At 34.5% G+C, this 118,583-nt stretch overlaps 1 protein-coding gene and 2 long non-coding RNA genes across 4 annotated transcripts; 2 read left to right on the plus strand and 1 right to left on the minus strand.

Annotated features, from left to right (window-relative positions):
- The first annotated feature begins 16,762 nt into the window (after positions 1-16,762).
- On the plus strand, positions 16,763-107,209 carry LOC111510172 (deleted in lung and esophageal cancer protein 1). Of its 2 annotated transcripts, none has more exons than XM_074185128.1 (24): positions 16,763-17,052; positions 24,208-24,445; positions 26,751-26,832; positions 26,890-27,019; positions 27,133-27,331; positions 30,447-30,718; positions 40,314-40,538; positions 40,590-40,699; positions 40,750-40,935; positions 42,661-42,757; positions 42,811-42,890; positions 64,755-65,040; positions 70,709-70,931; positions 70,983-71,317; positions 79,696-79,921; positions 83,662-83,790; positions 92,827-93,088; positions 95,039-95,270; positions 95,752-95,897; positions 98,176-98,488; positions 104,921-105,136; positions 106,512-106,635; positions 106,689-106,824; positions 107,035-107,209. In XM_074185128.1, exons 1-24 carry the CDS (start codon positions 16,870-16,872, stop codon positions 107,156-107,158), a joined length of 4,554 nt encoding a protein of 1,517 aa, XP_074041229.1. In that variant the 5' UTR covers positions 16,763-16,869; the 3' UTR covers positions 107,159-107,209. The 2 variants fall into 2 exon arrangements, with proteins under 2 accessions (XP_074041229.1, XP_074041230.1); XM_074185129.1 differs by having other exon boundaries at positions 64,755-64,914.
- On the plus strand, positions 78,361-79,089 carry LOC141486687 (uncharacterized). The gene is made up of 3 exons (XR_012467985.1): positions 78,361-78,591; positions 78,711-78,916; positions 78,975-79,089. It is a non-coding gene; the product is annotated as an uncharacterized lncRNA (long non-coding RNA).
- On the minus strand, positions 80,151-83,401 carry LOC141486688 (uncharacterized). The gene is made up of 2 exons (XR_012467986.1): positions 83,215-83,401; positions 80,151-81,515 (listed from the first exon to the last, which is right to left on the minus strand). It is a non-coding gene; the product is annotated as an uncharacterized lncRNA (long non-coding RNA).
- Positions 107,210-118,583: the final 11,374 nt, after the last annotated feature.

The following is a 118,583-nucleotide window of genomic DNA, read 5'->3' on the forward strand; positions in this document are numbered from 1 at the left end:
AATGAACAGAACCCATGATTGCTTTCATGTTTTTCACGATTTCGTAATCTGTTCCTCTTGTCCAGATGTTGTCAAAGGGCTAATTGAGGTATCTTATGTCGTATATATGACTGTGCTTTGGGAAGACCAGCACAAGAACCAGCAGTAACTCTTTGCTATTCGCTTTTTTTATGCGGGAGATTGACAATATGTCGAATCCTCTCGCAATGAACTCGTCTTTTATGTCATTGATGTCCAGGAATTCTGGGACACCACGAAATATAACCCTGAGAGGTTCTTCATCAGCCATACTATAAGTATGGTGAGGAATTTTCAACTTCTCCAGTAGGCCAATCACGTATGCTTGCTGGCTTGCTGGCCTTTGTGAAACCGATCTTCTCCCTGAATCGAGTCCAGCTATCTTTCTGCCTGATGGTAACAGGCGGGGGATTTAGTGTTTGTTGAGGTACCTGTGTGGATGCAGGTATCTTATTGGACTCGATTTGAGGCTTGTCAGCCTTTCTTGGGAGGGCAATAGGTACATTTTATACCTGAATCTCGTGAGGTACCTGAGTTGCGGTACCTGGCGTAGCCTCCTTTGCGGGTACTCTTTCGGCCACGTGCTCAGAAGTCACGCTTTCCACCACGTGCTCAGAGGTTTGTGGCGAATCGACCACCATTTCGTCGCTCTCAGGCTGACTTCCGGTATCGGAAGCGTTTTCCGACTCCAGAGCTACGTGGCTGCTCTGGGGAATCTTCCTTTGGCTACCGTTTTGACTTCTTTAGTTTTTCCTCTCGCTGTTGGAGTTCATCGTACAGTCGAGGGCGTGACTCTAATCTTATTTGAACTAAGTCAAACAACTTTTTGATGTCTGCCCTGCCATAGGCCAGAATCAAGGTAGCCAGTTCCTCCATACCGGCAAATAACATATCTACAGTATTGAAAACTACTTATACGCAATGAACAGCTCACACAATGATATGAATAAGCGAATCAAAACTTGCCTGCCTCAAAGGAGGCAGCACATGTGCACTCCGCAGAGAATCTGGTTGATTCAACACGTGTTGAATATCCTCTCTTGGCATTCACCTCGATTTGTCTTCACTTGAAATATCACTTTTATTCACTTTCAGTAGGTGTTACCTCTACAAGATCTCAACTCGAATGAATGAAACTGAAAATGGTTCTGGTACGTTTGTACTTATAATATAATGGGATTTGGTGTCGGATGGCAACCTGATGGCCTGACCCTTCTTAAATTAATGAGAGAATGTTTGTGTTATGAAGTGCTGGTATCCATGTCTTGTTGATGTTTGAGCTCTCTTCCTCATGGTTGAAATTATTCTTATGTTTGAGTATTTCTTTGGCATATCGGATAGTACCGTCTGGTTTTATCAAAAACTTGCATGCAGGCAATGTCATTGCTGCTCTCTGAGAAAGCGTGTTCTGCAAATGCCTATCTGGTCATATCGGCAACTTTTTTATGCCGAGTCAAGCACATTTTACTACTTCTTTCCGTGGTTCCGATGTATAACGAATCATAACTACACGGTATTCGGTATACTACTGGGGTACTTAATGTATCCCTGGAGTCTTTTGCTGACTTGAGACTATTCTCTATCATTCTTGTAGGCTTGAAAATGGGCCTAACTCTGTTTTTCGATGATCCTTCCAATTTGAGTGGCAAGGCTCTATTAATTTTGGCTTTGTTATATCCGTTGCCCAGAAACACATTCTTCAGATGACACATTTCCTCTTGTAGTCCTCTCGATTCGCACTTATACAGGGTGTTCCAGATTCGGCAAAGTCGGCACCATTGCCAACGGAGCAAACTCGTATTATTTTTAATGGTTTCTCGATGCAGAAAACAAAAAAAAATACAGTCGCGTTTTCAAAATATTTTATAAAATAATATTGTTTTAAATTGAAGGGGTTATATTTTTAGGAGTGATTTATTTTTTGTAGAGAAAAGTATCTTCTGTATAATTCAGTGTTCATATAGAAGTATTTGTTTCGAAAGAATTATTTTCTTTCGTGTAATTCAATGTTTATATGAAAGTAGCTGTTTCAGGAGGACTTTTTTTCAGTTTGTGTCTGAAAGTTACTTCTTTGCATGATCTACACATTCATGTATAGAGTTTCAAATTGATTACTTCCTTCCTTTCTTTGGAAGATTCTCTCATTCCCTTTTTTTGTATCAGATGGAGTAGTAGAAAGCCAAAAACTTTCTTTCCCAAAAAATAAATCACTCCTAAAAATATAACCTCTTCAATTCAAATAAGATTCCTCTTGGCTGGGATTAAATCAAATAGGTGAATGAATGTCATTACGATGTCATCGATGACATAAGCAGATCAAGCTTACTCCGTGACATTCAAAATCGTAATTCATGAATGAAGTGTGTGTATTTTCTATAATGTTATCCAATTTGGTACTGAAGAGCCATAGGGCAAGTGTCTTAAGGCGAAACATCGGTGTATACCAGTGAGGGTGACAGTGTTCTATGTGAGTACAATTTATTACCATTCATTCAAAGTAGAACTCATGTGAATGATATCTGATTCTTATTCCACAACAAATGTTTGAAATACAAACTGAGTAGAGAAAAGTATCTTCTGTATAATTCAGTGTTCATATAGAAGTATTTGTTTCGAAAGAATTATTTTCTTTCGTGTAATTCAATGTTTATATGAAAGTAGCTGTTTCAGGAGGACTTTCTTTCAGTTTGTGTCTGAAAGTTACTTCTTCGCATGATCTACACATTCATGTATAGAGTTTCAAATTGATTACTTCCTTCCTTTCTTTGGAAGATTCTCTCATCCCCCTTTTTTGTATCAGATGGAGTAGTAGAAAGCCAAAAACTTTCTTTCCCAAAAATATTGTTTTAAATGCAACACCCTATATTTTATCATGCATTTCGACTCGTAATAATATTCTCAACAACAAAGCTCATATCACCTGTCTTCCTGAAGTTGAAAATGAGCGACTTATGTGGAAATATTTATTTCTTTCACTAGTACAAAAAAATATTTTAGCGAATAATGAGCTATAAAATATCTAGTGAATATTCATGAATATTCAATGTTTCTTGTTGAATGTTGAACACATATTTGGGCCATTCTCTTTACACTACGTGTTGCTTTCATCATAATTCGTCCATCAATTCTATTAATTATAGTTTCAATATAATTTTCCAGTTCATCTACATCATTATGTTTTATTTTGTACACCTCATTTTTCAGAAATCCCCAAAAATTAAAATCTAGAGGTGTCATGTTTGGTTAACGAGGAGGCCACTTAACAGGACCATTTGTAGTAATCCATCTCTATTCGAAACAGTCCCGAAACATTATTTTTTACGCCACTAAAATAATGTGCTGGTGCTCCATTCTGCTGAAAATAGATCATCTGAGGAGCCTCCAGATCAAGATCATCGAAAAATTCTTTCAATACTCTTGTTAATAACTAAATGTAACGGGGTCCGTTCAAAGAACCATAGTAGAAAAATGTACCGATAATTCTGCCTCTTAATAGACCACACCAAACATTAATACTATATCGTCTTTGCGGATTGTGGGGATAGACTAGAAATGGATTATGTCTACTCCAACAATGAAAATCGTTTCTATTATACATCCCACAATTTGAAAAATCAGCCGCATCGCTCCATATAATATTTCTATAGAAGTTTGGATCTTGTCTGCATTTATTCATAAATCACCGGCAAATCCCCAATCGTCTCTCAGGTTCACCAGGTTCTAGTGTTTGCACAAGTGTTAACTTATAAGGAGAAATCTTATGTTTCTTCAGAATTCGTTGAATAACAAATGATGGAACAGCAATTTCTCTAGGTGAATATCTGATGGAAATATTGGGATTTGCCTCAAAGTTGGCTAAAATAACATTTCAGTATCTTCAGATATCAGATAACGTTTTTTAGTTCTTCCATTCTTGAAAACATTTTCATTGTTTCTGAATCGACGATGAAGCATAGCAAAAAAACGCCGATTAGGTATTTCACGATCGGGGAACGAATGCTGTTGTGTTGGAGTGCTCTTACGCTATTTTTGGCAAACCATGTAGAATTCTAACATATCACATTTTTTTGATGAGAAAACGCTATTTCGAAAATATTCGAACAGTAGTTGACAGTTACAATAAATTATAACATTGACTTGAGAATATCAAATTGTTTGTTGAAATCCTGGTTGTCAAAACCAGGATTTCAACAAACATCTTGATTGCTCATAATAATTCTGTTTTATCAAATAAAACTCATTTTTTCCCACCGCATTAATATAGTGGTCCGGTATTTTCTGTTCTGTACAAAAACGGCTTCAATGTTATCATTATAGCAGATACATTTTGATTCACAAAATAAATACGGCTAGTGGAATGACTTCAAGATGGAAATTATCGTTTTGTGAATTAACAACAAATAGCTCAGTGGTGTCAAGTGGTGATCACGGGTTTTACGAGTTCAAATATCAACGCAATTTTTCCTTTTTGTTGTTGGTAACAAAATATTGTCATTCGTATAAGTACCAGTCATGGACAATAATGAGGTTTCATTTGCCAAAACAAAGAAATTTTTATACTAGTGAAGTACATATTTACACATAAGTCGTTCATTTTCAACTTTAGGAATAAAGGTGATATGAGCTCTGTTGTTGAGAATATTTTTACGAATCGAAATGCATGATAAAACATAGGGTGTTCCATTTGAAAAAATTTCATTTTATGAAATATTTTGAAAACGCGATTGTCCTTTTTTTCATTTACCGCATCGAGGAGGCCATTAAAAATGCTACTAGTTTTCCCGTATAACTGAATTCGTAGCATCAATAATAACGGAGTTGGTAATGGTACCGAATTAATTTGGATCACCCTGTATATATTTTCTCATAATCTATACTTCTCTCAGATAAAGAGTGCTTAGGGTACCTTAATTTCCAAATATTATCAAGTGACTATTCGATTAGATTGATCATTTTTCAATTTTTTCCTGCACTATTATAGTTATGGATATCGGTCTATCTATACAAATTCAATGTTTACAGACTTCACAGATAACACATGAAAGAAACTTGAAAAAACAAGTATTGATTTTTTTCAAATATTACACTATGTTTACCGACGTATTTATCACAAAGTACGCCGGTTCATGCTTAGCACAAGTTGGACCAGTTTTATTGGATTTATGATGAGTTCATTGCCAGGCACCCTTTTGAATATTGCCCAATAAAATATAATCTCAATCCTTCTAGAGAATTTTCAGGAAGAGGTAAGGAATGGCATTGTATATTATGGCATTGCAATATACCCAATATTACATAAAAAGGGTTTTACAAATTGTGGAGGTCGGGGTGACTGCTCTATTTATTGGAAGGTGGTAAATAAGGTACCAATATAATTCATAAATTTTTCTCAAGGATTTCTTTGGAACTGGAAGAAATTATTCTTATGTTCATATTTCATTATAAAGATGATGGACTAAACTCAGAATTGTCAAGGTAACTTTTTGTCATCAATTTTTGGAATATTTATGATCAATATTATTACTGATAATTATAAATTATTTTGAGGAGCTCCCTACAGTTTAACAATTTCCTGGGGTATTCAATCTATTTCGTAAATTATTGAATTAATTAAAATTTTCCAAAAGAATTCTTCTTGACATATTTCATCGGTAGGTATAATACCAGCTTCAATTTGAATGTTGGAGGTGCGGACTTTTTTCTTTGGAAAATTAATATTGTTGAAATTTAACAATTTACTGAAATATCAGATTGAAAAATTTAAAAAATCTGAAATAAATAATAAATGAATATTCTGAAACTGACAACAACGATTTCACGAATTTTTCTCGACTTGAAGATTTTGTGTTGACAGACTACATTTTTTTTAAGGACAAAACATAGGCACTACAGAAAAATCTTCAAGGGGTTCTCAGAGCAGTGCCTGTGCGAAAGTAGTGATTCACATTGGATATGAATTGCTGGAAATTAAATCCATTTGGAAAAACGTTCTCAGGAAGTTTATTCAACATAAACGCAATTCACCAAATGAAAGAGTTCTTGAACAGTGGAGTTCGGGGTGTACCGAGTTGAATGATAAGCAACCACAGTCCGTCGAGTATTTCTAATATGTACCTCTCTTGCTGAAATCAAATGTGCCAAGTCACTTGAAAACTTCCCGTGAAAGTATCTATAGAAGAGAGACAAATCTCCAACTTTTCTTCACGTTGCACGTTATGTTCGCGTCTTCAATGAGTCGGATGGCTCTTTTCTGGATGGAATCCAGCAACTTCAGGATATGTTTGAGGGCAGAGCTCCATACATGAGAATAGTACTCCAAAGAAGGTCTGATCTGAGCTTTATAAAGTATTAAAAGTTGCTGAGGTGTGTAGTTTTCTGGTTCGGATCAATGTTCCAAGCTTTTAAGAAGCAGTCTTTGCAATTCCAGCGACATGAATGTGCCAAAACATATTGCTGTCCATTTTAACCCCCAACAAACTTATCGAAACAGAAAGCGGAATTGTCTGACCTGACATTATTATATCCGGTTCGAAGATATTTATCTTCTTGGAGAAAATCTATGCCTGGGTTTTTGTGGCATTGAATTGAACCTGGTTACTTTCACCCCAATTCGAATTAACTTCTAGATCTTCCTTGAGATATGCAACCTTCTGCTGCCGGTGAATATGTGCCTCCATATTTCTCCATGCTTCTCGATTGCATTATTCAAAATATGGGTGACATACGATAGAAGGTCGCCTGTTGATCTTTGTTTCCGAAATCCATATTAATGATCGCTCAAGATGTTGAAGCCTTCAAAATATTTGAGGATATGGTGGTTTACGATTTTCTCCATAATTTTTGATATCACTGATAGCAAAGCGACTGGTCTATAGTTATTTGGAAGATGTTGTGCCCTTTTTGGGAATAGGCTGAGCGCGAGCAATCTTCCAACAAGAAGAAAAAACCCCTTTCTTGTAAGACAGGTTGGAAAGCAAAATACTGATGCGAGTTCATTTACGCACTTTTTAAGTTCGATGACGGGCCCATGAAAATTAACATTCAATTAAAGAATGACTATTGTGTTTATTGTGAATGTTTTTTAGATATCTAGCAAAAATTGAACTTCTTGTACAAGTTGGCTTCATTATTTATATTGTTATGATAAGAAATCATTGACCAAATTCAATCTTTCAAAAGATTGCATAAGGTATCATAGAAGTGATGCTGGGTTACATTGAACGTTCACTTCGTGACAAAATTTATCCACAAAAATGCCTCACAGTTCAATTGAAAACTCTTCTCAATACTATGCATATTATTAGTAATTCAATTATTGTAAATAACACTTGTTTTTATTAACTCATATTATTAGTTTTTTATCGACCTCTTTTGGGTATTTTTACCTTCCACAATCTGAAAAATATGAAAATTATAATGGAGAAAGGGTAAACTCTTTAGATTACCTCGATGAGTTACTGCGTAAAATCTCAAAGTATTTTTCACAATGGATATATTCTATTCATCAGTAACTTGTATTTAACAATTTTGCCTATAAAAAATTGCTAAGAAATATAGAATATTTACGTTAAGAAGAGAATGACGTCACAAGATGACAAGTTACGGCGTTGCCAACGTGTGCACTATTTCCAACTTTCAAATTTTTTTGTACTGTTGATTTGTTTTATTGCTATTAACCTCACTTACTATTAATTTACTTAGTTGAAATACAACTTTGTTGAGACTGTTTCGACAATGCTTTAAGCATATTGAATATACGCAGGTCTTATCAAAAGAAATTATTAGTTCTGAAAAGAAAAGAAAGACTGACAGTTTTCGAGTTTTTTTCGATTCGGTAACGTCGGAAATTTTACTATCAGTTGAGCAACTTACAAAATGAAATTTTACTAGTTTCATTGCTATTGAACGTACTTCATTGGGAATTTCAAAGTTGTTATGTTGGATATACAAAATTACTGAAAATGACGTCATTCTCTTCTTAACGTGAATATAATACAATACCGTTTTTCTAGTTGCAAGTTTGTAGTTTTCATCAACAGACACATTTTTTTCCTAAAGATGGTTTTGGTGATTTCACAGCTTCATTTTTTCTACGTTTGTTTGAAAGTGGTTGAGGATGTTCCGTGATGAATTTCATCAGTTCGGACTTCCAATGTCTAATATGATATAAATTGATTCGAAATCCCTGAAAGAATCTGTAAAAAATTAAAAAGATTAACAATTATATCAAGCAGAAAGAACTGAAATTTCAATGAAATGAAATACAAGCAACAACCAAAGATTCCAAGCCAAGTTATTTCACATTTTTTCTTTCATTCTTTATATATCGATAATTTTGAAACTCCTGTCATTTGCGAACACATTTCCACTTGATACGAGTATCAACGGTACACAAACAATTTTGGTGTATGAGAGCGTCAAACGTATTGTTAAAAAATGTTTATTTGCTCATTAATTTTACTGGAGAAAAAACTGAAGAAACAATTTCAATTTACACACTAAGTATAATTTACTAATAACACTGATTACCATGCAACATGGCTTTATCATTAATCCAAATTATTCATGTGATAAAGTTCCTAATTGAAGCACTATTAGATCGGATCTACTAACGACGTCATTCCGTTTTGGATTTATTCTACGCCAAGGGTTCTAGTTTCACCTTATATTTTGTCTAATTTAATCAGGTGAGCTATGCAGGTATGTAATACATTAAAAAGTGCTTTTCATAGACAGTATCAGTGATTTCAATCGAAATTTAAAAGTAAAAACAATTTCAGATGTTCAATTAAAAATAATCTATTAATCAATGATGTGAGTGTTCCATATTTTTGTTACTCACCGTATACATAGAACTATAAAAAGTGTTTTGAGATTTTTTATACCAGTAATACAACAACACTGAATTTTTTAAATTAATACTACTTACATTCTCACTTTTTAACCGACCCATTCATGTTCGCCTATGTAACAAATAATATATGTCTCCTCTGCTCAAGGGAACAGACTATAGATAGAATTTTTTCAATAGTACAAGTCTGTCTGACTTAGAATGTGAAAACAAATGTGAATGTGAAACTGAAACGATTCTGCTGAGCCGTAGAAATTCCACATACAAATTATCCCGACTTTTTTCTCGAGATCTCGAATTTTTCTTGATATCTCGAATTTTTCTCGATATCTCGACTTTTTTCTCGATCTCTTTTTTCACAAGATCTCGCCTTTTCTCTCAAGAAAAACCAGAGATGTCGGGAAAAAGTCGAGAGTTCAAGAAAAAAGACGTTTCCGTATCAAATAAAGAAATCATCATTATTTCAATCTCCAGAATAAATTTTGGTAGACAGCATTGTCACAAAAGGCATATTTTTTACCTAGTAGTGAGGTCAGACCAATAAGTGATGGTAATGAACCCATTATCTCTCGAATGATGACCATAATCGGTTAAAAATTCTAACATGATTCGAAAAGCGCCTAAAAAAGCAATTTCGTGATCCCGACAAAGAATAGGGGTAGGTAGCCTTTACCTTCTTAAGGCCCTAAGGAGTTATAAACTAATAAAAAAATAAGGAAACGGTTTTTTTTGTATTCGCAAATTTCGGAAAGGACAATGGCTGTTTACATTTTATTGGCAAAATATTCAACCCAAAGTAATTTGTTTTCACGGGCAACCGATGGCTGGAAAAATATTATTTTATTGACGACACTTTTGATTTTTTACAGTCAAATTTATCAGCTGGCTGAAAAAATTTATATGTTCATGATGGTATATAAGGTCATTATCTCAGCAAAAGCGATCGTTTGAGAACTAAATTTTGACATATATCAGAGAAAGTTGCTACTGCTGGAATTATTCATTTTGTAGAATTTTTTTCTGTAAAATTGAAAATCATCACAATATTGACGAAAAATAATCGTTGGGATTTTAAACTGAAAAGTTGAGAACGTAGAATGTAGAAACCACCACAAATTATTTTTTATTATTCAGTATACCTTAACATGAAAATATTTGGGAAATTAGAGCTCTTTTCAGTCGGACTCAGTTTTTTTTAATGAAAAATAAAACAAGGAGGACCATCTTAGGTTTTCAATATGAATAAATTCAATGAATAAAATTTTAAGAAAATATGTTTTGTTCGTCTAATTCCGAATGAAATCGTTAACTATAACTATAGAATTGAATGATGAATTTCGAGTGATTAAATACGTAATATTATGAACTTCAACACATTTTCCTTCAATATATTTTCCCTTCTAGAAATAAAATAGTGTAATGTAAGTATAACCTGAGCTGCACTTAAAATGCGCAAAACTTATACTTTTTTTGGACTAGAATATAAAAAAGAATTTTTTGAAAATCAATTTTCAAGTACTCCTGAAGTTTTTTGGCATTACCAATGAAAACCATTTTCAAATCGTCAAACCAATTTGATAATATCGAGATTCAATCTGATTACTCTAAATATTTGGTTAAATATAGATATGTCTTCATCCTAAATATAACTTTAGTGACACAACTATCTACAATGTGTATCATATCGACCTTACATGAGGAGTTTGAGATGAAGTTGTACAGTTATCAAAAATGTTTCGTTCAGAAGTTTTAGTTATTCAATGTATTGAGATATTCCAAAACTGATATCAGGATATTAATTTATTACTCCATCTCCATTTCAAATAAAAACCGATTTGAAAAGTCTGTTTTCTTATGGAGAAGTTTTATCAATATTCATTTATAAAATAATCAGTCATCGTATTGATTCCTCTGAAATCCTAGGCTTGATTACGTTTCATGTTCCTTTGCGCCTTACTCGACATACAACTATCTTCACTATTTCTATGTCAATATCTATAACTAGAGCACCTCTCGCAGCCATGTTGATGTAAGCTGATGGATTTAATGAAATAACAGATCCTGATTGGTCTTTACCACATTTCAAATTTTATAACACAATACTGAATAGTATACTGAATATATATTCGTGACAATGAATCTTCCTGAATCTGTAATCCAACAGTTCTGATAGTATTTATGTAAATAAAAATATATTTTCCAAGTTACAGTATCTATAATTTTAATAATGGGAATCCATGTACTAAAACTAATAACTTTGTATGGAGCAAATAAATAAATGAAATGAATGAATATTTTATTACACAATTGATTTCTTGGTTATAGGCACTAAAATGTTTGAATATATACCTAGCAGTTCGAATTTACCATGAAACCCAGATAAAACAATCACAATTTTATTGACTTTTTTCCATCGTTGAAAACTAATTCGACTACGATACTGTGAAATATTTGAAAATCATTCTTCTTTTTTTTTTTCAAAAACCTTTTTCGTCATATTCTCGCAAGGGTTGATCAAGATATGTTAATTTGTGCCGACTTCATTTTGTTTTAGATTTTACTTAAGAAGTTCAATTTTGGTAATAATATATATTTTTTGAAACTGCACTACATACAGTGTCACCATTAAAGTGCGCACCATATGGGAAACTTTTTTTTCGAAAAGTTTCAATGAAGTTTAACTTCGGCACTTGTTTGTGTTTTAAATTTAGCTCAAAATGATGCGGCCAACTGCGACCCACTGACGTTCAGTGTTTGTCAAATTCAACTTATTATTTTTTTGAAAAAAATTGAAAAAGTGCATTTCTAGATCGAATTTAACAAAAATTTACTTGGAAAAGTTGTGTCTACGGCAATTTTATATTCATATGCCAAATTTTATGCAACTAGGATAAAGTTAACGTTTTGCTTATTTTTGACAGATATCACCTTTATTTTAAAAAACAAGTTCGGTTAATTGTCATTAATTCATGTATACATAACAAACTCATCATGGAGTTTTAACTTTTCTGATACATTTTTACTTATACGGACATTTTTAGAGAGAAATTAAAAATGTGCTATGAAAATTTTAACATGACTGGTGCAAAGTTTCAATCACTTGGCTATTTTCTTAAACAAACCTTTGATTTCGAAAAAGCAGAGGCAATTTAAAAAATAACAAATAATTTCGATAGAACTATTATTATTATTATTATAAATTTTAAACAACAATAATATTATAGAAAATACAAATGGGTACAAAAAATTACTTATTGATCTAAATGAGGTTGTCAAACACTTATAGCCTACATTTCAGTATGTCGTCCTCCACGTTCAATACAAATTATGGTCCTTCTACTGATTGATATCTGTAACTGCATTTTTTATAAATCGGGGATTTATATTTGCACAGCACTCGCGAATGGTATTTTCCAGATGTTGTATGTTAGTAAATGGTCTATTTCGGTACACTTTTTGTTTCAGGTAACCCCACAAGAAAAAGTCTAAAGGCGTCAAGTCGGGTGATCTAGGTGGCCAATTATGTTCCCAGTTACGTCCAATAACTTTGCCCCTGAACATTTGTTGAAGGGACTGTTTTACAGCAACCGTGTGATGTATTGGTGCGCCATCAAGCTGATACCATCGATCGTATTTAATATTTAAAGGCATATTATCTAAAACTTGGCTTGTAAGGCCAAAATTTATTCTTCAATAAAATGTTTCTAACACTTTCTCTCTTGTAATCGGTATTTTTTATAATATCTGTAACTGCTCGTAACTGCTAATATCTGTATGCTCGTTTGCCCGTGTTCAATAACTTTTAAACAGATGTTAAGTTGGGCCTCCTCATCATATTTACTTGGAGTATGCTTTTTCTTAAATTGATTTGCTACGGATCTTGTTTCTCTGAATTTCGACATTATCCTTGACACAGTAGTATGTTGAACATTTTTTCCTAGATGCCGTTCATTAAAAATGTTAGCTACTTGCCGGTATAGTGTATTCTCACCATATATCAAAACTATTTCTATTATTTCCTGAAGAGACAACATTATTGCAACAATAACTGTTGAAAATTTGACAAGTAAATCAACAACTTGACACTAACATAGCATGCATTTTGTTTGTCAAGACCTACTTAAAACTTTTATTCAACGTGATTAAGCATCCTCACCGCCGTAGTTAGTATTTATGAATGATCTGTAAATACTGAATATTGAATTTTTAATGTAATTTAAACTCTAGTAATTTTATTAATACTTATTGCAGTTTTTGAGTTGTGTTTGCTTTTTCAAAATTGAAGGTACTGACGTTTGTTTAAGAAAATAGCCAAGTGATTGAAACTTTGCACCAGTCATGTTGAAATTTTTATAGCACAGTTTTAATTTCTCTCTAAAAATGTCCGTATAAGTAAACATTTTTTAAAAAAGTTAAACTCCATGATGAGTTTGTTATGTATTCATAAATTCATGACAATTAACCGAACTTGTTTTTTAAAATAAAGGGGATATCTGTCAAAAATAAGCAAAACGTTAACTTTATCCTAATTGCATAAAATTTGGCATATGGATATGAAATTGACGTAGGCACAACTTTTTCAAGTAACATTTTGTTAAATTCGATCTAGAAATGCACTTTTTCAATTTTTTTCAAAAAAAAAAGTTGAATTTGACAAACACTGAACGTCAGTGGGTCGCAGTTGCCGCATCTTTCCAAGTAAAATTTAAAGCACAAACAAGTGCCGAAGTTAAACTTCATTGAAATTTTTCGAAAAAAAAGTTTCCCATATGGTGCGCACTTTAATGGTAACACTGTATATCATACAATCCTAAATTTTCTTAAAGGGGCATTCTAACGAGAAATCACATTTCGAATGAAAAAAAATACGTGTCCTATTTGAAAAAGAAATAAAAAGTGTTTAAAGAGTTTAGATTCACCCACTACTAGGAAAAAAGAGTGTAGTCAAATTATCATTCGGTAATAAAAAAGCTACTTTTCAAAAGCATATTCATAACAAGACAGACTCTTGAAATGAGCTTTTACTAAAAATAGGGACGGTTGAATAGATGGATATCTAAGGGAGCTACTTTGTTTAAGTACTTCAATTAACTCAACAAATGAAAATATTCATATAAATCAATACCGTTCTTGTTGAAAATGATCGCGTCTCATAGATTCCGGTTCGAAATAATACAGCAATATATTCAATATGGTTTATTGTATTGTTTTTTGTTAATACAAGTAAAAAATTACCAATTATATCATTAGGTTCATCCTTTCATAGATAATGTAAATGAAACAGTAAAATATCTTCATTCTGAATATACTTTCACTGGCAGGATTATATGGTTCTACGAACCGTCCCTTTACTACTTTGGCCATAATTACTGAGCATTTGAATAACCATTATATATTTTTGCAAACTTATAAACTTTCAGAAAATAGTAACCTAAGGGAGCTAATTTATTCGAAGTAGGGAGTGAAATTTATTAAAAATGTTTATAATAATTAATAATGTGCTATTTGAAAATTATTTTCAATGTATTCTGGCTCAAAATCATACAATAATATATTCCAAGATATGTGATGAAAATCCGTAATATATACGATAGCTTCTTCAGACGTGTCTATACTATAGTATATACTACAGTGTAGACTATATATATATATATATATATATATATATATATATATATATATATATATATATATATATATATATATATTATATCTGTATATAATACAATTCAATTCTTATGTTTTCATACAATTTTTTTTTTATTTATGGAGAGAACAATTTGGCGTGGCGTTTACCTTCATCGCCTCAAGAAGAATCCTGTTTGTTGACAAAATAGTTGAAAATCTATTTCTTCCCCTAGTTACAACCTATCAAATTCCTTTATGAATCACATACTCACTGGGAAGTTAGTGTCAAAAAATATTTCCAGATTTTTTGATCTAGAGATCATGTTACCGGTGAATTCTTCATTAGGATGCGAAAACTACAGATATATAATATATTGGCATTGTCCTTGATAAAAAACCCACTTGGAACGCTCACTTGGAAAAAGTTTTGCACAAAGCCAGACTGCCCCTATGGCCTTGTCGGAGGATTTGTGATTAAACTTGGGGTTTAAATCTCGAATATATCCATTGGATTTCTGTGATGATTGTCAGATCAATAATCACTTATGTTGCAATTACCTGGTGGCCGAAGGCTTTATAGAAAACGGCCCAGGCGAACCTCTCTGGCTTACAGAGACAGGCTTGTCTGGCCATAAGTGGTACCACACCGTTAGCGGCCATGGAGATCCTTCTGGATCTACCTCCTCTCCACATTTTTCTGAAGGGAGAGGCTAGATGGACTGCATATAAACTTGTGCACATTGCCAATTGCACAAATCAATTTAATGCAGAGTGCAACGGACTGTTGGTTAACACTGGAAGTCACAGCATTCTGAAAATGACCTCTGCCTTTATGCCTCCAACTGTCACCACGAATTGCTTTATAAAGTACTGTTTCCGGGTAGAGAGAACTGGATCCTTCGGGAGAAGGAAATATTGAGAGCAGTTAATTTACAAATGGATCAAAAACACCTTCCAGTGCAGGTGTTTTCTGTCGCCGACACAGGACAAAGATATCAATCTGCCTAGGAACCTATGCGACTGTATTTCAAGCGGAAATTAACGCTATTGAATTGTATGCGGAGATATTGGAAGAACCTAACCTCATTAAGAAGTCAATAAGAATATTCCTGAACAGTCAAGCGGCATTAGAAGCTCTTGGCTCCTACCGAGCAATGTCTAAATTGGTAGCAAATTGCTAAAAACGACTATCCTCGATAGGAAGACTCAACAGATCGTCTCTAGCCTGGATTCCTGGCCATACTGGCCTGGCTGCTAAATCCTTTGCAAGAAGGGTGCTGCAAGCAGCTTCATCGTACCAGAACCTGTTATTGGCATCGCTTTAGGCTTTACCAAACAAAGATTCAACACCTGGATGGCAAGGAGATTTATGAACTGGCAGAATATTACAGGATTGGCTCATTCCAAGGCGTTTATTCACCATTCGAAGCTTGATACCAAACAGTTGTTGGACTATAGTAGGGATGAACTACCTTTTCACAGGTCACTGTAATTTGAATCATCATTTGCAGAGACTCGGACTCTCGGAAAACAGTGTGTGTCTGTCGCCTGTGTTTGGAAAACGATAAAACATCAGAGCAATTATTCTGTGCCTGCCCCGCTGTGGACCGAAAACTACAGATATATTGTCTGTTTTTCTGGTTCTATAAAAAGGACCGAACTCACATTGAGGTTGATTCTCATTCCATTCTGAATTGAAGTAATCATTTTAAGTTGATTGCATCAGCACGATAAGCACCTGACTCAGCGTTTTTTAAACATGTGTAAGTTTTCTCGCTTTTAATTTGGAATTAGCTGGAAATTAGACTATTCAGTTCATGATTTCTGAAGTAGCTAATCAATTCCGTATCTGCAATAGAGTTACCTGCAACATTCAGAAAACAATCATTGATTTTTATGTCTGATAATTTGTCAAAACTCTCGACCTACGACATTTTCGATAATGAAGTAACAAAGAGATCCAATAAATTTCAGCATTTCATTCACAGAGGTGCTGAGTACAACTCAAGTGGCGCAGCTTGACAATGTCAAGTTGACACTTTGATTTTCAATGTTATTTACGTTTTGAAATAAATTGATATGAGATGAAATTATTTTTAACATTATGGCCAATAAATTGAAAATCTCTTCAGAATACACGCGACAGATTTCGATTCTTCCACCATCCATCATCATGTTGGGTGAATCTCATTTCTCGCGTCGAGACAAAAACAAAACAAAAGCGAATAGAATTAAAAAACAGGGTGCCGCCAATGCATCTTCTGCTGAACTGAATGAACAAACTATTGTCAATTTATGTCAACATTTGGCATTTATTCAAAATAGCCTAACTTCATTGACAGTGAAATAATTTGTAAGTTAATATCGTAATAATGGATCCCCTACCTCTAATCCCGAAAGACGATTCAAACCATGGAGTTACCTCTACATTAAGAAGAGTCTTTCAAAATACTCTGGATGGACGATTCTATCCACAAGACATTGCAAGAAATATTTTGCGAAGTGATGTGGATGAAGAGTTAAAATTGAAAAAGAATGCCAAACGAGTGTTACAAGTAAGTTCACTATCAACTTTTTGAATTCATTGGAACGCCTATCATTTTATTTCAATGTCGAATTTCAAAGGTTGTCAATTAATTTGAATTATTGTCGTTTCAATATCAATCGCAAAACTAAACATATCTGATCTCATATTCACTCATCTTCATTCATTTCTGTATGAAATTTGTTTTCCTGGGAAAATCATTAGATTTGCGGATTTATATCTTTTAAATTTATAGCAGTTTTTCATGTTTATCCAAGAAATAAGTCACTGCAGGCCCTGCTATTAAATTAAAGCATAAAACCACATCTTTGAACAATATAACATTATCATTCTCGTGATCGTATTCAGAATAACTCATTATTGTTGGTTTTATGATTGCTCTGATCGATTACTAACACCTGGGCTGAACAGTCCCAGGCCTAAGCCAAAAACGCGTATTTTTTTTCAAAGTTAGCTTTATTTATGAAGAGCCACAAATTTCTTTCAGCGCCGCTCTAACATTTCAATACTATTTTTGTGGAACGATTTATCTTTCGCCTCGAAATAGGCCTCAGTTTCAGCAATTACTTCTTCCTTTCTTACCGGTGAGCATTTTTTTGAGGTCTGCGAACAGACAGTAGTTGCTGGGAGCCAAATCTGACGAATATGGTATATGCGGAAGCAATTCAAAGCCCATTTCATGCAATTTTGCCGTCGTTTTCAGTGATTTGTGACACTGCTACCTACGTCTTGATGAAACAGCTCTCTCTTTTTTTCAAATGTGGCCGTTTTATCGCAATTTCGGCCTTCAATCGCTCTAATAACGCTACATAATATTCACTGTTAATGGTATTTCTCTTCTCAAGATGGTCCATCAATATTACACAACGCACATCCCAAAATATCGAGGCCGTAACCTTTCTAGCCAATTGTTGTGCTTTCGAGCGCTCTGGACGATGTTCACCAGTTGCTCTCCACTTGAATAACGATAGTTTTGATTCCGGAGTGAAGTGATATATCCATTTTTCATCCATTGTCACATATCGACGCAAAAATTCCAGTTTGTTATGTCTAAACATGTCCGAACATTGCTCAGAATCATCAAGACGTTCTTGTTTTGGTCAACAGTGAGCTCGTGCGGCACCCACTTTGAACAGAGCTTTCTCATAGTCAAATGCCCATGCAATATAAAGCCAACACGTGATATATTTACAATGTCAGCTAACTCATGAAACTTCACTTCTCGATCAGTCACAATGATTTTGTGGATTTTATTATGTTTTCTGGTGTTACTGCCTCATTTGGACGTCCACTGCGTTCTGTATCATCGGTGTCTCTATGACCACGTTTGAAGTAAGCCAACCAACATGTAATTGTTAATTCTGATGGAGCGGAGTCTTTATAACACTTATCAAGTCATTGCTTTCCATCAGGTAGCAGTGTAAAATTAAAACACGAAATTCTTAGCACAATAACTCACAAACCTATTAGCAGAATATCATGAAATTTCAACAGCTTTCTTCTTTTGAATGTTAGCACTAATCGAAAAAACGGCGAATGCAGTAAGACCAGTGCCATGTATGTGTTAGACCCAAGGGTTTTCAACCCATACAGTATATTGGGGTACTGTTTTTAATTTTTCAGAACTTATCCTCAACAATTGATTTCCTGTGTTCCTTCTTTTTTATACGTCTCTCATCTGAATGCAAACTTACTAATGGATAAAGTCACATTTCTCAACAAAATCTTTTTGAATATTAACTTAGCTACTTCGATTCATTGGAAAGAAGTTCATTTATACGGAAGTTATTATAAAAGCATTTGCCTTTGATTCATCATAACTATCTACCCTTGGTTGCATCCTCTTATGCACAGTAACTGTTTTCATTTGATCTTGAAAACAAAATGATATAAAACCTCAATATATATGATATTAATACTCAGTACAGGGCATAAAACATCACAATTATTATTTTAAAAGTTTCATAAATGATTTTTATTGAACCGGATTGTTATCAAAATATCACTTACCCTTCGGGGGATAGGGCCTGTCCAGCGCACACTACGGTGACAAAAAAATAATGATAATAACGTCGTCCAATCGCTTTACGAATCGAAAGGACGAAATTCCGGCCTTGCGGTTCGGAAGATTGCACGGCGTGTACACAAGATGGAGGCTAAGATCACGTCGGCGAGACAACACGCGTCTCGTATCCAATGTGTAATGGATTACAGGGCGGCCAATAGGCCTTTTACGTCCGCAGTGCGGCGAATAGCCGCCAATCTACGACGTATCCATCACACTTTAAGTCAAGGCGTACTGCTGACCAACAAACAGCACTGCCTTGATAGGATACGAATGCTAGTGGCTGCTAAGAAGTCACTAGTGAGGCGAGCGAAAAGTATCGCGGAAAACCTTTAAGCGAGAAACCTTCTCGCTTATTCGAAAAGCCTCCACGTGTTGTGGATAATCTGCCGACCGCTGATCAGGTGCAATCCTTCTGGAAGGATATCTATGAATACCCGCAGCCACTCAACTTAGGCACTCAAGCCCTAGCGCAGTTCGAAGCTTTCAACAGAGAGCTTCAACAGCTTGAGCTCAATGAACTGCGCAACCCGATAACCCCAGATGACGTTCGAAGAGCCCTTGTGAGTTCCAAGAACTTTGCTGCTCCAGGCCCAGATGGGCTGAACACTTATTGGTGGAAAAAACTACCAAGCACCCACCGCCATCTGGCCAGAGTTTTCAACTCATGGCTGGACGGAGAGCAGCCAATTCCGGATTGGTTTATCGAGGGACGGACCGTTCTTATCCCCAAAAGCGGAGATTTGTCGATTCCTAAGAATTACAGACAGATAACATGCTTGAATTCGTGTTATAAGTTGTTTACAAGCATCTTATACACACGAATACTCACCGCAGTTGACCGAGTGTTCGAACGGATATATGAGCAGAGAGGGTCGAAGAGAGGAGTCGCTGAATATAAAGAGAACATGCTCATCGATAGATGTATAACGCAGGACTCGATACAATATAAGCGTAACCTCTCTATGGCCTGGATTGATTACCGTAAGGAATTTGATATAATTTCGCATGAACTAATCTTGCATTTGCTCAGATGCCTTGCGGTGCACGACAGAATAGTGAGATGCATTGAACAACTGATACCACTTTGGCGAACTCGCTTCACCATAATATCTGGTCAAGCAAGAGTCCAAACAGAGTGGGCAACTTTCAGAAGGGGTGTATTTCAGGGTGACTTCCTGAATCCCCTTCTCTTCTGCATCTCACTATTGCCATTATCCGTTGCGCTCAGAAATACTCGAGGGTATAACTGTGGCACCCCAGGAAACCGGAGGCACAAGGTGTTTTATATGGATGATCTTAAACTTTATGCATGCTATCGGTATGAAATTGGGGATAGGCAAATGTGCAATGGTCCATATCAGAAGAGGACGATGCAGGGACTACGGAGAGGATGTGCAGCTCGTAGATGGAAGCATACTACATCATCTGGATGGCGGAGAGACGAATACTTTCCTCAGGGTGGAACAACGCCACTCACAAGAGTTAACAGCAGTGAAAAACTGCCGTTTCAATCTTACTCTACTCGTTTGGAGTAGTGATGTGGACTCGGGAGGAGCTGTATCAACTCGACGTAAAGACCCGAAAAATGATGCATCTCTCTAGGAGTTTGCATCCCAAATCGTCCGTCCCACGGTTGTACTTCCCCCGACAACAGGGAGGTCGTGGACTTTTGAGTTTGGAGTGTCTACATGATAGAATGGTACTGGATATAGCCTGTAAAGTCGTCAGAAGTTTGGATCCCCTTCTCTGCATGGTCCATGACCATGAGAGCAGGAATTGGAGCATTTTTCTTCAGGCTAGCTGTCCGAGCAACTGATGAACTCGGTTAAGTTTACGACACTGAACAAGGTGACCACAACTCTGTCACCGAGTTGGAACCCGTTCAGCAAATATATCATATAAAAGCCGCAGAGATCACCTCACTTTTGCGGAAACACAAGGATAAGTCAATACATGGGTCTCACATTCAAAGCAAAACTGAAAGATTTTGCCATTGAACTTTGATTCAGTAGTGCACAAAAGACTTTGTGGTTAATAATAATGCAATAAAATCAATCAAATTTACAAGTCGGAAAATAAGATACAATACATAAATCGATAGAAGTGTTAGAAAAAAAGGCGAAAAAGCACTGTCAACTGCTTATTTATCTTGTTAAGTGGAATTAGTCCGGGTGGAATGGACTCTATGTCTAAGTTTTCTCTTGGGGGATTTCTCTTCGAAGGAAAAACAATATTTTCTTATCTTTATCCTCTGAGTGCTTATTGTTACGCAAAACCCCAGGTTTCGTTTCCAAGTCTGTTAAAGAATAGGTGTTTTCATTGATGACCAGTAAATTATTCCGTATAGTCGCTTTTATTCCATTTTCTTTGGCGGTATTGAGATGTTTCCTCAGAGACCTATGGACGAGCTGGTCTTCAGGGCTTAAGTCGTTAGCTACAAAAATGTTTTTGTTCTTCAGTTTATGGGTATTTCGAAGTATCTCCACTTTCTTCCAACAGGACAGCAATTCAATTTTCAATATCTTCCTATTACCTTTGTTTGTTAAAGTCATGCAGCTTATACTTCTAGCAGGCTACTAAGTAGGGCTAATGCATCCTCAAGTTGGATGCCAAACACCACTAAGTTATTTCGACGAATTCTGCGATCCAGTGATTGCATCTCTTTTTTCTGATAATCGTTTTCCTTCTCTAGAAACGATATTTTCTGGTTAACGCATGCTACCTCCTTTTTCAATTCAGCTAGTGTATCCTGAAGATTTTTGGCCGCGTTCTTATCGCCAGGCTACCTTCCTGTTCAGGACCATAGGAATTCGATTTAATTTTTTGTCTACTTTAGAATGATATTCAATGATATTAAGTTATTTCGGAAATTACTAATTTGCTCAATAGCTAAGTGAGCTATTGGTGGTGAGTTCTCACCTTTGGTGCATTGGGAGATTTGCAAATGAGCAATGAGACACTTGAACAACGAAAATTTTGTATGGATATAAACGAAAGAAAAAGGTTTATAAGTTGGAGCACGAACAGACTGCCAAATCACTTTGTTCACTGTATTCTCTCTTCCATGTTCACTTACTTCTTCTTAGTAACAAAATTTAAAAAATCACGAAAATTGATCAATAAATTGACTCTTCATGCTACGAATATATCGTAACACAGATTTCACTTTTTGATTCATATGCCCGTTTTTTTTTCTCTATCCTCGTCCTACGGTTAGTGAATGATTTTTCAGTCAGCATGTCAAGTTTGTTCCTCATTAGATGTGATGTGTCTTCAGTTTATTACATCTTTTTTCGATATTGAACAAAACATATGTCTTTGTGTGGGTACACTGAGTTTTGTATGGTCCTTTTTGGGAATTTGCACCTTTCACAATCTGAAAAATAAAAAGTTGTAACGTAAGTTGTAATGCGCCAATCAATGTATTTTTCAAAAGGCTACATGTAATGTTTATCAGTAATTTGTATTCAATAATTCTGCCTATCAATAAAAGGGTCAAAAATTGTACACATATTCATCTTAACAATTCAGAGTCTAAAATCTACTTCTGTCTTCAGAATCTGAAATATCTAATATCTCTGAATTGTCTTCACTTCGTTATATTTTCAAACTTCTTCGGCGGAGCTGTTTGAAATCAATACATTTTTCTCCAGATGTAAGCAAATACAGCAAGCGCCAAACGTGATGGCGAGCCCGCCCCCATGCACACAAACTCATTTTCAATGAAACTTTTCAATGTAACTTCAGCTCTTTCAAGACATACAGATGTTCTGTACAGAGGCGTATCATTACTTGTCCTCCGTTGCTGTTGGCGTTTGGTATTGTCTGAATAATTCGTGTTGTTAATGAGAAAATGTCATCGCCTAACTATAAACCAGCAATCAAAGTCAGGCACGTGAAATAACTTTCAAAGTATTCAGTTATTTTCAAAGTATTAAATGCGATACGTGTCCAAAAGACAAAGTCGAGAATTCGGAAAAGTCTGGAATTTACGAAATTGAATGTAAGGACTGCGATGCAAAATATTATGGACAGACAAAAAGATCTATTGAAGTAAGATATAAGGAACACAGCACACTTAAAATATGGAAGACTTGAAAAATCAGCAGTCGCCCATCATATTTTGCAACAAAACCATTCCATAGACTTCAGTTCATTAAGATTAGTTAGACAAGTTAACAATAACAGGCATATTTTGCAACAAAACCATTCCATAGACTTCAGTTCATTAAGATTAGTTAGACAAGTTAACAACAACAGGCAACTAGATGCCTATGAAAGTGTAGAAATGAGTAAACACAATAATATTATGAATAACGATGACAGACCTATACCAAAGAGCATACTATATAGCTTGTTAAAATAAAATAAAATAATGTTGTTGGGTTTACTGATTACTATATAAGGACACATTGCAAAAATAAATTTGAATAGGCAATATTGTGAAATTAATTTTTATATAGCTGAAAATTGTTTTATATAAACATATATTGTAAAATAATAGATAAGGCAAAATTGTAAAATTAATTTAGGTTGGTATACCTATATGGTTGGTACGCCTGGATGGTTTACCTGTATGGGTTACCTTTATAGCATAAATAGGGTTAGCTCGCATCAGTTTCTAGTTTCAATCTTCCACTTTGAAGATGATCACTTGGTGATCAAAACACGTGTCGAGGTGTCAAAAATAACGATTTGGTATTGGGAAAAAACTACAGTAATATTTATGAGTTTAATCTTCCTCTTGAAGATTAGAAAAGACGTGTCGAGGTGTTATAAGTAACGGTTTGGTGTTGGGAAAAAACTCCAGTAATATTCATTGTATTGTTTTTGCTCCGTTATAGATACAAATTGTTGAATCTTTTCAACACCCGATTGATGCTTTTATATGTAGTGGAGGTATCTACTAGTATGTGACATTTTTGGTAAACATTCGTATTATAGTGATCTGATAACTTTTTTAACATTATAACAAGGAAAAGAAGTAAAAGGTGTCAATCCTCAAAAAAAAACCCTTTTCGAGATCTTTTTCAAAGCTCCATATTTTTCATTTTCCAAATTCATGAAAAATAGAATTGATTTCTTATTGATTTTTAGGTTTATGCAAATGCCCAAGGAACATTGCAGATGATTCAGAACGCAGAATACGATATAATGGCACAAAAGGGTTTGTACATGATGAAGAAAGATGAAATATTGAGAAATTTTCAACTCAAAGAAAGTTTGAAATTGAAAAGGTGCGATTTATTCAAGGCTTTAGAGAAAGCTTTCGTTGATGAATTTGGCCTAATACAATCTAGTGATTTGTTGCCTGAAATTGTCAGACAATATTTAGGTGAGGCTTCATGAAAAATCATTATTTCAGAAAAGTGACTCGTACAATACGCCTTTTCAATACACAACAATTAACTAAAATATGTTTTTTTCGTTAACCAGCTGTCGCACCCCTACGACAACCCTAAGAAGTCGAAACTTGTGCAAGCTAAGGACTACCGAGGTCTTACGTTTTAACGTGCGATTCCTCACACGAGTTGGACGATACCAGGTGAAAATCGATTGTTCTACCTACGGCTTGAACCACCGACTCACAAAGCGGTCGATTGAATGAGTGAACAAAGCCCCCTCGTCGAACCGATCGACTAGTTTTAGTTAATTCAAATAAGCGAACTAATATAATAATAGAAGACAAACTCCAAAATCCGATAAAATCTAACTCTTAATGTGTAGTGACATCTGTTAGCAAAATAATTAAACATTTCACTATTCATGACTGACTGAAACGTATACACCGTTTTATTAATGTGAGAACACTCAACTGGATGTCGTTATAGTACATTATTTGAATCGATTTTTACCAGATAAATTGCAAATAAGGTAGATTTGTAATACACATTAATACACATTTATACATTTGTATAAACAAAACACGTTAAAGTATCTACATTATATTATTATTCAGAGGTTATCTTACAAAATCTTTAAAATTAAATATACGAATTTTCCATAGAAATTGCTCCATATATTTGTGAACAAAATGAAAAATTGTTCTACTTCGTTCTCACTTATCAATGCAATCAATATCGTAATTTTCAGCTGATAACGAAATAATGTGGGGAGATTATTCATATATAACAATTTAACTTTCAAATAAGCTGTTGTATTTGAAAAAAGTCACATGATGTAAAAAAATGAAGTATTACTATTTGAAATTTTGAAAGGGGGTAGCTGAAGGTGAAAACAATAATAGATTTTGAACTTTTGTGTAACTTAATTATCAATTGTTTTTGTAAATTCGGTTCCATCTGTAGAACACTAAAACTGTTTCGATTTTACACTGAAACATTACAACCAAGGCCGTAGCGAAAAGGAAAACCGGGAGGGGGGGGGGGAAACTCCAAATTTTTCCCAACCCCACCAGCAAAATTTCCCAACTTTTTAAAAATTGAAAGCCAAGGGATTAGTTACTACTATAACATATTAATTTTCTTACTTAGGTATCCAAAGATTGGCTAAATGCTTATGCCCGTTAGAGTATGCACAAACAACAATAAATTTTGGTAATTATAAAAATAATAATTGGAATTATTCTACTTTGGACCAAGGTCCTTGGTTTTCCACCATATCCACCATGTATAGGAATATTCAATACAAATGAAAGGAAACAACACTTAAATAATATTGTGCTTATTGTTTTCTACTATTATTTTTTCTATCTTCACGGCCCGAAATTTCCCAACTTTTCCAAGTCGAAAAAACAGCGAAAAGTTGGGAATTTTGTTTTCCACCCGCTTCCCCTCTTTTTGAAAATTTTCAATTTTCTTAGCGGGAAGTTGAAAATTCAACTTCCATAAAAAAAATTTTAAAGGCCCTCCACTCCTTCGTTGCCCCAGAGCCTCCAGACTTCCAAATCCGGTCCTGCAACCAAAAAACAATTAGGGAGTATGCCTGAAGCTTACGGCTCAATGAATTACTAATCATGTTGCAATCATGGAACACTGTGACAAGCAACTTGAAAAAATGATTGATTTGTGGAATATTTCTTCGCAATGGTAATAGATTCCTTATCTTGTCAGCTGACCTGAAAGATCACTCACCAAATAAAGTATTAGGTGAGCCACAATAAACCTTTGCGGATTGCAGTGGAAGGCCAAATAGATTTACTTACTTTCGACCTTCCTACCAAGTATTCAGTATTTGTTTAAAAAAATCTTGCATGGTCGTTAGCAGCTTTATTGTCTTTCAGGCCAATCTGGCTGGGAATCCAGACAAGAGACAATTTGTTCAGTTTTTGCTATTGAGGAAGTTTTTTTTGGTAATCAATTTCCAACTTAGATATTGCTCGCTGAGGGACCAGTGCTTTCAGAGCATTTGAGGTTGATTTCCGTCAATCTTTCTACACTTAAATTGATGACATAGATTCTCGTCTGAAATACTTTCACTTAGGACTTTAGGTAGTTTGATATATTTATCCTGGGTCTTCAAAAATTTTCAACTATATTTACCTGTACCATCTAACTGTAAACCAGCAACTATCTACTATCTGTGTTTCCTCTTTTCGAAGGATCCAGGACTATTGAATCTCAACACACTTACCATATTTCCACATATTTCAAGTTTTTATTTCACGCTGTTGTCTTCAGATTTCAGATATTACACGTCCAGTGACCATGTATGTAGTAAATGTTCAAAGAAGGAAAAAGGGGAAGTGGTCATTCATTTGGAGTGAGTTAATACTTTAAACTAACGTTGAATTGTTTAACCAACGGATGCACTTTTCAGAAAGAATAAAAGTAAAGTCAGGTCTAGAAATATTGAAGTGGACGCAGATAAGGAAACGATTTCAAATATTCTCAAAATATTTCCTCATGCTGTTACATTTCACAATTTCGAACTTGGTCAGACATATTCAGTATGTATGGAGTAAATGACTTTATGTATGGAAAGGTTCTCAAAAATGAGATTCCCACAAATATTCGAATATTTTATTTATATTTCATCCCAAATATTTTTTTTTCATTACAGAAAAAAGTGAAAATTATCAATACCAGCCCGATAATACAGGCGGTGTCTTTGAAAGCGATCCCTAGTTTACCCTGCTTCTCTGCATACTTGGAACAAAATTCTAAGTTAGCTCCTGGAATGAGTGTTTCCGCTGTGGTGACCTTCAAACCAGAATTATATAGAAATTATCAGGATGAAGTTGTTCTCAAAAACGGAAAAGGTGATATTTGCTACATTGTTCAATATAAAAAATAGATTCAACTAGTAAGGTAGTAAATAGTCTGTGGGGGTTTGGTACTTTCAATTGTGAAGTTGAGACATAACCGATAAAAAAACTTGAAAGACTGGAAAAATAAATTTTACTCTGATATATGAGAGTTTGCCAAAAAAAACATTACTATCAATGCAATGTTTGGTTGATGTTATTCCAATTTCGAATCGGTTATTCCACAAGACACCATTCGGAAAATAACCAGACTAAACTCCTAATGAAATTATGCAATTTTACTACTAGTCATAACTTAACCATCGAGATTCTGAAACAAGGATAAGAACATAGGTTTTCACGGCCGGAGACATAATTAAGAACAAAATCTAGGGTAGCAGGCCGTGGAATGGAATGGGACCTGAAGTAACAAACGTTTCTTCTACTACTGCGGTAGACATCATTAGTGGTATTGTGCGTTTACTGCGGGGACGGAAGTAATCTTTCGAAGTCTCAGTAACGGATGTAACTGAGTAAACACACATATCACTGATGATGACCGCCGGAGTAACAGACGAAACGTTTGGTACTTCTGGTTCAATTCAACTAGGCCGGATTTTGTTTTCTTTAATTCCATCGTATTGAGTCCTCCGGCCTCTTACATCGAAATATTTCTAATACACAACGCAACAATTGAACTGGATGATTTAAAAACTTCTAAAATTACCGTAAAAAATATTTTGTGAACAATCCTGTTCAATAAACTGTTCAAAGCCAATATTTTTATGCATGATGTTTTTCCTCAGTACTTTTATCCCTGCAAAAAAAGGATGTACGAATAAGGTCCCAAAAACTGTGCATAATAATATCCACTTCAATTATTGACCAATGTAAAATTGTAAAATTTTTTCCCCATGGTGAAGGTTTTTCATTAATCACAGTAATAATTGAGATACTTCATACACATTGAGAGTCCTATAACTATGCTTCATAACTTTTAATGTCCATAATGTCAGTGGTATGGCCTCTATTTCTTCAATTATATATATATATATATATATATATATATATATATATATATATATATATATATATATATATATATATATATATATATATATATATATATATATATATATTACAATGTAGGTTTTCACGGATGGTAGAATATGATGTGTTGTTTTTCCAGGTGTTCATCCGTTGTGTACTATTCGATAGTCGACGTTTCGCCATCATCTCAGATGGCATTATCAAGACGAGTTACTGCTTCGCTTCGAGAGGCGAAGCAGTCTGAGATGATGGCGAAACGTCGACTATCGAATAGTACACAACGGATGAACACCCGGAAAAACAACACATCATATATATATATATATATATATATATATATATATATATATATATATATATATATATATATATATATATATATATATCTTCAGTATACAGAGAGGAGCATTGAGTGTTGTTTCTGGTTTGAAATACGAAGACGACTGTAGGGACAAATTCAAACAACAAAGTATTAACGTTACCCTATATATACATATATAGTACACTGTATATTAGATATGAGAGAAAACTTACATGAATATATAAACTACTCCCAAATTCATGACTATCCTACACGAAATCGTTAAAATATCCAAGCCAATTACCTGAGACTGTCAAGAACACGTGATGTTATCTCCTATTGGGCACCCAAGCTATACAACGCCCTCCTTGCGGAAGCCAAGGAACTAGAACTCAATAATTTCAAATCAAAACTCAAACATTTTCTCTTACAATATGCCTTTTACGATGTCAATGAGTTTTTCAAAGGTAGTCTTACGTTTAAGCACAACCCAATTATAAAATTATAGCTAATTTTATACCTAATTTTAATGACTGTCAGACTTTTAATGTGTGACTTTATCTCCTTTTACAAGCTCTTTCGTACCTATCATTTCTGTAATTATGTTTTATGAAATGACTTGTATGAACACTCTTGTGTCCTAGCAGCAATAAAGAATACCAAAATCAAAATCTAGGAGCACGGTAGTGTCCCCGCCAAGACAAGCAGGGCTCTATCTTTTCTTACAGCGGCAGCGTTCGATCCTATTTTTCAACTTTTATAGTTTCAGTCTGGATAATGCTAGAAAGTCGAAATTATCAGCTCCTAGGCTTTTATTCATATTAATATCTGAAAATAGTTGATACATTTCCGATCCTAAGCCAATTGGGAATGGTCAGGACACGTATTTGAACTGTTAGGTAGGGTTTTAAAGTTGAGGCTCACTATGAGATCTGATAACATCTTTATGATGCAAGCAAGTGACAGTTATTGAAAAAAAATCATAAATTCGTGAACAGACAGTGTGGAAAATAAAAATCTGTCGTATAAAAAAACAGAGGCCACACCACTGACACAGGAAACATATCCCAATGCTCATAATCAATCAATGGAAAAAATCAATGCAATCTGAATTACCCAAAAGTTATAAAGTGTTGAAATGTGACAATATTTTGGTTGGGCCATTTCTTTTTTTAACGACCCTCTTTGGGTATTTTTATCTGTGTGGTACATATCAGAAATACGCGACGGACTGTGGCTGCTCATTGTTTTGAGGTTCAACTCAGTACACTTCGAACTTCAGTGTTTAACGTGAATTGCTACTTTCGCATAGCACCGCTCTTAGAGCTTGTGTTTTGTTCCTGAAAAAAAATTGTAAAATTGAAATGGAAAATTTTGTACACGTGTAGAAAGGCAAATTTTTTCAATTCGCTCCCATAAGTTCACAAATTTTTTCAATTCGCTCCCATAAGTTCACAATTTTCTTTTTTTTTCAGATTGTGTAAAGTGAATATATCCAAAAATGACTTTCGTTCAATATTTCTTTTTTGTTTCGCTATTCTATACTGAAACCAAAATAAATTTTAGCGATTTTGAGATATTAATGTTCCTTTTTTATTTCATAGGCCATCAAATACAACAAAAAACAATGAAATATTTCTCAAATACTCTAACATAGATTTTCCTTCAGATATCGACCAATTACATCATATGTTATATTTCAACGAAGTAATTCCCCTTACATCAGTTTCTGCCATCTTTTCAAACCATGAGCAATTTTTTTTTCTCCATCATTTCAAGGTGATACATTCTCTCTGCCAATTAACTGTTCCCGTGATCTTCCGAGGCTGATTACCTGTGTTCTGAAATCCAATGCAAACCTTCTGGAACCAAAGAAACCTGATAATCCGAATTTTTCGAAGGAAAGACAAAGAGCTCTCAACTCCTCGTTAGACTGTGGCAGTTGTCTCGTAAGCCAGTACAATTTGGTATCAGTCATTGTGGAAAACAAAGGAATGTCGGGTAAATTTTTCATAATTACTGAAGAAGAATGGTTTCTGCAAGATATTCAGGTGAGATTTTCTTCGAGAAACAGGAGCGACTGGTGTGTATTACCGTTACAATATCAATGACTAATGAATTTGATGGTTTGGCAGCTGAACTGAAGCCATATACAGCTGCACGATTGCAGTTTCCCTAGAAGTTTCATTCAATAATCTCTCATCAACTGTATTTAATATTTCTTTTGAATGATTCCAAAAAATGACAGGCGGTGTTTTCTTGCTCCGTCTTTGTCAATGAATACAAATGGAAATCTTCAACAGACCTAAAACACTCCACACGTGTTTCACCAACCATGTCAGTATCCTGATAGGACACCAAAATGTCCTGATACGGTTTCCAATTTGTGCTTCCTGTTCGGCGTAATAGACCAGTCTTGGTAGGACTTTCAAACCAGTTAAGTGAAATCAATTTCTAATGATGCAAATCATTTTTTTTTATTCCTTGTACAATTGAAATCTGGATACCCGTTCCGAACGTTAGATAGGACAGCTCAAAAAACATGTGAATACATGCAATGTGAATCGCTACTTCCGCACAGGCACCGCTCTGAGAGTGCCTTAAGAATTTTCCTTTAGTGCTTGTGTTTTGTCCTTGAAAAAATAATTGAAATCGGCCTTTAACTATTCAAGCAACTTTTCTTGCTATTTTCAAATATCGTTGAAACTTTTGGTATTTTAAATGTTTCACAAGGTTTTTGAAATAAATTAACCAAAAAAAACGATAATTGAGAATCGACTAGCTTTACAATTTTGACATTTTTAATATAACGATCTTTTTCTCCATACTCTTGCTTCGTCTTGTGATGTTATTAAAAACGGTGCTGTGTCTCTTCCCGAAACTTTGAAGTACACCGTAGTGTTCCATGTTGTTGGCATTTCATATCAATACTTTTCATATGTAACATTATGTAGCATTACTAAGAATGATATCTGTTTCAATTTGATAGCGAATTTTGTAGTACGAACTGGATGGGAAAAAGTAATTTTCATGTATTTCGAAATTCATATGAAAGTAGTTGTTTCGAAACGACTTTCCTTTCGTGTATTTCTATGTTCATGTGAAAATAGTTGATTGGAAAATGTTTTGTCCATCAGTTTTCATCTGAAAAAACTTCTGTGTAGGCTTCTTATCTTCATGAAGAGTATTTATTGAAGTTATTCTATTTGAATTGAGAGGGAAATATTTTTAGGAGAGAGTCATTTTTGAAGAGATACAGAAGATGATCAACCCAAGTGAATTGAAAATTGAAATAATATCTTTGAAATCGTATAACGATAGTATTGTTGAAATTACATGCAACTCCAACATGGACAAGGTGAAATTGAAACATCAAATGAATTGAATACTCAATGAACATTACTGGAGTTTTCTCTCAACAACAAACTTGGACACGTGATCATCTTCAAGAGGAAGATCAGTTTGATATTACTTCACCAAAGGTTCCAAACAGGGCATCACAAGTGAATACTCAATAATCACTATCAACTTAGAGCAAAACCTGTAAGGAAATGGAAGTTACAGATACATTAGGAAAAAAATATGAAGGAGAAGAAATTCAAAATGGAAGTTTTTCACATTTTTTGTTCAATGATGGAGAGGTAGAAATCCAGAAAGTTTTATTCCCCAAAAGAAATCTCTCCAGAAAATATTCCTTGTATATTATAAATTATATATTTTAATATCAATAAAAGACTCAAAAAGGATTTGAAGCTTCTGTATCTGTATCTGTAGAGTAGGGAGGGTGAGTGTAAGCCCACGCACTTAGGCCACATGTGACCCATTGTACATCCTCCCAAGGAGTTGTCCTCCTAGGTCGTCGTCCATCCTGTCCTTTCCAGGAAGGTGGACAGGTCGCTGGGAGACATCTCCTTTATATCGGCAGGTGTAGGCCAAGACTCGCCGAACACACACTCTCTTATTGACGATAACTCCGGGCACTCGCACAGGACATGCCTGACAGTCTCATCTTCCTGTTCACACATCCTGCATAGAGGTGTGTCCACTAGCCCCATATTATGTAGGTGTTTCCTTAGCTGACAGTGGCCAGTCAGAAATCCTACTGTAAGGCGTAAATTTTTCCTGGTCATCGCCAGATATTTCTTCGGCGCCAGCTTCCCAGGGTCGCCCAAGGTGATCCTGGCAAGATTACATCCTTTGATTTCATCCCATCTCTTTAAAGATTGAGCATGGGTGTAACATTTGACTAGTTCCGCAATTGTCGAAGTCATCAGGCCGTGGGTGCCACTTGGTCCTAAAATTCTTAGTCCAGCCGCTTCCTTGGCTAAAGAGTCGGCAATGCGATTACCTTTACTCCTTTCGTGCCCTTTAATCCACCTAAGGATAATGTTATTATCTACCGAGGCTTTGGCTAAATCTTGGTGGCACTCTAGTGCTAGCTCTGTAGTAACACGGTGTCTGTTCAAGGCTAATAGTGCTTGTCTGCTATCAGTGCAGATTGTTATGTTTTTGCCCGAAATTCTTTTCTTGGTTATTTCTTTTGTGGCGATTGAGATACCAGCCAGTTCTATTTGGACCACGCTGGTATTTCTTCCCATTCCCCATTTGATCCTTAGGCTTAGTGATCTGGAGTACACTCCACATCCCGAACCTTCTTTGGTTTTTGAGCCATCTGTATAAATCCGTATTGCATTTGTAGCATCTGACTCTGTGTTCTGCTTAATTTGTATTTTGTAGGGTTTATTAAACACAAACCTGGGTTCAATTGCATCACTTGTTGCCTGCAGCAGAGGTTGCGCAGTAAGCGCTTCCCGCCATAGGCCCAGTCTCAATCGACCCATTCCTACTTCTAGGTTTACACCAGCCGTGTGCAATCGTACCATGGCCATTAACGCAACCTCCTTAACGAACAGATCTAGAGGGGTCAGACCCGTGATTACTTCCATTGCCGCGGTTGGTGTAGTTCTCATGGCTCCTGTGATGTTTAAACAAGCCAGTCGCTGTATTTGATATAATTTTTGGATGGCCGTTGCTTGTAGAACTTTCGGTCCCCATGCAATGGCTCGATACGTTAACATAGGTCTTATTATTGCAGTGTAGATCCAGGCGACTACACGGGGTGAAAGACCCCATGCGCGTCCCACTGTCCTCCGACATTGCTCATAAGCCACGTATGCTCTTTTTGCTCTACTCTGTAGATGAGAGTTCCATGTTAGCTTCTTGTCGAGGATAATACCAAGGTATTTCACCTCTTCAGAGAAGTTTAGTTGGCTTTTGAAGATTTCGGGAGGTTTTAAGCCCGTTAAACTTCTTTTCCTGGTGAAAAGGACCATCTCAGTCTTCTTGGGATTGATCGACAGTGAGTGTTCCTTACACCATGTTTCTATCAATTTGAGCCCATCCTGCGCTCTATTGCACAGTGTGTTTACAAATTTGCCGGTCTGCAAGATAACTATGTCATCTGCGTATGCAATTGTGTAGAATCCATTTTTGTTAAGGTGATTAATTAGGGTATCCAGAACTATGTTCCAGAGAAGGGGTGATAAGACCCCTCCCTGTGGACATCCCCTCATGACCAATCCTTTAACTGTGATGTCTTCTACATTAATACTTATTGCTCTGCTAGAGAGCATCTGGAGTATCCATTCTCCTACTACCAGGGGTACATTATCAAACGCTCCCTCAATATCTATGAATATACCTAGGGTGGATTCTTTGTTGTCCAATGATCTCTCGATTCTGCCAACCACATGGTGAAGGGCCGAATCAGTAGACCTTCCCGGGGTATATGCATGCTGATTCGGATGAAGTGGGTTGTTAACAAGTACTTCATCTCTTATGTACCGCTCACATAGCCTCTCTATGGTTTTTAAGAAAAACGATGTGAGACTAATTGGTCGGAATGCTTTTGGTAGGGTGTAGTCCATCCTACCTGGTTTGGGTATAAATACTACTCTTACTTCTCTCCACTTACTGGGAATATAACTCAGAGCTAGAGAGGCTCTGAATATTCCAACCAGGTGTGGCATAAGCGTGTCCAGTCCCCACTGAAGTAGGGCTGGTCTTATACCGTCAGGCCCTGGTGACTTGAAGGGGGAAAAGCTCGATATAGCCCATCTTATTTTGTCCTCATCAATTACTGTACTAGCATATTGCCAGTCATATTGTGAGGGTGTTATTGATACATCCGTCCAGTTTGCCGTTCCAGGAAAGACAGAACCTGGGAAGTGAGTTTCCATATGAATCTCAGCACTCTCCTGGAGGTTGGCGGCTTTGTCGCCATTTTCCCTCGTCAGGATGCCAATAGTCTTATGGTGGTCATTTGAGAGTGCCTTCTGTAGCCTAGAAGCTAGTGGAAAATCTTCGACTGCCTCACAATAGGCTCTCCAGGCTTCTCTTTGTTTTCGCCTGCAGACTTTTTTAAACTCTCTGAGGTTGGCTTGATATATAACCCAGTCCTCTTCGAGTCTTGTACGTTTTGCCTTGTTAAAGGTCGTTCTCGATGTCCTCCTGAGGTGTTCCAATTCAGGGCACCACCATGTGTTGGTTGTGCCATGCGTTTGAACCATCCTCATTGGACAGGATTCCTTATAGGCAGTGTCTATTTTGTTGTGGATAGATACTGTGTACCTTTCCAGTTCTTCATTGTTGCCAGGAGTCAGGACCTCTGTTTCCCGCAGAGCTCCTCTTAAGAGTCGATTGTAGAGAGCTACATCCGTCCTCTTCGGGTCACGGGATTTTACAGTAGTCCTGAAATCCTGGTTTATCGTATAGGTCAGCCAGCGGTGGTCTGACATAGAGATATGGTCCGAGACTTGCAAGTCTTGGATTTTGTTTGATATTTCGGCTGTCGTGAGCGTGATATCTATTAACGTTTGGCTACGGGCATTAATAAATGTTGGCTCCGTGCCTCTGTTCAAAATTGTTAGATCTTTCTGTATTATATATTCGTATAGTGACTTACCTCGGGCGTTGATATCCTTGCTGCCCCAGCTCACGTGGTGAGAGTTTGAGTCGCAACCCAATATGAGCTCCACTCTCTGGTTGAGGCAGTGGTCCACTAGTACTTCCATTTCTCTGGTCGGTGGTAGGGTGGCTGCATCTGAAGGGAGGTACACCAATGCGATTATCAACGCCATATATTTGCCTTTCCCAACTGGACATTCAACTTTGACCGCAGTGAGATCTGAGGTGCTGAATTGTGCCATCGGAAACGCTCTGTATTTCCTAGGAACGTAGACAGCCGTCCTAGGTTGCTGGTTGCTTGGTAAGCTGAAAATTTGACCAGTTAAACTACTGAAACCAGTAATTTTGTCTTTATTATCCAGGGCTCCTGGATCAAAGCTATTGCCTCCTCCAATACATCAAGGTGGCGACATAGTGTTGCCGTTGCCGCCTTTTTATGTTGGAGGTTGCATTGTATTATTTTTACTTTTTTTCCAACGTCCTTGCCCATGAGACAGTTGTTGGATACAAAGTTACCTTTAGAGGTCCATCTGCTCCCCTGCTGAGGGGGAGGTGGCCTCGCTGTTTTTGGGTGCCTCCTCCGTCAGGTCATCGAATGTCATCTGTTCAGATGCTTCGATTTCCTTTTCGGGACCCATGGTGGCCTTGGGGTCAATATCCACTTTAGGTGGTTCAACTCCCAAGGACCTAGGGTCTTCCGAGGTACCCTCTGTTTCTTTTACTGTTGCCCTAATAGTCAGTGAGGTAAACGCGTAGCTTAACCTCATCGACTTCTTCTTCAGGACAGCCATATCATCTTCTCCGATCCCGAAGACGAAGAGGTGTCCTTGTGGGTTCATCTTAACCTCATGATGGAAGGTGCACCATCTTGCTACCTTCAGGTCAGGATTCTGCGCCTTTAGCCGACCCAGTACCCTCTCCTTTTCACCGGATGTCGTCTTGTGGACGTCCTCCGGGATCCAGAGTGAGGCTTTGGTAAGCTTCGGGAGCTTATCCACTCTGACGACCGCAAGTGATGCCTCCTCCCATGGCTTGATATTCATTGTGGCTTTCTTCAGCCACTCTAACGTCACGTCGTCATCGCAGACCACTCTGATGATTTCACCGGAGTATGTCCACGACTTGAACGTGGGCGGTTTGCTGTTGTTGCTGGAGGCGGAGAAGATGATCTTGTCCAGCTCCTCCAACAGTTGTTTTTTGATGAGACTCTCTCGTTCTGCGGTAACCTTACCGTACGGGTTAGTCTCATCTATGATGGCTACCTTGAGGTGTCTCAAGGCGGCCTCCACGAAGGTTTTGGAAGGTGCAGCGACATTTCTGTCGCTGCGCAACTTCTTCAACCTTCTTGGGGTTCCCTCCATGGAGGTACTCGCGTGAGGGCGCTTTCCTGCGGTGGCAGCCGGTTCCTTGCCTTTTTTCAAGGCGGAGCTCTTGGCGCCCTCCGCAAGAGGTGCCCTTGTTGTTGAGGATGGAGTGGAGGAGGTGGAGGGTGCACTCATAGTTGCTGCCACTTCTGCCTCTTTCGCTCTCTTCCTCCTCTTGGCCTCGGCGCCGCTGATTCGCTTACGCCTTGGCCTTTGCATTACATCGCGAGGTGTTCTGCTATGTCCAGCCTCTTTCTGAGCGGTAGCTTGGGGTGAGCATTTCTGTTCATCCCCAGCCCCCGCCCTAAATTGAGGTGAGCATTGCTGTCCAGCCTCGGGATTGGTTGGTTTTTTGTTCTTAGTGTCCATGTATGTTCCCACGAGTAGCAAGGGAAGGGTTGGTCACCTCTAGCAGAGCCCCGCATTACCAGAGGAAGGCTAGTTACAATGAGGTTTCGCCCGGTTCCTCAAGGGGATCGTTCGTAACCGCATATAACCCTGCGGCCATTCAGCTGTCGACACGATTCCTTACATCTTAGCTTGGGTAGGCTGGTCCGCGGTGGCATGTTTTGCAGGGCTTCTGGGGGTTTCAGTTCCCCTCACCCTACTTATTTCTGCCACTGACCAGGAGTCCGTCAACCCCGTCCGTTAGGCCACATTGGCTTCCCGGATAGGACCTCCAGTCCCCTGGCCGTTGCCCTATCCGCCACCTGGGGACGCGCCCGATAGGTAGCCCAACCCACGGGGATTTGAAGCTTTATAACTCCTGTTTGAGTAGAGCCTAGATGATGACAGCATGACCAGCTGTCGAAAGCAGCGCTCGCATATATATATATATATATATATATATATATATATATATATATATATATGTGAGAAAAATGAGAAAAAACCAAGGAAGTACTTGATAAATCAAGTACTTCCTTGAAAAAAAAATGAAGCGACTTTTATTTACGGTGCGACGCCAAACTTTCACGAGACCGAAAAGATTTTCAATGAACGTTTTCCGAATCGTCCTATCTGTAGAATATATTTAAGGGAACTTGTATCCAAATTTACAACTACCGGTAGTGTACATAACAAAAAGCCCACAGGTCATCCGTCCATTCCGGAAGAACAGCAAGTGCAAATAATTGGTGAAATGGTAGTAAATCCTAAACAGTCTACTTATCCGTCGCGAATGTTGTGAGGTGTCTCCATCTGTGAAGAGGTTTTGTGACACATCTTTTTGAAGCTCCTGACAAATGCTTTACAATCCTAGAATATAATGTCAATATTTTCAACTACTACAAAATGGCGGAACTTTTAATAATTGCCTGAATACATTGACATTTAACTACATAATATGAGATAATAAGCTTGAGATCAGTTCAGAAGATGCTCGAAATGGTTGCCTTGAACTTCTTGACATATGAACAGTCTATCTGATATTTCACGCCAAACATTTTCGAACACAGTAACGTCAATATCTCTACAAATATTTATTATTCTCTGCCGTATATCAAATATTGAAGCAGGTTCAGTTTCGTACACCTTTTACTTCAAATAGCCCCATAAAAAAAGTCCAAAGGTGTCAAATCTAGCGAGCGAGCTGGCCATTCTGTAGGACCTCGACGGCCACTCCAACGACCGGGAAAAGTAGTATCCAAATAGTTTCTTACTTGTCCGGAGTAATGTGGTGGTGCACCATCTTGTTGGAATACAATATCCATATCAAATTCATTAGGACTCGCTTCGACGATTTCGGTGATGAGAGTCAATAGTAGTTTACAGCATATTGAAGTACAGTTCCACTGTTGAATTTTGATCAATAAATAAAGGGCCAACAATATAGTTTCCCAATATTCCTGCCCAATCGTTAATTTTTTCTGGATATTGGGTATGTGTTTTCCGGAAAACGTGAGGGTTGATGCCATTGCCGTTTAAAACATTGCCGTTTAAAAAAATGTACATTCGTCACTAAAACAAATATTGATAGATAAGATGCCTTGCAATGGTTTCCGTCATGATTTCGCAGCATTCTGTTACTCGAACAGGGTCATCTTCAGTTAATTGGTGTACCATTTTAATTTTGTGTGGATGATACCTATTCCCCTTCAAAAGTCTCCACAGATGGAGACACCTCACAAACATTCGCGACGGATAAGTAGACTGTTAAGGATTTACTATCATTTCACCAATTATTTGCACTTGCTGTTCTTCCATAATGGACGGATGACCTGTGGGCTTTTTTTTATGTACACTACCGGTAGTTGTGAATTTGGATACAAGTTGCCTTAAATATATTCTACAGATAGGACGATTCGGAAAACGTTCATTGAAAATCTTTTGGGTCTCGTGAAAGTTACACGTCGCACCGTAAATAAAAATCACTTCAATTTTTTTCTTCCAATGGACGAGATTTGACCATTTTAGAGATTGTTGACGTGGTACCCTACTACTAGTGAAACCGAAAACTAAATATCTAACTAAAATCGTTGTTCTAACTGAAAAACGATGTTCATTGTCGTACTAACATTTTTCGTCGTTTTTATAAACGAAAAATAACTTAACAAAACTTATCGGGTTGTTGGAATTGCTATATGGCAGATAAAATGGAATATTTATATCGAATAGAAATATAGATATTAATGTGTTTGTCTTCAGGAAATTATTAAATGTTCCGCCATTTTGTAGTAGGTGAAGATATTGACATTATATTTAAGGATTGTAAAGCATTTGTCAGGAGCTTCAAAAAGATGTGTCACAAAACCTCTCCTTTCCATTTAATTATTTCCCCAGATGGCAACCAGTCGCCATCTTGAAAGTTTCATATGTCAATTTATGTAATATATATATATGTAATATATATAACATATATATATATATGTAATATAATATAAATTTTCAACTCAACTTATTTTCACACCAATTGGTGCTGGTGGTGTTTTAATGAAATGGTAGTAAATAGTTACAAAATTATATAGATCCACGATTCCACAGATTGATTAAGCGCCGTCTTCCATAGGATCATGAGAATCTATACTTTTATGGCTTGAATAATTTGTTCACAGTAGGAGCTGCAGAGAGAAGCAATGATCGAGTTCTTGAGAAGGTCTTTACAATGGATCACCTTCACGATTCTCTTTTCATTGTTTGTGTTTTCTATCGATCTCATAATTGAGATTTTTTGTAAGGCGATCGACATGACCTTTGTTGTCTTATTCATTAACATGCCATTGTTGAGGTGTGCTTCAACATGTACAACATTATATGCTCTGATAAGAATATGTTATGAGGATGACACTGATAACAATCAATTTTCTCAATTTTACAGACTATATCCAACTGTATGGAGCTTCTCGTCGGAGATTTTTGGATTTACCCAAATTTTTTCGAAATTGATACCGATGAGATCATAGAGGTAAACATTATATTCCAACCAACTAGGCCAGGACTGAACATCGAAACCCTGTACGTCATATGTGATAATAATTCTTTTCAACAATTGGAAATAATGGGGGATGCTGTGGAGTTTTCAAGAAATTTCATCAAGATTGATGTTGGATTGATTCAGAAACTTGATTTTTCTATTAATTTTCTCAATTTTTAGTTTCTCCCAGATAACATCGACATATCCGATGTTGACAACTTTTGCATTTACTTTGGGAACATAGAGAATAAGTGTTCAAGAAATTTTACACTGACAGTTCATAATAAAAGGTTGAAATATCAAATTATATATGAAATATCATAACGATTCATTATTTCAGTCCTTTATATGTGGACTGTCTGTGGAAATTTCGAAATAAGGATCTTTATGGAATACATGATTTACAAGAAAATTGGATAACGCAGAAAAACGAAAATCGAAGCCTGCTTCCTTATAGCACGACAGATTATGAATTCGAAATTTTACCAGATGCTTCCGCAAGTGGATACCACAGTTTATTCATCAGGTAAAAATTTCTTGGAAACACTTCACAACTTTTGAAACATCATACATTATAAGTGTTGAATTAAATTTTTGAAAATATAAAAATACAAATGATGCAATATTCAAACTTCTGGAAGATGAATTTTCAAATTTAAATATCAAATATATTGGTGGAGCAGTATTTTGTAATTTTACAAAGGTCTTAATCACAGAATACTTCTACATAAACTTTTGCGTTATACAGGGTCTTTTATTGAGCGACCCCTGTCTTAAAATTCAAATGAAACCATTTGTGTGGAATTTAACATCGTTCAAATATTCACCACGACTTCTCTCGGTGGAGCGCATCCGAAACGTCCATTTTTTCATGACTTTGGCGCATGAATCAGGCCGAATTTGACCGATGTCATAGGTTATGTTGGCTTTGAGGACCTCTGTGGTTTGTAGCTTATACACCTGCGACTTGGGAAAACCTCGCTATAAAAAGTCTAATGGGGTCAAATCGCACGATCTCGTTGGCCAGTTCACATCACCTCCACATGAAATGACCATGCCCTCAAATCGCTCGTGCAGAATATCCAATGAGGCATGAGCTGTGTAGCACAAAGCGCCGTCCTGTTGACAAGTAGTTGGTGGCTATATCATTCAATTCAAGCTGAAAGAAGCTGGTATTCATCGACCTATAGTGCTCGTTGTTGACAGTGATGTCCTGGCCAACGTCGTTCTCAAAGAAATATGGACCAATGATGCCGCCAGCCCAAAATCCACACCTAACAGTGACTTTTTCGGGATGCCTTGACCGCTCTTGGATCTCATGTGGATTGGTATCATCCCAAATTCGACAATTTTGTTTGTTCACGTACCAATTCATCTTGAAGAAACGGGCCACATCGCTAAAGATGATTTTTCGATGAAAATTAGGGTCAGTTGCCAACTGCTCCAGAGTCAATTTAGCGAACAAACGTCGTTTTCTATGGTCGTTCACCTTCAGTTCCTGGGTCAGTTGAATTTTTTTCGGGTGCAGACCCGAGTCAGGACGCAAAATTTGCCATGTTGTGGTCTCCGGTAGACCGAGTTCTTGTGAGCGACGCGAAATTGACTGACTCGGAATATCCTGCACACTCTCACAGACAGCGGCGATGTTTTCGGTAGATCTAGCCTTTCGATGACGTATGGGTGTTAGTCGGTCTTTTACTGAAACAGTGGACTCAAATTTATCAACCACATTGTGAATAGTCCTTTCGAAAGGACGATTATGGCGACCGAAAAATGGGCGAAGCGCGCGGTACGTCGCTAGGTGTTGTCACTGGTCTCCGCAAGAGTTTCAATCTTAAGTTTGCTGTCAGTAAATTAGATCAAGCCCCATCTCTCTTCCAACATCATCGCGAAAAAGGCCACACTTTCCAGGCCAGAATAATCTTGTGTGAAAAATACACCAGACTATGTGGTATAATTTCACAAACTCAACAATTTGGAAGAGAATTCTCCTCCACCATATCTAATTAAATTGTTTCGAATTCCTTCAATACTAATCAGAATCAATTTCAATTAGTAGATTAGTATCACCAAATCACTAATATTCTACGTGATGAATATTTTTATGCCAGAAATCGCTACGGAATACTGTTATCAATGCAATTCTCAGAAAATTTTTGAATAAAAAAAATACTTATGGTACATGTTTGTTGAACACTTTCTTCAAATATCATGAGTTTGAAATGAACTTTCATAATCGGTTTGTCCTCAGCTTGTTCCTGCTGAATATTCCTTTGGCGAGTATTTCGGAATTTGAGACATTCACGGTAATCGAAAAAAGAGATATATCCGGAAATACATTGAGTGAAGTGAGTATATTTACAACAATAGTTTTCATCTGATCCAGTTGAATTATTTTTAGGCAGTTGATGTTCAAATCACAGAACTTGAAATAGCCTGCTCCATAGACTTTCCTGTGGAAGTTAATGATCAACCTGAAAGGTAAGTCATCCACAGTGACACCTTTATTTACAAAATTAAATATAACACTAATTCGAAAATGAACATTACCAGGTGGAATGATTACATGTATCTAAAGTGCAATGCTCAGACGATTAAGAAAAAAACGTTCGCTACGGTATTTTTTTCTGAAATTAGTGATTTTTGGCACGTATTTAGTCAATAGAAATTGAAATTGTATATATCAGTGCGACGTATTTTTCCATTCAACGTCAAAATTATAAAACTCTTTTGAACTCTTCAGAACTGTTAGTAATGTAATGGAAAGGGTAAGTACTTTTCTCCATTATTATAAAATTTATTATAACATACGAACAAATTCATGTCTATTTTCAGAAGTCACAGTTTCTCAATGATATGACTGTCGTGTTTTTTGAAAAAATGAAGTCATATTTCGAAAAGAAAGCCAACCAAAAAAACTAAGAATTACTTCTAGAGCACTTGAGGTGATTTCTTTCAATTTTTATAAATTGACGAGTTTTGAATAAATGACAACTTTATGAAAAATACTACAAGAAGTGGCTATTTGTATAGTTGCTGTAACAAATACCGATATAATTAAATTTTCCATAATAGTTGCATCTGAGAGCCGTATTTTTGAGAAAACGAAAAAATAATACCAAAAAATTTCAAATAAAACTTCACAAAGATGTGTAAATCATGCAACGAAGTAACTTTCGAAAACAACACTGTTTTAAAAAATCCCTCTCGAAACAACTACTTTCATATTATCATTGAATTACAGAAAAAACTCTTCTTTCTATTTATGATCAAATTGAAGTAGATATCATTAACTGGATTGCCACACAAAATAGTATATGTCATCCTCATTTGCGTTCATCCCATAATTTTTTTTTCGTGTAATTCAATGTTTATGTGGAAACAGTTGTTTCAAGAGGCTTTTTCCTTCAGTTTTGTATCTGAATGTTACTTTTTGCATGATCTGCACATCTTTGTGAACAGTTCATTTTGAAATTTTTTGCTTTTCTTCTTTTGGAATGTCAACATTTTTTTTGTGTAAAGATGAAGAAGTAGAGAACCGAAATCTTTCTATACCAAAAATCAATCTCTTCTAAAAATTTCAGTTCATGTATATATTTATAATTTATTGTTGATTTTATTCAATCAATATTTTTTTAGCTGTTTCAATTTCGAATATCGTATGGGTGGTCTTTCGGAATGATGTTCACCCTATATTCAAATATTTGTAAAAACTATCCATTTTTTACGATTTGTGTATTTACTTCTCTATTATATACCTATAATTTTTTTAAATTCTGGACTATTTCTCACACCACCCCAACCTAAAATGTCAAAACTTAATTGGGATTGAAATTGAATAATATACCATTTCAAGATGAGTAACGCTGAAAAAATTGTTCCTTATCTTGTGATAATGTGAGAACACATTTGATGTTCCCATCTGAAATGACGATCAATCATAATCCTTGGTAATTAATGATATTTCTTTCTTATATTACTCTTCATAAGTTATTTCCACAGGACCAGAATTTGGTAGATTAGATATATAATAAATAAATAGAAAATATTTCATTTCACTGTAATTTATATGTAGTAAGTATAGTAAGTTTTTCACTAGTTCGGACTTCCATTGTCTGATCTAATATAAACAATGATTTGAAATCCCTGTAAGATCTCAGCTTGGGACCACTCGATGTTGTGTTGATGGTTCCAAACATGGTCTGCTTACACAGAGAGGAACATTGGTTTAGAAGAAAATTAAAGGAAGCCGCATACATGTTGTCCAACAACGTATTCAGCCAAGCCAGCATAGAAATACGCAATATATGGAATCCATCATCGAGCGAAAAATGGTCAACTCCCTCCAAACGGTCATCTCCCACTGAACCAGTGAAGCGGATTAAATGGAAAGCGGGGATAAGTGAATGTACTCGAACGACCCATCAGTCATCACCCGAAGACGATTGTGGATACTAACAGTCGAAACGTCGTGAAGTAACTTGGATTCAAATCTGTTAACTTTTTTATATTTATTTTCATTTTGTATTTATTTATTTTTGAGTTTTGTTCAATTGTTTTATTTTTACTTGTATTTTATTTCACTATTATTTCATTTCAGGTTTTTTTTTGCTTAATATAATTGTTATTTACAGCTATTTTTCTTAATTCTTCTTTTTCAGTTATTTCAAGAATTTCAAATCATTTTATATATTAGACAATGAAAGTCCGAACTAGTGAAATTCATCATGAAACATTGTCTATCACCTTCAAACATATACTAAGTTCGCTTCAAAATATTTTACATTCATAAATCATAAATATTTGACGTTTGCAGAACAAATCAGCTCTGAATTGCGGAAACTGAAGAAATAGCAGTAAGAATTCAATAAGGAAGTATTTTTTTCGGAATTGTGATATTCTCATTCTTTGAAATAAATTGTTTTTGTAGAGGACTTGATACTTTCTACTGAAAAATACTGAACAATCTGAAAAATAAAAACTAATTCAATAAAGAATCTGCTGGAATGTAATAATTGTAATTGTTTTCCGAAATGTAGATCATTAAAGAAAGTTAAGTATTAGTATTACATTTTTTTATAATTTATAGGAACAAAATTATGAATACAAGTTACTGACTGATTGGACTTTTCAGTGGTTTATATTACGCAGTAACTTTTCGGGGTGAACTTTTCAGTTTATTTTTTAATACACTTCTCTATTGATTTAGTTTTTAATTTTCTGATTGTGAAAGGTTATATACCCAAAAAACAGTAGAAATGTACTATTTTTGCGGGTTATATGAATGCACGATGATAAGAAATTTGTATAAATTCATTTTTCATTTTATATAAATAAAAAGCATGGAAAAGAAAGGTTTCGGCTTTCTACTTCTCCATCTTGGTACAAAAAAATGTGAAAGTCTTCCAAGGAGAGGAAGGATGCAATTTCAAAAATTAACTCAATAAAAGGATGTGTATATCATGCAAAGAAGTAACTTTCAAACACAAATTGGAAGACAAAGCCCTCTCGAAACAGCTATTTTCATATAAACATTGAACTACACCAAAGAAAAATACTTTCGAAACAAATACATTTATATGATCGCTGAATTAAACGAGAAACATTTTTATTCCGTTTGTACATGATATAATCAAGGAAGTAAAATTTCGCTTACATGGAACACTGTCATCCTCACTGGTGGACACCCGGATGTTTCGCCGTAAGACACTTGCCTTATAGGCTCTTCAGTACCATTTTTTGTCACAAGATGAAGAAGTAGAAAGCTAAAACCTTTCTTTATCAAAAATTGATCTCCTAAAAATATACCCTTTCAATTAATAAAAAGCATATATAGGGTTTTCGGTATCTAATTGATAACTTGGTTACTGAACACCAGGGTGTTCCCATGCTCTACTCACCAAAAATATGAGCTCAGTGAAAGTCTTATAGCGTTCATATTATCAAAAAATATTGAAATGTGGTATAATAAAACGAATATCACCTTATTTGATACGAATTCATGAACTTCTAGTAAATTTTCCAAAAGCCTCAGCTGTGTACATTTCCAATTAACTTTAAATCATCAGGCTAGCCTCTATTCTGTTGATATTTCTTTAGGGACGTAGGCCGCCAAAATTTCTGTTTCAAAACCAGTACAAATTCACCAAATTTAAATATTACCATTATCAGAACCTTCTTAGAATTCTTTGTAACCTAATATTCAAAATCTTTTCAGAATATGTTTATATATTCAACTATCTGTGCCTACTTTCTAGTATCCTTTTGTAAACAAATTTTTGTTAGGATTATTTGATAAATAAACATGAATTAGGTTTTTTCATTTAAAATTCAATTGAAGCATCTCGAGCACACTTCCTATAATCTCCAGTTCATGAATATACACTTTATAAATGATTAGACACTTTTAAAACAACTGCTAGAATTTTCTCCTAAATATATTTTGGCTTCTTGGACAGACTACTTATGATTTATTTTTCAGCAGTTCACTCACTTTCTTAACGATACTCTCGAAATAAATCCTCTATAATAGTCTATAATCTCCCTAGTCGTCTGCTCATTGACACTTATTCATTTTCACCCTCGGAACTACTATCTGGCTCTATTTCAACTCCGCTGTCACCTTCTTCGGTATCTCCATCTCCTCTGAACCGATTTACCATTCTTTCAATTTCTTGTTCGTTTTCATAATCTTCAAACATATTATTTCGCCAGTACGATACATCTTGACAACAGAAACAGGCTTGAACATTTTCTTGAGTATTTATTCGTCTTTTATGTCTTTCCAGTAGTATATGGTAGTCGGTGAAACCTTCTGCTATTACTATAATCACAATGAAAATGATCAGTATAAAGAAAAACCAGAAAATTTCCTGGTCTTCGGCCGACATGACTCTATTATTCATGTTTCAATCAACACGTTTACTCTCTTTGTATTCTATCGAGTAAGTTTTCGATGCTGTCTGGGATTTTAAAAGAGTGTACTGATAAAGGTGAACACTTAGGTAAGCAAAACCCGAGAATACCTACCACACTGGTAGGTATTCTCGGGCAAAACTATGAACACGAATAATGCATTAATGTACTGGGTGTCCGCACTTCATTCTGTCCCAGTTGAGTATTTTATAGGTGCACAATTTGATAATGCATTCGAAATTCAATTAAAAACTTTGAATGATTGTTTTTGAAAATATTTGAAAACACTGCATAATAGATCAACGAAGTGTATTCTCATGTTACATTTCGTTGAACTAACGGTTTGTTGGTATAATTCGAAAAATATTTCGAAACTATGTCCTATTCATATCAAGGTTTTGTGTAGTAGTCGCATATAATGAATACCAACAACCAATTTCATACATTCACTTATTATTATTCGAATTAATAGTATTCATAACTATAATATAAAACAATTAAATGATTACATTTTATTCAAATTTGGTTTAATTGGGTTGTAGCTAGCTCTAACTGCAATAGTTCTTAGGAAAACATTATAATATTGCACGTATTTCTTGAGAAGATTTTGAATGATTTCCAGATTACAAAAATATTATCAAACTTTTTTTTGACTTGATCAGTTAGGCTGTTAGTTGTTAAGTTTGGAAAAAATCAGTTTACTTAGATAGATTGATAGTTCGTATTGGAACCTCTGACGTGAAATGAACTTACTGAAAACACTTTCCCAGCACCAGAAGAACCGCGCGTTTTGCTAACCAAGTTAGCGTCGTCAGGAGTTCATTATGGATAAATTTCACTACTATGTTAGTGTATGCTAGTGGCCTAACTACTACCTGTTAATAGTACTTTTCTACCATCGTTTAGTATTACCTAACTCTACCTGTTGAGTAGGGGATAGTCACTAACATAGAGGAAATACATAACCAAATTAGAAGTATTAAAAAACAGGTAGTTTAGCATAGGAACAATTATATTTTTATGTTTTTTATTTAGAATTATTACATGTAAGACCATACATGGCTGTTCGAAATAAGACCTTTGTCGCTATTCATTGAACTCATTCCACACTTTTCGATTTCCAAGCTTTCGAAAGCATCCAGAAACTTGTTTTCATGTACCGGTCTCCATAATTTTAAACATTCCCCACTTATTCTGTGGTCGTTCTCTATGGCATGCTGAGTGACACTAGATTTCTCCGGTCTATGAAACCGAATATGCGGAACATGTTCCTTGTAACGAGTTAATATAGTCCGTTTGGTTTGACCAACATATTTCTCATCACCATTCTCGCAGCTTATTTCGTTAATCCCAGACAGGGCAGTCCGAAAAATAAGAAGTTGGAAAAAAATGCTAAGAAATATGTTGGTCAAACGAAACGGACTATATAAGCTCGCTTTGAAAAATATGTGTATATGTCTTATACGTGATAATTCTGAATGAAGAATAGAAAAATATCAGAGAAAAATAAAGGGGATAGATACTAACATAGAGAAAATACATAACAAATTAGAGGTACTAAAAGAACAGGTTACTTGTTCATTTTGTAGAAATTCAAATATAGAATAAATAAAATAACTGATGTCTAATTTCTACCAAGTTTATTATTTGTTACGACCGGTTTCGGTTCATGGGACGAAAGTTATTTTCCTCATTCTATATTCAAAAAACAGGTAGTTCAGCATAGGAACAATAACAGGTAGTAATATAATACTAACCGGTAATAGTTACGTACTACTAACAGTTAGGCCACTAGCATTTAAAAACACTAATATAGTAGTAAAATTTTACACACTAACGAATGAAATGAGTTCAATGTTCACTATAGAAAATTATTTCTAGTGAAATGAATTATACCTACCTACTTCATCATCACTACTTATGTATTGAAAATTAATAAACGTATGTATGTTTGAAGGCAATAAACTAATGAACGGATTTTCATAATTTTTTTACGAATGATTGGAGTCATACAAGAAGAAAGAAGGTTTATGTATGATTTATCAATATTTGGTATGAATTGGTTGAAATATGATGATGTTATTCCTAGGTACGGAATCCCTTTGATATATAACAAAATGATTCACTACATATTGTTCTTCTTCTATGAGTTCACAAAAAAATCCGGTTGGCATATGTCTTTCTTTTAAGAATAGCCTAATATTCCTAGTTTAATGTTTGAAATAATGGTCAAATATAGTGTGGTAACTGATAAGATAATAACCCTTATCAAATAAATACGTTATATAGTTGTCTAAAGCATTTCATTTTATGATTTTCAACTTGAACTTGATATCTTAGGAGTTATCGCAAAATTGAAAATATGTCACAAGAAAATCATTCATTATATTGTTATGTTCTGGAATGTTCCGAAATATTCATTATCATAACACAAATCAAACATAATTATTATCAGTTAATAAATTCAATCATAATTTTGGATAGAAATCGATTTGAATATTACTGGAGTTTTTTTCAAGACCAAACCGTTATTTTAACATCTCGATACGTTTTTCGATCAACAAGTGATCATCTTCAAGAGGAAGATCAAACTTGATAGGTTTGGTGTTGGCAAACAACTCCAGTAACATTCATTACTACAACAAAGGGTTCCAAACAGTGCATCACAAGAACTCGATTCATCATGATGGAATTATAATATATAAAACAATTCCTAAAAAAATAAAAAAACCTAAAACTGCTCTCAAATAAAAAAAAAACAATTGAAAAAGTATTTCATGAATTGAATTGAACAAACAGGTTCAAATAATTTTTATATAGCCAGAATCAACTGAATGATTTTATATTAAATTTGGATAATTTGGCTCAAATTGATTATTTCAGTTATGTTTTCTTTTTCAATTATTCATACTTCAAATCATCTAAAAAAACAATTTGTTCTGGCCAGTCTCAACTCCCTACACTATAGGTTAATGGTCTGACACCTACTCCCCTGGCTAATCCAACGAAGGGTGTTGAATTATAACCGACAGGTGTCAGTGCAGGATTCTTCACTGAAGTTACTCCTGCATATGCTGTTGGCGACACAACTACCGCAATAGATTTTCAATTATTGAAACACACTTGCAGACCGCTTTCGGGCTGTTTGGCCACTCGTCAGTGCAAGGTAGTGTCTATCATCAACATAAAGTCGATGATTTCCGATAATTGAAAATCGAATTCCTTCAGAGTATCGTTCTTCGAACTAGGCTGAAGCGGCTTAAGTGAACGAAGTAACCAATAGCATATCCAAAATTTTACCAATCACTCGTATAAAGGAAGAAAACTTTTCACATATAGTCAGAGGGCATACTTCATATTGCGGCAGTTGTATCGCCAACAGCATATATGCAGGAATAACTTCAGTGAAGAATTCTGCACTGCACTGACATCTGTCGGTTATAATCCAACGCCCTTCGTGGTATTAGCCAGGGGAGTAGTCATTTTCTGATGGGTGTCAGACCATTAACTTACAGTGTAGCGAGTTGAGACTGGCCTGAACGAATTGTTCCTTTAGATGATTTGATTCATAGCCAGTCTTCAAGTATACCCTATATGTGAAAAATTATTTAAATTTTTTTTAGTTTATATTCAAGTTTTCAATACCTATTCCATCCATACCAATATTCATTAAATCTTTGTGTAAAAAATTACTATTAATGTAGAATAGAATAGAACTGAAGTTATTACAAAAAGGAGTACTGAACTTATTGGACTCATCACAAAATATGATATAAATTTAGTATTTAGTCTACATATAAAAATCAGTACGTGAAGAAGTATAAAAACAAAATACAGACATATATAAAAATATACCTAATTACAACATATCAGTTCATGTCTCCAGAAATTCCTCTAATGAGTAGAATGCCCTGGATTCTAAATACTTGTACAGGGAGTTTTTGAAAATTCTCAGATCGGCAGGATCAATTTTGCTATTAAACAAATCTATAAATTTGTTATAGCAGACAATACCTTTATATATGTACGAGTTTTGCCCAATGGTTAATCTTGAGTATGGTTAATGTAGGTTACCACTTTTTCTTGTATCTTACTTGTGTAAACTGCTATTTTTAAGAATGGAATTCTCTTGTGTTTTAATATTCAGAGTAATTTGAAATATATATATATATATATATATATATATATATATATATATATATATATATATATATATATATATATACATATATATATATATATATATATATATATATATATATATATAGTGAATACACTGTGAGAATACCTATCTTTGAAAAAATTGATTTACAAGATGTATTAGGCTTGACTCCAATCATACTTCTGATGATTTTTTTTGATCATAAATATCTGATTTAGGTAGCTTGAGCTACCCCAAAATATTAGGCCATAACTGAGTGTTGATTGAACCAATCCATAGAATGCCAATTTCAGAGTTTCAATTGATACAGTATTTTTCAGTTGTATTATTACAAAACAGATTTTACTCAGCTTGGTGGTTGTTTCGTTTATATGATTTTTCCATGTCATTTCATTATCTAATATAACTCCCAGAAAGCTAGCAACATCAATCTACTCAATGCTACTATAATTTACTCTTATTGATAAACTAGAATTCCTATTCAGATTTTTCGTTAGAAACTGCATGAAACATGTTTTTTACAAACTCACCACTAGACCATTGTAAGTACACCAGTTCTAGAATTAATTCGCTACAGTATCGGCTCTAAGTACCATATCACATATTGATTTTTCTGATATAAAAAAATTGGTATTGTCGCCATACATATTTATATTTTGTGCACTTGGACATGAGTTAATCATATCATTCATGAAAATGATGAAGAGTACTGAAGCCATTATAGAACCCTGTGGAATACCCATATTGATTGTTTTTTCTTCTGATTTATTATTATTCAATACTGCAATCTGTTTTCTATCTTTCAAATATGCTGTAATCCAGTCATTCGCAACTCCTCGAACTCCTATTCGATATAACGTTTCTATCAAAGTATCATGACTCACAATATCAAATGCTCTAGTATAGAGCTATTGTATTTTGCTTGTTGTTTAAATAGTTATAAATGTTTTTACAGAGTTCTGCTACTGCTGTTGATGTTGTTTTATTTTGCCTAATTCCGTGTTGATAGTTCAACACAAAATTATGGTGTTCTAAAAATTTCTTGAGGCGGCAATTTAAAGCAAAGTCGAGAATTTTTGATAACTGACTTTTTTAGCAGATGTTTCTATAATTATTAACGTCATATTTGGATCTTTTATTTTTATATATAGGTACTGATTTGGAAGTTTTCAAATTTGTTGGGTATTGACCTGTATCGAACGTTTCATTGATTAAGTGTGCTAGTGACTCTTTTATATGTTCTCTGACATATCTCAATGGTTTTCCAGAAATGTCATCAATACCTTCAGCTGTTTTCTTGGTGGTTTTCATAATATAATCCTCAATTTCATATGCATTATTAGGAGAGAGAAATAATGTATGATGGAAATGAGATATTAGTTTGACTTTATCATTATTAACTGGGGGACATTGCAAATTATTGAAGTGATTACAAATTTCCCTCAAATCTGTCACACATTCTCCATTATAATTGAGCTTTGATACTGATTGATTTTGACTATGATTTTTGGATTAGTTAATAATCTTCCAACTTTCTTTTATCTTGTTTGAGGCATTTTTATTATTTCATCATTGTAATTATACTTTTCTTGCATTAGTTTTTCTTTATATAGTTTTTTCAATGCATCAAATTTATTTTTAAAGGTCATATTTGATGAACTTTCAATAATGTTTGTCATATCACAGAGCATATTATGAAGTTCTTTCAGTTTTTTGGTATACCAGACTTTACAGCGTTTCTTTATTTGCGTTCTTTTAAATGGAAATGAGATATCGTAGTAGAATTTGGAAGTGTTGAAAAAGTTACTGAATTTATCATCCACTGTGGAAGAAGAATAAACATCTGCCCATTGTTCTTTTTCGACCAGATTTTAAAAGTTCATAATATTATTTTCAGAGTAATCTCGTTTATTTTGTATTTCTGTTCTTTCATTTTTCTCCACATCCAGACTAAATTGGCATATTTGGAATGCATGATCCGATATGTGGTTATCTTTTACCAATTTTGAACACAATGAAATATTTGAAAACATAAGATCAATACAGGTAGAGCTTTTGTCGGTGATTCGTGTGGCTTGTTCTATATGGTTTTTCATGCCATATTCATTGAACAGATAGATAGATATTATTGTCAGTAAATATATTTATATTGAAATCACCACATACTGAGTACTGATTTGAGCATGAGTATATATAACACATCAGGTCATACATTTTTTCAATAAAAATCCCACCGTCACTATTTGGTGTCCTATAAACTGTGATGACATATAATTTGTTACTGCTGACTGGGAGATTTATAGAAATCACTGTAGCTTCATCACCGTAGATCACTGTAGCTTATCCATTTTAGTACATTTTAGTTCATTATGTACATTTTAGTACATTTCAATAAAATCTTGTTTACAAAAATATTTTTCACTTTTAATTCGTTAATTGAATAGAACTGGCCGATACTTGATAAAAATCCATATTGAAACTAATTAATACAATTTATTGTATGATTTTCACTATAAAGGGTTTTACAAAAACCGCGTCACGTGTCTCGCCTTACAAACAAAATAAGCTTTCTCAAGCGTGAACTGCTTATGCGAAACACTGTTTATGAGAAAACTATTGTATAGCGAAACACTAGTCGCACTTTTTGTAAAACCCTTTATAGTGAATATCATACAATTTATTGTATTAAGCAGTATTAATACATTAAGTATTGTACAGAAAATTTTCAACTGAACCAATACAAATTCAATTATCAAAACGTGATTCTGATATGTATAGTTAAGATATTTATCATTTTTCTGTTGGTCCGTTCATTTCTCTGTATGAGTCCTTTAAAGCAGTATCCTAAATGACACATCGTGTGAATCATTTTTTCTATCGCCTTGTACGTGTTAAATTCTTCCACATCGATTATTGCAGAACGTTAAAGATATTTTTAAATGAATCTAGAGATAATCGACTAGCTTTGAATAAACAAACTCGTATCTACCGGTGATGAAATAATACGTGTTGTGATGATTTAAATAAACACGTTCAGTTTGAAGAGATGGAATTACAATTTTAATAGTAAGTGAATTGAATAGCAGTCGTTTCTTAATCAATAATCATTTATTTTCCAAGAAACATACAATCTTGATATCTTGGAAATGAATCTTCAGAAGGGAATATAGAAAACATGAATGAATAAACATCAAAATCAATCTAATTTCAATTTTAATTACAACAAATGAAAAAAAATTGGCTTTGTACTTCTTCATCAGCAAAAAAACCGTGAAAAACTTTCAAAAGAAGGATGATAGGTTGGGTTAGGTTAGTTCCAAAGTAAATGGGTCTATTCGACCCTCCAACGCAACCTGCAAGGGTATATTGTGGCTCACACCTATTCACACTAGACCAAATAAATTCAGCTTCTTAACGAAGCCGATTAGTTTATATGGTGAGTAGTTTTTCATGTCAGATGGTAAGAGTACCGCTCTGTCGAACTCTAAAAACGTGATTCGGTCCCCAGCGGGGCAGGCACAAAGTATGTGCTCTCCTGTTTAATCACTTTCCAATCAGAGGCGACACACACTGTCTTCCGACAGTCCGAGTCTCTGCATATGATGTTTCATATGACAGTGACCTGTAAGAAGGCCTGTTAGACATTGTTGTTCATCCCTACTGCAGTCCAACAAGTGTTTGGTCTTCAACTTCGAACGGTGAATAAACGGCTTGGAGTGAGCCAATCCTGAAAGTTTGTGCCAGAAGTCCATAAATCTTCTTGCCATCCGGGTATTCAATCTTTGTTTGGCAAAGCCTAAAGCGATGCCAATGACAGGTTCTGATCCGATGAAAATACATGCAGCACCCTCCTTTGCAAGGAAGTAAACAGCCTCATTGCAAGGAAAGAAGAACTCGAGTAACCAAAATGAAAACTATAAAGAAGTTTCAGAAACAAACTAAGTGAGTGTAGACCCACAGCACTCAGGCCACACGTGACCCATTGTGAATCCTCTCGAACAGTTGTCCTTCTAGGCCATCGTCCATCCTGCCCTTTCCAGAAAGGTGGATACGTCACGAAACATCTCCTTCATATTGGCAGGTGTAGGCCAAGACTCGCTGAACACACACTATCTTTGGCAACCTTGAGGTATCTTACAGGGACCTCAGCGACATTACTGTCGTTGCGAGGCTTTTTCAACCTTCCCGGGGTTCCCTCCGTAGAGGTGCACAAGTGAGGGAGCTTTCCTGCAGGGGCAGCCGGTTCCCTGCCTTTTTTTAAGGCGGAGCTCTTGGCGCTCGCCGCAGGAAGTGCCCTTGCTGTTGGAGGTGGCGGGTGCGCTTATAGTTGCTGCCACTCCTGCCTCTTTCGATCTCTTTCTCCTTTTGGCCTTGGCGCCGCAAATGCGCTTACGCCTTGGCCTTTGTATTACATCACGAGGTGATCTGTTATGTCCAACCTCATTCCAAGCGGTACATTGGGGTGGACATTTCTAATCATTCCCAGCCATCGTATTAGATTGAGGTAAGCACTTCTGTCTAGCTTCGGGATTAGTTTTTGTTTTTGCTATTTCTGTTTTTGTGTTTGTTTCATTCATGTGTGTAGCAAGGAAGAGTTGGTCACCTCTGGCAGATTCCCGCATTACCAGAGATAGGCTGATTACAATGAAATTTCACCCAATTCCCCAAGGGGATTGTTTGTAACCGCGTATCACCATGCGGCCATTCAGCTATCGGCACGATTCCTTACACCTTAGCTTGGGTAGGCTGGTCCACGGTAACATTTTTTGCGAAGACTTTTGGGGAGTTTCAGTGCCCCTCACCCTACTTATTTCTGCCACTGACCAGGAGTCCGGCGACCCCGTCCGTAAGGCCACATTGGCTTTCCGGACAGGGCCTCCAGTCCCCTGGCCGTTTCCCTATCCGCCACTTGGGGACACGCTCGATAGATAGCCCAGCCCACGGGCAACCTGAGCGTTACCGCATGATCAACCAGGCATTTGGCAAATGATTAAACGACCGACAGAAATTGTCACATTTCGGAGTCTGTTCTCCTTTGCCTTTGTAAAAGCAAAACGATCCTTTTCTGGATCGAATCGTCACGACAACCAAAGATGTTCAAAACAGTGGTTAGACACCGATGAGCTACCCAGTCACTTTCAAAAGGCAAAAACCTACCAAAAAAGACCATGGTTACTGTACGGTGATCAGCGGCAGGTGTGATTCACTATAACTTTCTGTAACCGGGCCAAACCATCAGAGCAGAGTTTTATTGCAAGGAAGTCGACGAAATGTATCAAAAAATGTGTCAGCAGCAGCCGGCACTGGTCAAAAGAAGAGGCCCGATCTTGCTCCACGATCTTGTCCCTACGTTTCACAAATCATCGTCAGGAAATTGAACGAATTCGCATCGAAGTTCTGCCTCACCCACTGTACTATTAGTATGAAGTTACTCACAACATCATCCTGTATTTCGATGTTATCATTTTGAAAACACGATATATTATTGAAACATGTCGAATTAATGAGTCAGCATTCTACATAAACTCATTATATCAGCTAACTGTCCCTATACAAGCATCAATACCGAAAAAAAATGTAAAATAAGAGTCTAATATTATTCAAGAAAAATTCATTTGTACCGAAACAGGTAGCGTATGGGAACTGGAAAATTGGTTTCTCGGTAAAAATTTTATGACTTGTAAAAAGTATGTCATTTGAAATATCCTGCGTTGAACAATACCGAATGCCTAGGAAAGACTCATTCACAAAATATAAAATTTCTCACTTATCAAGAATAGTTTGTTAATGAAAATTTCAGAATATACTCTTCGAAAGTATATCTATCAACGTGTTCAAACAGATTTGCATACCATACGTTCTTTCGGTGCGAAAAAAAAGGTTCCGTATATTCGAAACTGAATTACTCAAAAAAGTCAAATTTCTCACTTATCAAAAATAGTTTGTTGATGGGAATTTCAGAATATATTCTTCGAAAGTATATCTATCGACATATTTCAACATATTTGCGTACCATACGTTCTTTCGGTGCGAAAAAAAAAGTTCCGTATATTGGGAACTGAATTACTCAAAAAAGTCAAATTTGTCACTTATAAAAAATTGTTTGTTGATGAAAATTTCAGAATATATTCTTCAAAAGTATATCTATCGATGTGCTTAAACAAATTTGCGTACCATACGTTCCTTCGGTGCGAAAAAAAATAGTTCCGTTTATTCGGAACTGAATTACTCAAAAAAGTCAAATTTTTGACTTATCAAAAATAGTTTGTGAATGAAAATCTCAGAATATATTATTCAAAAGTATATCTATTGATGTGCTCAAACAAATTTGCGTACCATACATTCCTTCGGTGCGAAAAAAAATTGTTCCATATATTCAGAACTGAATTACTCAGAAAAGTAAAATTTCTCACTTATCAAAAATAGTTTGTCGATGAAAATTTCAGAATATATTCTTCGGAAGTTTATCTACCGACGTGCTCAAACAGATTTGCGTACCATGAGTTCCTTCGGTGTGAAAAAAAAAAGTTCCGTATATTCGGAACTGAATTACTCAAAAAAGTCAAATTTCTCACTTATCAAAAATATTTTGTCGATGAAAATTTCAGAATATATTCTTCGAAAATATATCTATTGACGTGGTCAAACAGATTTGCGTACTATAAGTTCCTTCGGTGTGAAAAAAAAAGTTCCGTATATTCGAAACTAAATTACTCAAAAAAGTCAAATTTCTCACTTATCACAAAAAGTTTGTTGATGGAAATTTCAGAATATATTCTTCAAAGGTATATCTATCGACGTGCCCGAACATATTTGCGTACTATACATTCGTTCGGTGCGAAAAAAATAGTTGCGTATATTCGGAACTGAATTACTCAGAAAAGACAAATATGTCACTTATCAAAAATTGTTTGTCAATGAAAATTTCAGAATATATTTTTCAAAAGGATATCTATCGACGTGTCGAATAGATTTGCATACCATACGTTCCTTCGATGCGAAAAAAAAAAGTTCCGTACATTCAGAACTGAATTACTCAAAAAAGTCAAATTTCTCACTTAACAAAAATGGTTTGTCGATGAAAATTTTAGAATATATTCTTCGAAAGTATATCTATCGACGTGCTCGAACAGATTTGCGCACCATATGTTCCTTCGGTGCGAAAAAAAGGTTCCGTATATTCGGAATTGAATTACTCAAAAAAGTCAAATTTCTCACTTATCAAAAATAGTTTGTCGATGAAAATTTCAGAATATATTGTCCGAAAGTATATCTGTCGACGTGCCTAAACAAATTTGCGTACCATATGTTCCTTCGGTGCGAAAAAAAAGTTCCATATATTCGGAACTGAATTACTCAAAAAGAAGAATGTATTCTTCAAAAGTATATCTATCGACGTGTTCGAACAGATTTGCGAACCATACGTTCTTTCGGTGCGAAAAAAAAATAATAAGTTATGTATATTGAGAACTGAATTACTCAAAAAAGTCAAATTTCTGACTTATCAAAAATAGTTTGTCAATGAAAATTCCAGAATATATTCTTCAAAAGTATATCTATCGACGTGCTCAAACAGATTTACGAACCATATGTTCCTTCGGTGCAAAAAAAAATAGTTCCGTATATTCGAAACTGACTTACTCAATAAAGTCAAATTTCTCACTTATCAAAAATAGTTTGGTAATGAAAATTTCAGAATATATTCTTCAAAAAGTATATCTATCGATATGCTTAAACAAATTTGCGTACCATACGTTCCTTCGGTGCGAAAAAAAATTGTTCCATATATTAGGAACTGAATTACTCAAAAAATTCAAATTTCTGACTTATCAAAAATAAAAGAACCTGAAAATTTTGTTGAAGCTCTCGATTACTTGGAAAATATTTTTTTTTCTAACCCCCACTTCCGAAACTGAGATAACTGATATCATCAAAAATCTGAAACGGAAGAAATCGCCTGGCTGTTATGATATTAGATCTGAAACCGTCAAACACCTGAACTCTGAAATATCTAAACCCCTAGTTTTTATCATCAACAAATGTTTTACAAGAGGAAAATTTCCTGATTGTTTGAAACTTGGCATCATCAAACCACTATTCAAAAGTGGAAATAAACAAAGTGTTGAAAACTATAGACCAATTTCATTTTTATCCGTTTCCTCAAAGATTTTTGAAAAAGTCTTGGAAAATAGAATCTCAAAGTTCTTTGAAAAACTCAACATTCTCTCCGAGAATCAATTTGGCTTCAGAGAAGGTCGCTCTATAGAGGATCCAATTTATCGATTGACTCGTGAAATCTATAGTTCTCTGGACAGGAAAATTTCCCTATTATGTATTTTCGTCGATTTATCGAAAGCTTTTGACACCGTATTTCACAAAAGATTACTACATAAGATCGAGGCGTATGGAATAAACGGTCCAGCATTCGATTTGTTGAAGGATTGTCTGTCTGATCGGAAACAAATGGTGAGTTTTGATGGGGTTTTTAACCGCCCGAGAGTCGTGACGTATGGATTGCCGCAGGGTACCGTCCTAGGACCACTTCTATTTACCGTTTATATGAATACGTTGAGGAAAATCAGATCGACGGGAGGTTTCTTCAGCTTTGCGGATGATACAGCCATTATGTACAAGGAAGAATCCTGGTCCGACATGAAAATCAAGGTCCAAATTAACTTTCAAACAATATGTGATTGGTTTAAATACAATAAACTAACATTAAATAGCGAAAAAACTCATTACTTACCGTTCACAATTTACTCCAACCAGTTACCTAATCTAGGACCTTTGGAATTAGACAAAGATACGGTGATAGTGGAAAAAAATTAAACGAAATATCTCGGAAACATTATAGATAGGCACATGAGATTGTATTTGCATATTACCAGCGTAAAGAATAAATTGAGAAGATTGCTAACCAAATTCAGATGTCTGGTCGACCATTTGAACATGGAAAACCTCAAAATGTTGTATTTTGCACTGGTCCAGTCTCAGCTATCCTACGGCATTCTTGAATAGGGTGGAGTGGCAGAAAATAACTTAAGTAGTTTGAGTGTTTGTAGGTATTTCTCGGATCTGCTTTATTCCAAAAACCATATGTTTGATATCAGACAAATATTCTGCCAAAGAATATTAACTTCTATGAATAAAAACAAAATGTCTCTCCAATCCATTGAGCATACATATAATACAAGAACTAAAATGAATTATAAAATGTTCCGTGCCGTGAAAAGAGTATTGGACAACGTTCCGTAAAATTCTTGTCTCCGAAAATATTTAATTTGCTACCAGATGAAATAAAAGTTATTAAACATTTTTTTTCTTTCAAGCGTCATGTAAAAACATGGATAAACAGAACTGGTAGAACAATATTCAATACTGTTATCAACCTGAAGTTTTTGAAATAGCTTATGATTGCTTCTGCTGAATCGTCCCGATATTGACACACTTACCCAATATAGACTTAGAAACACAGAATTGATACATTTACCCTAATTCGATGCATTTATTTTATTGTGACCGTTTACTCGATATGGACTTTCCACCAAGATTATGTTACAAATTTACTTCTCTGTATATATATATATATATATATATATATATATATATATATATATATATATATATATATATATATATTTCCAATATTTCGGCAATGGTTATTGTCATCATCAGAGAGCTAAGATGATAGATTTTGAATTAATAGAGAACTTAAGTTAACAGACAGATACTTACAATGTTAGTGAGATTGGTCGCAATTGAGTTGAGTTAAAATTGAAACATGAATGTTGTGATCATGATAAAAACACGTAACAACTGTAAAATTACAAGACATATGAAGTAAGTCTTGTAATTATATTTACATATAAGAATTATATTTTGGCCAACATGCCAAATAATGGTAAATACAACGTTCTGTTAAGGTAATTTTTCAAGTATTCAATGTTACTCTTTTATGAATGACAATCGTTCACTTTTAGTATTATCCATATGAAACGATCAGTCGGAATATTTTGCTGCATTATTCAATAACCAAAGTCAGTACTACTTGAAGTTGGATGTATGTATGAAGTCGAATGTCCAAAACTACAGTAATTTGTCATAGATCATAACCCAAGTGAAACTTTGAAAAGATTCCACACATTCAGAAATTTTCTACAAAACACCAGTGTGCTGTGAAACTAATCGCAGTATCGAAAATTTTGGTAGAAATCAACTGCAGAACTGAAAATGTTTGCATGTACATACCTAAAACTGGAAAACAGATGTGTAACGGATTTGAAAATGTGAGATATACCTATGACAAGAAAATTTTTTGGCACTGATTATCTTACGCTGATTGATAATCGATGGGTTGCTGTGGTATTATTTTCTTAGTAATTAGTATGATGCAATGTTGATAAAAGTATGTGAAGATCCTGATGCTATTTATATGTCTATAAGCGATTTGTTGTTTGTTTAAATTCGTTTGAAAATACTTATTATTTAAATTTAATGGTATTGCTAAGTATTTTGCTGTTTTGTTTAGAACGATTATGTTCAGTTTTTGTGAAAAATAGAATGTATTATTCACTTCAATATGCTGATCATTCATTTAGATGAAGTTAAAATTTCAGTTTTTCCATCAATTATTATTGTCTACACTTCAAATTTATTGTAAACTGTCCAATATTATATTATATTATGATATAGTATTGATAATGATATTAATGCATTATGGTATTATATCATTTTATTCATTCAAATGTTCAACTGAATAGTCATACCAAAGACTTTTCTGAGTAATTCAGTTCCGAATATACGGAACTATTTTTTTTTCGCACCGAAGGAACGTATGGTACGCAAATTAGTTTGAGCACATCAATAGATATACTTTCGAAGAATATATTCTGGAATTTTCATTAACAAACTATTTTTGATAAGTGAGAAATTTGACTTTTTTAAGTAATTCAGTTCCGAATATAGGGAACTTTTTTTTCGCACCGAAGGAACGTATGGTATGCAAATCTGTTTAGACAAGTCGATAGATATACTCTTGAAGAATATATTCTAAAATTTTCATCAACAAACTTTTTTGATAATTGAGAAATTTGACTTTTCTGAGTAATTCTGTTCCGAATATTCGGAACTATTTTTTTTCCCACCGAAGGCACGTATGGTACGCAAATCTGTTCGAGCACGTCGATAAATATACTTCTGAAGAATACATTCTGGATTTTCATTAACAAACTATTTTTGATAAGTGAGAAATTTGACTTTTTTGAGTAATTCAGTTCCGAATATACGGAACTTTTTTTTTCGCACTGAAGGAACGTATGGTATGCAAATCTGTTTGAACACGTCGATAGATATACCTTCGAAGAATATATTCTGAAATTTTCATTAACAAACTATTTTTGATAAGTGAGAAATTTTATATTTTGTGGATGAGTCTTTCCTGGGCATTCGGTATTGTTCAACGCAGGATATTTCAAATGACATACTTTTTACAAGTCATAAACTTTTTACCGAGAAACCAATTTTCCAGTTCCCATTTGCTACCTGTTTCGGTACAAATGAATTTTTCCTGAATAATATTAGACTCTTATTTTACATTTTTTTCGGTATTAATGCTTGTATAGGGACAGTTGGCTGATATAATGAGTTTATGTAGAATGCTGACTCATTAATTCGACATGTTTCAATAATATATCGTGTTTTCAAAATGATAACATCGAAATACAGGTAAAATTCCTAATATTTGCAATCTGGCAACACTTTTCGCAAATCTCATTCTGAACCCTGTTCGATTGTCCCTCTTCATAAATTGTGGATGAAAATCCACTATATTCACCATCAGACCTCTCGCCAACCGACTACCATTTTCGATAACTTTCCCACCGGTAGTACCTTCGCCAATCAGGACCAGGCAAAAACAGCCTTCGTCGATATTATCGAATTCCGAGCAGACAATTTTTATGCTGATGGAAATAATCGGCTTTTGTGACGTTGACAAAAGTGTACTTATTCAAATGGCGCTTTTTTTGATTAAATTTAATAAGTATTCACATCCACTGAGGTGTTCAGTTTGAAGTAGACAAAATAAACGGACAAAACTTTTGAGACAACCTAATCAATATTCATTTGAAGGCAGCTGTTTCGAAAGGACTGAGAGTGGAACATACCAATTTCGATATTAGTGATCCACTTCTCATACTTTAGGAATGAACATTTCGTTTTGTGTTGGTTTTGTATTAGAAATTTGTCTGTTGCAATGTTCTTTCAATATGTATGTAATATGTCTGATAATTTTCATAATAGTAATATTATCAACAGGAAGAAACTGCTTTTAGATCCCCGAAGAAGAATTTAATTAAATTCGAAACTTCGGCAAGAAAACAATTTTTTTTTTAGAAAAAATTGATACTATTCCTCAACCAATATTTCTTCAATAAAATTTCCCCCGAAGTTTTATAAAGTCAAAAATGTTTTCATTAAATCACCTTTTAGAATAAATAATTTTTTCCGAAATTTCATCGTAAATATCGTTTGAGACGAGAAAGTTCACCTATACTTTCTCATAACTTATGATTTTGTTTTTCATTTTATCAAGAAACTACACATGAAGCCTTCAGTTATGATAACATTTATTGAACCCTTTATATTCTTTCGAAATTAGTCGAAACATGATCTGAGATTATTAAATTACCTACTCGTCAAATTGCTTGTTGGAATTTCATCATCAAAAATACTGAACGATTAAAATGACATGAGGCACACAAATAGTTATTTTGATCAATTTCACATTCTTTTTTTAAACTTTTCCGTCAAATTACTCAAAAAATCATACTATCTTTCGAAAGTGATAAATTCCATAATTCATAGTTTGATTGTCATAATTTAAGTGTTGTATTCGAATTCTCAGGAACTTTCTATAATCTAGAAATTCATGTTCTTGCCCACAAATATTTAAATTTTTCCTCTTTTTCTCATTCCCTAATGTTTCCCACTTTCATTCACCCATTCACCTAAAATAATTAATTTTACTGAAAAATTCAATCACACATACAATACCAATACAGTTGCGAGTATTTTATCATTTCCGTGATAATAGATTTCCATATTTTTTCCCGCATTGTTGATTTGTTTATCTTTCATTTCTCTGGATAGAGAAAGCACCGAAAAAGAAAAACTTTCGCGTTTTGGAAATTGTATTATTTAAAAAAAATAGAAAAATACCACCCTGATACCTTTTCGGGTTGTGTCAAATTCCTTTTTGTAATTTTCAGTATGGAATGCAAAGATCGCACCTGCGAGTCACTCGAACCAAAACTGTCATTTTCCAACATTTTTCTGCATTTTGGTGTAATTCCAACAGGACTAAAGCTACAAAAGGAACTGTGCATCCAGAACAACGCTGACGAGCAATCGCACTGGATCATTTTAGAAGTTAAGTATAATGTGGACAGTTCACCACATTATGAAGTATTGCAGAAAGAAAATTTGAGTTGTAGCTCTGGAAAATTTACTGCAAAGGGGCAGATATCATGTCTTAACTACAGTGTACATAGTAAGGTAAAAATTCTCCAATGCATCAACTCTTCATTTTTTTCAACACAGCTAATGTGTTTTTTGGTAAAAATTTCATAAAAATGTTGTACGTAGGTTCTTAACCATTTTTCATGTATTTTTTTAATAACATCTGAAAACTACTCACTTCAGTTAACTTCAATTAATCATTTCATTTATATCACTGTCAACCAGCACTTCTAACCTCTTCGCTTCTCCGGAATCGTTCTTTGAAGTAATCTTCGAACCAGCATTCAAACTGATTTAATGCGACCTGTAACTCGATGCGCTCATTAGTTATTGTAGTGTATATACGTCAGTATATACACGATCGCCACTTGCCTGTAGAAAACTTGCGATATACATATAATGACGACATGACGTCACGATACGTTAGATAGCTACATCACGCTATTCTACTTGTAGTTTATTTGCTTCGTTTACTCCGACCCTGAACATAATATTTTTCAAGTTGAAAAAAAGGAAATATCATCGGGATATAACGTATTCTAAAAACATTTTATTGTGTGATATTCACTAAAAAGTTTTACAAAAACGCAACACGTGTTTCTCCATACAATGGCTTCTTCGAGCGTGTCTTAACGATTTTAATAAATTTCTGACAGAAAATAACTATTTCACTGACGAATAATGAGAAACATCTGACAACTGAGAGACAATTGTGCAATTTTGCCATGTTCACGATATCTTGATTTGATCTTCAATTACTTCAATTATTTATCACAAAACGCAAAACCTTCCCGCTTTGTCCCGAATTATAGACTGCCTGAGCTTTCTTGTTTACATAATCACCGTTATGTTAGCCAAAACTGGGTGAAAAAATTCTAGTTGTGACAATTTATCATTCCTTACTCAAATTAGTTGGTTGTGTGTTTAAGTGAGTAGTCTGACATCTGTGACATGATATTAAAAGAATTGAGTTATTATCCTTATCATCCAAAATATGGTTCAAGAATTTTTCCAATCCATACATGTACGTTTCCATGCTCACAACCAACAACATACTTACACCTATTAATTCGTAGTTTCATCAGTATAGTCATAAGTCAAAATGAACTCATTAATCATAAACGAAAAATGTTTGGTCATAGTTTTTCACTTTTCGGAGCAGAAACTCCGTATTTCATTGATAACACATATATCAAAGCCTAACAAAAAATGTTTGTATTTTAAAAATTTTTACCAAAATCTTATGCATGTTTGTATGCTGAAACCGTATTTCATAGCAGTTTTTTCATCTCTCACCATTCTTTCGAAATATTATATCGATTTATTACTTGAAAAAAATAGGGAAAATTTGATATATACAAATTAAGCAAATCATAGTTTTATAAATCAGTTAGATTTTCGCTTAAAATCACATTCAGCTACTTATATTATAATATGAAATGCTTAAATTATGACATTTTTATATATTTCTTCTCCCTATTCGCCGTGAAATTTATTGTGTAGCTTTTTCGTCTATGAAATGCGTTTTGTTCTTCTCTGTAAAGTGACCAACAGTAATCACTCATCATTTTGATATTTCACTGTCCCTGGTATCGATTCTCCATCTCTTTTATGTCCTGATGAAACCGTTCCTCTTGCTCTTTTTCACATCACCAAGTTTTTAGGAAAAAAGTCAAGATGATTGTGTAAAAGCTTGACTCTGAGGCTAATCAGGCAACCAAAAGTTCGGGTCTTTGGCATTACCCGAAAACTTAATCACAACTTCTGTAAACGATATCCAAGCCTCCTGTTCCTTCTCATTCATTGTTGCTTCGACGTTTGAATCAAACATCAATTTGCGGATATCAGGCACGACGAAAATTCCTTCTTTCAACTTAGCTTCTGATAAACGAATTCCGCACATAAATATTCAAAACAATCACCATCTTTAACAAATTGTTTCATTGAATCCAACTTTATGTGCAGTGGAGGTAAAAGAGTCTTCTTGGGTTCGATTAAAGTTTCGTGTCAAATGTTTTTTTATGCCAGGTCTGAAAGTTTTCCTCGAGGACCATTGTTTTTGAGACCAATATTGATCCCTTGCTCTGTCGCCCCATTCACATGTGAACTTTGTAAATCCCTTTTGTCAACCAAAGATCATGGAGACAACTTTTAAATCCCCACACAGCATCCAATCATGAGCAGTATAGTTAATTTTCTCTAAAGTAATATCAGCATTTTTGTAAGTTTCCTTCATATGATTTGAATGTGTCACATGCACTGAAGGATATAAGTATTTCCATCTTGCCGAAAAAGATGAGCGAATTGCTCATCTCTTGTTCTATAACAGCAAATAGATATTTCAGGTTCCAATAAATGTTTCTCTTTCAGTCTGAAACCCAGTAATTCTGCTTTTTCCTTAGTCAAATTCAAATCTCTCACTGAAAAATTCAACTCGTCATCAGTCGAATGACTAACTACACACATCGAAAAAGTCTAGGGATATTTTTTAAAATGCCAATAATTTTTTTTTTAGATCGCTTTAGGGAAAAAAAAGTTGACGGGTGATTATTAAACGAATGTAACTTAAAACAAAATTTATTAAATGGTCAAAAATACTGAGCGCGCATATAAGCAAAACTAAAAAAAAATATGGCTCTTCTTTGGCACCCCGAAAAAAAATCATAATACAAAAAAAATTGGAATCAGTACAAAGTATGGCCTCCACACTGGTTTATTACGGCCCTACATCTATCGTGCATCGACAAAATGAGATTGTCAATGTCTTGTTGAGGTACATTTGCCCATTCAGCGATTAAAAGCTCTCTCAATTGAAACGTTGTGTGAATGTTCCCCATATGCGGAGTAATTTATCGTTGAAGCATGTCCCACACATGCTCGATGGGATTCAGATCCGGTGATTGTGTTGGCCATGACAATACATCAACTCCTTCGTTGGTGAGCCAGTCAGTCACTAGACGCGCGACATGTGGACGAGCATTATCGTGCATTAGGTGGAAGTTTTCACCAATAGCACCAGCAAACGGACGGACGATAGGTAGAAGAATGGTGTCGAGGTACTGTCGAGCTGTGAGGGAGCGATTTGGAAAAACGAGATCGGTTCTGCCGCCGATCATGATTCCGCCCCATAGCATTACTGTACCACCTCTGTATGTGTGGACGTGCCTCAGTCGTTCATTATTTCCAGGTCGTCTCCACAGTCTTACTCGACGAGAATCTGGATGAAATCCAAATCTGGATTCGTCTGTAAACAAAACTGTGGCCCAAACATTTGCATCCCAGTTTTGATGTTCTTGACACCATTCTAATCTTCTACCGCGATTGCCTCTCGACAAAGGTGGACATCTGAGTGGCCTTCTGTTGTGGAGATCTGCTTCATGCAGTCGATTTCTGACAGTATCACGACCTGTGGTTACCTGGTGCGTCTGCTGCAACACGTTAACCAACTCAGGTGCTGTGATTGTCGGTTGTCTTCTTGCGGTTAAGACCTAAAATCGGTCTTGAACTGCAGTTGTAGCGCGTCCTCGCCCTGGATGTAGTTCGGCTGGACTGCCAGTTTCACGGAAACGCCGCCACAATCGACTGATAACACTTTGGGAGACCCCGAAACGAAGAGCTACATCATTTTGTCGCATGCCACCTCAAAGAAGCCCTACAGCCCTATTCATCTCAGCCAATGGTAAGTGATGGCGTTCCATGTTAAAGCACAATATTTCCAGTTTAATTGTTGAGCAAGAACTGCATAGAATGTACAAACTCGACACTTTCAGATTATCCAATTCAGCCGAAAACCTACAGTTTGTAAAAAACTTGATAAAAGATTAGTTACCTTTTTTGCAGGCTTTGTTCAACCCATAGGAATCTACAGGGTGGTCGAGTGTCCAATTTAATCGAAACTAAACGACCTCATGCATTTATTTTTATGATATTTAGTATGTTATAAAAATATTCCTAGACTTTTCCGATGTGTGTATATTCGGTACTGTACTGTAAAATATCACCAATAATCTCAGGTGGCACATGAACAGCTCGGTCCATGTTCTATCGGCCGATCAAGAGATGTAACGTTAAAATATACTGCAAAAATAACAATCACCTAAATTTCATAAACTACACCTTACGATTTGATCTCCTCAAACTTTACGCTAACACAGTAGCTTTTAGCACTAGCAACAGTTATTCGAATTCTACAAGTTCCTTCTGACGTTAATATTTATATACCACAGGTAACTACAATTGAGACTACCTCCATCAAATTACCTAAACTTCTACAACTTTTATATACCTGAGATACCTCTTCAAATATGATCATCTGAAGCATATTACCTCACTTCTACATCAATGATAATACTTCCTCGTTTTTTTAAGAAAACGAGTTCAATAATGGTGATCTATTCAAATCTAGTTGGTCACTCATTAGAATGTTTGAATTTTTAACTTTATTCATTTCCATTGTTTTCAAATGATTCAGTTTCAAACTTTCATTTTCTATGTATGAAATTTCAGTTTCTTCGTTAATGATATGATTTTCTTCTAAAAGACGATTTGAATATGTTGAACTTGTTTTCTTATTTACATAACTCATATGATGTTCCTGGATTCGATTCCTAAATGTTCTGCCAGTTTGACCAATATATACCTTAGGACATGTTTCACAATTCAATTTATATACTCCTGATTCGTGCTATAGCATGATTCATAGATTAGTCAATGTTTCTCTTCCAATATATAATCTCAATAAAAAACTTTATATCATTAAACAAATTGCAGTAAAAAAAATGGGATTAGAGCTGAATTATTAAACAAAATACTTTCCAAAAAAGTCTGCGCAAGAGCGATTCGAGATGTTTTTCTTATTGATAAGTTAGATAATCAAAATCAAAATTATAGACCTTCAACGTGTTTTGAACAAACAACAGAAAAAGTGGCTTCATTTTTGAGTAAAAGAGATATTAAAATTGCATACAAAACAACTAATACGTTGGGAAAGTCAGTTAAAAATAATAAAGACAAAACATCCCAATTCTAGAAATCAGGAGTATATAAATTAAAGTGTGGAACGTGCCCTAAGGTATATATTGGTCAAACTGGCAGAACATTTAGGAATCGAATCCAGAAACATCATATGAGTTATGTAGATAAGAAAACAAGTTCAACATATTCAAATCGTCTTTTAGAAGAAAATCATATCATTAACGAAGAAACCGAAATTTCATACATAGAAAATGAAAGTTTGAAAGTGAATCATTTGAAAACAATGGAAATAAATAAACTTTCCAATGAATGACAAACTGGATTGAATAGATTAATATGTTGAATTGAACTTGTTTTTTCAAAAAAAAAAAAAACAAGGAAGTATTATTTAGATTGTTGTAAAAACTAAACGTCTACAAAATTTGTTATAATTATAAACCTTAGAGAACATTTTATTTCATTGCCGACCCCATTACATTAAAATAATATTGCCAACTTCAAAATATTTAAGTAGTTAAAAATGTTACTTATATATTTTTGTGCATAAACTTCATTTTTACTTAATAGTGAAATATGAAAATTGGTGGATGATACAACCTTTTTTAATTTTTCGCAATCAGGACACCAAATTGCACAGGAATTAGTTTAAATTATCGGTTATTGGCCTATGAATCATTCGATGCGACAGGTGTGATCGATGTTTTAACCAACCACCACCATGTATTTATAGGTCCCGAAGAGCTGGGTTTCCATACTGGTTCTTATATCAGTTAAAGAAAACGAAGAGTCCAAGATAGAGTCGATTTGTGTGGTCACTTATGAAATTATTGATTACGACATCGCTATAAACACAGGCCAAACAACCGCACCTATTTTATGTCCATTGAAATTGATTCACGTTGGAGTTCCTATAGAAATGTTCTTCACCATCGAAAATCGCAGCCCTATAACAGGTTTATCAAATATCGTTTCCGTAACAAAACATATTATATTTACATTTTCAGGTTGTTTTTACTTCCTAAAACCTACCGGGAGAGATTGCGATAAAGTATCCATCAAATTAACACCAAATTCCTCTGTACTGAAATCGTTCGAGAAAATGGACATATCTGCCACGTTGACTTGCTCAGAAATAGGCATTTTTGAAAATGTATTCGTTCCCTGTTTCGTGGGAAAAGGCCAGAAACCCATCATGCTCAGAGTCCTGTGTGCAGTGGATGGCATACACGTTTCTTTCTATTTGCCCAACTATGAAAATGGTTACAGAAAACTGATCTGGCCTCCAAAAGTTGTTTATGAGTACGATAACGAGGACTGGGGTATTTGCCCATGTGAACAGGTGAGGAAATTTCATTTAATTTTAGTTTTTTCATTATAATTGTTGATTAAGCATCAGTATATTCAACAGGAACAATATTTACGTAAATATGAGCCATAAACGTTTGTTTGAGGATGATTCACAATGTTTCGTAGTGCATTTTATTGGTTCAGACTTTCGAAAAATAGCAATTATATTGAGCAAAAAAACTGTAATTGCAATGAAATAAAATACAAGCAACAATCAAAAATTCAAAAAATTCAACTAATAACACGAGATAAACATAAAAAATTATTACCAAGAAATTAAAATTAAAAGATTCCATAATCATTGATTGATATAATCATTATTTTTCAGCTAATCTTTTTAATTATTCAAAAATTCTTTCAGGAATTTCAAATCAATTTATATCATATTAGACAAAGGAGGTCCGAACCAATGAAATGCATGAGCCATAAAGTTGAGGCTTAAGTTCATTGAAATACCTCAGACAAGGGGTCTCCAAACTACGGTCCGCGGGCCAAATCCGGCCCGCGACAGCCAATGATTTACTGTCATCAATCTGGCCCGCGACAGCCAATGATTACCTAATTGTTGTTACTATTGCTGTGATAAGTTGAAGAAGAAAACACAAAATGATAATTACTCGGTTTTATTTACTTGCAAGGTGAAACTTAACGACAGAAATGATGACAAAGAAAACTTAACTTAAGTATCTAAGTTTACGCATATTAATAACTAACAAATAATTGAAATTGATCACAGTAAAACAAAAACACTAATGAGATATATGTTATTGTGATTTTCCACCGACAGTACTTTGTAGTTGTCGATCAATTTTACTTGTACCAATTATCAAAAGAGATTTAAGATGCTCATCGGTTAATTGAGATCTGTAAACATTCTTTGTGTACTTCATCTTGGAAAACGTTTTCTCACACAAATAAGTAGTACCAAAAACAGAAAACAACTCACGAGCAAATTTATGCAAATTATCAAATTGTTCCACTGGAAGACTCTTATAAAATCCCAACAAAGATGAATTTTGATATTTGTTCTTAAGCATATCACTGCACCGTAAATGAATAATTTCCATTTGGACTTCCGGAGCCAGAGTTTCAATGTCAGAATCAAAAGGATTTTGAAAAAGCTTCATTTCATTCGCAATGACATCAAAATCTGAAAAACGAGTATCAAAATTCATCTTCAAAGCACTCAAAGTTCCGATTGTAAAATTGATGGGAAATTCAGTCTCTGTAGTGTGGCTGAATATTTCACATGTTTCAAATCTGTGAAACATTTTTTACGTAATTGCGATTGAAATAGTATTATTTTCTGCCTGAAGGATTTGATATTGGTGTATAAATCAGGGAGAAGCAGATTTTCTCCTTGCAATCTCAAATTCAGTTCGTTCATATGATTTTCCAAATCGACATAGAAGGCTAACTTCCACATCCATTCACTATTTTCTAAATCGACAAAAGGGCGCTGCTTCTCAATTAAAAAAAAAATTCGATCTCTGCTCGAAGTTCAAAAAAGCGCTTAAGGACTTTTCCGCAACTAAGCCAGCGTACGACAGTATGATATGAGGTTCGTCCCAACAGTTTCTGACAGTCAGGATTCTGCGCAGTATTGTGATTGCGTTCCAATGTGAGTTTCCAACCATTAGTAAACTATAAGTTTTCTGTTCCATCCAAGATTCAAACCTGTTCGAGATCTATCAGAATGGTTTGAGGATTATCTTCTAACCATCAATCTGACGCATGCGTATTCCGTATTACTGTTTCTGTTTTATGTTCATGCAACTTACAAACAACAACATAACCTGCAAAAATTGTTATAAAATAAATTATGTATTTGCTGGCGCAGGAAAAATTAAGAATTCTTTAAGTGAACCTAAATTATGAACATCTTTAATTACACAAATTAATTATTGCGGTGACCTCCCAGTTCCATGTTGATTAGTAAATAGAATAGAGATATAAAATACTGCAACCTTCTTTTACTCTCCAGAAGTACACTTGATTTGATTTATTTTTAAAGAATTGAAGGGGTTATATTTTTAGGAGTGACATTCGTTGTGGAATGTTTGAAATACAAACTGAGTAGAGAAAAGTATCTTCTGTATAATTCAGTGTTCATATAGAAGTACTTGTTTCGAAAGATTTTTTTTTTCGTGTAAATTCAATGTTTATATGAAAGTAGCTGTTTCAAGAGGACATTCTTTCAGTTTGTGTCTGAAAGTTACTTCTTTGCATGATCTACACATCCATGTATAGAGTTATTTATTGTCAAATTGATTACTTCCTTCCTTTCTTTGGAAGATTCCCTCATCCCCTTTTTGTATCAAGATGGAGTAGTAGAAAGCCAAGAACTTTCTTTCCCAAATTATTTTTAAAGGTTATGTTGAAATTCCATGCCAAACTTCAGTTGAACTATCAGCTGTTCCAATCAGAAATTTCAAATTAATCAGAAACCAATATTTACCAGACATGGGCGTTGACAACGATTTACAAACAGTTGGAAATCTGTTTGTGACTCAAGGTTGGAACGAACCTATTGTAAATCACTTTCTCCAATCTGTTGAATAAACTTGCGGAATTGTCGGTGATTCAGGACTGTTGATGGATGATACAATGTAAGTCTAATGGTTTTGAACCACCATCATTTTCTACAGCCTTTGACACAAGTGCAACCACTCCTTTATTTTTACCATACATATTTTTGACTCCATCAGTTGTTATAGATTTCAAATTTCTTCATCGAAGGTTCTTTTCATTAATGGAATGGCATTTTCAACTCCCTTAAAAATATCTGCCCCAGTTGTCGTGCCGTGAATACTATCAATATCAAGAAGTTCTTCATATACTTTATAGCTTTTAACTGCTCCGCGAATAAAAATCAACACCTGAGCAGTATCAGACACATCCGTTGACTCATCCAATGCTAGAGAAAACCACTCATGATGTCCATTTTTGTCAGACAGTTGAGATGATATATTTTCTGCGATGTCTTGCATCCTCCGAGCCACGGTGTTTGCTGACAAACTGACACTTTTAAATAAATTTACCTTTTTGGGGCATATTTCTTCGGTTACTGCAATCAAGCATTCTTTTATCATTTCTCCATCGGTGAATGGTTTGCCACGTTTTCCGATTTCAAGAGCCACACGAAAGCTGGCGCAAGTTGCAGACTCTTGTTCAGTATTCGCTTTGGTAAACAAAGATTGCTGCGATTTGAGTTCGCGTTTCAAAGCTTCAAATTTTTCCTTTCGCAAACTTCCTGTATACTTGGAGTAACTTTAACGATGTTACGATTCATAGTGTCGTTTAATGTTATGTTCTTTGAGAACAGCTATGGTTTCATTACAAATCAAACATAGCGCCTTATTACTGGACTCAATCACAAAATACTGAAAGTTACATTTTTCTTGGAACGTTCTGCATTCACTATCGATTTTTCGCCCATTTTCCATACTAACAAATCACACATAAAAACAATAAGTCAAATCAAAATACTTTTATTGACGGGTGTTACTTTATTTCACAATAGACAGTTTCGCGTCCTTCGCCTTTCCTACACAGACTAACTCGCAGTTGCGCCGATAGCTTTTTACATGCAAACATTACTGCCATCTCGAGATGATCGGAATACACTAGCTAGAACCAGAACTTTCTCGAACCAACGCGGTAATTCCAAATATTTAATTACGCCTAATGCCACCTAGCGGGTAGCTGAAAAAGATAGTACATGGTACGACTACTCGCCACTAGATGTCGTTAAGTGTCACAATACACAATAATAATCGAAATGCAAAAAAACGTAAGTTTGCTTAGGTTACGCACTTTGCGACTATCCTAGTCTAGAAATATATTTAAGGACAGAAATTGGCCCTTGGAACAAACTGAAAGAATCTTTATGGCCCGAAGGCTTCAAAGTTTGGAGACACTGCCTCAGACTCACCTAAACCACTTTTCAGACAAAAATGCATTCTGAACCGATAAATTTTCGAGAAAATGAATAAGTTGAATTCATATACCTATATTAGAGAAGGAAAGATTGGATCCTTCCAGAGGAGGAAATACTAAGAGTAGATAGCTGTAGGCTTACAGATAATTCAAAATCATCTTCAGATTCTGGTGCAATAGGGAACTTGCAGATTTTTTTTACATCGTAAATGTGTTCTGCTATGATAACTATTAACTACTGCAAAATATGAGCAGTGAAATATCAATAGACAGTTTATAAAAAATATCAAAAGTTTCTTGCGTTGAAAAACCAATTCAAACAAGCGTTCAAAGGCGTGAACTATTATGACGTCATACTGTATCAATCCGGGCGCAGGCTGTGACTGCCGTTCAAATCTACTTATTTGAGCAGCTGTAGAGGAACGCTTTCGTGTAAAATGCAATGAGATCCTGTTATTAAAATAGATTGGTATTATTGAGTTGTATAGTTTGTGTTTAACCTTGATTAGGCTTCGTTTGTGTGTTAATGAATTTATGAATCTAGCAAAGGCAATGGAACACAAACAATATTGAAAATATTTCATTGTTCCTTTGTGCACAAATACCAAATACCCAATAAAATATTCATAAGGGTACCTGAAGATGATCGTAATCGTCGAACAAAATAGTTAAATGCATGCAGAAGGAATGAAAATAATAGAGAGAGAAGAGCAAAGCTCTTCATGTATGTGGAGACCATTTTAACGTAAGTATTCACATATTATCTATCTGATTTGTGGAAAATTAGAAACTTAATTAAATATTATAATTAATATCAATTGTAAAGCTAATTAAAGACTAACCAAAGTGACACAATTTACCCCAAATTATTGATACAAATTTCATTATGTTAGTTTCTATTATCAAATAATTATCTCATTTCATGATAATATGTAATGTATATTTTTATACTTTTGAGGTATACGAAAACAATGGCATTGCTTCATACTGAATCTATGGAATATATTATGTACTTTAATCCCAATTCACATAAGTATAGGAGTATTAATTTTTTATTACAGAGGTACTTACATAGAATTTATACATAGTCATTAAACTTACAACAAATAATAATTGTTGTCACCTCACAAACCACAAGAGGAGACTAAATCATCTGTCGGTAACAAATAAGACAGATGGGTATCCGCGACTAAGCTAAACAGTGGAGACGGGAGTGGGTTAAACAACTTAGCAAATTTCAAATAGATCTTAATGGGCGCCAGGTAAATTTAATCCTCCAGATACCCTAAGTAACTCACAATATCAATAACTTACCAATTAATATTGGAAATAAAAGATAAAGATCCCCAATATGATTTATTCAGTAATCCTAACTTACATGGATTAACCAACAACGCTTCTAAGACGACAATGCAATATTCACACTACTACGCGACGTTCAAATGACAATACAAGAGCGCGGTGTATATAACCACGAATTCAATCAGCCATAAATTACGGTAGTAACGACGCTCAAAAAAAACTACAATACGTCGAGTAAAACTACCACGAAAATTGAGTAGGTGAAATCGTAAATACTAGTATCGGATGGTAAGACAAACTCGTTTGCGTCGCGTGAGCTCAGGCGTAGGCGCATCGGTGTCAATCAGCAATCGTGAAAGGAAGAATATACCTCAATTTCCGTTTCACAAATATCTATATCAATCAGGTATCAATAAACAACTCTTAATCAATAAACGATAAACAACACTATATCAACAGGTATCAATAAACATAAGGGCAAACAATTATTCAAATATCTCAGTATAGCACAAATTTTCAAATAAATCAATTATAACTTGCGTGCTCCTTTTGGGCCACCCGGTATATGGTGTTAGGCTACCCCGTAGTTCGACGAAAGTGGATCACCCTGTAGTACTGCTGAGATGGATCACCCTGTAGTACGGCGGAGATGGATCACCCTGTAGCACCACCAAGATAGATCACCCTGTAGGGCACGACAAGCTGGACCAGTAATGGATCACCAAATGAGACCCAAAAAGAAAATAGGGAAAAAACCCTTAAAGAAGAAAAAAAAGGAAAACAGGAAGACAGGAAAACAGGAGAACAGGAAAAAAAACAGGAAAAAAAAAGGAAAGAAGAAGAAAAAAAGGAAAGGAGAAGAAAAAAAAAGGAAAGGAGAAGAAAAAAAAACCCTACGGAAGAAAATTCTCAATCAGAATCAGATAAAAACAAAGTGAGATTCAACCCCCATTCAATAGGACTATTTGACTAATCAATACCCCTGGTATATTTTCATTAAGCAAAGTAGCAAGATAACAAGAGTATATTTTTGGGTGCCCTGTATAACCATCTGACCCGTAAAAATCAAGACAATTAATGAGTGTTGAAACCTCTCTTCAATACTAATATTCAGTTGAGATATAACGATGGAACCAGAAATTACTAAAATCATTTAAAACACATTTAATGGTAAAATTCTTACCCTGGCCAAGGGGTTTTCTATACGATTCTTCGTGTGCGGTGCTCTGCACGGAAGTCCTGCTGGGACTTGATGAGTGACTGAGGGCCTTCTGTTTCTTATGAATCTAGAGACGAGAAACGAAGGTTGTAGAATTGAAGAGGTGATATCATAGCTAAGACCACATGAGAGATGCGACAGTGATTCAGACATACCTAATTTCGGAAATCCTTCCACCTGGCACGAGTTCGGTAACCACCACAAATCCTCAAAAGAGCTTAAGTTTCAGACTGCAAATATCCACACCAAAATGACCAATCAGTCTTCCACTATACAATCCTGACTTGTAGAAATAATCCCCGTGAAGGATGGCACAAATACAACCAAATATATCCTACAATCAGTCTGATGGTACGCTTTGAACTCCGAACCAAACTCATCGAAAGCCAACTTCCGAATACTAAGGAGACTGCCACATCTGACAGCTAACCAGTTGTTGCCACAGTGCGTCCAATCTACACTACAAGCACCAAGGGGGCGCTGTGCACAACATCATAAATCTATCAATTCTTCCACAGCCACTTGAGACATCATCAACAAGTCCATGACCCATCAAAACTCCTTCTCAGAGCAATGCAACCCTAAAACAACCCTTGACAATTTGAGTAGCCGATCAATCCCTCACCCGTGAACAACTGTAGAACTAGTTCGGTGTAAGTCGACGGAACGACACTACGAAAGTTCGGCAGATGTCAACCAACAGCTGTCTCTTAACCTTGTTTACAAATGTTTCCAAAAATATTGTTCCAACCTATTTTCAACTATTTACCAATCCTTATTCATGCGATGGAATAGAAACATATAAGGTAAGTCGTCACATCTTTCCCATTCAGTACGAATATTTGAACCTTCATATTATGCAGAATATTTATCGAAAATATCAAATAGTATTCAGAAACCAGAGCTAACTGATATTGTTTTTCAGGCGATATGGCTCTAATATGTAGTAATCCTTCTGGAAGTGATGAATAACAATCTAGGCAAGAAATATTCTTGGAAAGGTATAGGGAATAAGGCAGACAACGGCTAAAAAAAATGATAGTGAAGAAAACTGAGAAACAAACAATAACAACTATTTCAACCTAGCGAGGAATTTCGGATCTCCAACGTCGATTGGCAATAGGAGAATGCGTAAGTACTGGTCAAAGCAGTTAGTCAGGGAGCATACATTTATTCTTATACATTTCAGGTATGGTTTTCTATGGAACGGAAGATTCCCATTACTATGATGTTAAATGAATAAAATCTACTTGTAACTTAATTACATTGTTAATATCCGTTGAATAAAGATCTTAAAAGGTAACGTAGTGTTTTGAAAGGTCACATAAGAGCAGTTTGATCTAGTGCTAAATTGAAACGTAACATTGTACTCATTATCTACTTCAACTCCGCGTACTTCACCAAGAGAAGAATGTTCAGCTTCTCCAATGAATTTCGCTACCATAAACATATCAACAACTGGCAGATTATCGGGTCGACCTTTTGTAAATCCGTCGTCGAATTTACAAATAATACTGTGTAAAATTAACCACAGATTTGGACAAAAATATCACAATAAACTACAGAAACTTCGAACCAGCAAAAGCAAACAGTTCAACATAAATGGAATGGCGACTGGCGAAATACAGTATAACGTCACATCCAACGGCTGGGCGTTTTTTGTCACGTGACGAATTTTAAATTATCAGGAAATTTTAATTGTTTCTATAGAATGAATAGCATTTGAAATATAGTTTTTTTGTAATGAAGCCTTTATTGCAATGACATCTTTTGATTCTCAATGTAATTTTCCTGATTAAATTTGTATGCAAGTGCCTTATTATGTTCAGTCGAGGTGTAAAAATAACGATTTGGTATGGGGAAAAAACTCTAGTACTATTCACGTCAAATATGAATGTATGTTTTTGTAGGAGGATTGTTTGGAATACGAAACAAATTTGGATGAAATGTTATCGAAAAAAGTTGTTTGTTCATCTAAAGCCGTCACTGTTGATGGTCCTGAAGAGAGTGACAGTTCTGGGACGCCCAATCCCGAAATGAATGAGAAATTAGAGCAGATTTTGAGGAATCAATTCAAAGATGACACATTTTTGTTTGAAGATATTGTGGAAATTCATGATTTACCCATCAGAACACGTACGTATCATTTCACAGAAGTTTATGTAACTTTTAAAATGCAAAACAAAAAATGTAACACAAGTGATGTTCTTCAACTCCTGAACTGCAACACTCGTCTCGGCGTGCGTTTCATCATACAAGTTGACGTCGTCAGGAGATTAACAGTTGTAGGAGCGGCGTTTGTGTTGCATTAATTTAGAGTCAGAGGTTTTAGTCCTTCCTTTCAATAAGGTACATGTTGAAATAATAGTAATAATAATAATAATAATTATTTTCCATTAGACACAGATAACATATATTGGCATCGTGTAAGTACACATAAAGCTATCACACAAAATTCACAGTATAAGCAACACTATTGAAACAACAACAACAAAATGAAAATAAAATACAGAACAGATACACTTACATATTACGAATCGTAAAATTCTTGCTAATTATAAAAACATTCCTCAATCAAATAATTTTTCAACAAGTTACTGACTTTATTGGGGTTTGTTACATTTTTTGGACACCTAGGGAGCTTATTGAAAAAAGTAAGGCCTACCTCTGATGGACAATTTAATGTTGTTTTATGTATATTGACGAAACGGAACATGGAGATCACATTTTTGTCTAGTGTACACATTATAAATACTTTAATTTGAAGGAAACCTATTCTTGTTTTCAAATACATAGATTGACAGTTCAAAAATGTACATACAGAATAGAGTTAAAATTCTAAACTTTCGAAATATATCCCTACATGAAAATTCACTAGGAACTCCTGCTACTATAGGAATATTTCTTCTCTGTACAAAAAACAAATCTGAAGCTAGGGTAGAGTTACCCCATATACATATGCCACATCGCAACCTTGACGCAACTTGCGCGTGATATAATGATAATAGTTGTTGTTGTGTCAAAATGCTGAGGTTTGTGAAAAGGTAACACAATGAATTCAATTTGTTCATCACGAGGGTGCAGTATTTTTCCAAGCCAGAAAGGCATCCATTGTTATCCCCACAAATGCTGTATAGATATCATCTGAACTGTTGAGTGTTTGATCATTTATTTGAACTTGTACTTTTTCGCACTGTCTTTGACGATTGTGGAATCTCACCAACTGAGTTTTTCAGCATTGAGGTACAATGAATTGTTTCCGCACCAATTCACAACTGACTTCAGAGTACTTTCACACTTCTCAAACAGAAGTTGATCCACATTACTGGACACCACCAAAGATGTGTCATCAGCGTCCATCGTTATGAATGAATCTGTGATGAAGATATCGATTTCATTTATATAAAGAAGGTATAATATCGGACCTGGCACAGATCCTTGTGGTACACCCATCGTGACATCCAAGCGCTTAGAATCAAAGGTAGTAGTGAAAGTCCAGTTATAGGCAACACCTCTTATACCATATACCATACGAATGAAGCTTTGACATGAGTTGATATTAATTGACTCAGTCGAAAGCCCTGCTGAGGTCGCAGAATATGCCAATAGGGCATTCTCCATTGAATATGATTTCGATTGTCAAGTTGGCGAGAATTCGGTCGAAATGTTGAAGAAAATCAATTACTAAATTGTCGACGTTTCAATACTTTATTGCTTAATCTTCTGGACTCTGAAGTATAAGAACAAGACATACATATTAAAATGAAATTCTAGAATGTAGTTTTCAGCTATAATATCCCAAGGACATTGATAACTAACGAAATAATTTTATCACAGTTTTCGAAAGCACGTTGACGCCGAAGGCGGAGGGATGTTACCTAAAATAACGTGCTTGAGGAAGTTGTGATAAAATTGAGTTATTTATCAATGTTCGAGGGATATTCGGTGAGAAAATTTTTTGCAATTCGAACAAAATTATTTATTGAACACACAGTTATTAAAAGAACAATTCGTATAATGATATTCCGTTGATCTTGCTGTATTTGCCTCGGTTACTGCATAGGTGTTTCCACACATACTATTGATTATTTGGTTATGATGTTCCTGATCAATATTCAAATAAGGTTTTATGGAATTTCCATTATTGTGCCCAGTAATTTTCAACAATTGCTGTTCTTGAACTCCACTCTTAGCTAGTTGACTGACTGCAGTTGCTCTATTAGAGTGATTGGTTATTTTCCTCTGTTTCGTATCCAAGCCAATTGCTTCAGCAGAAGATTTCGTCCATCCGTTGATTATATTTCTACCCAGAGGCATATTGTCATACCAGTTATCGCTTCCTGTCTTCCAGTGACGATTTGACCTTAAAAATAGTCTATTTGTCTTGATATTTGTGCCTCGTTTTGATAATAATTTAATGAATAATCTGACAGGACAAGCATTGTTATCACTATTTTGAACTAACCATTTGCTAGAGGCGCAGTTCTTTGAACCCCCTTGGCTGGTTTTACTGAAAATTGTATTATATTCTATCCTATTAGTTGGAGATCCATTGTTGTCCTTTTCGATATGAAAATAATCAACTAAGCAAGCAGCACCTTCACCACCTCTCCAAGCCAATTCCACCGCTGCTATGTGATAAAATTTGCGTAGGAGTCCTATAGGGGTATTTTCATCCCAAAAGTTTATAATTTTACTCATTTCATTTGAAGTTAATGGTACTGAGCTTGTTTTGCGTTTAGTGGGATCTGTTTGTAAATTTCTTCGTGCTGCGTCGCGTGCATTCCGCGCTTGTTTGAATGCAACACTTTTAAAGGGATCTAGCATGATATTATACTCCTTGTAATAGTTTTCTTGTAATAATTTGCTTGTTATATTCTATACGGTTTCAACAGTAGCCTCCTTAAACTCTGTGCTATCCTTTTTTCTCATATTAATCGCCCAATCCTTGAGTATTAATGCAAGCTCTTCGAGAGTACGATTTCCATCCAATTCATATTTTCTGGCGTCACAAAACTCCATAAATATTTTCCAAGTGTATTTTTTACTATTGACAGTATTTTTTGGTGTATTTTCTTCAATGATTTTGTCAATTGCCGCATCATTTTGAACACCAAAGCGAGGAAGTGACATTTTCGAAATAAATTGAATTACTGAAATGTCAAACAACTTTATTGTGTTGGTTGCTTAGCAATGTCATGACATAAGTGATAACTACCCGTGAAAACTATCCATGGGTAGTTATCAGTGTAATGATGGTTTCATTGGTTATTTCGACACACATGACTAGAAATAGACAAATTTGATAGGATAATTTTTTTGGCAAAAAATTTTCTTAAAAACAAAGTAAATTATGCAGAATAACAATCGTTAAAGAATAATAAAATGGTTCGAATACTTTACAGAAAACAAAGTTGATGAATAATTACATTTAGGGCAGCTTTCCGAGTTCCATAAGGGTGAAAAGTAAATCAATTTGACATGAAATATAAATACATGCACAGGTTCACGAAAAACGTTGACACAGACACGAATAAATTAACAAACTGAACTGTCGGTGAATCGTTTTTTATAATACAAAAAAGACCCATTAAAGAAATGAGAATTGTAATTGGAAAAAGTCGTCTGGTCATGATTCAGAATTATTATTTAATTTTTTTTATTAAATTGAAATATAAGGTGTGTAATTTTTAAATATCCGACCTGTTGTTAACACATTTTGTTCCATGCTATGTTATTTCAATCATTTCATTCAAGAGTCTTTTTTTCAATATCGTCTGTTTTCCTATAATACTGACTGAATTAAAATCGAAAGTATGAAGGACTGACACAATTTTCTTTACTGTATTGGAGGAAATAATATTCTTTTGTTTCAGCTAAAAAGGTGACAGTCTACATTGAAAATATGACCCCAATCGAAACAAGTTTTTCGATTCAAGCTCAAAATTTTCCTATTGATAATAAATCTGAGATTTCGATGATAGATGTGAAACTAAAAAAAAAAAGTAAGTATTCTGTTGCATTTTTTCTATTCTTCGTTACTATCAACTGCTGACTTGAGAAGCTAAAATTTTTGTGATCAACACGTTTTTTATTCTGAGAAATATATTTTTTTTAACTCCTGGCATCTTCATTTAGTCGCGGTTTAATTGAGTCCTGGTATATAAATTCTTGGTTTCAAAAAGCATTATCAAAAATTCTCCAATAGTACAAAGAAAATGAGTAATCCAAAAACAATATATTATTAATGGCAAATCAATATGCGTAGGGGGAACTTGTTTATAGTTTTTTCTTTTGATAGGCTGGAAGAAAGATTATTGTTTTAAAAATTGTTTAAAAGGGTTTGTTTCATATCTATTAATGAATATTTTTCTTATTTTTTTTCATCTATATATTAATTCAGAAGTAATAACCAAATGAAAATTCATTAAGAAATACCTCTCCATATGAACTTTTTGTCGTGAATTATTGAAAAAGTGGATATAAGTGTCGTCCATACATAACAATGTGGACTATTTACCGAACAGATGCATTTACAAAAAGGACGTGACCTGGACGGGTTTTTTTACAGGTCCAATATTGATGAATTCCAATCTTCGACCAATTAAGTTTAGACGGTATCAAGTAAATCAGCATTTAACTTTTTTGGACAGTTACCGACTATAACTTGATTTATTTATTGCTTCAATGCCAAAAAATGTCACAGAATTTTCAGAGATCTTCATATATGTTTAGGATCAAAATAATTATTTTTGCATCAAGTTCCTAAAAAGAGCATTTTTCAATGGCACATAATAAAAATAATATACTTTATTGTCATTAAGAATAAGTCTTGTGGACAAAGCTTATGAAAAATGCATATAAATGTAAGTCTAGAAATATAAAATGTGAATATAAAAACACCTACAAAAAAGTAAAGTTACAACATACACTATAGTTCAACATCGAAATTTTGTCTCAACATGGTTGTTTAAGACTTGTTTGAAAGTATTATCAACACTTATATAGACTTAAACATATATATATATATAAATATATATATATATATATATATATATATATATATATATATATATATATATATATATATATATATATATATATATATATATATATATATGTTAAGTTATCTTTTCAAACAACTCTTATCTTGAAAATATTATTCAATGTTTTCAGTGGAATCGTATTGAAAAATTTTTTCTGTTTGAATAAAATAAGTCCAAAATAACTAAATAATACTCTTCTTTTGCATACATTTTATCCTCAATGTTATCAATACTTCATGCAGTCATTGTCTACTGTGGTTCTGGCGTTGAATCTGGCCAGTATTACGCATTGGTCAAAGACGAACCAGACTAGTTTAAATTTGACGATAGTCGTGTCAGTAAATGTTCTAGCGATGTCTTGAATTTATTGGAGCCTCTGGAGATACCCTACAGATTTTATTACGAAAAAAAGAGGACATTGGCAGATCAAGATCTTCAGATGATGTAGTGCTGCATGTTTTTCCGGGTTTTCCTGCAGCTGAAAAAGTAAATACGCCACTGGAATCAATGAAGTCGCACCAGAGCGCCAAATAATTTTTGTTATTTCATAATTTCATGATTTGTATTACTTTCTCTTTTGAAAATAAATTGTTATATTGTTGCCTTCCGATACGATTTCACAGCATCCAGTGGTCTTTCTGTGTCCTTACTACCAAAACGGTTTGTTGGCACGCCGCGTCGCGTGTTTGACTGACTGTGTTTGCTCGTAGTTGATTCAGTTTCAAGTTATTTTCAAGAAGATGAATGTTGATTATAATAGTGGTAGTAATACCCCATTAGATAAATCTGAGAAAGCAAATGCAATAGTATCTAATATGATAGCGGACAAATCCAAATTAGTATACCCAACCTAAAATATAACTAATTTCGTGAATGAAGCGACAAGAAACATGTAGAAAAGTTTCTAAAAATATGCTTATGTGCTGTTTTGAGGAAAAATAAAAAATTATAGAATCTCCTACGTTATGGAGTATCTATTCAATGTTAAAAAGTATATTGAATGTCAAGGAAATTATTGATACAAGGAGGTTTTCAAAATTGTTCCCTCTTGTTTGAAGGTAGTTGACAATTATTCATGGTGCATTTCATTACTTCGGACTTCCATTGTCTAATATGATATAAATTGATTTGAAATCCCTGAAAGAATCTGTAAAAAAATTAAAAAGGTTAGCTGAAAAATAACAATAATATTAAGCAAAAAAACTCAAACTACAATGAAATAAAATACAAGCAACAACCAAAAAATGAAAATTGAATTGAACTATAACACGGGATGAAAATTGAAATATTATTAACAAGAAATGAAAATTAAAAATTGAAAGATTCCAAACCAAGTTACTTCACGACGTTTCGATTGTTAGTATCCACAATAGTCTTCGGGTGATGACTGGAGTGCTTTTACCTATCCCCGGTTCCGTCTCTCCGCTTCATTGGTTATAGCGGAATCTGACCGGTTGGTGGGAGTTAGTGTCGGTCCTCTTCACCAATACGTCTGAGAATGTCAATTCGTTGTGGACTTCCTTCTCCATTGTGAAATTGATGAAACGACTCACGTTGATGTACTTCAGGAAGGTGTCTAGTTCTGCATTCCCATGGTTCCATATCGTTCACGTATCTCAACCAAACTCGGGGCTTCTTGTGGGTTTCTTCAATGGCCAGAGTTTCCAACCACTCCATATATATATATTGGCTATAACCGGTGAAAGTGGCGATCCCATTGGCAGTCCCTCAACTTACGAAAAGAATTCGTCCTTCAGGTGGAAGTAGCAGTTTCGTACACAGCATCCTAGAAATTCCATGATTACCCATATCGGTAAATTTGTTTTATTTCTCAGGTTCCCATCTTCGGATAGCTTCCTCTGTATGATTTGAAGTGCTTCTTTGACAGAGAAGTTGGTATAGAGGCTTTCCACGTCGAAACTGATTTTTTGGTTGTTGCTTATATTTCATTTCATTGTAATTTCAGTTTTTTTGCCTGATATAATTGTTATTTTTCAGCCAACCTTTTTAATTTTTTCACAGATTCTTTCAGGGATTTCAAATCAATTTATATCATATTAGACAATGGAAGTCCGACTAATGAGTTTCACCAAGAGACCATCGGATACCGAGCAATGAAATCTAAAGTTTTATCAAGGGTTGATAGCAACACACTTATTCAAGACGCTGATAACGAAACGAATTTACTTTATAAGGTATAATCACATTTTTGTAAGATTAGTAGTAATTTCTATATTTTTTTATTTGTCCTAATTTATCAGCGGTGCTTGTCACCGTGAATAATTATTACATATAACTATTCATGCCATTGAATATGCTGGATCTATATTGATTGTTGAAATACCTGATACGGAGACCTATTCTGCTGCCTGCAGCAAAAAGGCGGCAATTACCATAAGTACAGTTTTGAGAAAATGGCGAAAAACGTTTTTGTGCTACGCCACGAAAAAAATTAAAGAACTTTAAAATATTTCGTTTCGTTAGTAAAGAATATGGAAGTGTTTGTGTTCTGGAATATATATTTTTGCTTTGTGTCCTTAGATATTGAAGTTATAACACATGCATCGTTTTAACTACGTAGATACAATTTGGAGCCTAGAGCGATACGTAACATGAAAGCGGCAACATTTACATTGTATCACATGCATCCGTTTCAACTACTTTCATAATAGTAGGGTAATACGTTATATAAAAGCGGCAAGTACCAAAAATACGAATCAATGTTCGAATTTCTCAGATCACTTGAATACAATGAACGCAAAATATAAGAAAATAATTTTATTAGACACGAAAATAACATAAAATTTTTATTCTTGAAAAACGTTCAAATCGGCAACGTCCTCAACGGGCATTTTATGCCAGAACTGTTTCCTGTTCTCCGGAACATAAATTCTTGATGATGGTATCTTTTTTATTTTGAGGTATACCACGAAAGACACTTCGAAATTGTGGTTTTGTTATACCTGTTTTAATTGATTTTGCTGTTAAAAAATTCAATTCAACTGCTTCACCATCAAAATCTGTCCAGTATATGAGGGTATTCTTACCCCTAGTTGCACAAATTAACCGAGGGTTAATTTTTTTAAGTTTGGCCTGCGAAGTTCAATCCAGCCAATTTGCAAAATCTTTTGGCTATATGGAAATAATCGACACCTTTTTGGAATTTGCGTCTTGTACTGCTTTTTTTAAAATCACTAAAGTCATAAATATTTCCATAACGCTTCATCGCTTGTTCCACCTGATGATGGAAACTATCTGCGCTCATAAATGTATGTCCTGGTTCGAAATACTCTATGTGAATTTTTGTTGCACTAATCTCAGTACAATTATGAACAATATAGACCAGAAACGTGAAGGAACACCAATTTTTGTTTTGTGCCGAACAGTTGTCTAACCAAAGGGTTATCGTGGTAGCATCCCTGTTTTTGAGTAAAAATGCATAAAAGCTACTGATTATGTCTTCTTTTTTCCTTCCAGAAATTCCTTCGTGCCATAGAATGGCAATGGGATTCAATTGACGTTGATGTACACCTACAGGAACAAAACTTTCATTGAATAAGACGATTCTCGGGGTAAATAGGACAATTTTATATTGATCCATGCGTGGTAGCATTATGACCATCTGCAGATCCGCATAGAAGCACACGTCTATTCAACATTTTGGCATTTTTACGATACTGATCTCGGGATTTATTTGCTCTATCCTCATGACAGCTGTATGAATTACAAGTAGTACAATCTGCTTGCAGATTATCTTTAGTGTGTTCGTGTTGATCAAATGCTCCACAAATCTCACACTCTTCGTGGCCAAGTTTGGCAAAGGAAATATCGAGTTCTTTCAAATAATTTCTATATACGTCATACGAACATTCAAAATTTGGATTATCCTTATTGAATTCCTTACACATATATGTCAAAGTTAAATGACTTGGTAGATACCGTCTATTAGGAGCATGTTCTCTACGATAATGAGAGATTGAGGGGTGAAATGATTCAATATTGAGCCGTATCTTAGTTCTGTCAAGTTTTTTGGTAGAAGGCTTCTTTCCTGAAAAGTAATACTGATTGAATAATAGCTATTTGTATGACAAGGGAAAAAAGTTTTACTTTTCTTCCCGAGTAAGAAGTTTTAGTCGCGTAGCGGAGGGCATTGATCATTCAAGGGAGGAAAAGGCACTTCACCCCCATGTTATACATATGATTTTTCCGCCTCCCTCAAATAACAAGGTACGACTTTGCCTCTTACTTTGAGGCCAGGAAATGTAAACTTCGGATAGAAGTAGGCGGAAAATTGTATTAAACACCGAAATGATATACAAACCTCGCATATCGCGTGTAAACGTAAGGTGATTGACAGACATATTGAGAGTGTTCTGAACAACTTTGTCGTTGCTTGGCTTGAAACCAAGGGTAGTCAGAAAGATAGGTTTGCATACTTGAAAAATGGTACCATTTTCATTCTTCATGTGATAGGTGTAGCTATTTTTCCTAGCAGAAACATCAACTCTGTTAGTTTGCCTTTTAACGTTCAACCTTTGAGTATTATTCAAAATAAACTGACGTTGTGCATCCCAGCTCATTTGCCAGAACTCATCATTTATCTGGATCCTCCTATTCTCATCTATATGCGAGATACATTTTCTTCTACAATTGACTGAACATGGAGGTTTAACGTAATATTCTTTTCGTTTTTAATTTTTTTCGGCTTTTTTTCTCGCAACAAGTGGCGTCGAAAGAATACGCCTTTTTCTGGATTTACCTTTTTTGGTAACCAATAAAAGACTATTCGAGGGATCCATAATATGTTCTTGATTGAATTGGTCTTCAGAATCTACTTTCACGATTGGTGTCGGAATTATTATAATCTGCTGTATAATCTTGCTATTCTCATTAGAGACTGGTAAAAATGGTGCATGCTCATGTGTAAAAGAATTAGTATACTTCAATATCACAGCTGAGCCTGATGGTATCTCATTTTCACCATATTTGAAGACGCCTGAATTGCTATCATCCTTACTCTCTCGGACATAAATGAATTCATTTATGCTGTTGATATAAATATTCCAACTATTGTCTGCAAATATTGTAAATAATAACCACCCCCAAACCACAAGTAGTATGTTATAAACTTACCATAAACATCAATTGGAGTTGTTTGAATATCGTTGGAACATCTAGCTAATCGGACGTTGAAGTTGTTCTTGCAAATATAAGTTCTCTAATTTCAGTACAATTGGTTATCTTATCAGATTCAACATCTTGAAATAATGAGTGTCAATTAGATGATCAGTTCGTAATATAAAAAATGATTTTTACCTAGGTAATCATTTTGTTGAAAATCTGCATCACATATTTCTATATTGATATTAACAATAGTGTTGGGACTGTCGCAATTGATATTTTGTAATTCCTGCAGCTCCTTTCGCGTGCAAGGAAGATTTGAAGAGTGAAAACTACTACTACAACTAGTTCGGTAACAAGATTTGTCCGGGGGAGAAAAAGTAGGATCATCATTTTCATTTGTTTTCGCTGATTTACACTTTACAATGTTAGACATTAGGTTTTCATTTCTAGCTAAGGCCACTAGAAGATGACCTCTACTTGTCGACATTATAGTGAAATATTATTTCAACAAAATGCAAAGATCGATTCTTTGCACTATTTTTATTTATTGACAATTCTACTCAGCACTCACTCATTTACAGTACTGACCACTACTATGTTACGCTAACTTAGAAAATATAAACACGAATTGTGACACCGACAAGAAAACAGTCAGTACTAACATATATCAATCGAGGAGTTTGTAATAAAAAGGCGGTAATTGACAACATTTTCTGTAGTTACCGCTTTTTCACTAAATATTTACTACTTGCCACCTTTTAACTTCCTGAACTGATGACGCTCCGAACTTACGGCCAATTTGATTCGCCTTTTTTATCTATACTGACTACTTTTACCGCTTTTAAACTTCGTGTATAGGTTGAAAACAGTCACACCAACTTACCGGCCGTTAAACCTGAAAATCATCAAAAATTGTAGTTGCCGCCTTTTTACTACTGGCGGCAGAATTGCGCAAGAACATTTACTGTTTCAAATTCTGATTATATTGAGATATACCGTAAGTTACAGCACTACGTCCGCCTCATACAAAAAGTAACAGATCATTTTTTAAATATTCGGGAAGAAACTGTATCAACCAACATGTGGGAATAAATAAAAAAAGAGAAATTCTAGTTTGTCTTGTCTTCTGGCCAATGCAGGAGGAAATATTACATCTATGAAACGTCACGGTGGCTGGGAATCTACCCGTAGCAGAAGCATTCAAAGAAGATAGTTTGAACAACAAAATTAAGATTTCTAACAAAATATTAAATGGTTCATCTTCTTCCAAACAGATTAAAATATCTGATGAAATTGTGGATTCAACTCTTCAAGAAATATGTTACGTTTCTGATCAGCAGCAATTTGGAACATCTTCGGGAATGTATGTTGGAAGTAATTGTCCTAACTTCACTATCAATTATTATTCCAATAAATGAAATTGTTTTCTGATAAATAATCAATTATTAAATGACACTGTTCAAAATAGATCCTTAAAAAAGTAATATTTTATGTTTATTTTGTCAATCGTTTTGGCAGTGAAAAAAAGAATTTTTTTCACGGTGAAAAAAAAAACATTTACGCATCAATAGAGATGCAGAAATGTCAAGTTTTTCTGACAGTTGTACCAAAATGCCTATTGATTCAAAAGATCCACTTGTAATGCAATGTTTGAAACCTTTGGTGTAGTAATAAATATGAGTGGAGTTTTTTCCCAACACCAAACGGTTATTTTAACACCTCGACACGTTTTGCGATCACCAAGTGATCTTCTTCAAAGGGAAGATCAAACTAATCATACTAATCGTACAAAAAGCACACAGATTTTTTGAAGAAAGCTGATATTTTGATGCGAGAGTGTTCGATTTTAAATTAGGGTGCTTTTTTGAAATTAACTCAAAATGAAGTGAAAAAATGAACATTTCAAATCAAATAAATCACAGTGTATTTGGGACATAAAAAAGTAAGTTTTTACCAAATTTCGTAGAAAAAAAATTTTTTTTGATAAAGAAAAAAAAACTAAAATTGGTTATTTGAATTTTTCACATAAATTTGGAGGTTATGTGAAAAAAATTGTGAATACAAAAGTTACATATCTTTTTATAACCTACAACTTTTCCATTCATTTTTTTTTCATAGGACTTTTAGTTTTGCCGGAAATCGAGATAAAACATTTTTACCCTTTTTGAATGGGTTTCGTCCTACTATTTTTTTTAAACTTTTTACCATTTTCAAAGGCTTCAGCCCTGGTTTATGAAGAAGAGGACAACATGTGGAAATTTGACCATTCATTTGAGGAAATTGTAAAACCACCAATCATTATTTTCAAGAAAGATTCAATGGATTTATTTGATGATAAAATACCCTAATTTTTGCTTATATCTAATATTTTCTTAAATTAGCATACCTATTTATCATTATATGGATATTTTTATTTGGAATTTTGTATCAACAATGATTGTATATAAATAAATAAACATAGTTATCGGTTGTAACAAGTATTCTTGATCAAATACCCGAACGTATGCTACTGCGAGTAGAAAACTGGCGAAACACTCATTAATTCTTTTTTTGCGATCTGTTTGCGATAAAAAAAAAGATGGTATCAGTGAAGTTTCATAAACCCGCCTATAGTAGCTGTGGTGAATCTCAAACAAAATCACAAAATTTTGTTCAAGAACCTTGTTAGCGTTTTGCATTCATGATGAGCATTTATTACTTTTCACAGAGTACAGCAAGAAATACTGATCACTGAAGTTATTTGATTGAAAAGCAGTGTTTGTTGAAGTTGCCAATTTTGTAGATTGACATGGCTCTCCTTATTCAAATTGTGTTTACAATCAATGTACATTCTCTCTACAATCAACACAAATAGTATAACTTATATTTCAGGTGAAATTTGGGACGAGTTAATCTGCAACGAGTACGGAATCCTTGTGTTTCTTGACGTAGAGAATGGCCCGCTTCCAAAATATGGTTCAGTTGGAATAAACATATGGATATACGCAAACACTTTTGGAATTTACTCAGAAGAAGTAATGATTGAAATACCAGAAATTCCCGCCTTCAGTTTCTCCTTGCTCATTGATGTTGTTGGATGTCCTATAGTTTTTCCTATGGCATTGAATTCGCTAACAAAAAATCCAATTATGAGGTATTTCAGTTGCATATATTTTATTCATTCTGAAGAAAAATCTTTCGATGTCATTTTTATAATTCAATATCATTATGCATTGATGCAAATACTGTTATTCAAATTCACACAATAGTCACAATAGTCAGTCGTGAATGGAGAGACACACATTCTTTAACAATAACAAGAAACAACTGAAAAATGTATAGCGTTGAAAATCACTTCTGTTCACGATAAAGACGACCATGTAGTGAAAAGAGAGTTGCATTATGATATCTCTGTCTATGTCTATCAGAAAACTTGAATCAACTTGGAAATCAGTTGAAAACTCAACCGAAAAATTTTGAAATATCACAGATAATAGACTGCAATCTCCTTTCGTCGCAACGGGTCAACCGTGGCAAAACTAATGGAAACAGAAGATCTGTTGCAACGCATTTTGCTCTAGATTCATGATCGAACCTAAATTCACACGAATTTCATTATTTCGGACTTCCATTGTCTGATATCATATAAAATGATTTAAAATTCCTGAAATAACTAATAAAAAAGAAGAATCAAAAAAGAATCGCTGATAATGATAATTATATTAAACAAAAAACCCTGTAATGAAATAACAGTGAAATACATTACGGGTAAATATAGAACAATTGAACAAAAATCAAAAATAAAAATTTAAGAGATTTTAAGCCAAGTTACTTCACGACGTTTCGAGTATTAGTATCCGCAATCGTATGACTGGACTAATCCCTTCGAGAGATGATTATTCATGGGTCATTCGAGTACTTTCACTTATTTCCGTTTTCCTTCTTTCGCTTCACCGGTTTAGCGGGAGATGAACGTTTGGAGGGAGTTGACCATTTATCGCTTGATTATGGGTTTCCATATGTTCCATATCTCTACGCTAGTTTGGTTGAATACATTGTTGGACAACACGTATGCGGCTTCTTAGAATTTCCTCCTAAACCAATGTTCCTCCCTCTGTATGATCTCCGCTCACAAGGTATCCAGTAAATGCAATTCTTGGAATCGCAGTCCGCGTTTGGTGGCCTGATTTTCGTGAGGCCGCTACGGATAGTGTTTCCGGGTCTGAAGCAGGTTCTAATGTAGTACTTGGATCCAATTCTTCTTATCCTTTCCAATAATCCTCTGATGTAGGGAAGTGCAAGCACTAGTTGTGACAGCTTATCTTCCATGCGAGGCTCCTGAAGTTTTTCAGTCAAAGTCTTTTCTACCATCGATTTGGAGTAGCCATTCCGTTGAAGATCATTTTTAATGATGTCTAATTCCTTCTCGAGACCTTCCTTCATATTACAGAGCCTGAAAGCACGGTCTAATAGAGTCTTGATGATTCTTCTTTTAGTCGATGGATGGTGGTAGGATTCGTAGTTCAGATACTGTCCCGTGTGAGTGGGTTTTCGGTATACAGATGTTTACCACTTAGTTTCGGTCCTCTTTTACCAATTCGTTGTGGACTTCCTTCTCCATTGTGAAAGTGATGGAAGGTCTTACGCTGTTGATGTGTTTTAGGAAGATGTCAAGTTCAGTATTCCCATTATTCCATATTATGAAGGTGTCGTCAACGTGTCTCAAGCAGACACGAGGTTACTTGTGGGCGTCTTCATTGTTGTGGGCGTCTTCAGAGTTTCGAACCACTCCATAAATATCTTGGCTATGACTGGTGAAAGTGGAGATTCCATTGGCAGTCCCTCATCTTATGTAAAGAATCTCTTTTTTAATTCTTCTCTTTCATTAGTTATTTCAGGGATTTCAAATCATTTTATATAATATCAGGCAATGGAAGTACTCACAGTCAACATTCCAATTATGATGTCAACCGCAGTAATAGACGAAACGTTTTATACTTCAGGTCCCATCTGACCACAGCCTGCCAGCCCGGATTTTATTCTTTTCAATCAGTTGTTTTATTGACAACAAATATAAATTCTTTGAACAAAAATAATATTTCAGATTTGGAAGCTTTCCATATAGTTCAAGACCAATCAGAAGACAAATACGCATATCGAATACAAGTTGTGTACCAGTCCACATTATTTGGAACACATTCATGGGCGTTTCTCAGGAATCTGATGACGAGAACTTTAGTATTTCCTTTGACGTTGTCAATTACGATTACAATCCTGCTAGGGGAGATCTATGTTTATTCAATGAGTACTTAGGAAAAAATACAGAAAGTTGTGGGGTAAGATGAAATACATTGTTAGAACAATTCACATTACAATTTGAATGACTTCAGTTTTCTTGAGATGCTTTCGTGAAAATAACTAAGTATCGGAAGAATATTTTCAATAATGATAAGGGTCCTATCACTGAAACTTGATACATTCACCGTGATGCACTAATATTTCGTCAAAACATGACGAAAGTCTGTCCATATTCTGGGCACTAAGTTAGCAAGCATATTCTCCACTATTGAAATCATTTACAGAATGAAAAAGAGAGGGACTTGAATGTGAATTGGTGCCCAACTCTCATTGTTTTCAGAACTCTCATAAATATATCAAAATCCATCGTACATTTTTGTGCCAATAAAGAAATCAGAGCTAAATTCCAGAATATCATAAAGACGGCATATTTGATTTTCATTTACATTCTTCTCTATTACAAAACTTCAGTTGAGATTTCGAGAAATGTATATTTTTAATCGAACCATGATTTTATAGGTTGCATCAAAAGAGACCGATATTGAACCAAATTCGAGTGCTTACATTGATGTGTTTCTGAAGCCTAGATATTTCATTGGAAAAAAACAACAAATGGACTTGAAATGGCATATCATTGGACATATATATGTTAAGGATTGGTATAGGTATGAAGAACTGTTTTATCACTGGACTTGGCCAAATCCTTACATAGCTATAACATTGTACCTTACTCAATTATGATAAAAAAAAATTAAATATCTTCATCTGGCTAAGTACAAAGACAATAAAAACTTTTTGTTAATTATAAGTGTCATATTTTGTTACGGAAATAAGAAATAAAGATGAAAATTATAATGTTATATTCCAATAAATGAATCATCGGTGTTCTTAGAACTAGAATCGAAAAACCCATGTTTAAGACATCTTGGTCATATTATCAGATATCTGAAACCTTTCTTCTTTCGACTTTCCCAATAGTATACAAAAATTATAAAATACTATACTATATTATACTATATTATAAAATAGTATACAAAAATTATAGTATACTATTTCCAAAATAAAACAATATCAGAAAAATTAACAAATTAGTACATAATCGTCTGGTTTGTGTACAAATTGAGATAGAAAAAGTTATTTCTGTTTAATTCAAAATCCGTAGTAAGAGCTATTTTTCAGATATATTTTTTCTTTCAGCTGGTATCTTAAAGAAACATATGTGGATAGGGTACACATATTTCAAAGTTTTCTTTAGTAAATATCAACTCTTTTCCTATTTTGAAGCTCTCTATTTTCTGTATAACCTGAGGTAGGTTAGTTTAGGTTAGGTTAGGTCCATTGTGATTGGGTCCACTCAACCTTCCACCGCAACCCGCGAGGGTTTATTGTGGCTCACACATATTCACACTCGACCAAATGAACCCAGCTTTTTAACGAAGCCGATTAGTTTTGAATGGTGACTGATCTTTCAGGTCAGGTAGTAAGAGTACGGCTCTGCCGAACTCTAAAAACCTGATTCGGTCCCCAGCGGGGCAGGCACAAAGTATGTACTGTGCTGTTTCATCATTTTCCGAACAGAGGCGACACACACTGTCTTCCGACAGTCCGAGTCCCTGCATATGATGATTCAAATGACAGTGACCTGTAAGAAGGCCTGTTAGACATCGTAGTTCATCCCCACTGTAGTCCAACAACTTTTTAGTATCAAGCTTCGAAGGGTGTATAAACGCCTTAAAGTGAGCCAATCCTGAAAAATTCTGCCTTAGACTTTGTCTGATAGTTTTTGTTGGCCTAAATATTGATTTCACGTCGTGAAATGTCGTATCTCCAAAAATATTCCTTTTCCAATTTGAATGTATTTCAGTATTTCAAGTATCAATGAAAATCTATCTATACTCCTATAAATATGAAAGTTTGTGAGGGTGGGTATATGTATGTATGTATGTATGTTTGTGGCTCTTCCACGCCTAAACGACTGAACGGATTTGGATGAAACTTTATTAATACAGCTTATAAATCAGAATAACATATAGGCTACAATTCATAAAGGTTTTGTGTGATTTTCGTCATAATATAACGATATGTATCAAGTATGTCGGAAAAATTATTGCTCCCTGAAAGCTATTTCAGCGTGCGCTGCCTATACCGTTGGAGTTACATGCAGATATTCTACCGTAAAATTGTTTATCTTGAATGGTTCTAATAGTGCACATATCGTGGTAGCCACTATATGCAAAATACTGAGCCATAAATACAATTGAATTGGATACTTTTTTTACAATGCACATTTCAGAATATTTGCCAAATTTTTTATAAAAATGGATTCACTTGTCGTTTCGGGTATTAAATATAAATGAACTTTGTCTTTTACACTGAGTAATTTGTACGGTTGTGTTAGTTTTTCGAATTTGTTTATAGGTAATATAATTCGATTCTCGAAGCTATTCATTACTTAGTGCAGTTGGCATATTTTTTGTTTACTGTATTTTCGAAGTAAAAATATAAATTACTAGCTGTTGCCCGCTTTTATATTAACGTACGGCCGAAGCTTCTGAATCTAGAATCTTGAAATATGCAGGTAGGTTCAGTGTAAATTAACATCAAGAAAGGGAATCAGTAATTTCCGCCCCAAGTTTTTCAGTTGGAAACCTGAAGTTTTGGGTTGAATGTAAAATATTATAACTATTTGTTCAAAATGTTCTGTCAGGAAACTTAATGTGTGACAAAACAAATTCTACGAGGGCGAAGCCACGGGAAAACAACTAGTTTAACTATAACTGAATAATATATCTAATCGCTATATTCAATTACAAAGGAAGAAAGCGCAAATTTTACAAATTTTAACCTTATTGGGAGATGGGAAAGAAATTCATGTGAGAAGCAAAGATTATGGATATTTTGTTTTTCTCGGAACAACCTTATAATAAATCGTTTCTTTTCAAGGAGCAAGCTGAATTATTTCTACAGAAAAACTGGTTCGAAAGGAGAGTATATCCAGTTAGATGTTGAAGCGACTTTGGAACGTGAACTTTTGGAAAAAGACGAGGTGTACGGTGACTCCAAGTTGATTTTTTATGCAAACGACGTGATTTTCAAAAAAATATTTTTACACTATATACGTTTGGTTTTTCGGAACACTAATCGGTCACCGTGCGAGGCCACGTTGAAGACTATGGATCCATTTTCGATGAGAAGTGATAAAAATGAATTGATTAAGGAAAAAAAGATAATACTCAAAACTGGTGGATGCGAAGAGGTAATATAAAATGTCTGTAATTTTTCTACTGACTCAAAAGGAAAACTTTATTGACATGAACATGTTTTAGCATCAGGAATATAGATATAAAAGAAAGGAGTTGCGGTATGCAGATATGAATGAAAAAAAAACTAATTGCAATAGCGTAGATGATAAATGCGCTCTACTGAAAACAGGAGAGACGGGTTCGAATCCCGGTCAAAACACGTTTTTTCAACTCAGTTTTCGTTTCATGTAGGTCCGCAAATCGCAAATGCACTCCTTCATATTTTTTTATTCAATTTAAGATGCCAAAATCGAGACAAATCTAGATACGCGAATACTGTTACTATTTTCAACTATTGTGAATTATTTTTTTTGGGAAATTAAAAAAAGACAGTCACAATGAACCGATACTCTGAATAGAGTAAAAAAAAAGATGTTTAGCTGGTGAATGTAACAGGTCACATTGTCTGAAAAAAGGGATATACAGTCCGAATATACTAAAGTAACTTGGTGTGAAATATTTTCTAGGTTTTTCTTATCTTTGTTATTTTTTGTGATTCTGTAATAATATTATTTTTGTACTTTGCATAATATATTTGACATTTCATTTATTCTTAACCTTTTTATTGATTCATTTTCATTTCAGGTCGAAAAAATGTATTTACTTCACTAATTAGCGTTCTCACTTAGTTTGTATTTTTATGTTCATTGCTTATTAATTTTTGCTCAAATTTTTATATTTATTGTGTTTGAGTATTTTGGTTTTGTTAGAAGTTTTGCTTCCAGTCAAAAATCAACATTCTCTCATAAACATCAACTGTTTAAATTTTGTTTAAGAAAGCGACATTATCGTTCCTTATTTCACCTCATGAGCTCCAGCCATGATCTTTTCAAGAAAGTTATGAACCCGCCAGTGATGCATGGATTATAAAGCATATGGTTATTTATGATATGGCCCCTCTCGTAATAAAACGAATCAAAATCAACTCATTTATCAAATATAGTTATAATAGTTCCTGATTATGAAAAACAAACCGAAAAATATCGTATGTGTTCCATCTTCAACTAACTCAACAGTTTCGATTCCAGTTTCTTTAAAATTACGCATCCAAGAGTCAATGCATCGAATTTCCATTAAAAGTCAATTGATTTTTTCCCAAGATACCTATCAGTTGGTAAGGAAAAACAAGAACGATTGAACCATAAAAACAAGAACAATTGAACTATAAAAAATACGAAAATGTGACAAATCCATTAAAAAATTATTACGACCAAAAAAATAAATATACGACACAAATGTGAAAAAAATGCTTTTTGACATCACCAAATAAAAAATGTGGGAAACCTTGTAGAAAAGATAAAAAAGAAATGAATAGAATGAAAACTATTTTCAAATCGGAAAAACGTGAATTTCGTTAAATTAATGTACTTACAAGTACGTAAAAGGTACTTTCTGTAGGAGTTTTTTCCCAAAAAAACCAATCTCTCCCAAAATATTTCCTTCACTGTGTGAGGGTATAAGAAGCAAATAGAGCGGGTTGGAGGCAAGAAAGGCACAGTTGTATCTGCTCGATTTGTCTCGAGCTATTTCTTGATAGCAAACCTGAAGAAAATGGGTGCACTGTCTTTACCATTATTGGTCTCATGAAGTATTCAATAAACAAGAAGGCAATCATGGATGTCATAATTGTATGGGCATTACGGCGAATCTGGCAAATCAAACATCCAAAACCTACGTATCAACCAATCAACTGGAACGTCCTCAGTCCACAAGTTGGAATTCTGAGCGGCACATTTCGGCCTCTATAGCTACGGTTACCTGAGGGATCAGGAGACGCCTCCTAGCTGGTGGTTGCAGTAGTACTTGCAGCACTGTATGATTTGATATAGAAAAATATTTTTGTAGTTGTATGTACATTTAAATAACACAAATATGGAACACTCGCATTAACAAAATGATTTTTTTGATAAAACAGAGTATAATGCCATGAACGATACTGTTGTGAATCATTCCCGAAAGTAAATAACGCTGGCCGCCACTGGTAGCCATAAACCAGACGTGACGTGGCTAAGAGCGCGCAAGCCAATCGAGAAGCAACGAGAATAATGCTACCGACTTCGACAGAACTTCGGAGAAATTTCGACGACATTCGATTACGATATTCAAAGGCTAGCCACAAGGACATCGCGACAGTCAAGTGGACATTACAGAACTATGCAAGGCCACCCGATTCATCGAGTAAGAGAACGAAATGTTTGTGAAGGGCAAAATTATTGGTCCAACGGATTTAGTTCAACATCGCATCGATGTTGGCGATGCCAAACCCATATGTCAACCACCAAGACGTCTTCCCTTCTCAAAGGAAAACGAAGCTACATTCATTGTAAAGGACATGTTGAAAGAAAAAGTAATCGAGGAATCAAACAGCCCCTGGTCGTCACCTGTTGTGTTAGTGACTGAGAAAGATGGATCGACGAGATTTTGCGTAGATTACAGGATGCTTAATGATGTCACCAGAAAAGACATCTACCCTCTCCCTAGAATAGATGACACCCTGAATATATTGGCCAAATGCAGATGGTTCTCAACATTAGATCTGAAGAGCGGATTTTGGCAAGTGGCAGTTCGCCCCGAGAATGAAGAAAAGACTGCTTTTTCAACCGGCAATGGATTATACCAGTTTGAGTTTATGCCGTTCGGGTTATGCAACGAACCCGCATCATTTGAACGCTTCTTGTAATTGGTGTTGAGAGGACTTACCTGGAAAACATGATTGGTCACCGTAATTGCCAGACACGGAGTACCCCAAGAACTACACTCGGATCAGAGCCGCAACTTCGAATTAGATTTATAGAAGGAAATGATAACTCTGTTGGGAATAAAGAAGACAAGAACAACTGCTCTTCACCCATATCCGCACCATCAATAACTACCTCTCGATTGTTGTCCCCGAAAACCAAAGATACTGGGATAAATTGGTTCCTCTTTTTCTGTTGGCATATAGGAGCTCCCAACATGATGTTCCCAACATGACATACCATCCATGTTGTTAACTGGTAGGGAACTGAAGCTTCCGGTAGATGTATTGTATGACAGTCCTTTCGATGAACCTCAAGAGGTACCTCTCTCGGAATATGTGAATGACCTGAAGGAGAGACTGGAAAGTGTACACGAATTTGCCAGGACCAAATTAAAGCTTTCCAGCGACAGGATGAAGATAAGATTTGACAAAAAGTCGCTACCAGCGAGCTTCAAAGAGGGCGATGCAGTGTGGCTCTACCAACCCCAACGTCGAAAAGGTTTGTGTTCCAAGTTAAAGAGACCATGGCAAGGAATTTACTTGGTAACCAAAAAGATAAACGATCTGGTGTACAGAATCCAATTGTCACCCAGAAGCAAGCCTAAAGTTGTCCACATAGAGAAGCTAAGTCCTTACATGGGTCGTGATGTTTCGTCTTGGAATGTTGTTCGGGGCGAACAACCTTAGGAAAGGGTGTAGTGTTGTAAATCATCCCCGAAAAAAAATAATGCCGGCCGCCACTGGTAGCCATAAACCAGGCGTGATGTAGCTAAGAACGCGCGAGCCAATCAAGAAGCAACGAGAATAATAGCAGGGGAGCCCACGATGCAAAATGGGGATTCACTCGAACGTCATTGAGACATATTAGGTTGCAAAGCTTAGATGATAAGAAGAAACAAATATATACCTTTTCATCGGTGGGGGAAGCGGCTATAGATTTTTAAATATGTAAAAAAATACTGTTGCATGGACATACTCTAGCGCGTCAGATTTTCTAAGGAGGCGTTAAGTGCTACAAAAAAAGCTCTCATTCAATAACCTAACGATTTCGATCTGACGATTCGATACGTTTTTCCCATTGATAAAATCTAATGAAAATTATAGAGCTTTAACCTATTTTGGACAACAAACGGAAAAAGTGGCTTCATTTTTGCGGAATCGAGATATTAAAATTGCTTATAGAACAAGTAATACGTTGGGAAAGCTAGTTAAAAATAATAATGCTTTACCTGTTGCATCTCTTGGAACACTATTAGACGATGAATCTTTCAGAATAGCAGTAGGACTAAGGATGGGTTCATCTATTTGTGTTCCCCATACTTGTGTTTGCGGTAGTATAGTTGATGAGAAAGGTGCACATGGTTTGAGTTGCAGGAGAAGTGCAGGGCGTACATCTCGACATCACCAAGTGAACGACATATTGAAACGAGCTATGTTGTCAGCGGATGTTCCTGCAATTCTGGAACCCTTAGGTACCAGTCGAGATGATGGTAAACGACCAGATGGTATGTCTCTCATGTCATGGAAATACGGTAAACCTGTGGTATGGAACTTTACTTGCGTCGACACGGTCGCGGCTTCCCATCTAGCCGAAAGTTCCAAGTCTGCTGGAACTGCAGCATTGTCTGGCGAGAAATTGAAAAGGAAAAAATACCAAAATCTTGGAAACAACTATCTGTTTCATCCAGTAGCGGTTGAAACTTTTGGTGTTTATGGCCCGGAGTCTCTGTTATTCGTTCATAAACTCGGAAGGAGAATAGGCCAAGCAACGAAAGATCACCGTTCTACCTCTTTTTTGAGAGAAAGAATCAGTATTGCTATTCAACGTGGCAATGCTGCTTCAGTACTCGGAACTATTCCTCCTTCACATAATTTTGATGAGATCATGCATTGTCCTAATTTCAGTACGGAACTGAAACCTCTTCGAAACAAGCCGAGATATGTGAATATTCATCAGTCTATCAAGGTTAATTCACAAGTGATTGATCCACCTTCTTCTTTTTCAGTGCGGTCAGTGGACTTAGGTCATTCTTGCCCCCAAAAAATGAATTGCAGTCCTCGTGAAACTGGTACCCTTTCAGTGGAAGAGCGTCTTGAAGCAAGAGCCGAGTCGATCCCTCTACGAAACCCTTCTTCACTTGGAAGGATCGATCGCAGCTTGAGAAATGGTTCTTATGGAGATTCTGTGAAACATATTCTTCCTTACGAATCAGTAGATAGTTGTCCTGAAAATCTAGTGAAGAAAATTGGATTGGATAATTTAGGAAGCACTTGCTACATGAATAGCATTTTACAAGTGTTGTTCATGACGAAGAATTTCAAGAACGAAGTTTTAATGATGAACGAGAACGGGAATGCAATTTTTAACAGGTGATGATCGACTGTATTGTCAAACATGCGCCAAACTAACTGACTGTTATAAGGAAACAAGTATAGCTGAGGCTCCAGTCAATCTAATAATAACACTGATGATTTTCAAACAAGACTCAACCTCTTACGGAAGCAAGAAACTCTTTGGAAGGTTCGAAATAGATGAACATTTCAACATAGCAGACCACTATTATAATATTCATGCAGTCATTGTTCACTGTGGTTCTGGCGTTGAATTTGGTTATTATTACGCCTTGGTCAAAGAAGAAACGGACTGGTTTAAGTTTGACGATAGTCGTGTCACGAAGTGTTCTGGTGGTGCATTGAATTCATTGGAGCCTCTGGAGACACCCTACATTTTGTTTTATAAGAGAGAGGACATTGTTAGATCAAGATCTTCAGATGATGTGGTGCTGCAGGTTTTTCCGGGTTTTCCTGCAGCTGAAAAAGCAAATTCGCCACTGGAATCAATGAAGTCGCCCCGGAGCGCCAATTAATTTTTATTGTTGTTTTTATTTTATTTTTATCGTTGTTTCAATAAAATGTTTTCATTAGTGTAAATTATTATCAAGTTGTCAAATAGATGTCATCATAATATAAAGACAATTAAAGGATAAAACATCCAAATTCGAGAAATCAGGAGTATATAAATTAAAGTGTGGAACGTGCCCTAAGGTATATATTGGTCAAACTGGCAGGACATTTAGGAATCGAATCCAGGAACATCATAAGAGCTATGTAAATAAGAAAACAAATTCAACATATTCAAATCATCTTCTAGAAGAAAATCACATCTTTAATGAAAAGTTCGAAATTTTGCACATTGAAAATAAAGTTTTGAAATTGAATCATTTGGAAGCGATGGAAATTAATAAACTTAAAAATTCAAACATTCTAATGAATGACCAACTAGATTTGAATAGATCACCATTATTGAACTTGTCTTCTTGAAAACCGAGAAAGAATTATTATAGATGTAGATGTGAGGCAATATGCTTTAGGTAATCATAATTGAGTAGGTACGAGATGTAGAGGTTCAGGTAATTTCTTACAGGTAGTCTCAATTATGGTTACCTGTAGTATATAAATATGAATGTAAAAATAATTTGATGTATCAATCACTTGAAAAAGCTAATGTTTAGCGAAACATGGTGTGATATATTTTTTCAATAAAGTTTGTGGAGATCAAATCGTTTAGGTGTAGTTTGTGAAATTTTTAGAAACATTTTTCAATCGGAACTCATTCTTTTTTGATGATTATAATATTCTTTTCCAGGTGATTGTAAATTGCTTCATTGATCACGAAAAAATATTGGCACTCAGCAATTTAGTATATGATATACCAGAAAGTGAAGACAGCGACGAAAAATACACCTCCATGCCACAGAGTAGAAAAAGTATTTACAATACTGAAATTTATTGTGCCGATAAAGAAAACAAGATGCTTCATATTAGGAAAAATTTAGATATGCAGTACAGTCATCATATAGAAGTGAGAATACTTTTTTATACATACTTTTATTGATCTGATTTGAGATTAATAGCCTCTATACGATTTTCAGTGCTGCTGTGAATGAATAATATTTGCTACATAAATTGTATTCCAACAAATACAGGGCAAGACGACTAGTGTGAAAAACTATATGAACTGTTTACCCAGGGATCTCCAACATTTTTATGCCCGCATCAAAGTCGATACAAACTAATACAAATTCACTTAACTATTTTGAATGTTTAAATTCATCAATGATTATTTCATGAATGAGACTTGAGTTTTTTTCAATAAACTTCGATAATATATCCCTTTGCCATGAGCACCCAATCAATGCCACGTGGTCATAATTTACGTATGCAGGTATTCTCTCGGTTTTTATTTGAAATATTCCTCTAGTTACATAATATTTTCCTATCCTCTGATACACCACTCTATACATTCGAATTTGGAATTCAATCAAATAAATACTATCCATGACTATAATACTAGACAAGCAGAAAAGCTACTAGTTTAATCATATCGCTCAAAATTTGGGGAAAAATCAATATTTCATTTAGGAGTTAAAATATATAATAATCGCCCAGAGAAACTGAAAATGAATCAAAAAACAAAATTCAAATCGGAATTGAAAAAGTTTCTGCTTTCTTCCTCTAATTGAAATTCTGATCTCCATATTTCATTTTTTGTTTTTAATTATCATTATAATTCAAAAATGTATATATTTATATATGTATGTGTGTGTATATGTGAATGTGTATGTATATTTGTGTTTATGTATATTTATGTGCTGTATATGTAACTGATATTTAATATTGAAATAATTTATTCAATCATTATTTTAAATTTTATCCCTGTAATAAACATTCTTGTTTCTTGGGATTAATAAAGATTATTATTATCATTATTATTAAATATCCAATATTGAAAGTCATTTTTTGTGGAGATAAATCATTTGTTTTATCGGCCTTCTTTGGGTATCTCCACCTTCCACAATATGAAAATTGTAGTGAAGAACTTTACGTAAGTGTAAAAAGGGTAAAGTTTTTAGTTTACCCCGATAAGTTACTGCGGGAATTCAAAGTATGTTTCACAAAGAAAAATGTTCTGTTTATCAGTAACATGTCGTGTTCAATAATTTTTCCTATCAAAAAAACACTTATCTTAACGGAGGCAGATTTTGGCCTCGGAAATCAAGAGAAAAGAGTAAGGAAACAGTACAAATGAAAGAATAAAAAATCTGCACGTATTCGTTACTTTTGTTGCTTCAATTAGTTTATTTGTTCTGTATGTTCATATAAACATTTGAGTTATCCCATGTTGTTGAAGTATAATTATTAGTATACATTAGTCACCAACTGCTCTTTTTTTTCAGAAAATTCCAATAGACATGTATATCCATTTCCCCAATATAATGGTCAAACCAGCAGTTGTGAAGTACGACAATGTCTTACTGAACACTACTAGAAAGACTGTAGTATCAGTTTATAATTTGACAGGTAACAAATTGAACAATAGGTTTGAGGTAATGAAATCATGAAGTATATTTCAGGCTGTGCCGTTAAATTCGAGATCTACAAGTCTTCTACCGCACATGATTTTTACGTTATTCCTCATTTCGGAGAAATTCCCAAAAGTACAGGAATCAATAAACAATTCACCGATATTTTCATTTATTTCACCCCAAGGTTAGTTCAAATATTTGTGTTGTAACATAAAATCAATTATTGCTCTCATCCCGATATGGATATGGATTCAATTATTCCATACATGAATTCAATAAAAAGTTTTAAAACTGATGATGATCCATTGCAAAGCAATAATCTACTCTCTCATTGATCTTTAGATCTCAGAAAATATTGTTGAACAATTTTTATTCTCAAGCACTTTTCTTTCAGGGAATGCAAAGCCTATCATGAATCAATAAGAATCGTGACCAATATACCTAATTATTTTATAGAGGTTCCTGTCAAGGGCACTGGTACAATCAACGAAAAATTTTACATCAATCATAAAATTTGATTATATGTATTGGTCATGAAAATATTTGAAAAATATATAAGTACGCAGTAATGGTACATTTCAATTATTTCCATATTCCATTATTTCACGTCAATACTCTTGAACAACCATTTTCAACTGTGCTAATATACTCAAGCTATCTTCAAAACAAACCACGAAGAACTACAAGAACAACAATGACAAATATTACTGGAGTTTTTCCCAACACCAAACCGTTATTTCAACACCTCGCAACATGTTTTACCATCAAGTGATCTTCAAGAGGAGGATCAAACTAAAAATACTTACAAAGCTATCCTTATTCATACCACAGATACCTTTTGTAGGTACCTGCGTCTTAATTTCACAACATTGCCTTATCTTCTAGTTTTACAATGTGTCTTTATGTAATAGTCAGGTAAATCTAATAATTGAAATATTATACGCTATATAAATTTAATTTCACAATATTGCCTTATCTACTAGTCTTAAATTAATTTTATAGTGTGTCCCTTTGTAATGGTTAGTTGAATCTAATAATTAAAATATTTATAAGCTAAATAAAATTAATTTCACAATATTGCCTCATCTACCAGTCTTAAATTAATTTTTCAATATGTCCTTATGTGATAGTCAGGTAAATCTAATGAAATATTATTTCAACAAGCTATATAGTATACCATTAGGTATTGGTTCACTATCGTTATTCATAATATTATTATGTTTACTTATTTCTATACTCATATGCATCTAAATGCATGTTGTTAACTTGTCTAACTATTCTCAATGTACTGAAGTCTATGGAATGGTTTTGTTGCAAAATATGATGGGCGACTGCTGATTCTTTAGGTCTTCCATATTTTGAATGTGTGTTCCCAATATCCTATTTCAATAGATATTTTTGTATGTCCATAATATTTTGCATCTCAGTCTAATTTAATTCCATAAATTCCAGACTTTTCCAAATTCTCAACTTTGTCTTTTTGACTTACTAAAAGGCTCTATAGTGTATGACTTGTTTTAAAAACCGCCTTCATACCCAGTTCCTTAAAAACTAGCTAACTGGTAAGTAGGTAGTCATGTGTAACTGTTACAATTGTTACACTGGCATTATGTTTGAGGTGAGGTTATACCTATTGCATACCTATTGTACCTGTTAAAAAAATAAGGTGAATGTTTAAATTCAATTCCAATTCAAATTGGAGATTTATTTTCATTTTTTTAAATTGGTACACTTGTCTTGAACATATGTTCACAGTTTCACTTGTTTACCATGTTTTGTTTGTTGGTGAGAATCATAAAAGTTGAAAGTATTTTGCGTATTCGGCAATTTTCTGCTATCGAAAAAAGTGGATTGAAAAATTTGCATTAAATTTTGTGTAAAAAATTTAATTGACTGCTCGAAATGTTGACAGTGGCATACTGAGTCAGAAAATGTTTACAAGTGGTACACCTGGACGCCCCAGCACATCAACAACCGATGAAAACGTTGAGAAAGGAAGAAAATTGTTATGGAAAATCGTCGTATCTCTATTAGAGGCGTTGCTGACGACGTTGGCATATCAGTTGGTTCAAAGCCTTGCAGTTTTTTCAGAAATACTGCACATGAAGCGTGTGGCAGCGAAGTTCGTTCCAAAATTGCTGAATTTTGACCAAAAAAATGTCGCATGAGCATCGCTCAAGAATTGTTAAACGAAATCAACGATGATTCAGATTTGCTCAAAAAGATCATAACTGGTGACGAATTAAGGGTATATGGTTATGATTTCGAAACCAATATCCAATCGTCCCAATATAAGAGCCCAGGAAAACCAAGACCAAAAATAGCACGCCAAGTTCGATCAAATGTCAAAGTTTTGCTCACTGTTTTCTTTGATTATTGCATTAGGAGTTCTTGCCACATGGTCGTAAGGTCAATGAGGAGTATTGAACTGTTTAGTGAAAATCTCACAATGAAGTGTCACTTGAATAAGTTAATAAAGAATCTGAGGTGAAAATTTGTACAGCTGTAAGTAATATTACTTGAGTTTTTTCCCAACACCAAGTGATCATCTTCAAGTGGAAGATCAGTTCGATCTTTCTCTTGATGATGATTACTTGGTGATCGAAACACGTGTCGAGGAGTTGAAATAACGGTTTGGTGTTGGGAAAAACTCCAGTAATATTCATTACTACACCAAAGGTTCCAAACAGTGCATCACAACTACAGCGGTAAGTAGTTTAATATTGTTATTAGTATTTTTATTGAAACGAATACTTTGGCAATATATTTGAGTTACCTGAAATATGGTAGGTTTTCATACAAATCCAAAAACGTCATACTGAATAAATATGATTCTTACCTAAGCAATGAGCTACGTATTTGAATTAGAGATGCTTTGTACAAGCAGTGTAAATTCAGTTTTTCTACATTCTTAAAGACAAGTTCACAGAACTCAATGTTCTGATATTATTTTTTCAGCCAAAATACTTCACGTGCTTTAATTGACCAACCCCAGAAACGGACACTATAACGCAACCTAAACTCCACTACAGCATAGTATATAATTTTTAGTTGATCTAAACTCGGAATATAGCTAGGATTTCTTAGCCTAAATACTAAAGACTGCAATCTTGGTATAAATCCATCGCAATGTGCTTTAAAATTCATGTTTTTGTCAATCGCAACACCCAAAAACTTGCTACCTTTCGACAATGTAAGCGGTTAGTTATCCATATCAATATATAGTGGGTCAAGAATTTTTTAATAATTAAAAACTGTATAATTACTGTTTAACGAACTAAAAACAAGTGAGTTACTGGTAAACCGCCGATTAAAAAATTTCAATGTCATTCATCTATATATACTCGAAATAGCGTAGGTTATCACGTTTTAATCTTCGACTAATTTTCGAGGAGTTTCTACAAGAAAGAATAGAATTCATTTGCAATAATGTTGAGGTCTTTAGACACAACACCGCTAGGCGTTGTTATTTCAAAACTTGACGTATTCTAAGACATTGCACCTTGTAGTTCAGATACCATTTTCCATATTACTTTCGATAAATTACTCCTTGACTCAATTCTAGCTTTTTATGATTCTTTGAGTTCCGAATACATGTTTCGAAGATTGAAGTACTCCCTCTTAAGCTAGAGCATTTCACCTCTGGGGTCACCCAGTCCTTAGTTTTATGTTTTTTGAAACGCAGCAATGAAGAAAATTTTATACTAAAGTGATAAATAAATATGTCGTGGAAATAATTATACGCAGAATTACAGTCGATATTATACAATTGTGATCAATCCTTTCGTTGAAGATAGAGTATAAAAGCTTGTAGTGCCTGTTTGTTACAGGAACACCATAAAAGGACTTTACAAGAATGACAGCCTTCTGCATCTGTGGCTAAGATTTCTGCCTTAGTGCGGCAAGCCGGTATGATTTTGAGATTCGAGAGTAGAGAGGACATCATTCCACCAAGGACTCCAATAATCAGAACAACCATCTTGACAGGGTGATCTGGATAGAGTCTGCGGAGTTCGAAGAGAAAATCTCGATGTTTTATCCGTTTTTCCTCCTCTTTTCTGACGATATTCGTCTCGCCAGGAGCTGAGAACTACACGACAAATATCGTTTTGCTCTGGTGGTCGAGAAGGACCACATCAGGCTTATTAGCCTATATGATCGTGAGGGTGGGGAACGAATAGTTCCAATAAATTTGGCACTTCTCGTTCCCCACAATGGATTCAATATCCCCCGGAGCATAAGGCAACGCCGGTGTCTCGTCAATACCGTAAGAGTGCCGTAGATGGTAATATGACACTCTTGAGGCCGCGTTATGTCGATGGATGTAGGCTGAGACCGCATATGCTGGACATGCTGATAGCAAGTGCATTAGGGTCTCGGGCGCCTCGCGACAGGCCCTGCACCTTGTGTCAGGAACCTCTATACCCATCACGCGACTGCGGTAGACTAAGGTGTTGAAGACACCATCCTGGCAAGCCATTATGAACCCCTCAGTTTCCGACTTCAGCCCGCTTGACCTGAGAAAAGCGAAGGTCAGGCGCTTTGATAAGCCAAGGTCTCCAATGTTATTGAAGAAGACCCCATGCATTGGCTTATCCTTGTGTTTCCGCAGAAGTAAGGGAATCTCTGCGGCTTTTATCTGAGCTGTTTGCTGAACAGGTTCCAACTCGGTGACAGAGTTGTAGTCACCTCGTTCAGTGTCGAAAAGTATACCGAGTTCATCAGCTGCTCGGGGAGCTGCCCTAAAGAGAAATGCTCCAATTTCTGCTCTCTCATGGTCACGGACCATTCAGAGAAGGGGATCCGAACTCCTGACGACTTTACAGGCTGTCATGTAGAGACTCCAAACTCAAAAGTCCACGACCTCCCTGTTGTCGGGGGAGGTACAACCGTGGAACGGACGATTATTATTATTATCATCATTATCATTATCATCAATAATGTTTGCGTATTATTCGTCAAGTTTGTGTGCCTATTCAGTATCATTGGAAAGAGCACATCAAAGATCTCTCTACTAAGCTGTCCACCATTCTTTACCTGCTTTGTAGAATCAATGAATTTGTTTCCTCTTATGTTTTGAGAGCAGCTTACATGGGGTTATTTCAGTCTAAGCTGTCATACAGATTGGTTTTTTGGGAACTTTCAACTGATTGGGAAAGGATATTCATTTTACAAAAAACGGCTATTAGAATCCTGGGAAGGGCAAAACGAACGCTGTAGACCTCAATTTAAAAAATTTAATATATCGACCGTTACGGCTCTGTACATATTTCAATGTCTTGTCTATATCAAGACATTAAATAACACCTCTCAAGTTAATCACAACCATGAATATTTGACCAGAAATTGCCACAATCTTCTTATGCCACAACATCGACTGGCAATTACTCATAAAAGCTTTTTAACTATGGCAATTAGGCTCTCCAACCATCTACCACCATATATGAGGAAATTACATATGATTAATTTCAAAAAAAGTATAAAAGAGCTGCTGGTTTATCTCTGCCCTTATGACGTAAGTGCATTTTTTCACTGCAAGTTTTAATGCTTTGCCTTTTAATGTGTATGTTTTGTAGTATATCTAGCTTGACGATGCTAAATCTGTTGTATTGATAATAAGCAAATAAATTTATTGATTGATTAGTACAATAGGGGTCCATGTAATTCATCATAATGTACTTCATCATGCAATGCAATTCATCATAACGCTACAAGATCATAATCGTAATATACAGAATACGTGATGCAGAGAAACGTAAGCCGTCATAATCGCAATTCATCATAATGTAAAACAGCAGAACATACTTTGTCATAACGTACAAATTCATAACGTACTTATAGAAACGTTAACCGATCATAATTGTAATGCATCATATTCACATTGTATCGTAAACTCAATGTATCATATCGCTAAAGCATAGAAACCGTATTGTACAGAATCCATGTTCCATCATACGGACCGTAATGTATAGAATACGTAAAGTATCATAACGTAATCCATCATAATTGAGCTGCGCGCTCATCAAGTCTGTCTCAGAATAGCTTTCCGGTGTCATAGTCGATGGGCCGAACACAAATATTCTAAGCAGAATAACCATCATATTAGCGAAAATTTGCTATTCCACGTAAGGTAGAATTTATTTCAAATGCATTTCACTTTGAGTTTCATCAAAGATAACCAAAATTATGTCGATTTAATTGATGTTTCGAACATATATCAAACGTATTGTAATTTTCCATAGATAGTGGAACTGTAATTGAAAGATTCAGTATACTTACTAGAGAGATGATTGATATTAATTATTATAATAATTGATTCCTGTTCATTTTCATTAAACATATGCAATAAAGACATTTTGTGAGTAGATATCAGGTATTTCAAAATGATCGATCAGATTCATAATTACATCTGTTGGTGTATATTGATTGTAATAGACTGCTTCGTATATTAATTCAGTTCCAGCAGTATTTCCTCGTTTTACATTCTTTGGCACACTAGGAACTCTTCGTAGCGTTTGAGTCTCAAAGAATTGTTTATTTACGCAACTCAATAGAATCCATAACGTTATTTTTTTCTATTATTTTATTGAAGCTTGGGGCTCACCGTCGTACTGTTGGATAATATTGCTTTGAAGTGACGTCATTTCTATCTGTTTCTTGAAATTGTTTGAAGGGGAGTTCCATCAAACCATTTGCCGAGAGACACGGGTTAATTATATCTTTTTGCTTTTTGTCTGCCCTATTCGTGAAATTCGTTTCCACTAGATTTGGCATCTGCCAAATTCCAGAAGCGACCAATGTTTAAATAAATTGTCATTCAAATTTGAACCAATTGCTGAAGATTTCGAGAGTTGAAATGAATTTTTCACATATTTTGAACTACGCAGACATTGCCAATTGGAAAATACGATTTATGTATTGGTAATCTGAGCTGGTACTTTTTTTAATGATGATAGAGTTTATGATTCCTGCCTACATTTCAAGTTAACTTCATTCTGAAACTAAAAACACTAAAAAATATTATCACTGAAAAAGAGAGTTTCATCCAAATAGAAATTTACATAAATTCTTGTACAGAAATGAAAACTATACCAGCTGCATATCTTCATTTTTTTTAAAAAGGTCGCTAATAACTATTTTATGGTCAAAATTAACTTTCTAGGGAATTTTGTTATGTTTGATTTCTAGGGCTATTTAGGGATACTGTTCAATGTTCATTTTTGGGGATGGATAGAATCATTAGAATCTCATACATACATGAACGAACATCTAGCTTTAGTAACGAGCCTTCGAGTTTATGCAACCAACAGAACAAACAGAAAAAAACTAAATTCTACTAGGCAATTATGACCAAAACTGATGTGTTATGTGTATATTTTCAATTTGTAAACACAATTATATAAAAATTAGGACCATTGAAGCGATAGAGGTTTCTCATGAAAAATGTAGGTTAACAACTTGGATCCGACCTGTGATCGATTCAAATTATCGACTACTAATGAGCCAATTTACCTATTGTAAAATTCGGAATGAGATTGAGCATTTCCGACAGGAGTGTTACTTGAATTGCTCCATATTTGCAATGATAGACGAACCCTGCAACATAAAAAGATGGATGAATCGATACCTACACTCTTTATCCTAAGAAGATTATTGATTTTCCGTGATTTTTTGTGTTAGAAATCACACGTTAAAAGGTAGGACATCGTTAATCCTTAGTTCGCCACATATTTCGACTTCTGAGGGTTGTCGTTCGTCAGGATTAACGAAAAAACAGATTTTAAAAGATTTAAAAAATAACAACAGATTTGCTCAATTGAAACTCCATAATATATCCATAGTCTCAATAGATTTGCACAATTACCTGGAATTTGAATCAGTATCTTCTCGAATTTGTTAGCGATGGCTCTGGTGCATTAGAAAATTTAATTCGAAGGCTTTGTTACGATTGACATTCACTTTCCTGTGTTGAATGTCTCAATAACACACATTTCCTATTATCATTAATCAATAGATGAAATTTAAATAAAAATAGAGCATTCTATCATTTAATAGATGTGTATTGTATCTAAACAGATTCATTAAAATTCTGATAGATATGTTGTGAAACAGAAGCATAAACTCAATATTTTAAGTAAGATATTTTCATGTGAAGATTGTACACGAAGTTATACTAATATATATGTTGTTCGAAGGCATAAAACATTTTAATTTGTCATAGAATTCAGAAAAAATATTTATTAACAGTATAATTTTTTTCATCTTAGTTAAATATCTTTCGCTTTCTATGTATGTCTGAAAGTTATTTCTTTTCTTGAAATATTGAATAGATATTTTTTTCAACAGTCTTACCCACATGTTTTCTGAAGGTATCTGAAATATATTTAACATCAGTTGAGTCCAAATCAAATGTAAATCACTAAATTAAATGCATACTTGATAGATTTCTTATAGTGGACTCACCTACATTCTCTTTTTCAATGACTGTTTTGGTTTGGTTTTGATTATAATTGGGTAGATTCAAAGTATTGTACCAATGTAATGAAACTACGAATTTTATGCACATATCGTGATTCTTGATTTTGGAACCTTGACACCAACACAGTCCCACTTTATACAGAATCCAAAGTTATATTGATAGTTTTGTAACTTGGTATTTCATTAATTTTGTTTACACAAAATAATTTGGCACTACCGTCACTCAAATTCATGCCGTTCTATAGCGATATTAACAATTTTGAAACAAAATAGAGGCAAATAAATCGATCTGGAATAAATTCATGCTAATAATCTTCGAACAGTTTTAAAGTTTAAAGAAAACACAGAACGAATCAACCAATAGCAGCCGATGGCGAATGACCAACTCGTACGCAATTAGTTTTATGGTGTAAATGGGTCTTCAAGATAGTCAACTGTCTTGAAATTTCATTCAACATTATAATGCAGAATTATGAAAAATTAGAAACAATGAAGTATTTCACCATATTTAAGCTTCTTCAGTATCATAGGGCTCTTCTTAGATCTTCAATGAGTTCAACACTTCAACTTCCGTCATTATTCCCACATACTATAAGCAAGCGCATGTACTATAGGATTATGACAAAGTACGTTATGATACTTTACGTTATGATGTTTTACGTTATGATGAAGTACGTTATGATGCATTATGGTTTCTACCGATTACAAATATGATCGTTTGATGTTATGATGCGTTGCTGTTATGATGGAATGATTTTATGATGCATTGTGTTTATGAAGCGTTAGCGTTATGACGAAGTACGGTATGCAAAAGTACGTTATGATGAAGTATATTATGATGGATTACGTTATGAAACTATTCATTATGCCGCTGTACGTTTAGTCTAGTTCACATGTACTTTTTTTTCGTAACATTTTTCAGCCCTGTCCAAAAATTACGACCAAGGTGTCATTCGATTCGTATTTTTGCCTAGTAAGTTTAAGGAAACGTCCGAAAACGCGCCGATAAAAATTACAAAAGTTATAAACAATTAAGTGAAAAAAAAATGGAGCTTTAGTTTTTTCTTAATATCTCGGAAAATTTTCAAAATTTTGGAAATTTGAAAAAAGATTTGAAAAGATCAATGAATTTGCGTGAAAAAAGTCCCGACTCCCGAACCTGTATCTCGATTATTTATAATTTTTACAGAGCCCTGAAAATAGAGCCAAAAGCGGGTAGTCTGGCTTCCGCGCGCCTTTCGTCACTCTGACATAAAAACAAAAAAAAATATTTAAACATATTAAATGTAAATATTAAGGAATGAAAAAATTCATGTAATGTTGGGATACATCAATAAACAATAATTCCCAGTCAAAAAATGTTTATCCCAATTTTAACGTTAATTATAAATTTGTTAATTAATAACTTTTTCTGAATTGAAAGTTAATATAAAAATCCCTATAATTATTAAACTAAAACCCTGGCATTTGTTTCCTTTGGTGAAGTTATCCCTAATAGGCAAAAAAATAGATTACCGTTTCCAAAATGAAAAAATTGTTATTTTCTATTTTTTATTGACAATTGAAAATTATAATTTTATAAAAAATACATTACAATTTTTTTTTCTAATTTTTCATTATTTCAATGTCTCATGGCTGAAAACTAATCAATATTTTTTTTTTATTTTTCACAGCTATTGTTAATGAATTTATTATAAACAAATACATTGTTTATAAGCAATTCGAAAATTTTTTAAATCATAAATTCTACTATTCTTTAAGGTTTTGGAAAAACTTTTTTTTTATTCTTTCTTAAATTGTTTATTAAAAAAAATGTTATGAACAAATTTTTTTTATATATTTTTTTTCAATACTTTGTTCTATAATAAAAGTAACTATGTGTTTTTTTAATTTATTCTATTTTTTATAGAACTTTCAATATTGTGATACCTTGATACTTGTCTTTTTCATTCGCTCCTTCGCTTTTATAATTATAATGACTTTCAAACCATTGCAGTTATGATAGATATGCTTCAAGTCTTTTTTGTTCATTATGAATTTATTAACAATTTAAGCCTTTTATTAAAGTTGTAGTCCTATTATTTATTTAATTATTGATCGTTATTTATTAAAAAAAGAAAAATTTTCAAGTCTTTTCAACATAAACTTCGTGTCATGTAACAATAAATCATAAGGATTTTATTACTTGCACTTTCAGTAGTTGCAGGATCATTAACATTCACTTATTGTCATATTTGTATGGAGTTTAAGAAAATTAAATGAAGCAATCAGTCATTCTGTTAATTTAATTTTCATGAGTTTACTCATTAACCTTCTTTAAATTTCCGATGCTCACAAATTTAGTAAAAGGCTTAAATTGTTAATAAATTCATAATGAACAAAAAAGACTTGAAGCATATTTGTCATGACTGCAATAGTTTAAAAGTTATTATAATTATATAATTATAAAAGCGAAGGAGCGAATGAAAAAGACAAGTAACAAGGTATCACAATATTAAAAGTTTTATAAAAAATAGAATTAATAAAAAAAACACATAGGTACTTTTATTATAGAACGAAGTATTGAAAAAATTTAAAAAAAAATTGTTTATAACAATTTTTTTTAAATAAACAATTAAAAAAAGAAAAAAAGTTTTTTCAAAACCATGAAGAATAATAGAATTCATGATTTGAAAAAAAAACGGTTCCTTAATTTTAATATTTAGTTGCAAAAAACGATTGTTAATTAACAAACGCATTTTTAGGCAACAAAGAAATTTTTTTTAGAAACCATTTTTTTCTGAAAATCATTTTTTTCAATTAACATAATGCAAAAAAAAATTTCGAATTGCTTATAAACAATATATTTGTTTATAATAAATTAATTACCAATAGATGTGAAAAATTAAAAAAATATATTATCAATTAGTTTTTAGCCATGAGACATTGAAACAATAAAAAATTAGAAAAAAAAAATGTAATGTATTTTTTATAAAATTATAAATTTCAATTGTCAATAAAAAAATAGATAATAACAATTTTTTTATTTTGGCAACAATAATATATTTTTTGCCTATTGAGGATAACTTCACCAAAGGAAAAAAATCCAGGGTTTTAGTTTAATAATTATAGGGATTTTTATATTAACTTTCAATTCAAAGTTATTGAATTGAAAAAAGTTATTAATTAACAAATTTATAATTAACGTTAAAATTGGTATAAAAATGTTTTGACTGCGGATTATTGTTTATTGATGTATCCCAACATTACATGAATTTTTTCATTCCTCAATATTTACGTTTAATATGTTTAAATAATTGTTTTTGTTTTTATGTCAGAGTGACGAAAGGCGCGCGGAAGCCAGACTACCCGCTTTTGGCTCTATTTTCAGGGCTCTGTAAAAATTATAAATAATCGAGATACAGTTTCACGAGTCGGGACTTTTTTTACACAAATTCATTGATCCTTTCAAATCTTTTTTCAAAT

This window comes from Leptinotarsa decemlineata, unplaced genomic scaffold (assembly GCF_025532065.1).
Source record: "Leptinotarsa decemlineata unplaced genomic scaffold, Ldec_3_MD MMD2_tig00026363_RagTag_RagTag, whole genome shotgun sequence".
NCBI lineage: Eukaryota > Metazoa > Arthropoda > Insecta > Coleoptera > Chrysomelidae > Leptinotarsa > Leptinotarsa decemlineata.

Coding starts and splice junctions, on each gene's coding strand:
- LOC111510172 (XM_074185128.1), top strand. CDS start 16,870: ATGGATCCCCTACCTCTAATCCCGAAAGACGATTCAAACCATGGAGTT. Junction 95,271..95,751: donor AAAATACAGAAAGTTGTGGG/GTAAGATGAAAT, acceptor ATGATTTTATAG/GTTGCATCAAAAGAGACCGA. Junction 106,825..107,034: donor TTCATTTATTTCACCCCAAG/GTTAGTTCAAAT, acceptor CTTTTCTTTCAG/GGAATGCAAAGCCTATCATG.